This window comes from Abramis brama (genome assembly GCF_963993115.1).
Source record: "Abramis brama genome assembly, chromosome: 3".
Lineage (NCBI taxonomy): Eukaryota > Metazoa > Chordata > Actinopteri > Cypriniformes > Leuciscidae > Abramis > Abramis brama.
Genome location: NC_139965.1, coordinates 56062406 through 56188067, shown reverse-complemented (window position 1 = coordinate 56188067; position 125662 = coordinate 56062406). Strand labels below are relative to the sequence as shown.

The window sequence follows — 125662 nt, the reverse complement described above, 5'->3', positions numbered from 1 at the left end:
ATTTATAAATGATTTATCCATGCACATAATTTTTTTTTATTATTATTCATGCGCCATTTTTTGCAGTCTCTTCTCTTCTCTTCTCTTCTCTTCTCTTCTCTTCTCTTCTCTAATGATGAGGGCGGGGCAACCTGTCACTCACATGAGATCCACCAATAGCAAACCACAACCATCCAATCAACCTATCAAGTCCCACCCTACATTTTTTCTCTTTCGAGAAGCCATTTCACTTGGAATACTTTATACCTCACAATAAGAAGGGTAGCACAAGATCCCGGGCCCTATGCATAGGCAGTCCTGATGGGCCCCCATGTTCCTCAATTTGTATATATAACTCCCAATGTAGGCTATAAAATTGTTAATTATTGATAATTTTAGATATTATAGCCTATTAATTTAAAATTAAACAGATTTCTGTAGGATATTATAATGGTGTGTTGTATGCAAACAGCATTGTTAGTGTACAGTTTATTTAGCTTTTATCTCAGATTACATGTATAACCAAATTATCATCTGAAAGTGTATGTTCTGCTCTCTCAATGGGTTGTCTCAGTTCATTTTTAGCATTAACGATCGCGGAGATATTCAAGCAGTTTAGCATTATAGATTTCGTGTTAGTTTGTGCTCACCTTTCTTTGAAAAGAAGTCAGTTACCAATTGTTTCCCCTCATTTTGTTTTCTTTCCTTCTCCTGTCTTTCCTTTCTTTTTTGGTGGTCTGATCTGACTTTCTTTGAGAAAGACATTTCTACAGCAGAAGTTTGCGCTCAACCAGATGCTCAACTAACAAACAAAATGCGTGCAGATGGACTAAACCATTTGGCGCATTAGCAAGGGGTGGGACCAGTCAGTCAATCAACCAAGTTATTCAGCGAATACACCAACTTTACATTTCATCTGACATTCATTATGAAATTTAATTAGGAAATTAAAATATCCAGGTAAAATAAAATATATTCCAGACTTTTCAAGGGCCCTCTCTCCCCTTGGGGCCCTGGTAATCAGTACTGGTTTTACCCCCAGTCCGACGCCCCTGAGAAAGACTATCGCAAATTCGTTTCATACCCACTTTAACGTGAATGCACTGAATGTGTTTGGTAAGATTGGATATACAGTTGTATAGTTCGTTATTAATTATAGTAATTCATTCATATGTTCAGTTTATATTGTTAAAGTTATGGTTAGGCACTGATGAACATTTCAATTTAGGCCGTAAGGTAAGTGATAAACAATGCTTGTTGTTCAGATTCTCTTTTATTTCCTGCAGATGATCTTTGCTGCAGAATAAAATGAGTAGGAACAGCTCATAACTCTCCCAGAGCGGTCAAGCTGTCTTCAGGCTACATTAACTTTGGTCAGTGAAAACACTGACACCTGCAGGGCTGATCTGAGAACAGCAGTGGACTGAACTGTGCTCATAACTGAAGCACTGAGCTCTCTGTAACCTCTATAAACATGCTTTCATAAGATTTGCTGCTATCCTTTGATCAAAAATTCATTTTAGGTGTCATAAGTTATTTTCCTGTTAATTGGTGTGTTTTTTTTTTCTTTCCAATTACAGCTGATATTCCAGAGTGCAGTAAAATACCCGGTGAGCTCAAAGAGAAGCCGAAAGATCAACTCTGTATCACTATTAGCGTGATCTCACCAGACAGACTTCCCAGAATTCAATTATTCACCACAGCCAGGGGACATTTAATCAGACATCCATCAGGCAGAGGTGAGGTAATACACTCTGATTATAATTATGATTGATGACCCTGTGTGAGAAAATGTCCTTCGATTCAGAGTGTTTGGCTTTTTATGCATTTTGCAAGGCGTTATCATGAACAACACAAGAGGGGCACAATAGGTTACATATTACATGATGTTAACCGATTATAATGTTTGTTTTAAGGCTAGACACTACTGACAAAACCTTTGTTTTTTCTTGTTTTGTAAATAAATTTTACAAAAGAAATCATAGTTTAATACTACCTATTGTTTGAGTTTTAGGTCATTGTTTAACGAGTGGCAAAGTGTGTTGTTGGGTGGAAGCCTTTGCTAATGTTATGGTAGAATGACTTGATATGAGACACGTTACCCTGGTTTCACAGACAAGGCTTAAGCCAGTCCCAGACTAAAATGCATGTTTGAGCTGTTTTAACTGAAAGCATCTTGCACTGATGTATCTTAAAACATGTCAGTGCCATTGTTTTGTCTCAAAATGCACATCAGTAATGTTTTTTTACACGTTTATAAAAGCTACTTAAATGCCCTAATTGAACTAAGGCCTAATCCTGGCTTAAACTGGGCTGTAGTGTTTTGGTCGTTTTAGTGGATTTTGAACGTAAAATGAACTGCTGTGCCAAGCTGAAAGTTGGTCATGAGAACCAGTGTTTGAAAAGTTTTGAAAAAGTGACCCAAGTAGTGAAGAAATGTGTCCTAGCACAGTGTTTCTAGTGGGTCGCAAGACCAAGTGTGCAGTCAAAGAAACAACATCAACAACAAAAAACGCAATTCTAAATGTTTTTCTAATGCGAGACTTTTATTTTGAAAGACGAGCATGTGTTGTTGACACTTGTCACTTAGTGCTTTGGAAAAACACCTTGTACTGATTCAGTATCTGCGGTCAGATGAGAATGAGATGTTGTAAGGATATATGTCAGTCTCATTATTCTATCGTTATTTTCATAACTTGTTACGAAATAAAAAGTCTCACCTCAGAAAAAAGAACTTTCCTGTCAGTCAGACGTTATACTGTCCTTGTAGTGCACTCTTCAATTGCACGCGCAAATGCGACGGCGCACGCTGTATCACTTCAGGCAAAAGAAACTACGAGCATATACACTATATTGCCGAAGGTGTTGGTACGTCTGCCTTTACATGCACATGAACTTTAATGACATACCATTCTTAATCCGTAGGGTTTCATATGGAGTTGGCCCACCCTTTGCAGCTAACAGCTTCAACTCTTCTGGGAAGGCTTTCCATAGGTTTAGGAGTGTGTTTATGGGAATTTTTTACCATTCTTCTAGAAGTGCATTTGTGAGGTCAGGCTCATCCATGTCTTTATGGACCTTGCTTTGTGCACTGGTGCGCAGTCATGTTGGAACAGGATCATCCCCAAACTGTTCCCACAACGTTGGGAGCATGAAATTGTCCAAAATGTCTTGGTATGCTGACGCATTAATAGCCCAACCCCTGAAAAACAACCCCACACCATAATCCCCCCTCCACCAAACTTTACACTTGGCAAAATGCAGTCAGGCAAGTACCGTTCTCCTGTCAACCGCCAAACCCAGACTCGTCCATCGGATTGCCAGACAGAGAAGCGTGATTCGTCACTCCAGAGAACACGTCTCCACTGATCTTGAGTCCAGTGGCGGCGTGCTTTACACTGCATCCCACGCTTTGCATTGCACTTGGTGATGTAAGGCTTGGATGCAGCTGCTCGGCCATGAAAACCCATGCCATGAAGCTCTCTACGCACTGTTCTTGAGCTAATCTGAAGGTCACACGATGTTTGGAGGTCTATAGCTATTGACTCTGGAGAAAGTTGGTGACTTCTGCTCACTGTGAGCCTCAGCATGGGCTGACCCTGCTCTGTGATTTTACGTGGCCTACCACTTCGTGGCTGAGTTCCTGTTGTTACCAATTGCTTCCTATTTGTTATAATACCACTAATAGTTGACCGTGGAATATTTAGTAGTGAGGAAATTTCACGAATGGACTTATTGCACAGGTGGCAACCTATCACGGTACCACGGTATTGGCAATATAGTGTGTGTGTGTGTGGGTCGCGGCTTGATGACCATGGGAAAACGTGGGTCCCATGGCCATACCAGTTGAGAACCACTGTCCTAGCAATTAAAAAAAAAAGAAAAAAAAAGAAAACACTAATCAACTGAGTAAGATTGGAGATATCTGTTAGTTACATTTTTTTTTACCTATTTCCCCTGAAAATAAACCGAGTTTATAGTATTTTAGTGTTTTTAGCAATGAAATAATAGACAGACCACCATACACTATTTTTCTCTTCCCTCGCATGATGGTCTCTGGGAGAGGCTCCCCTCACCCTCTTTAATGAGGCAAATCTCTGATATTGGCTGACATTTTAAAATCCTCTTCCTGAATGGCAGTGCCAGCAGTCATCTTTACAAGAGATTTCCACTGAAGGTCTTTGTGATGATGGAGTGAATTATAATGGCCTTGGTGTCTGTGCGAAGAGGAGCCAGTGGCTTAAGAGTAAAACCTCACCTCACAGATGAGCTCTGGGATCCCAAGATGCTTTGGGTCTTGAAGCCTGTTCATTTTACAAAGGGGCTTAGACCAGATGTCCTCCGCTCTGCTCTGAGATTTAGGGTGACTGAAGAGTGAAGGATCATGTCATGTATTTGTCAACAAAGAGAACAGCAATAAATAGTGAGTCTCCACTCAGACTTTCAATGGGAAAGCCTAATGCCTAAAACATTCAGTTCTGCTTTGTTAACTGACAGTTTCAAACAAAGACGCAGATCTTCCAGCAACGCTCGATAGTGGTGTTTTGTTCCTGAATGAACTAAGGGGCTGTTTACACTACACCATTTTCAACTAAAAACTTAAGGGTACGTTTACAAGAAAACGATATGCTTAAAACTGAGGTTTTTCCTTTGAGTTTTTCGCTTACAAAAACGGCTCTGCGAAAACGACTAAAAACGCTGTATTCTGCTGCCAGGCCATTAGATGGCGATGAAACACTATAGATTGAACATGTAATACGCATGTGCATGATGCGTTTTCAGAGATTCGCGTTTTTGATGTTTACACGGAGACCGTTTTCAAAAACGTGCACTTTGAAACCCGTTTTCAAAAGTTTGCGTTTTCAGGCACCCAAAACGCCATTGTCGTGTAAACGAACAGCCAAAAAGCATTAACAGTTTTACGTTTTTAGTTGAAAACGGTGTCGTGTAAACGGCCCTTAAAACTTTTTATGCGTTTTGGCCGTTCATTTACACGACAATGGCATTTTGGGTGGCTGAAAACGCAAACTTTTGAAAACGGGTTTGCAAGTTTTTGAAATTGTGTAAACAACAAAAACGCAAATCTCTGAAAACTATGTTGTCATGCACATGCGTATTACATGTTCAATCTATAGTCGCCATCTAATGGCCTGGCAGTAGAATACAACGTTTTTAGTCGTTTTCACGGATCCGTGTGAATGGGGATCGTTTTGACAATGGTGTCGTCTGTACGCGAAAAACTCAAAGGAAAAACGTCTCCGTTTTAAGCATATCGTTGTCGTGTAAACGTACCCTTAGGCATCTGATGTGTTGCCTCGTTGCCCTATCAGGCAATGACTTTGCAGGCAGCGTTTGCGCACAACGGTTTGTCACAAAACTGATTTTGGACAGATTTATGAGGCAGCGTAACAGTTTAATGATCTACAGCAAAATAGAGAGAGTTTTGGTGATAACTAAGAGAATGTTTAATTACTACAATAGTAATTACATGTTGCAAATTACATCAAAAGTGGAAAATGTTGGTTTAGGTCAAAAACATACATTTACACACAAACTGACCACCAACCGCAACTTTCAGACGCCATCTTTATTTTTTAGCTCAACTGTCACAGAATGGAAAGCACAGGATTGTGGGATATCAAAGGCAGCAAAGGATACATCTATGCTGGCTTTAAAAATCGATCAAATGAATGTATCTCAAGAGAACTGAAGTGAAACTAACATTACATTCGGACATGCTTTGATGCCTTCCCACCTTGGAATGCGTCCTCCGAAGGCAGCGTTTGTCAGTTTTTCCGGATGCAACTAATGTTATTTAACAAGTCTGATTGGAGTGAATGATTCAAAGACTTACTCATAGCTATTTGTCACCATCTATTGGCGTAACAATGTAACTTGCTGAAAAATCCTCACTATGCAGACTGACAGGCTGCGTCTGAAATCGAATACTCTGAGTAGGTACTTCTTTTAAATAAACTAACCTCACGACCGTTATATGTTATATAGTGCGATTGTAATCCGGACTTTCTTCATCATATTGCATCATATTGCGTTTGACTGCCATTAACAAATCCATTCCCGTGGCCTCATTGGATGTGCACTTTAGAATCTCACCGGAAGTAGTTATTCATACTGGTACTTTTCGTCTACTGTTTTGTTTATGATTACTGAGAATTTGGACATAATACTCTTTTCATATAGGCCACTGTTTTCACCTACTGTTTTCAGTAGGGAAATATGCATATTCAGATGCAGCCACTGTATGTCTGAATAAATAATGTAGGCTGCACTGAAAAAATTGAGGATTTACTTGAAAACAATTTTCACTCAGAAATTGCTTGTAAATTTCACAAATAATTGCAAATAAAAAATTTTTAAGTAGAAAGCCTGAAATAGCATTTTCTTGTAAAACCTACTCCAATAATCTTTGTTTACCAATTTTTTTACAGTGTATGTACAAGTGATTCAAACTCAAAAAGTCCTATATTGGATAAAATATTGTGTAATTAAGATATTATTAATAAAGTTTAAGTACCTTCAGCCCTTATTTAAAATATGTAAATATGTCTCGTTACCTAATTGGAATAATCATAAATGAGTCGTCTATAATGCTGCATGAATAAAGTGGCATTATTTCCTTTTTTTTTGGGAACACAACCCACTCATAGATGAGCTTGAAAATGAGATGTGTGTAGATCAACAGTACTACACAAATGCATATGACCCGCTTTTTATTTACGCTATTGTTCCCTGCTGTTCACAGTCCTTCCTCATTATTTTACGACATAATCACAACCTTGTTTTGCATGCGATTATAGTTGTGTAGCTTCAGGGCACCAATGTGTTTGTGAAGTCTGTTTCACGAGATTTGGCCTTAAACACAGTGCACAGGGAAATCCGGAGTATTAATAACATTTATTGGTGTCCCATTAGTTTCTACAGGCACCTTTAGTGTTGGATATTGACTGTTGCCTATTGATTTCGCTGCTTGTCACTTGTGTTCAACTTTCATTGACTCAGAACACTTCAAACAAGCCCTCTCATTCACTGACACGCTCTCCACACACACTCTGCATATGTGAGCGCAACACAAGTATCAGTACAACTCGAGCAGGAGGATATTATTCTAAATAGCATCATGATCTGAAATAGAAAATGAAAGCATGTGCTTGACATGTTAGGAAAATAGATCGTTTGCTGCTGTCTTCCATGTCATCCACTGAAATGCTTTCATTTAATCCTTACTAGTTACGAAAGCAGCCGAATACAAACATGTATCACGTTTATTGACTGATATGCGTTTATAGGAAATGCATGATGACATTATTTAATAATTTAAAAATGCTATTAATGTCGCTGACTGACTGATAGGACATCACTGAAATCTTTTCATTGCTTCTTCAACGTAAAATCCAATAAAATATTATATATTAGGCCATCATTGAGGCATTATTATGTGGTTGATTAATGTACAAATATGAGTATTACTTTTAACTTTTCTAAACCACAAACTATGACATAAGCGGCATTGAAACTTTACCTACCATTAGAATTTACACTCACATTAATCTCTGTAAACTATAATGTAATTAGGAAAACAATTCACAGTAGAATGTTCATTAAATATGAAGTATTGTATGTCAACAAATTTCATTTGAAATGCAAAAATAAATCAGCAGCTAATGTCCGTATATAAATGAACACACGGGGAATCAGATACTTAGTGCAGAGCTATTCAGAAATGAATCAAGTTGTATCAACATAGATGAGATTCTCTCATGTCAAAGAAGTACATGGATTCTCGTGCTGGTCCAGGTTTGTTTGTTGCTCAGATGCTGGTGAAGCTGGTTGACCAAGAAAGTCTTGCTGGTTATGGCAGTAAAGCGACCAGGGAAAAGCTTAAAGCAGTTTTCTTCACTCAGTTTTTTTGACTGGTCAGGCTGGAAGAGATCAGATGAAGACCAGCTTGGTCAGCCTGGGAGGTCATCCTAAACCGGCTTAGACCAGCAAACCATCTTAGACTGGTTTCAGCAAGGTATAGTGAACCAATTGACCTTACGACAGTAATTACTTAAAGGGGTCATATAATGCCATTTTTGTACAAGCTAATATGATTCTTTAGGGTCTAAATTAAAAGTTTGTAATATACTTTATTTAAAATTCTCATTAGTATTGTAAGAAAACACTCATTTTACCTGGTCAAAAACAGCTCTGTTTTCAGCACGCCGTTTAAGTGCATGTGTCTTTAAATGATAATGAGCTTTGCTCACCCCGCCCCTCTGTTCTGTGCGTACACCGTAACACAATAACCATAACGCGTTGTTCATTATAAACGTGGGATTATGAATTATATTGAGAACGTCGTACATAGAAAACATGCTGTAATGTACCCTGAGTGTAAAAATAGCCACATTCATCGTGAAGCGTGCAGCAAGCAATTTGCAAAGATTAATATAAATATTAATATAAAGGTTAATAAAATGTTTCACTCACTTCTTCTTCTGGAGGTGCAGCATGAACACGAATAGTTGGTACCGATCCTTTTTTCAGGAGCAGCTTCTTAGCAAAACCAGCTTTACTGACCCTCGTTTGTAAAGCAGTCTGGTGTGTGAAATGATTCGCGCAAACATGAAAGCATTGACGTTGATCGTGGGGAATATTCCCTTCGAAAACAAACTCAGCCACTGCGTCTTCAGCGGTTCGGATTTAGGAACATCAAAATGATGCTGTATTTGTTATTACACCCAAGAACAGAACACCACAATCGCTTAGACGCCATTCTGCTCATAGACAGTGCTCCAGCGTATCAACAATGACCGCGCGGACTATGATTGACAGCTCGCTCACGAGCGAGGGCGGGTCTGTGTTGAAACGCTGCTGTCAATCAACAATCATAGAAATCTCTTGATTTGAGATGGGGGAAAACATATAAGAAAATTAAAAAAAAAACTGGATGGATTTTTATCATTTTATGATGGTTGTGTACAGGCACTGCCAACACACATTTCAGTAAAATTAACTTGTAAAAGTGCATGTACCATTATATGACCCCTTTAACCTTGCCCACTGCTTTTCTAGGGCGGGTCCATCAAATGGCTCACTTGCTGATGTACCTGATTGGAATAAATTACCTCAAATACAGTTGATCATAGAGGAAAACAAAACAAAACTGAATGTACAAGCTTTTATATCAGGTTGTGCTGCTGAAACACTAAGGGGCTGTTTACACGACACTGTTTTCAATTAAAAATGTAAAACTTTTTAAGCATTTTGGCCGTTCATTTACACAACAACGGCGTTTTGGATGCCTGAAAACGCAAACTTTTAAAAACAGGCTTCAAAGTGCAAGTTTTTGAAAACTGTCTCCGTTTAAACAATAAAAACGAATCTCTGAAGACAATGACGTCATGCACATGCGTATTATGTTTTTAATCTATAGTGTTTCATCGCCATCTAATGGCCTGGCAGCAGAATACAGCGTTTTCGCGGATCCGTGTGAATGGGGATCGTTTTGACAGTGGTGTCGTCTAAACGTGGAAAACTCAAAGGAAAAACTTCTCAGTTTTAAGTATATCGTTGTCGTGTAAACGTACCCTAAATATAAAGGTAGATGATGAGAATATAGTACAATTACATGAGGAAATGTACTCAAGTGTGAAGCCGTCAGACAGATGACATACAAATATCAACATTTACAAAAGAAAAAGGAAAAATGTGTAATGGACACTTTCAGCAGATGTAAATAAAGTGTTTTTCTTAAAATAAAGGTAACTTTGGCTGCATACATGTAGTCTTTGTATTTAATGGGGTAAACAAGTGTAAAATGAACACAATGAACGACTGTCATCAGCGCGTTTCGTAAGTCTCTGCAGAGTTGTAGACAGACAGTCAGCGAGAGCCACAAACAAACAGCAGCCGCTTTTACAGTTCCTCCTGAACCAAAACAACGAGCTTACGCTGTGACGTTCTACCCGGAGCTGTTCATGTAGACTCGGATTGATGCATTTCTGTATCAACACTATCAACGAGTAAATTAATCTGAAGCAGTCAGGTGGTACAACTAGAGCTCTGTAAGATGTTTGTGTTCATTATTATTGTAATGTTATATGCTTTGAGACGTGAGGTAATTTAACGCTGTCCTTCGTCTTGTAACGCTTTGCAGACTCTGCTGTGCGCGTTTATGTGTTTTGATGGGGGCGTGGCTTTGGAGACGCTCTGAAGGGAGGGTGGGATCTCCTGCTTTCAAAGCTAGCTTGCTATATTACTAGCCTCTCCGAAATTGCCTACCCTACCTTTAACCAGTATTGTTGTGGGTCAAATTGAAATAAATTATTCCCCTTATTCCCCCTAAAAACATCCACCATACTGTATTCTACAATTCCTTTTCTTAGTGCGAATATAGAAAGTTTAGTTTAAATTTGCAAGTTTAGTAGTTCACGAGGTCTACTGCAGAGCCTGATCCAACGCTTGCATTTTTTGTGATTACTGTGTGGCTTCCGAACAGAGCAAATGAAACTCCATTCACTAGCCATAACAACACCTTTTTTACATAATGTTGGGAATTTGCCCGAAAAGGAGGTTTGTGTGTCACAGACAGTTGAGAAAAATCATGTTTTCCTAGAACTCATCGAGTCAGAAAGGATCCAAGAGATCCGTCCACGTTGTTCCAGGCACTTGCGCTGCCGGTGATCAGGAAGTGCTTTCTTCTTCCTCTGACACTTTCTTCACTGTAAGAAGCAAACAACATTGAAATGTATTTACAGCCAACTCATGAACAAGGTCATTACTGATTTAATGGGCTTCCCAATTAACTAAACAACCATTATGCACATCATAATAACATTTGCGTTGTGTATATGACATCGGCAAATACATTTTCAAATGCAAACGAGCTTCCATGCTTATATTCTATTCAAACGGCGTCTCTCTCTCTTTCTCTTGGCTGGCTTTTGTTTCTTCCTACCTCTGCTTTTCATTTCTGAGAGCACTGAGGGTCTGAACACTATTGCATGGAAGACGAAAGGTCAAAGGCTACTGATGATATCTACGCCATGTTCCCTAAATATAATGAGCACTCATTCTTGAACAGCTCATCAAGGTTTTTAGTCAAGCCTTTTGCTCTCTGTGGAAAACAAATTCAGCTTATTAGCCAAATATGCATCTCTTTTTTCGCCTTGTCTCTGTGGCTGCATGTAAATTTCACCCTTTTTTTAAGGAGAAAATCACCGTTGCACGTATTCCCCGAACTCCGTCTCCGTCGGACAGCTTAACATATACAATGGGTTTGTCTGCGATTTCAGCGGCATGGCTAATGCGAGACCTTTTGTGCTGTTTAATTCCGGAAGGATAAACAGGCTTGCGCATGCAAAATTATTCAAACACAGATAATTAACTGGGGAAACAATCAGCTGTATGAATAATAATCCACAGTGGTAGACATTATAACTTTTGAGCATGAGAATAAGATGGATGCGAGTACCTTGGGCATGAGCTTATCAAATAAAGCTCGGTAAATGTACCCTGAATGAAATGAGTCAATCATTTTAATGTGTGAGAGAAGCCCTGAGGAGAACAAATAAGCAATCACTGCATCACGCAGGGCGAGCAAATGAACCTGCTGCACAATTAGGCAGGGTCACATTCAGCGAGGGCTGCAAGCACTCCATGTGCTAATGAGATCTGTGCGTGTCAGAGAGAGAGAGAGAGAGAGAGAGAGAGAGAGAGAGACCGCCTGAATAAAAGGCTTACAACCAGAGCACTTACGGTGGTATAGATAGCACTTCATTAAGGACACTTTCACACCAAAGCTTCTGGTGTGAACGGAAGTCGATTTGACGTCAGAGTTCGTTTTTTTTTCTTTCTTGGTTATAAAGAGCAACCGTCGAGTTCGAAAGGTGGTCTGGGGTGCAATTTATTTGAACTGAGGTACACAGTTGTGCCACAGAAGTGAACTACTAATTCAAGTGCTGCTTTGTTCATTTAAAGATTTGGTTATGAATACAAAGTGACAAAAAAACGGAAAATTGTTACAGTGGAAAAACGTGGGCTTTAGTACTCGCAGCGCCAATATACTGGGGTTTGGATTCAAAGGTAAAATCAGAAAAGAGACTAGTGAGGTCAGGGGTGATGTCAGATTTGGACCAAGATATTCACTCTCTCCCCGTCAGCATTTTTGACCACCCCCAAAGCTTCACAGTCCTGTAAGTCGTCCTGGGTCAACATTTTATTCAGTAACATTAGGCAGTTTTGATAACATATGAGCATTCATTTCTGCATCTTTTTCACCTGTGTTTTGATCAGGAGATTCTGTACTTGTTTAGAAGATGTGTAATAGCGCCCCCTACCTTATAACAGTAAAAACACGTAAAGCCGAAAATGTGCCACATTTGTTGCGCTTGAGACAAACTTCAGGATTTGTAAAGGATTTGTTTTGTCGTAGGGCAGCCTTTGATCACTTTGACGACCAAAGTAGTCTATAGTTTTGACACGAACGCTTAGTGTGAAGAATATGCTTAGCATGCGCGAACACAGTCAGATCACACACACACATTGGAATGTTTCAAGTTTGTCTAGTGTTATTTCTCTCAAGAAGTTATGAGCGATAAAAATGGTTTTGTATCATTTAAACTACACAATTTTTTTTTTTAAGTTGTACATAAAATAAAAATAAAAAATAATAATAAAAAAAATAAATAATAATAATAATAATTCACTCGCCGACGCAGGCTTCTGTTGTTGTTGTTGCATCTCCATTTGTTTGATCGAGTTTTTTGACTGTGAAACAACGGCCCGAGCCAGTGTTGCCACCTTGTGGTCCAAATAATTAGAGCAAAAAAAAGAAGAAAATCATAGAGCATATGTGAGCTAATGAAATCAACATAATAATAATAATAATAAATAATAATGCGTTACATTTATATAGCGCTTTTCTAGGTACTCAAAGTGCTTTTACATGGAAGGGGGAATCTCCTCAACCACCACCAATGTGCAGCCTCCACCTGGATGATGCAACGGCAGCCATATTGCGCCAGAACGCCCACCACACACCAGCTTACTGGTGGAGAGGAGACAGTGATGAAGCCAATCAGTATATGGGGATGATTAGGAGGCCATGATAGACAGAGGCCAATGGGCAAATTTGGCCAGGATGCCGGGGTTACACCCCTACTCTTTTTCGAAGGACATCCTGGGATTTTTAATGACCACAGAGAGCCAGGACCTCGGTTTAACGTCTCATCCGAAGGACGGTGCTCTTTGACAGTATAGTGTCCCCGTCACTCTACTGGGGCGTTAGGACCCACACAGACCACAGGGTGAGCACCCCCTGCTGGCCCCACTAACACCTCTTCCAGCTGCAACCTAGTTTCCCCAGGAGTCTCCCATCCAGGTACTGACCAGGCTCAACCCTGCTTATCTTCAGTGGGCAACCAGTCTTGGGCTACAGGGTGATATGGCTGCTGGCTAACATAACACATGCACTGTACACACACCCTAGTGTACACGTAAAAATGTAAGTATACTCAGGGCTTTATTATGACATGCTTATCAATGGGTGATTAATTTGATGAATTTTAGTCTTCTACTAAGTTTAGTCTCCTAGAAAAAAATCGCAGCCATGCACTGTGAAGCCAAAAAATGACGGTTCGGTACATTTACGGTACCGCAGTGGAAAAAAACAAGCCATGTAGGTTTATGATTTAGTTTGAAGTGCAACACTGAGTTTGAAATTACGTTCCGCACACAGAAAAGTTCTGCATGTGCAGCAGTTAAAACAACGCTGTGTTTTTTCTGTACACATGCATGCTGAACCGATAAGGATGTCAGAAACTCACGTGATTGATCACCTCGTAAACGCTGTCAATTGTGACCAGGCTTGTCTGAAAAACAAACCGTTGATTTTGCAAAGTCTGCCTAGGCTTTTACCCAAGATCTCACTGGGGTCACATTGTACAATGTGACAAGCAACAATCATAAGAGACCAAAAAAAGCAGCTTAAGAGTGAAAACAGCCTAAAAGTCAGACTGATATTAAGATAAAGAGTGGGAGATGATTTGCAGAAGACACAAATGACTCTGGATGAGCTGTGGGCAAAAGGCTGACAGACAGCCGGTAATAAGAGCAGTTAGCAGCAGACAAACACTCAGGTACACCATGAGGAACCCCAACAGGCCCCATGGCGCAGGCTTTCAAAGCAAAGTCAAAGTTATTAAGTATTCAATCATATAAAAGGGAGAGGAAGGCGTGAAAGGTTGCGGACCAAAGCACTTTTGCTCCAGTGCATTAAGAGGCTATGCAGCCGCTCCAAGTCTGCGTGAAAAGAAATAGATTACCTCCCCAGAAGATGGCAGCTTCCCTGTATCCCCCTCCTTTTCTGCTCTTTAATAACTGCAATCTGCTGTGAAAATCTAATCCCAAGTACCATTTACGCTGCACCCAGATAACTTCTGCTTGGAAAAGCGTACAATATGAATATTTCATTCCCTGATATCCAAATAAACATGGCAGGCTTTCCATCAATCAGGGGACGCTGCAAGAAGTGAACTGGAAAGTGGAAATTGCTAATGAATAGCAGGGTTTGGGGGGGGAAAGGATGTCTTGTAAAAGCGTCTGTTTTAGTTCTCTTCAAAATGTGTACATTAGAGAGAGAAAAAAGCTCAGAGCACACTGATAAACATCCCTCCCGATGATCTTGATCAAGGCCAGCCATTAAACACGTCCACATATGCCCTCCTCCACAGCGGAATAAACACGGCCATCTTTCTGATGGAGCGACTGAGGCTATTATAAGTTATTTATCACAACAAATCAAGCAGTGATACTGTTCTGTATTTACTAACAGCCGAATCTGCTCATGCACAGGCCCCTCTTCCCTTCTAGCAAGAGTCCATCCATATACATGTGGCCCCGTCCCGGGCTGGATGTCAGGTCTCAGCAGATTTGTAAGGCCACACCTGGCCTAAGAGCTCTAGTAATGACACTTAATGAAAGCTGGGAATCCATGCATGCAGAAGGAGCCTGGCATGTCATAAATAATCCACATGCCTACAAGCCATTTCCTCTCATATCTATTTATTTGTATTTACTCTGTCTCTCTTAGAGTCCAGAAGGAACTTGGGGTGTCCTAGAAGAACATTAGTTGAGCTTCACTTTGCTACCCGAACTTGGCAAATGGGCAGTGTGCTTGTTGTTTGTCCTTTCGAGTGGTTTCACATTTATCAACAAGAATGTGGGATAGTTCAAAAGGTAAATTCAAAATTACGAACTTTTATCATTATTTACCCTCATGTTAATACAAATCATACTTTTTTTCTGTAAACCATAAAATAGGTTACACTTTATTTTAAGGTGACGTAGTTACATTGAACTTACTCAAGTACTGAGTAATATTAATTAACTACATGTACTTACTATAGAGTTACGGTTAGGGTTAGAGTTTGGTTTAGGGTTAGTTGCATAATTTACTGTCATTACTATAGTAAGTACATGTAGTAACGTGTAACTACGTCACCTTAAATTAAAGTGTTACCAATGATTTTTTTGAAGAATATCTTGGTCCCTCTTTTCCATATATATTTAACTTGAATAAATATGAAAAAAGCACCATAATTAAAAAATTATAAATGGTTTATGGGTCAATAATGGGTCACAGTAAAGAGTGCCCAATCTGCCCATTATGAAGAAAAGGAAAAATCAATTGACAGTCTAGTTTAAAACACATGTGCCAAGTTCTTAGAAATCAAAGGTTATTATTGATAACTAAAACATTTTTTTGTCATTTTTTTTGTAATGAAATAAAATATGTATAAAAACTTAACTAAAATGAGAAATGTTGCTCATATAACTGAAATTCAGTTTCAGTTGAGGTACTAAAATTACTAAATCTAAAACTGAAATAAAAATGAATTAAAGCTAAATAGAAGTATTAAAAATTACAAAAGAACATACAATTAGTAAAACATTAAAATTAAAATAAAAGCTGAAAATATATAAATAAATGCTATTAATATATACCATAATAGTATATAAATAAGATAACACTGTTACAAAATACTTGGTATTGATTCCATGTGGTGTGACCATCAAGTGCAAAATATTCATTATACCTTAAATACACACAAGTGCACACATCCTTAATATTTTCATAAAAAGTAAATATCATGAAAGAAGAAATTTTTGGGAGTTGCCCCACATAACATTTTTAACTGAACTAACCTAGAAATTGAAACAAAATGTGACTCTGGATCACAAAACCAGTCACATGTCGCACGGGTTTATTTGTGGCAATAGCCAACAATACATTGTATGGGTCAAAATTATAGATTTTTCTTTTATGCCAAAAATCATTAGGATATTAAGTAAAGATCATGTTCCATGAAGATATTTTGTAAATTTCCTACCATAAATATATAAAACATTTATTTTTGTGAGTGAATGCAGCACAATCGCGAACATAAATGGACAACTTTAAAGGCGATTTTCTCAGTGTTTTGATTTTTTTGCACCCTCAGATTCCAGATTTTGCCAAATATTGTCCTATCCTAACAAACCATACGCCAATGGAACGCTTATTTATTCAGCTTGCAGATGATGTATAAATCTCAATTTCAAAAAATGTACACATGTGACTGGCTTTGTGGTCCAGGGTCACAAATGGTCAAATTATCTGATATTTTAAGAGACACATAATCATGAGTGGTCCTATGATATCATTCCCAGTTGTATTTTTTTTTTTCTGCATGTTGGTTGGACCACATGATTTGTTGACAAAAAGTTTTTCAAATAATTACTAAGCAGTGAAGCAGTTTTGTTAATATATACGGAGATATATTCTAAGTCACACGATAGATGTGAGGAACAGGCTAAAATTTTAGTTATTATTCACTGACAATCTTCATGCCCACTAATGATCTCCAATTGACTACAAAACACATATGCACTATAAAAATATTTATGTTGTTGGTGCCATTTCAATTAATGCCAAACTTAACTTGTTCTCAAGTGTCGCATGACCAAATATCACAGACATCAAACCTGACGGAGAACATGCAACACCTTTTGTGTTCCAAGGCAGTCATAGAGGGTTGGAACAACATGAGGAACATTCAATTTTGGGTGAGCTGTTTGCGACCTACAACCACTGTATGCATTATTAGTCAAGACTCTTTCTGGGGTAACAAAACCAGCTCTTCAACTTCTCTTTGAATAAAACTTCTGAAGTAGTATAACTCAGTAAAGTCAGGCTCTGAGCAGGTCTCTGACTCTCTAGCTCTTGCTCTCTCGATCATCAATAATGGAATAAGGTGGCATGTGGAGCAGGTTCTGGACCTTCAGAACAAACAGGGAGCAGAATGGATTCCACCCTGCAGGATGGGCTCATCAGCACGGTCAACAATGCCTGAATGATTGGGTTCAGAGCCGCAGCTCCAGCCCTCGGCTTCTACCATGGCCAAAGTTCTCAATCATCTCTAAACTTTTCCTTTCCAATTTCACAAGTGTGAATCAGATCAGACCCTATTACAGAGGATAAGCCTGTACCTACAGAGCCGGATCATTCGGCAGCGAGAGGACAGGCACTCCAGAATGAGATGGCTAATGGTGACACGGACCTTCAACTGTGGTTATAGGACACCTTTTCTCTGCATCTGATAGAAATACCAACCTAATCACGACAAAGACGGTCTCGCTGATGCTATGCATGAGGACGGGATAACAGAGAATGGAGGAAGAGAGAAAAAATAATGAAAGGGAGAGGTGTAATAGGAAATGGCCAGCATTGGGTCATTCAGGAAATATAAGAGGAGGAGAAGAAAGATCAAACTGGACAGGCGATTCGAGGCAAAACCTGCATATAAGACCTGTTTATATGGAAGATTGGGGGCAGAATGTGATACGGCCTGTTAGCCACAAAGGTGAATGTTAATATTCACCCAGTGACGACTGTAACTATATGAGGTGCTGCGGTTAACATGAAATACACTTGATCATTGCAAATAAAATAAGATGAATATTATGAAAAATAAGAATGCTACAGGGCAGATGACAAAATATTTTTGGTAACACTTTACAATAAGGTTCATTAGTTAACTACATTAGTTAGCATGAACTAATAATGAACTGCACTTATACAGCATTTATTAATGCTTTGTTAATGCTAATTTCAACATTTACTAATACTTTATTAAAATATTGTTAACATTAGTTAATGCACGGTGAACTAACATGATCAAACAATGATTGTGAATGAAAAGTGACTAAAAATGGTGACCAATTACAGGATCTGAGATGTACACTTTCCCCTTACATATTACTATAACATTTAATATAAAAATCAAAATTTATATTTATTTATTAATAGCTATTGCTAGATAGCTATTTATTTTAACACGTAACTAGTGTTATTGTGCATTTATGTAACACCGTGCAAATGTTTGGGGTTTGTAAAATCGGTAAGATTTTCAATAAGGCTGCATTTAATTGATAAAAATACAGTGAAAATGTGTCAATATTACTACAATTTAAAATATATTTTAAAAGGTAATTCATTTTTGTGATGGCAGAGCTGAAAACCATGATACATTTTATTTTAGATCAAAATATCAGAATTGATTTGAAATAGAAATATTTAGAATTTTAAATTTTATTAAACTTTTGAACTGTCTAGTGTATATATTACTAACAATATTGACAATTACTTGACAAATTTGAATAAATCTTTAATCAAAATGTCAAAACTTGCTCTTATGACTAGTTCGACATCCATGAGGTACGCAAGGCCACGCTGCAGTTAAGCCAATCGCATTCCTCTATGCAACGCTCACTTTTCAGAAATTCATGCCCCCACCTGTTTTTTTCTTGCTCAAAACTTGTTTCACTCAGAAAATGCGTCACAATACGGAGTCAAAACTTCCGTTTCATGCCGACTTCAGCTTAGAAATTGATGTTGATTTAAAAAAAAAAAATCTATGGACGTGCGCTGGAGTGTGTTACGGCTTTACCTTCAGTCGCTCTGCTTCCATTCTCTCTGCTTTCAGCCTCCTGATTTCCCCATGTAAACCCTTCACATTCTCCTGAAGGTGACTGCATGAAAACAGGACAAACATTACAGCCAAATCCCATTTCACACAAGCGCACCCATTTCTCCATATGTTTGCATGCACATTCCCTGCTACTTGGAGCTAAAGTCCATGTTTGTACACACTGGGAGCTGAGAGGAGCGTTGGACAGGGTGAGCGGGGCTTACTCTCTCTCAGCTGTCAGGTGGATGATCTTCCTGCTCTGGTCTTTGATCTTGAGTGCCAGTTTCTCATTAGTGTGCCTGGAGAGGAGCAGGGGCACAGATAATGGGCTGCAGTGAGGAAGCTGTGAGCTGCTGTCACAATCAACCATGATGCTGAATGATAATGATATAGCCATTATAACACTGGATGCTAAAGTTCTGATGCGCCACAGACACGCTCTATACTCCGTAAATATATATACTGGTTCCAACACTGTAACATGTGATACAATCTGTGACATGTTATGCAGAAAGAAGCCAGATTTGATGTTACGTAAGGGAAAACACACAGCTAGGTCATTATTGCAAAACAAACACCAAAAGGGTTGGTATGATGGAGCTTATTTTACAATACTGACTGTACAATGTGCCGTTAATTACACGGTTCCCTACAAAATACATAATATTTACAAAATATTAATTTACAAATGGACATGAAATATTGAATTGAGTTAATAATGTGAGGAGATGGAGGTGGAGGGATACCAGAGACATTAAACTAGATGCACTGTAAAAACTGATTATAAAAGTTGTAAATAATGTGCTTTTGTTATTTTTATTCATTTTTAATATTTCTCGTATTTTTATTTTTAGTTGTAGTTTTAGTAATTTTAGTACAACTTCAAATTTTGTTGAGGCATATATATATATATATATATATATATATATATATATATATATATACACATAATATATACATTAAATTGATCTAAAGAAGCAGTAAAGACATTCACAATGTTACAAAATATTTATATTTTAAATAAATGCTGTTCTTTTCAACTTTATATTCATCAAAGAATCCTGAAAAAATTTAGTATGATGTCCATTGTCCACAAAAAAATTAAGCATCACAATTGTTTATATATATATACAGTGCAATGCATAAGTGAATACACCCATGCTAAAGTTGACTAAAAAGAGGAATAAAAAATCATATTTTGGAAATTGAACTTAATGCCTTAATTTAAAAAATTAGGAAAAATCCAACCTTTAAGGACACCAATTTTCTTTGTGAATGAATAATGTATCGTAAATAAATAAATGTTCTTCCTTAAAATTAGGGCTGTCAATCGATTAAAATTTTTAATCGATTAATCGCATGATTGTCGTGAGTTAACTCGTGATTAATCACATTTAATCGCACATTTTTTTATTTGTTCTAAATATACCTTAAATTAATACTTTTCAAGTTTGTAATACTCTAATCAACGTGGGCATGGATAAATATAGATGCTTTATGCAAATGTATGTTTATTATTGAAACCATAGTCAATATAGAGCATGAAGACGAGACATGTTTCAAAGGTCATAGATGTTTTTTCAAAGAACTTGTTCATGTCTATTAGACACATGTAGAAAGAACAAAGAAATACCATGTTCCCATTACTTCTCTTTCTTTGTACTGGGCAATTTACTAACAAAAAAATGTTTAGATTTTTGCATGACAGGGCAGTCAAATGTACATTTAGCATTTATTATTACATTGTAGTTTGTCTCTCTCTGTGCCCATTTTGATGAAGCTAAATTCTCAATAAAACTGTTTTCATTGGTATATTTTACTGTTTCTCTTGTCAAACAACGGAATGAATTTGAAATGGTGACTGAAACGCGACCCAATAAACATAACCAGCTCTCCCTTCCAAGACGTTAATCTGCACAAAAATTCTGATAATTTGGGCGCTTTGTTGAAGGGAAAAAATCGCTAAAGGGGTCTGCAATGTCGCTAAGTTGCCAACACTGTGTATCTCCATTTCTCCAACTAGGGGTTGGGCCACGGGTCAAACAGAAAATATGCGCTGCGTTAATCGCCCGTTAAAAAAATTAGTGCCGTTAATATGATTTTGCGTTAACGCGTTATTAACGCGCTAACTTTGACAGCCCTACTTAAAATACATGGTGCATAAGTGAGTACACCCCTATGTTAAATTCCCATAGAGGCAGGCAGATTTTTATTTTTAAGTATTTAAAAAAAAAAAAAATTAGGATACTATGCATCCTGATAAAGTTCCCTTGGCCTTTGGAATTAAAATAGCCCCACATCATCACATAGCCTTCACCATACCTAGAGATTGGCATGGGGTACTTTCAAATCAAATCAAATCAAGTATATTTGTATAGCGCTTTTCACAATACAGATTGTATCAAAGCAGCTTCACAGTATTAAAATAAAATAATACAACAAAGTTTGTTTCTAGTGGAATTTATTGATTGATAGAATAAAATTAAATATCCCCAAAATATCCCCAACTGAGCAAGCCAAAGGCAACAGTGGCAAGGAACCGAAAAAACTCCATCAAGCGGCCTAATGGTGTCCTAAAACTCCATCAGGTGACCTAATGGAGAAAAAAAAAAACCTTGGGAGAACCCAGGCTCAGTCGGGGGCCAGTTCTCCTCTGGCATTTATGAACTAGAGGCCGGATTGTAGTTTGAAACTGTGAGATTAACAATATTATATGAATGCCTGGCTGAAAAGATGCGTCTTTAATCTAGTTTTAAACTGGGAGAGTGAGTCCGAGCAACGAACAGTATCAGGAAGGCTATTCCAGAGTTTTGGAGCCAAATGTGAAAATGCTCTCCCTCCTTTGGTTGATCTGGATATCCTAGGTATGACCAAAAGCCTTGAATTTATTGATCTTAAAGAGCGCGATGGATTATAGGGTGACTTTCCATAAGATCATCTCTCAATGCAAATCAAACTAGCTTTTAGGCTAACTGAAATAAAACCATGCCAATCTCTAGGTATGGTGAAGGCTATGTGATGATGTGGGGCTATTTTAATTCCAAAGGCCAAGGGAACTTTATCAGGATGCATAGTATCCTAAAAAAAAATATAAAAAAAATACTTAAAAATAAAAATCTGCCTGCCTCTATGGGAATTTAACATAGGGGTGTACTCACTTATGCACCATGTATTTTAAGGAAGAACATTTATTTATTTACGATACATTATTCATTCACAAAGAAAATTGGTGTCCTTAAAGGTTGGATTTTTCCTAATTTTTTAAATTAAGGCATTAAGTTCAATTTCCAAAATATGATTTTTTATTCCTCTTTTTAGTCAACTTTAGCATGGGTGTATTCACTTATGCATTGCACTGTATATATATATATATATTAGGGGTGGAGCCGAACCCGAATACGGTATTCGGAAAGGCACAAATAATGTGTTTTTTACGAATACTTATTTCGAACAAATACTTTAAAAATATTTGTATTCGGGAACAAGAAAAACTTTATTTCAAAAAGCTGCGTTTCCTGACCGGCGGTGCTGCTGATGTGGTGGCTGTAAATCCACTTGTTGATAAGAAAGGAGGAAAGAGCAACATATGGAAATATTTTGGATTAGGCTAATGTCACGTTTTCATACGGGGCCGTTCACATAGCGCGTTTTTTGCGCGTGCAGATTTCAAATGAGCGGCGCGGTTGCATAGCAACGACAGACGCCACCAGAGAGCAAGCGCTTGTGGAAAGGAGAAAGCGGTGCGAACTGCGCTCTCCATGATGACGAGGAAGTATCAGCAAAGAATTAATTGATTTCTAGCCCTTGCATTAGCTTTATATTTATGGAGATGAGAAATGAAATAAAAAGCCGTCATTATGTTATTAATATCAGTCCGTCAGAAAAGCAGTTCGTCTTATTCTTGGCTGGATAACTCTTAACAGGTTTAAAAAGCCCTTTTAAAATGAAATATGAATGCAGTTTTTGGATTAAATAAAAGTACAGTCAAGTCAAATAAAACACGTTTTATCTCCTGTATAGTTTGGTAACAGTACAATAAGATACCATTCATTAACATTACTTAATGCGTTGTCTAACATCAACACATTGAGTGAACAATATATTTTTACAACATTAATTCATGTTTTGAATGTTATTTAATACAAACACTTGATTGGTCATGTTTGTTCACTTCATTCATTGTGCATTAAATAATGTTAACATAAATAATGTTAACTTCTGATTTTAAAAATGTATTTTTAAATTAACCCCAAGGAGAATAATTACGACAGTATATAGGCCTAACTATTGTTTATTGTTAGGTCATTTTATCTAATGTTATCTAACAAATGGAATCTTATTGTAAAGTGTTTTTAATACTACAGTTTCCATCTTTGTAACCGATACACTTTAATATATGTAAACTTAATCTAAATTAAGCTTTGGTACCAAAATTGGTACCGAGAACCGTGGATTTTCACTGGTATTGGTACCAAATACTAAAATTTTGGTACCGTGACAACACTAGTAGCTCTGTTAGCTCGGTAATTTAGACAAGGCTGTTGACAGAGTAACGTTAACGTAGGTAATGGCTGTTATGTTATTATTATTTTTTTCAATGACATTCGTTGTTACATGTTCATTGCTGGATTTAAGGAAAAACATCAACCAATATTGCATATCCATAATTATTATAATTAAAGAATACTTACACTATAACGTAAATTAGAAGTGTAACGCAAAAATATGGATTTTTACACCTATTTAGAATTTTACTCAAATACAAATACAAATACAAATACAAATACTTTTCCCCCCTCAACAAATACAAATACAGATACAAATACCGGCTGCTTTGCACATCCCTAATATATATATATATATATATATATATATTTATTCTTAACAATTAAAATAAATAAGTTGTATATCAGCTCAATTTCAATTACCGAAAATAATTCTTAATAGTTTTAGTTAACAATAACGACACTGCTTGGGATTATTAATTGAATACTTTAGTGGTCATTATGCTACAATATTTGCTTGTAGAATAATTGAGTAATCAGCATCAAGTATTCCAGACACCTGTGTGTTGAGCTTTTTAGACTAGGTGCTGTGGTAAACCAGAAGGCAATATCGAGGTACTGAATGATTACATGTCTTACTTTTGCTCCTTTACCCATTGGTTCACATTGGTCACGACTAGTTCACTCTCCCTGTGAAGTCGAGAGCTGTCACCCCGTGCGTCTCCTAAGCACTGCCGCAAAACATCCACCTCACACACAGCTGCGTTATATTTCTGATATACACTGTTCATCTGTGAGTGCAGAGCCTCAACCTGCACATGAAGAGATGAATTAACACAAACACAGCAGAATGATATGAATGGTGTCAGGACACTATGGCTGACCTGAGATACTTTATCAGTGTAGTTCTCTCTGAGAGTGGCCGTCTCCATCCTCAGCAGCAGCACCTCCTCCTCTCTGCCCCGCAGGACGGTCATGTGCTCCTGTGTCCACTGCTGAGAGCGGGACAGCTGTGTGTGCAGCTCCGCCAGTCGCCTCTCACTTGCACGAGCCTGACGGGACAGACAGAGAGAAACTAGGTTAAAGGAGAACTCCATTTTTTTGTAAATTTGGAGTGCTGTCAATACAGAGAACAACGACAAAAATCGGTGTTGCCTACAAAATTTGCACCCTGTTGACTTCAATGGGGCAAGTTTTTATCGAGTTCACGCGCATAGGTTTAGATACATATGATCACGCGCGTGAACTCGACAATCGATTACTATGGACTTCGACCGAAACAGGATGTAAATACAGGTATGTGCGCTGGCTGAAATAACATCATTTTTATTCATATCTTTCACATCTACTGCAGTCAGATTCACCCGCGTTCACTCTGAAGGAATCATCTAACATGGCTGTGCACTTGTAATGACACATCAAGGATGTTAAGAGGCTAAAAGCAGGTTTAAAACTTGCCCCATTGAAGTCAACAGGGTGCAAATTTTAAAAAGAGGATAACACGGTGTAGGCAACACCGATTTTTGTCGTTGTTCTCTGTACTGACAGCACTCCAAATTTACAAAAAAATGAGCTCAATGTTAAAATTGACCGGAGTTCTCCTTTAAGTTTTGCTGATGTTAAAATCTCAAATATAATATAATATAATATAATATATAAAAATATATATAGATATACATACATACATATATGAGGGGAATATGACTACACATTAGCCATTTATTTGTTGACTTTTCCAAACAGCGTGGCTCTGTGTTAGTTTCAAAACACTGCTTTGGTTTTGTTTTTTTTAAAGAAATTAATACTTTTATTCATCAAGGATGCATTAGAATTCATCAGAAGTGACAATAGAGACATTCACAATGTTACAAAATATTTCTATTTCAAATAAATGTTGTTCTATTGAACATTCTGTACATCAAAGAATCCTGAAACACTGTCTCATGATTTCCACAAAAATATTAAGCAGCACAATTGTTTTGAACAATAATAATAATTGTTTCTTGAGCAGCAAATCAGCATATTAGAATGATTTCTGAAGGATCATGTGACACTGAAGACTGGAGTAATGATGCTGAAAATACAGCTTTGCATCTAAGGAATACATTACATTTGAAAATATATTCAGATACAAGACAGTTATTTTTAATTGCAATAATATTTCACAATATTACCAAATAATACAAATAAATGAAATTTTACTGTATTTTTTGATAAAATAAACATCTTGCTATAATTTACTGTAGCATTATATATATAATCTCTCTCTCTATATAAATTTGAAATAATTAAGATTTTAAAATATACTACAATGAAAACAGCTTTATAGCAACTAAGTACATAGTAATAATAATTCAATGTCATTTTTTTACTGTTTTTTATCAAATAAATGCAGCCTTTGTGAGCATAAGAGACTTCTTTTTAAAAACATAAAAAACTTCTGACTTTTGACCAGTCAGACCAACACACACACACACACACACAAAAAAACATTGTGTTTTCACATTTCATGGGGACTTTCCATAGACATAATGATTTTTAAACTGCACAAACTGTATATTCTGTCCCCTCACACCACAGAAAGTATTCTGCATTTTCACATTTTTAAAAAGCTGTTTTCCTCAAGGGGTTAAAAAAATTTCCCACAAGGACAAGGATTTCAGATATTCACATCTTTGTGGGGACATTTTATCCCCATAACATAGGGTTTACCAGGCCACACACAGACACACGCACGCACACACACACACACACACACACACGCACATTTGGGGTATATAATATGTTGATAATATTCCTCTGCAGGCAAAGAACACACTATATATAAGCGTTGACAATCTTCAGCTGCGTTAAAATCTCTATCCCTCAACAAATCACTATTACACTCTTATGATGTGGCAAATCTATAGCAGCTCACACAATTTTACATCATATGAGATCTCAGGTTTTCAGCATATGAGAATTCAGCTTAAATTAAAAGGCAGGCTAGTTTCATGGCTAGTAACGCTGTCAGTGTGCAAGATGGTGGAGCGCAGTGACCTTTACCCAGAGCGCACACACTGCAGACGAGAGCTAATAAAAGGTGGTAAAGAAAAGGAGAAAGACAATTAAAATGCTGTGCGAGAGTGTGTGTGTGTGTGTGTGTGTAAGTGGGTTATGATGTAGTCACCTGTGCAGCTTTATATCCAACTCTAATCCCTCTGTGATCCCACAAACAGTCAAATGAGATTCTCGACTCATCAGTTTCTTCAATTCACACCTGATTTATAAATGGGGGCTGGAGTATATTTGCAAACACACACACACACACACACGCTTATGCAACCATAATTATGTGCCAGGCAGACAAACACACACACACAGAAATGATAGCCGCCTTTATTCTGGCGTCTGTCTCGCCCCGCTTCCCCGCATGCTGCGTTCCACACGACTGGCGAGAATCATTACTGGCCTTCCTCTGATACGGCTGCAGAACCAACAGCAATTATTTTTAAAAGCCAGAGCTGAAAACAGACAACCGATGCACAACACGCGCATAATCATTATTTCTGCAGTCCGACCGGTGGCGCGGTGTGTGTATGTTTGTGTGTGCATGTATACATTAGGGCCTGGGCAGTGTGTAGACACTTTATTTTTTTATTTTTCAGTTTTATTGTTATCCTGCAGAGTTTGCTGACCATAAAATGATGAGGATGGTTATCCAAAACCAATTAGAGTTACCCTACAACACTGACAGCTCTTAAAGAATGAGAGTGAGTGGTTTAAATAACTCTACTGTCTGCAGGAGCACTGCAGTTTTGCACACATTTCAGGTACCTCAGGATGAAGTGTCACAGAGGGGTTTGACAAAGTCAGAGAACTCCATACTTATGAACATCATTGTTGGTTCTGGAACAACATTCTCATCAACGGATCAGGTTTTAGGATTAGGTTTGGGTTTGTGGATTCAAAAACATTATTATTAGCCAACTATTTCCCTATAAATTTAGGAGGTACTTAAAAAGGATAGTTCACCCAAAACTTCTGTCATCATATACTCACCCTCATGTCATTCCAAACCCAGAAGACTTGAGAGGTTTCTCTCCCTCCTTTGAATTCCAGATAACCAAAACTTCATATTGGATATGGATTCACCGTAAAACAAATCCATATGAAATTAGCAGCTTCATCCAAATCTTGCGAAGAGATAATATCACTTTATATGATGATGACCGTTTGCGATGTGCTCTATGAATGTGTGTTTGGTTGATTGGTTCTTAATTAAATCTGTTCATCTTATAATGCAATCGCGACTCTTCTGAAGTCTTGGATTCGACTCTTATAAATTATTTTATATGTCTTTATGAAAGTTTTGAAGCTTAGAAGTTTCAGTTGGGTGGGTCTTCAATTGAGGGATAGAAATCTCTCACAGTGAAAATATCTTCATCTGTGTTTAGAAGATGAAAATGAATAAAGTCTTATTGGGTTTTGGAATGACATGAGTAAATGATGACAGAATTATTAGTTATTAGTCATTATCTTGGAATGTATTTACAAATCCACACTGAATTTTGGTACACTAATCACACATAATGAAGATTAATATGGCCTGCAAATAAATAAATAAAAGCAGGTAACACTTTATTTTACTCGTTGTTACACATGTTAGATGTAATTACTACAGTAATAACATACATAATTGCAAGCAACTAACTCTAAACTGAAACCTACTAATCCTAACCCTATTGTAAGTACATGTAGTTAATCAATATCACTCAGTACTTAATTGTATAATTACACTGTAACAAGGATTCGTTAAAATAGTGTGACTTAAGAGCAATTTCAGATGACTTCATTATGTAAGGATTTAAATATAAAATTACCAAATTATATATATATATTTGTATTGTATACTTATTATGTTAAAATATGTTTCTATTTTGATTTAGCTAATAATGCATTTAATTTTACATTTAATTAAATGAATGAATGAAAAGTTCTTATGACATTAATTCACTTTCATTTTCACACCCATATGTGCAATATTTGATGAAAAATGACAATGTCAATTGAAATGCAGTAGTACATTGCCACTTTACATATTACACCTGCATTTTTGCATATTCTTTTTCTAATTAAATTAAGACCATACATATACATCTACAAAGCTGCAAAAAACATCAGTAATTACACGAGTGGCTGATGTTCATGTAGATAAGAAAGTATAGCAATACTTGGGAGATAATGGCTTTGATTCCCAGGGAATGCATGAACTAATAATGAAATGTATACAATTATGAATGCAATGTAAATTGCTTTGGATAAAAAAAAGTGTATCCCAATAACTTACCTCCTCCTGAGAGCTCCTGCTCTCACTGTGCACTCTCTGTAGATCTGCACTCATCTGTGTGACTCGCTCGTCCTGAGCCTTCTTCTCCTCCGTCAGCTGGATCAGGCACTGCTGCAGACGGACCTGCTCACTCCTCTGGGACGCCACCTCTCTACTGTACTCCGCCAGCTACAACACGCAGAACGCATGTTGAGATTTGTGTGTTAGGAGCGATCACGTTGTCTGTGGCGGTGGAAGAGATCGTACCAGCTCCATGTACTCTTTATGAGTGGCCTGTGCTGTGCCGAGCTCCAGTCTCAGCTCTCTGCCTCTCTGATCGGCCTTGGCTGCCTCTCGTACCCCCTGACGCCACTTCTCCCGCTCCTGCTCCAGATCCAGCTTCAGTCTGGACACTGTAGCCTGCAGACTGCTCATCTGAGCCAAAGAGCACTTATCATACACTACCGCTCAAAAGTCTGGGGTCAGTACGAATTTCTACACAGCAAGGATGCATTAAATTAATCAAAAGTGACAGTAAAGACATTTATCATTTCAAATGTTCATCAAATGAAGTTTAATGAAGTTAGAAAAGATTTCAATAGGACTTACAGTATTTATTAATATTAAGTTAAACATTAAGTTAATGTTAGTTAATGAAAAAAACACTGTTCATTGTTAGTGCATGTTAGCTCAGGTCCAATACAGAATACTAACAGATTCAACTTTTGATTTTATTAATGTATTAGTAAATGTTGAAAATAACACAAACTAAGATTAATAAATGCTTTAAAAGTTAGTAATAAATGTAGTTAACTAATGTTAACAAATGAAAATTTATTGTAAAGTGTTATAAACCAAGATTTCATCTCAGAATCCTGAAAAAAAAATGTACCATGGTTTCCACAAAAATATTAAGCAGCAACACTGTTTTCAACATTGATTATGGTAATAATAATAATATTTATTATTATTTTTGTTTCTTGAGCAGCAAATCAGCATAATAGAATGATTTCTGAAGGATCATGTGACACTGAAGACCGGAGCTTAATATCCTCAGTTCTCATCCAGCTGGATCTGTCTGCTGCCTTTGACACAGTTAACCACCAGATCCTCCTGTCAATCCTAAAGATGAAGGGCATCTCGGGAACCGCACTCCAATGGTTCAAGTCTTACCTCTCAGGTAGGTCCTTTAGGGTGTCGTGAAGGGGTGAAGTGTCTAAGACCCAACATCTAGCTACTGGGGTGCCTCAGGGCTCAGTGCTTGGACCACTTCTCTTCTCCATCTACATGACATCACTAGCATCTGTGATTCAGAAACATGGCTTTTCCTATCACTGCTACGCTGATGACACACAACTCTACCTCTCATTCCATTCTGACGATCCGACGGTAGCTGCTCACATCTCGGCCTGCCTGACAGACATTTCTGGCTGGATGAAGGACCACCACCTTCAACTAAACCTTGCGAAGACAGAGCTGCTTGTGGTCCCGGCCAACCCAACACTACACCACAACTTCTCCATTAAGCTAGGCTCATCATCCAGAACTCCATCAAGGTCAGCCAGGAACCTTGGAGTTGTGATTGATGATCAATTGAACTTCACAGACCACACTGCTAGAACTGCCCGGTACTGCCGATTTGCCCTATACAACATCAGGAGGATCAGCCCTTCCTATAAGAGCAGGCTACACACCGCTTGTTCCATCCAGACTGGACTATTGTAATGCTCTCCTGGCAGCTTGCACTGTCAAACCTCCGTAACTAATCAACTGAGACAAAATGCTGCAGCTAGAGTGGTCTTTAACAAGCCGAAGAGAGCACACGTCACTCCTCTCCTCCAAAATTGCACTGGTTGCCAGTTGCCGCTCGCATCAAATTCAAAACACTGACGTTTGCCTACAGAACAACCACTGGCTCTGCTCCCTTTTACCTAAACTCATTACTGCAGACTTACGTGCCATCCAGAAACTTGCGCTCTGTAAGTGAACGTCGTCTTGTGGTGCCATCTCAAAGAGGCACAAAATCTCTTTTTCTGGTCTGTTCCCTGCTGGTGGAATGATCTGCCTAACTCAACCAGAGCTGCTGAGTGTGTAGCCATTTTCAAGAATCGGCAACACTTGATCCATTAATACGGGCACTTTCTCTTCTATTCTATATCTATAAAAATAAAAACAAATATTACATGTACTGCGTTAGATTAAACTGAGAAGAGTCTTAGCACTTGCATATTGTTGTCCTATTGTTAGTTTAACTGCTTCTATTGTTCTCATTTGTAAGTCGCTTTGGATAAAAGCATCTGCTAAATGAATAAATGTAAATGGAGTAATGATGCTGAAAATTCAGCTTTGCATCACAGGAATAAGTTACATTTTAAAATATATTAAAATAGAAAACAGCTGTTGTAAATTGTAATAATATTTCACAATATTACTGTTTTTACTATATTTTTTGGTCAAATAAATGCAGCCTTGATGAGCAGAAGAGATTATTTTTTTAAAACATTAAGAAATCTTGTGAACCCCAAACTTTTAACATTAGTGTAGACCATCATAAAATATCACAAGACATCATTTTCAAAAAAATCCTTTTCCCAGGTTAATCAGTATGGCCAACTTTGACCCTACTAACTCATAGTCCAATGATCAACCACCAGTTTGTATCAGCTTCGGAAGGGCTAGAAATCATGTCAGCAGCAGTTTGGACTAGCATATTAATATGTGGCGTTCCCATAATACCTGTTGGTGGTGTTTTTGCTCCTGGTCATCTCTGGTCTCCAGCTGTCTCCTGCACAGCTGAAGCTGAGTCTGGCAGTTCAGTCCTTCCTCCTGCAGTCTGTGTGTGATGAGCTGCAGATCCTGGTGTGTGTTTATAAGCTTCTCCTGTTCACACAGCTACACAAACAGAGAAGGCCAGCTGACAATCACATTCTTTAATGCTATTCTTTATCTATATCTATATTCAGGTTTACCTTTCATTTATTTTAATATTACTGTTTATTGCCATTGTGAACAAATGTTGCGTTTTGTGAGAAAAAAACCCATATATATATATATATTTTTCAGAACTTTTCAATGTGAAGTACATTGTTAGGATTTTTGTTGTTCCATTATTAGTTTTTCCCATTTTTAGAAACAACAACATATATTCTGCTTTCTTATTGCTTGTTGGGCAAAGTTTCTGAACAATGAACAGGCATTGTTGATGTGTAAATGTATTCATGTAATTCATTCTTTCTTGCTGACATCAAAAATCCATTCGGATTTCGGAAAGTACAAAAGTTTTCAATTTTGATTAATTTAATTTGACAAGTAAATGTCGAGATGTTATTTTCATCAAGAGGTGCATCAATTTCTGGTCTCCTCCAGCACTTCCCAAAGACTTTCAATGAATGTAAGGTCTGGCTTTTTTAAGAAATGAAAATCTACACACACTCCATCAATTAGGGTTAGAAGAACTGTTTCCAAGCATATAACATGCTAGAAACATAATAATCACTGCAATAATGATCCACTCATAGACTCTTAAGCATTTGCCTATTTAAATCCAAACAGCAACTTTTTTTTTGGCCTGGCGGTGTATGTATGTCACACTGCCTATGGCTTATATTGGCAATATATTGAGAAAAGCCTTTCAACACAAGAACTTATTATATTTTACAGTCTACTCATGTTTGGGAAGACATCAAGTGTTCAAAACTTCCATTAGGGAAGAGAAACAGTGACCATCTTCAATTTTCCTATACAGAAGTTTAAGGAAAATGTGTTGTTCTGCTTCTTCAAATGAAACACCAGTGTTCACATGGCGTCCTCAGCTTGACTTTTGGAAAATTAAAAACCAGAACACCAGGCAAACACGCAGCTACTTCACGCATTAATCCATATTGATATCTTCCTGGAAAGGTGAAGTAGGCTTTTCGTGATTTACTGAAAAGCGTGATATTGGAATCTGTGCACCTTCCATCGTCATGTGTTAATTAATGAACTCTCATGCGCAAAGAAGAAGACAGCATAAGCTGCGCTCAACAAGTGACAAAAATAGAACAAGTGACAAAAATAATACCAGTTTGAAAACAGTCATTGCATTTTACAATGATCAATCAATCAATTATAGTAACAATTTAACATGTTTTATTTTATTTTAAACAACCATAAATATGGGGGACCGGACATGTAAATGAGGGGGCCTAGTCCCCCCCACAGGCCCCATTGTGGCTACGCTACGGCATTAAACACTTTTATTTTCAAAAGATCAAGGCATTTATGAATCCTCATGATATAACCTGTAATAGTGCAGAGCACAGATAAACTGTGAGCTCCACGGCTGACATATTCACTCAGATGGCTCATACTCCTGCATGACAGATATTAAACTGGGATTAGGGAGATTAATTTGAAACTGTTACTGAGCAAGAGACTTTTGCATCAGATCTATGAAAGTTTCTAAATATAGAAAAGTAAATTTACAACTAGAGTGAATAGCTTTGCTTCAGACTAACATCTCTTCAGCACCGAGAGAAGCAATAAAATCATATTTCCTCATGATCTGTACACGTTTGCAACATTTAAATTATATCATAACTTTGGGGGTGCTAAATTAATTTTCAGTTGAAAACAAAAATGATTTGGTTGACATTTTGTTTCGAAAATGTTCACCGTGTTCACACCATTATACAGAGGCCACAATGAAAATTAAGACTAATTTAAACCTAACAAATACAGTTTTAGAATTCAATGGATTTAAAACAAAGAAAAAATATGATGTAAAATAAAGAAGAAACATTTAATATTCAGCAAATGTGTGACACTGACCATATGAACTGACGGTAAGATGTTCTTGAAGCACAAAATGGATTATTCTCAAATCATGCTGGATATCACGATCATCAGGTTTTACACGAACATGTGAAGCTTGTGTTCTTCCACAAAGCCAAATACACACATGAGAATGCATCCACCATATACACACACATGCAAGATTGCACCGTTCCTCAGGCACACAGTAATCAATACAGGGGATCATGTCCTTACAGAGGGCTTGGTGAAGCACTTTTGCTTAATAATCCTGCCGTTTAAAGCCCTGAATCAGTGTAGGACGAGTGTGAAATGGCTCTCACCTTAGTCTGCAGGGCTGAGAGGGTCTCTCTGCTGATGTCCAGCTCGTCCTGGATCTGCTGTTTCTCCTTCTGGAGTCTCCCAGCTTCATGTTGAGCGTTGAGCACATCCGATCTGCTGCTGCTGGCCTCTGCTCTCAAGCGCTCTACCAGCCTCCTGTAGAGGAGAACACGAGTCTTATTTCAGCACACTCCCTTCTCCATCAGTCCTGACATGAGAGCACTATAAAAGGAGCAACAGGTGTGTGGATGAAATCACCTCACCATCCTGCTGGTCAGCAGTGTATGGTGTTTTTCATGTAGGGCTCTGTTTACACCTGGTATTAAGATGCGCTTTGGTCTATCGGATCAACGTAATCGGGGTCTAAAACGTTTTGAGCTTGTCCACTTTCGACCACTTCCAGAGGTAATCGAAAACACATTTGACCGGATTGCTTTCATAGTGTAAACGCTCATGTGGTCAAAAGAATTCAAACTCTCCGCCTACTGACCTAGTGTGTAAACACTATGGGAAGCGCTCTAGCCAGACGGGATTTAAACTTTGTGCTTGGTATGTTTTTCGTCTTCAAACCAAACTTGGGTCTTCAGCCAACAATGTTCTCTCACCATTCCTGATTTCTAACACGCACTCGGTGTTCGGCGTGGTCTTGAGGTTGTCAGAGCAGAAACTAAAGCTGATGCTCTCCGGATGTTTTTCTGTCGTGTCCGGGCAAGTTCATATCTAAATCGCACAAGCTTATTTTGTCCATTAGATCGAAAGATCTGAAAAAGCCCATACACTAGGCCCATAGACCCTCCCTTTCGAAGAAATCAAGAAAGAAGTGGTTGAAAGTGGACAAAAGAGACGGATTAAAACACCAGTTGTAAACAGATACGTGTTTCCTTCGTCTACTTGTGATCCGGTCAACCAAAACACAACCTAATACCAGGTGTAAACAGGGCTTAGTTCACTAGGGAAGAACAAAAGGAGGTAGGATCTTACCAAAACCAGCACTAACCAGCATAAACCAGACTGGAATTTATACTCCTTTAAAAGGAGTTTAGGTTTGAAATTGAAAAATAGTCTTATGGGTTTGAAACAACATCAGGGTGAGTAAATGATGACAGAATTTTACATTTTTGGGTGAACTAAGCATTTAAGCATTGTCTCTTGCTGCTAGTATAAATCGGGTACACTTTCAGTCTTATTCTGGCCAAAAATCAGTCACAGTTTATGTTGTTTTTAGAAGCCATTTAGTGGCAAATAAATCTAAAATAGTTGATACCACAATAAAAAAGTTAACAAATAATTACACAACAACTAACAACTGCAAAAAAAAGGGCAAATGTATGACATTTTAATCATAATTTCGAACTCATTAGTTATCTATTATTTATTTATTTATTATTATTTCAAATATTTGATAATAATTTGAACTGTAGTGAGTTATTTAATAATACATTTAAGGTTAACATGTTTTAAATGTGCTAAATTGCAATTCCATCATTACAAATGTGTAATTGCAAATATATTTAAATACGGCATACCAATTTCAATAGAAATGATGGTCACACTTTATTTTAAGGTGTCCTTGTTACAGTGCAATTATACATTTAAGTACTGAGTAATAAGAATTAACTACATGCACTTACTATAGGGTTAGGCTAGGATTATGGTTTGGTTTAGGGTTAGATGTATGTAATTCTGCAAAACCTATTGTTATAACTATAGTAACTACATGCAACGTGTAACAGGGACTGTAAAATATTTTAGTTTGTCATATATATTTGCCAGTACATTCAGCAATAAAATTTAACCGTATTTCATAGTCCTACTTAAGTGGGTCAAAACAGTAATGCATTTCTATTCAATTGCAATTAGGATGCATTTAAGTGTCAGAAAACATTACATTCAGTTCACACTTAAGTTTATTCTTTTAAAGCATGTTATTTCCATAATAATTTATCTTTTTAAAAAGTATACAATTGTCCTTTTCACAAGGGGTTATTTAACAGCCAACCATTCTTGTGTGCAATATGCATCAGATGATTACTGAACGGACTTTGGGCTGTATGAAGCCAAGTTTGTTTTAAGCTGGTCTTTTTAGCAGGGCATGGAGTGCGGGATCTATATTTACAGAACAAAAATGTGTATGGGCATGAGAGAGTGGGACACTTCAGTCCACAGCAAAACATCTTCACCTTGACTAGTCAGTGAAACAGACCAGAACGCATCTTAATTGAGGCATGATAACATGTAGGAATGGTAAGCAGGAGAGAGAGGTTCGATTTAATTAGAGTAGGCAAGCGTGAATATTTAATGAGCGGGGTTGAAACTAATTACGAGAGCAGGGCGACGATGAGCTCATGCACCGTTTCAGCATGGATCAACAAATCACACCCAACCACAACAGATCAGACCCACCACAGCGTCTCAAATCACTCCCAAAAGAGAAAAGCTTATCGCAGCGGAAATGAGAGGTGTTGACCAACCCGAACCTCCTCAACCTTCAGATGAAACCCAGACAAGTGAAGGACGGTCCTACAGAGGGTGTCTGGGCGGCGAAGCGAGCGGTTGACTAGGTGATGTGTCACTTTTTCAGGAGGTGAAGAGCGTGGAGAGATCCTGCAAAAGACCCACGTGGCTCTCTTACCTCTTTCTCTGCCATTGGCGAAGCGGCCACAGTAACAGCTAATCGATCGCTCGCGAAATCCCCCAGCACGCCCTCGCCGGGAATGATCAATATCCCTAGCAATTAGAATCCCCTATCTGCATGGCTGCAGGGACCTCGGGGTAGATCTGTGGCCCGCAAACACCCAATTTAGTCCTCAACTTACCAGTTAATTACTAAATCCTCTGTAATGTGTATTGGCAGACGGGAAGTTGTGCTGCGCACCAGCGGATGGCTGACTGAACAAGAGACCTTTGGCAAGGTGCTAGTTAAGATGCGCTTGCTCGTCCTCTTCCAGCCAGTTAAACATCTGATTTCACACACGGATCCAGACCCACGGTGATTCCTCCATTGAGCGGCACACTTTCTCATAGGAGGGCGGCGCGGGAGGTAAAAGCGGCACGTCAAGGGTCACGAAGACTAAAAGACACTCTGATCCCTCCTGAGAATTGCAGCTTCGCTTAATAAAACTCGGTTAGTGTCAGAGACAGTGGCGCAGTGGACTGTGCACATACTCAGGATACGTAAGAGATGCTCATTGGGAACACGGTTTGAGTCTCAATCCCATGTCCAACTGATGCTGCATGCAAGTCCTCTTGGGAAGCTCACAAACCGGCCAGATACAAGGCGAACATTACAACATTACCAGCTTTGAAGTAAAAAATTGAAGACAAAACCACAAAGGTGCAAGACTGTGTTCTTATAACGGCTGTATTAAGAGGAAGAACAATTCTATGAAGCATTGCGAATGACATAAAGTAAAAAACGATTTAAAACTACTGATTTAAAGATGTTGATTATATATAGAAACACATTTAACATTTATTGAAAAAAATATGAATATTATGCATACAGATATTTAAATTATAATTTGACAATATAAAAAATAACTTGAAATAATATACCTTGATGGCTTCAACGAAAGCATTTAACATTGATTATCAACCTCAGACCTCTCAATAAAGGTTCATCAATTTCCCTATGGAGAAAATGAATGGGATATTTACTTCTGGAACCGGACAGTTGCACTCTATTCTCAGTCTTCCATAGAGCATCATGGGAAATGTAGTTTAAAATTCTAAATTATTTTCTGTGGCAATCGACAGCTGCCATCCATAAAGATTAGCTTGTATTTGATCAGGAATATTCCTACAATATTCCAAAACTAGGAAAGTCAGGGCTCCAAGAAAATCCACAGTTCCCCACTGGTAATACTGGCATTGTGGTGGCGTTCATGTGCGCTCATCTGGTAAATACGATCATTTAGACATGACTCGAAGGCAGTATAAAGCTGAGAAATTTGGATTAATCGGCTCATAGCTTCACTAGCAGCCATAATATGAGTGTGATATGAGAGTGTCATCCTGAGGAACTGAGTTTGGAAAGCTGTCTGCTGTACTATGCAGTCCTAATAATCACTCAAACTGCACTCGAGCACACTGAAAAACAGGCCATGCTGATCTTTTCTCGCGGGGTTTTCAATTCTGGACACTGAGCCATTTTTAAAATGATAATTTGAGTTATAAACGACCTGTAAGAATACATGGTTACTTTTGAATGGATACAATGTTTTTTTTTTTCCCATATAATGGTGTAGTTATGGTATCTACGAACTGGACCAAGCAGACCTCCTGGTTTGGAGCTTACCGTGAGTCCTGCAGCTCCTGCTGGGTGTTTTCCAGACTGTGTGTTATTCTCTTGAGCTCTGCCTGCAGTCTCCTCTGGGCTTTCTCTGCCCGCACCACCTCGGCCACACGCTCGGAGAGCTGCTCCTGAGCCAGATGTTGACCTCCCTCCAGCATCTGCACCTTCTCCTGCTGCCGCGTCAGCTCCTGGCCTGAAACACACACACACATATAAACCATGATATCTGTGAAGACCTCATCAAGAGTGTCAGAGTTTTGGACTTGTAAAACAATATATACATATATATTTATGTACTGTATATACACTACTATTCAAAAGTTTGGGGTAGGTAACATTTTTTTGTTTTTTTTGAAAGTCTCATTAAGGTAGGGTAGGCAGTTTTTGGAGAGGCTAGCAATAGCGAGCTAGCTTTGAAAGCATAAGATCCCACCCTCCCTTCAGAGCGTTTGCAAAGTCACGCCTCCAACCAAACACATGAACGCATATAGCAAGGAGCAACCAAAAGCATCACGAAACACAGCGTTAAATTACCTTATGTCTCAAAGCACATAACATTACAATAATAATGAACATGAACAACTTAAAAAGTACCTGTACCACCTGACTGCTGCAGATTCATTTTGCCATTGATAGTGTTGCCATTGAAACGCATAAATTCAAGTCACAAACCGCTCTGAGTATAACGTCACAGATTTCCATCTCTTCTGAATTATGGCGTGAACGCAGCATAAGAAATACATACGTTGATAGGCAGGTAGGACATCGTATCATTGCCTTTCAACCAGCATAACAAAAATGTTTCTGGAACAAATCACCAACCCGCCTTTAAGCTCACCAAGGCTGCATTTATTTGATCAAAAATACAGTAAAAACATTAATAGTAATAGTGAGAAATATTACCATTTGAAATAACTGTTTTCTGTTTTAATGTTTGGTTGTATAAATATTGTATTCCTGTGATGCAAAGAATTTTCAGCATCATTACTCCAGTTTGCAGTGTGACATGACCCTTTAGAAATAATTATAATATGCTAATTTATGGCTGAATTATTATCACTTATTATTGGTGCTAAATTATTAATAATGATTCTTATTATTAGCAATGTTGAAAAGAGTTTTTGTTGTTTAATATTTTTGTGGAAACCATGATAATTATTTTCAGGAATCAATAATAGTAAAGAAAGAAAAAAAAAAAAAACTCTTATTGACACCAAACTTTTGAATTGTAGTGATAATGTTACAAAAGCTTTCTATTTCAGATAAATGCTGTTCTTTTGAACTTTCTATTCATCAAATAATCCTGAAAAAAACTGTTTTCAACATTCATAGTAATAATAAATGTTTCTTGAGCATCAAATCATCATATTAGAATGATTTCTGAAGGATTGTGTGACACTGAAGACTGGAGTAATGATGCTGAAAATTCAGCTTTACCAAAACAGAAATAAATTGCATTTTAAAATATACTCAAATAGAAAACAGTTATTTTAAATTGTAAAAATATTTCACAATGTTATTGTTTTTGCTGTATTTTGGATCAAATAAATGAAGCCTTGGTGAACACTCCTTTTAAAACCTAAAAAAATCTTACCGTTCTAATAATTTTGGCCACCACTGTATATATATATGTGTGTATATATGTGTGTGTGTGTGTGTATACACAAAACCAGTGTATACACAAAGTCCATGTTTGCTTTTTTATATACCATTCCAGGGTTTACAATGATATATATTGTTGATTGTTTCTAATAAGCATCATTCCCACAGTGGCGTGTGTTAAAATGTTTATGTATCTGATGGCTGGAGGCTCTGAATTGATGGGCTGTTTCATTTCAGATGGGACACTCAGACTGCTGGAGAATGGTGCACACACATACTCTGACAAACCCACGCACACTATCACACAGATTTAAATGCAATTGCTTTTCTCTTGCAAAATCAAGAGAAAATCATTGCCCTGCTGAAATGACCAAATTGTACCAGCATGAATTTTCATGGTTGTTAAGCAAGCACTTCTGAGCTTCTGTTTACAATATTTTACAATTTTATATGTATTAATGTTTGCATCTGTTTGTCTTATAAAGCGATCGCGTCTATTCATAAGACTTGCATGAAAGATGTGCTACCTTTCTTTAAAGTGATTGCCACTTGGCAAAGCAATGACATTCATTTTAAGGGTGGCTTAAAAACTTTTCGGGGCTGCTGCATTTGCAGTTTCAGGTAAGAATCTTTCGAAGGTATCAATAAAGCATATATTTACAATTCTTCATATCATGGCAGTCCACCATGTGGGCGCTACAGGTGTTGCACTGTGTTACCCGTGTCTCTGCAAGTGGCGTGAGCCTCCTCCAGTTGTTCTCTGAGCTGAAGCAGCTGTGTTTTGAGTGAGACACACTCTTTCTCCCTCTGCCTTTTCTCTTTCTTGGCTCTCTGCAGATCAGCTTCCAGCCCTCGAGCCTCTGCCGCCCTGCTTCGGATCTTCTCCCGCGCTTGCAGAAGATCAGCCTCGGACTGTCTCAGTAGGGCGTCTCTCTTTTGGATAGCCTGAGAGAGAGCGGCTGTGAGATTCTGCCATAGGCAAAGCGTTTCTGATCTGCACCTGCGAGTGTGTGTGTACTTGTTTACCTGGTCACACTGCCTTTGAGCTGCCTGTAGTTCTCCTTCCAGATTGGCTACCTTCAGCTCCAGAGTATCAGCTTGTGCTCGTCTCCGGGCCTCGTCCGCTGCATCCGCCTGGAGCTTCTTCACCTGCTCCTGCAGTCGCTGCATCTCTGCAACACACAGCTGATCGGAATCTGTGGTAGAATCGAGTGAGGAAGTGCACAACTTTTGTTTCAATCGGACTGAATTCATTCCGATTGATGAATCCGAACGTAGTGTTTACATGAACACGAAACATGTGTGCGTTTATATGACACAAGCTTAAAATCTGCTCCACTTCACAGACACTGGGAGAAAGGAGAATTTTAGAATGACGGGACACTAATATGACACTTTATTCAACAGCTCGTTCCGCGCGTCATACGTCATGACGCTATTTCAACATCACTGCACATGCGCAGTCCTTTCAGTTTCGGTTTTCAATCTGATCAACGTTTACATGTTCTTTCGATCAGATTAGAAAAGGAATAAACCACCCGTTTCAATCGGATCGAAATTTCATTCGGATCGAGCTCAATCGGATCGATTAAGGTGTTTACATGAAGGCTTTTCCGTTCGATTGAGACGTCAATCCGTTTACTAATGGATTATTTGGTTGCATGTAAACGTAGCCACTGAGTAGCGAGTTCACTCACCTGCCGGACTGTGTTCTCGGTGTCGCGCCAACTCCAGCTGGCAGACCCGCATCTCCTGGGCGCTCTGACCGCAGCGCTCCAGCGACTGGAACAGTGCCTAAGGACAAACACACACACACCTCCACTAACATGCCAAGTCGTCACATAGCTGTCAAACTTCTGTGACTGTGCCTTGGGGGAGTCGTGTTGATGCCCGGGGCGCTGGAGGGGCCAACCTAAGGTGGATAAGAATCCCCCAAGCTGTCTCCATCCCTAAGGCTATCGCTACGCCCGCTGCTTCCGCTCGCCTCTTCGACTCCATTCCACTCCAGCCAGGCCTTCATTTAGCATCCTCACTGCGGCACGTACACATACGCCCGCCGAGGTTGCGACACAAGGTTTATCCCTGACAGGTGTCGCCTGCAATCCGGCGGCATGCGCTTGTGACGCGCTAACCATTCAATTAAGTCTCTGGGATGCTCTGCGTGTGGGTGCCATCTCTTAACTACCCTGGCAACCAGGTTGTGTGTGAACGTCGACCTGACAGGTGAAGCGGTGTGTCACACATACCATGCTCTCGTCTGCTGTGTGCAAACGGGACAGGTTTGAGCGAGATCTGATTGCGAAACTAATAAAGTACAGGCATAATCTGCAAACACGGGCAAGGTCGGGGGCCCTTCGTTTGGCACCATTAAAATAACGAGGTGTCACAAGGCGCTGGGACTCGCCACTCCAATTCGAACATGTGTCAAGACAAATCTATATTTCATGGCCACTTACAGATGTATAAATAGCCAAACGAGGTGCTGGAATCATCTATAAAACTCTGCTAAAAGGTTGCCAGAAGATGGCGGGCACTGTCAGCGGGACCGGAGGGTAATCAATCTGAGAACGGGGAGCGGGTGGGCAGTGGCGCGAGGAGGGCACTAAATCACGTCGCCGTTTGCGTAGAGTGCGACGAACCGCTGACACTTGGGCTGACGTGCGAGCTCTCTGACAGCCTGACGGATCGCTCCACTACACTCCATTAAAGCTGGATGGCTGGCTGCCACGCTGACATAACAAACAATTAGTCACAAAGGTGCCCATGAACTTGCACGAAGCCTCTCCGGATCCAATCAAAGCCTCAGCTCATGACTGATAAATAGTCCCTGAGTTGCACAGTGTCAATGCATACAGTAACGTGTGACACGGGGAGCAGGTGGGTCCATTTAAAGCCCATTTTTGTAACAGGCAGAGATTACAGTGATGGATCCATGCAGATAGCATGTGGCGTTTTTCTCAACTACAAAAACAGTGCTTCACTCACCTGCTCAAGTTCCTGAACGCGGGACAGCTGGGATTCGTAGTCTGAGTCGGAGTGGATGTGAGTGGCCCGGTAGATGGAAAAATCAGCCTGTGTCTTCACTAGCGTCTCTTCTTGCTCTTCAGCCTAGAAGACACACACATACACAATCGGTCACATTCAGCTCTCAAAAGTTCTTTAGATTTACAATCCTGCTGGAAATCCATATTACAGCAACAGACTGTTCACACATTCAAATTTATGTGGTGATAAAAGTGAGAACTGTATTTTTGTAACTATTGGTAAAGCATGGTGCTAGAAACACCATGGTCATGGATTTCATTCCTAGGGAACATGTATATTAAAAATATATATATCTTGAATAACCCCAAAGGCCACTTGCGCCCTATTACCTGCCTTTTAGTTAAGACTAAATTAATTAATATTCATGAGCCATGATTAATAGGGAAAAATAGGGAAATAAGCAGTATTCTGGACAGAAAGACTGGGTAGTTCTTATTCTGAACTGTAAAACAGCATGTAAAACCATAAGCAGCTCTCTCTCGATCTGGTCTTGATCTTCTTCAGTTAGAGTAAGGTCTGATAACAGGACCTAATGCCTGTTAAGTTCTTCCTTATGAGAAAGATAAATCAGTCCAGCACAGTGCTGTCAGAACTGAAGACTGAATATAAAACAGTTCCAAATGAGACTTAATGAAGATAATATTTCGTTATGTCACACTGCCTGTTGCTGTTGTTCTGAGAAAGACAAAATCAACGACGAGCTAGGAATAAGCAAGGAAGGTTATATAGAACATGATATCGTACTGGCAATTCAAGGTGCCTTACACATGAACAATACAGACAAGAAATAAATAGACATAAAATATAGACAAAATAAAAAAAATAATAATCTTACATAGAGCATTTGTGGTTAAAAAGTATAGAAATGTTTTGTTTATTTTTTTTTTTAGAAAATGACGGATGGTTTCGCTAGATAAGACCCTTTGAGCAGGGCCGTAGCTAGAGGATTCGGGGCCCCCTGAAAAAATATTGATGTGGCCCCCACCACCCTCCACCAATATCATATACTGTACAATAGATGAGCATGGAGGCCCACATATAACAGAAGAAGGTGATGTTGTTGTAAAACCTTTATTTTAAAAGTTAAATATATATAAAAATTACAACTAATAAAAAGAAATTGTTAAATAATAATAAAACCAATTTTTAAAAAGTAACAGCAAAATAATGTGTTTTTCCCCATCAGTCTGTTAGAATTCATAAATCAAAAAGTAAACATTTATAAATTGACAAGAATGCAGTCAAATTTAAAAAATAAAGTCATTTATTATCTTATTTTTTAATAAAGATAATATTATTAAATAAAGCTAAAATGTATTCATTCAAGTGCAGTGTGTATTCGTGTTTTATTGATGTAATAAATACATCATCAGCCGGCAGGTCAGGTGCATAATGCAGTGCGTCGTGACTCGTGTCAATTTTTTAACTCTATTTACAATAGTGTAAAAGACAGGAATTTTGAGCACGTAATCATCCGGTCGATTGTGGTGCGCACCGATAATGAAAAGTGACAGTACCCGGCAGGCTGTAGACGGTAGTTTTCTTATTCCCAGCGAAATAACAATACAACCTGTCTTTAAGAACGTCTTGGGATACAACAACTCTCCTGGCCTCCCTCTCTTTCTTTTCATAGCGTTTCTGGTACCCTGATTTATGTTTTATTTCCCCCGAAATTTTGTCAGTCAATCTCTTCCACCAAGTTCATCGTTAATTTCAGGCACTGCCGCCTCAACTCTGATTGGTTCTGTTCACGAGCTGGGGTGGGACTTACAATTTTATTGGGTCCATCTGATGTTTGTCAATGACTGAATAATTAATAAATACTTTACATCGGACTAAACCATTTATAGGGAGGCAAGAGAATATTTAGAAATTGCATGTTTTTGTGGTTTTCATTTAAATCTCAGGCATACAACTAATATAAATATTAGAATTATTCATACAACAGGGGCCTATATAGTATAACTGCTGGATTTTGTGGATTTTGCCCCTATAATTGTCACCACCTTTCACCCCACTAGCGACGGCCCTGCCTTTGAGGCTACAACGAAACTGCAATTTGGACCTTCAACCCGTTGGTTCCCGTTGAAGTCCACTATATGGAGAAAAATCCTGTAATGTTTTAATCAAAAACCTTAATTTCTTTTCGACTGAAGAAAGACAGACATGAACATCTTGGATGACGTGGGGGTGAGTAAATTATCAGGACATTTTAATTCTGAAGTGAACTTCTCCTTTAAGAGTATTATTATTGCCGACAGCTCCCACTGAAGATGAAAAAAGAGTGAGGTGATTGACTGTGATGTAAAACATCACATCAAGGAAACTTCCCTTCTCACACTGTTGAAGGTTATGTGCTGTAATGCCGGGGCGCAGCAGGTTCTCAGTAAGAGGGAGCAATTAAGGGAAGCTTAAACGTACAGGAAGGAGACATGGGCGAACGGCTGAAGGACGTGTGTTCTGAGGTCCTGACTGAAAACAGTTGGATCAATATAGCATGCATGAGTGTGATGTTTAGGGATTGCTAATGGGACGCTAAGCATCATAGACATCTGAGAGGAGAAGCTGGAGGTGCTAGAGGAGAAAAAGGAACGGGAAGGTAGGGCAGGAAGGTCCTCACACCTAGTGTGCACTGTATCCGACAGAGGTGACTGCACCGCTGGGCTGTAGACAAGGCCTGTTCCTCCACCGCTGAGAGCAGTGCCCATTATTTCGACTAGACACCACAGACCCAGCAGGCTTTTCCACTTTACGCCAACCAGCCGCCCCTCCCGGTCAATGTACACGCAAATCAAAACAACTTCAGGTCCATTTTAACACCAGCCGAGCTGTCTGAAAGGGCCACACACGCAATCTTTACCCAACAACTACAAATCAATAACAACTTCAACTCCCAGAATTCCTCAAGAGAGCCTATCACAGCTCTCCAGCTGACACTGTGGGAAATGAAACACCTGAAAATGCTCTCTCCGCACATAGCATGAAGCGTGAGGGTTCTGACCTGGATCGATACAATCCAGTCAGAACACTCAAACGTATCTGAAGCTCAGATTGGCTTTTGCACCCGTAGAGTGGCGTAGATTCTCTTCCCCATTGTGTTCACACCTCAAGCTGCACTAACAAGCCACTTTCCACCTGTACATGTGGTAACTAGGTTTCATTTGGCTTGATATGCAATCTAAACCCAACAGAATTCAACTCTAGGGAGGAGATGAGTGTGTTAAGACTGTCGCATTATGGGGCATTCATAGTGCAAATCTGCAGCATCTCTCTGGGACCCACGATACTCAATTTAATAGCTCACAGGAGTGAAAATATGGTGATTTAGCCAGGGTAGGACACGTTGCTTGGATCAACATTCCTAGAGAAACATTTATGAGTCAATGACATGATGCTCATAGATTTGTTTGGATCTAAATATTGTTTCAAAAATACATTAAAATGCTATTCATATACATACAATGTCTTAAATGCAACACTTCTATTATGAGCATGTTTTCATTTACTGAATTAATATTCATTTCTATATTTTTTTTCAGGACAACTGTCCATATATCATGATGAAAATCGTAAAGCAAAAATGATGCTGTATTTGTCACAATTATGTTCTGTTTAGTCGTTCCTGTCGTGTCTGTATGAGTTCTCAATTAGTTGGTTTCTGTTTAGTTCATCTTTGTCCAGCTGTTTCTGTTTAGTGTCCTCATGTGTATTTATACTTCCTGTTCTGTTCAGTCCTTGTCGGTTATTGTTTGTGAACGTGTCGTGAATCTTCTCAGTTTGTTCGTCGTGTGCTTTCTGAGCCACCATACCGTAACAGTATTAAAGTTTCCTAGTTTTGTTTTGGAGGTCTCCTACAAAAGATCTACATGCATCTATGTCAAAAAACACTTTAATATTCTCATAATATACATAGCAGCATCACCTCTTTTTCTCACAGTGTCTGAAACGGTTTGATAAAGGATTCAGACTCTCTAAACCCCTCCTTTCCGAGAGCCTACTCTGCTGAGATTGGTCAGATGGCCCAGTCTGTTGTGATTGGTCGATTGCTTACAGCATGTATTGGAAATGAAACGTCCATTACCATATCAACTCCGGAGACTTCCTCTGTGCTTGATACTAAGTGATACGAATAGTAATGATGGGGTCGGATTTACAGTATCAATGTCAGCACGAGTCCTCATCATTTGGAAGTGCATGCAAAGTGGATTTGCTTTTGAAGCACAGAAAACAGCGTCTTCTCGACATGTTAACAATACGAACCAAACACTTTCAGGCCTCAGCTAGAACTACAGCGTTAGTGGGCGGGTCAGAGAAGATGAAGACCATAGGCTGGCATTATGCAAATGTGAGGAAGATGTCAAGAAGTGACACTGAATTTGCTGATGACCCAGTTCAGAATGTATTCTTTCTTTTAGGAGACAATAACTTTATTTGTCGTGCACTTTGATCTTTAAAATTTTGCAGACCTTTATATAACTGCTAAATTACACAAGTAATATTTAGAACTTTGATGATGATATTGATCTAGTTTTGTGTTGAGAATACTGATAATGGAGATGTTTTCATGAAAGTTCTTATTCATCATTGACCCAGCTACCAAATCGTTTCATTCTCTTTGATTTTAGTGGTTCTTAATGCTTAGGATTAGAGGTAGGGTTAGGACTACATTTGTTTGACAGGAATGACCAAGATGTTTGATCTTACTTGGAAAAATCCTGGTCACTGCGAAGAGACAGACCTGTTCAGCTATGGGTTAGTAAATGGTGTTTCCGGTTGGGCTACCTGTCGACGAAGGCTAGCAGCTGTGTCTCTGAGTGTGTTGATGAGCAGCTCACACTCTTGTGTGTGATTACGCCTGTGCTCCAGCTCTTCCAGTGTGTCTCGGAGCTTCTGGCTCAGTGCTGCAAGGGCATCGTCTCCGCTGTCCAGCTGGGTGCAGTGTACCTGCAGATCCCCCTGCAGAGCAACAACCTGAGCTCTCAGACGGAGGACCTGCTCTTCCCTCTGGGCCACCTGAGGAGACCAAATCAGTCAGCCACACACAGACAAAAACATATCACTATCACCACTGATGTCTGCTCTCAGTAATTTAATATATAGCCTCTAGCTTCAGGGAACTGTAGCTCAAAAATGTTGCAGAAAGCTAGATTTTTATAAATCAAGTGAGTGACTGAGACTTTGGTCTTTGTTGACACCTATATGAATCATATCAGCAATAAAATAAGAACAAATAGTCAAATTACAAACAAAAGCACAAATAAATACAATATAACAAATATACAAATGAAATAAGCAGTGCTTTTCAGGTTTTTAAGGTAGGTCTAACAGTAGTTTTCAGGTAATGAAATTTAATAAAGTAAGCAAATGTAAAATAACACTGCATAGTCTGAAAATTAATCATAATTAAAGTTACAAAAGTTATTCAGTCAAGATCAGTGAGTGATTTTTTTTGGTCCTTTGTTGTTTGATTAACATTAAAAACACAGACAGCAGCAGGAATATTAGGCTGCTGTCACTTTAAGAGCGAACGCACGGATCTAATATACTGATACACATGCGTTTACTTTCTTAACTGTTTATGTTCACTTAAGACATTACTGACTAGGATAAAAAAAAATTTACTTAATTTTGTGTGAATTTGTCTGCTCAAGCACAAGACGACGTGAAAGAGCCTAGTTTAGTATTTGCAAGTAACGAAATGAGCTCCCTTTCGTGTCTTCTTGAATATTACAATTTTCAAGGCTTAAACTTTCATGACGATGCAGCGCTGGCCCGTTAACTGTCCCCAGCGTCGTTCACATTTGTTCACGTTCATGCATCGTTAGAATTCATAAAAATGTTACCAGCTAACTATAGAGTGACACCATTTTATGTACTTGTCAACGCCCATTTTTACAAGGCGAGCGTTAATTTTAGGCCCTGTTTGCAAGTACAGTACAATGAGACTGATGATGTACAGTAATTTGATGTTTTCTCTGTGCGGTTATGCACTACCAATAAAAGTTTGCTGTCTGTAAGATTTTAAATTGCATTTATTTGATCAAAGATACAGTAAAAATAGTATTTATATGAACTATTATCAACTGTTTTGGATTTGAATATATTTCAAAAAGGAATTTATTCCTGTAATAGCAAATGTCTCCAGTCTTTAGTCACATGATCCTTCAGAAATCTAATATGCTGATTTTCTGCTGTCACTTGTAATCACATGAGTCTTATGAGTCGAAGATCAACACAACTCTTTAAATGAATAAGAAGAACAAACAGTTTGTTTGGAAACTGTGATACTTTTTTTCAGGATAATTTGATGAATAGAAAGATCAAAAGAAAAGCATTAATTTGAAATCTTTAGTAACCTTATAAATGTCTTTACTGTCATTTATGATCAATTTATTGCTGAATAAAAGTATTAATTTCTAAAAATGTATATATCGTACTGACCCCAAACGAACGGTAGTGTGCGCTGGATGGTAATGAGCGAGTCAATATCAATATACTGTGCATCACTAGTTGCAATGCAGACTTAATTCTAAAGGTAACTAAGACTAATTTAAATACCAACCTGATTGTGGGCCTCTTTCAGGTCCTCCTCTCGGCTAAGCAGATTGTTCTCTAGTTGGGCGATCTTGCTGAGGCAGGCCTGGTACTTGTGTTTGCAGAACTCGAGGGATTCACTAAGAGGTTGTAGTCGAGCCTCAGCATCTGTGGCCAGTTTCTCAGCCTCCAGTAGACCTGCCTTCAGCTGAACCATCTCTGCATCCTGACTGTGGAGAGCTGCTTCCCTGCAGGAGGCCTGACACACACAAACACTTATATTTAGAAACAGAAGTTGGGATATGTTGAAACTGAAGTCGGCTGTGCTGCCTCACCTCGTCCTCGGTGTCTCTCTGCTGTCGGTGCCGACTCTCCAGGTTATCTCTGTGCAGCTGCAGGAGACTCTGTGTGCTTTGCAGCTCTCTCTTAAGGTCCTGCACCTCCTTCACCCGGCTCTCCTTCTGCTCCTGGGTCTCCTGCTGCCAGCGCTGCATCTCCTCACGCAGATCACACAGCTCTTCATTTTGACCTATACACTGACACAGAAACAAGACCAAAAACCAACCTAGTAACTTTTCCCTGTTTACATCACTTTGCTTGTCTGTGTTTGTGGCGTCCCAGACCAGAGTATGTGAGCGGTGTGGAATCAGAACGGATTAGTGATGCACTGAAATTGAAATTCTGTCCGATAGCGTTATGCCAATAATTATATTCTAATATTAAAGTTCTGTATGACTATGTCAAAACAACTAAACACTAAAAACGAATAAAACACTAAAAATAAAATAAGTCATTTTAAATGTAAATTTAGGCATCAGAACATCATAGTGTACTGTATAAAAATGGACATTAATTTAGTGAAACCGCGCACAGAGAGACATGGCTGCGCAAGTGATCCAATGCCTTGTCAATGTTTACGTGTTAAATGTGTGGGTTGAAATAATAGTTTCTAGAGGTTTAATGATACTATTAAACTACTATACAATGCAGAATATATTGTACATTGGGGCAAATATTTGCAAGTCCTATTATTGCCATATTTCACCAACAGATTAGACATTATTTTACTGTCTATGCATTTTTTTTATATATATTTCAAGTAAATACCTAGTTCTGGCATGAAACTCTAGATGGCGCAGGCTGATATGTCTTTAACTTATTTGGTAGCGATCACATCATTATCTACATACACAGCTGATTAGTAGCGGTTGCGTCAACATTCAGACAAATACTGGTGTGTTGCTGTTAGCAGTATGCAGCGTGCTTTCAGAAACCCTCCACCTTCCCCAGCTCCACATGTATAGATCTGCTAAGGGGGTTAAATCATGTATGTTACATGTGGAGCAGCAGCAGCATGTCTTATATGCTCACAGCAACGTCTGTGAATGTATTCGCTGTAGCAAGTCCCGTACTTGCTCTGCAGCAGTAGCAGCGTAGCAGATCTATTCCACCAAGACCAAATACTGTACATTAACAATGCCATATTCATTACCATACCAATCTCCCGAGAGTTGTCATGACAGAAATGCAATAACTGATAATACTTTTATAAAATCAATATATAAAGACAATATAACATGAAATACTAATTTAAAACATTTAAAATGCACAGTCTATAATCAGTGTCACTCATTCCATACTGTATTCAGTGGTAGTGTGCAAGCTATTGTGTATAACACAATTTAGAGATTTCAACAAAGTAGAATTATGAGAATTTCTGTGCTGGTGTTGCCATTGCCTTGTGCATGAGGGACCAGAACCACAATTTCAGTAATTATGCACAAAGGTGCAGCAATTTCAGCCATTTCTGGCTGCGAAAATTCCAAATTCTGCAAAAATTCTGCGAAAACCCCCCACAAAATCTCAGTTAGACTGGTTGACATGCAAATTTTTATGCTTTGGCTTCTTCTGACACTATTTTTATTAGCAAAGAACAAATATACACACTTACAACATATTTACTTTGTACATACTTTGTTGGTAAGTGACTCACTATAATTTCTTCAGACAGTGTTGGCAAAGTTACTTTTAAAAGTAATGCATTATAATACTGTGCTACTCCCTAAAAAGTAACTAATTGCGCTACTTAGTTACTTTTTATGGAAAGAAATGTGGTAATGCTACTTTTACGTGACGTTTTCTCACCTGGGGTGGGCTTGCTTGTTTGTTTTTTAATAACAAAATAGTTACATTTTTGGCAAATGTCAAGGCCCTATCATGCCAAAAGTGAAATGATTAAGCCTCGAGCTGAAGGAAATGCAAATTCACGCCTGTACAGTAGAGGGCGCAGCTCAAACAAACCTTTCAGCTGCTGCCATTCTGGATCGCAGAAGAATAGGATGCAAGAAAAGACAAAAAATGCTTATCTAGAGTAATTTTTGCTTATGTGGTTGAATTGGATAATAGAAGGTCATCAACAAAGACATTAGTCTATAAAGTGAGACATTTGTATTACTGAACATATTTAATTGTTGCAGATTTGCGTAATATTCTGAGCTTGCATTTCACTGTTTTTATTCATTTTGAGGAATACTGAATCTGTTTTTCTGCATTTGAGATAAGTAAATGCATGCTCACATTTAGTCTAGAACTATAATAAGCATCTTGTTTAGACGGCGCACACAGCGCCTCTACACAGAACTGTTGTATAAAAGCATCATCACACTCACAACAATTACCTGTTCTTATATTCAGTACAACAGCACTAATGTGTGGGATATTCCTTAATTAGTATTAGTACACCTCAAATGCAGCTCATTGAATATAATTTAAGGTCGGAACCATCCTATTATAACTCTATATTTACAGACTCACTTCTACAGTCACACACTGGCATATATAATGAATGCTAGAGATTCTGAGACAGAAATCACCGAAGCCTGTTTGCTCCCTGAAGCGTGTCTGTGGTGGCTCACTGATAGCAGCTCTACATTAGATTATTAGACTCCAGAGAGAGCTGATCCCAGATTGGATAATATTATTTTTTCCCCTGGCTGATGATGCATTACAAAAATAAGGAGCACTGTAACAGATGTCTCGCAGGGTGAAAATAATAAATCACACAGACTACTGTGCGCACACACATGCGGTATATTAGTTTTGTGAGTTAACTTGCGTGATTTATTAGGTTGGTGAAGGCCCTGGATGGAGTCTCCTCAGTGCACTGAACTTCCCTTTGCAAGCATCATTAAGACTGCAGCGCTAATTGTGTTGTTTTAAACGAGTGGAACCTGATAATGACTCCATTAGTGATTCACCTACGCTTCTGTTTTCTTGGAGTCGAGCCGGGAGGAGGCGCATGGACATGCACGTGGGAAAACTACTGACAGATGAATGGGATAAATGAAGCAAGAAAGCAGAGGAAAGGAGAGCATATGAATGTTTCTTAAGTTGATGAAAGCTAGAAAAGGTGGTATAGTGGAGGAAGAGCTTGACAACCACAAGAAATATTAGGACAATTGATCCTTCGAGGATGCCTGATTGGCCAACTAAATTGATTTACACTGCAGATGTGGCACAGAAAAGCTGCTTTGACACATATGGCATGTAAATGCCTATAAACAGGAAAAAGTGTGGTTAAATGCTGATTCTCAATATTATTATTAATATTCCATGGTCCAGATTGGTTAGCTGATAACGTAAATTACACTCCAGGATCATTCTGAACGTAATTCCAATTATTAAAAGTGAATCTAACATGAGACAATGGAACTTCACCAACATTTGCATTCAGTTGCATTGAATGAAATCTAGAGGGTTTAACCAGTCAGCCTTGCAAGGCCATGTAAAATTGAATCATACTATTATTATTATTAATAGCAGGTAATTGTACTTTTATTGTCACTAACACCAATTACATAAGTACATCATGATTATTGGTGGGTGTTTTTTACTGAAAAATGACCCAAAATATACAACATGAATGAATGAATGAATGAATGTTTTGTGTACAATTCAATTATGAAATGGTTTGAGAACACTGGATGACGGTTTCGGAGAAGTAAACACAAGTTGGCTCATATAATAGGACTTTTGAAGAATGAGCTTTTTCAGTATATCAGTAGCCTAATAAATGTTTTACATGGAGTGGACATGTTCACATGACCAGCTATCTAACCCCAAATCACTTTATCTCTGTAACCCCTCTTTTTTTTTTTTTTACATGTTTTCTCGTAGAATAAATGAATCATGGCTTGACTGAGAATAGTGCATTTCTACAATAATGACATTATTAACTAAAAGCTTTTCTGTGACACTTCATCCACACCTCTAGGTGTCAGTATAAGTCCAAGATGACATATGGGCCAGAGCAACGTAAACAAAAAATTAGAGGGTGCACCTTCTCGAGTCCCTGGAGGGAGCTGACGGCAGTGTGTTGCGTGGCGGCATTACAGCATGAATCAGTGCTAAGCTCAGTGTAATTTTCAAAATCCCCATTTCAGTCCCAAACTCATCACACAGACAACAGCCCATGGCTATTTCAGATGAGACTCAGACAGAGAGAGGAAGGGTAGACCCATTTATGGAGCTCTCTCCACCGCTGATTAATTTCATACCAGATCGGTTGGCCAGCAGTGTTATTAGCATAAAATTTCCATGGATCAGGCCCTGCAATAAAACCCTGTCATCAAGTCACTTGTCAAACACACAATTTCAAATCTCATTTAGTTTCTAATATCATTTTCATACCAGGCGGAGGGGTGCTGAGAGAGGTGGAGCGGTAGAACAGAGACAGGAATGTGTTATGTAAAGGATAAACGGAGTCATCGATCAAAATTAAAAGAGCTGAGCTTCGCTTCATGATTAAAAATTCTACGGATCAGCATCAAGTGTTTATCAGGTGAAGCAAACAGCAGGAGGTTGAGATGCTCGCTGTGGCAGAACTGGATCTTCTAGAGGACCTCAAGTGTTAGACAAGCAGTCAGCGTTCGCTGAAACAACAATCTACTATGATAATCTAATGCCACTGGGAAAGATAAAGCAAACAAAATCAGTGTTGACTGCCTGTGTAAAATTTGCCAACAAGACACTAAGGGCCAGATTTACTAACAGCTTACTCCAGCGCAAACCCTCTTGCAGTGAAAAATTAGCGCTTAAAAGGCGTGGACAGGGTTATTTTTGCGGCTGACCTTATTGCATATGCATTTGTAGGAGTTTCCCTTTCATGCGCAAAATTTACGGGAGGAGAGTTTTTAAATGAATCACGCAACACGATTTACTAAGGTTTGCGCTCGGCAATGTACTGGTGTTTGCACTGCCCAAAAAAAGCAAGTCTTAAACCAGACGCTACCTGGTAGATTGTGTTGGTCATTACGGAAACGATCTGACTGCATCTGTGTTCTTTAATGTGCGCGTCGTCAGTAGATCACGCACAGAACTTTCCACTCACATCGGCGCTGTTTTGGAATTGCGCACTCACGCTATTTGCCCTGTTTAGTAAATCTGGCCCTTAAGGCCCATTCCCATCAAGGACGATAACTATAAAGTTTTAATTAACGTTCTAATTCTGTGAGAATACAGTTGTCCAACTATAACGATAATGACACATACAAACTACTTTGTTGGAATTACTTTTTTTTTTCAGCCAACAAGAATCTACCCATGCTTTTAAGAACGCATTTAAACTGTGTAACTCCCTAACAAAGTAACTGATTGTGTTACTTAGTTACTTTTTATGGAAAGTAAGTTACTTTTGTGTTACTTTTTCTCACATGGGTTGGACTTGCTTCGTTGTTTTTTAATTAAACAAAAAGAAAAAAAAAGAAAAAAAAAGTGAAATGAATAAGCCTCAGGCTGAAGGAAATGTAAATTCACGCCTGTACAGTAGAGGGCGCCGCTCAAACAAACCTTTCAGCTGCTGCCATTCTGGATCGCAGAATAGTTGGAGGAGAAAGTTTAACACAATAAGAAAAAAAATGTCTAGGCTGATTTTATGTGCCATTTGGAGGGGGTGTGGCCTTGATTACACCTTGTTGGACGCAGAGTTAATTGTCGCTGAAACTGTTCATGTGGGAGGTTGTTTTGGGTGATTGCCTATGGCATGGTGTTTAACGGTCTGCGCTATGTGAGTGTCCTGCCCGGCCCTGACACGTTTCTTTGTTTATGTTACATTTATGTTTGTTTTCCTTGAGTTGAGTAAACATTAGTCTAAAACTACAAGAACCTTCATGTTCACACCCAGTGAAACAACGCCTCTGCACTTACTCCTGATTTCTCTCAACATGGACAGGAGAGCTGTCAGTCAATAAATGGAAAAACAAAGAAATTTGCGTTACTTACTTGAAAAAGTAACTCAGCTACTTTGTTGTAAATTTAAAGTAATGCGTTACTTTACTAGTTACTTAAAAAAGTAATCTGATTACATGTTACTTGTACTGCGTTATCTCCGACGACAGACGACTTGGTTGTTATGGAGTGTAGTTACAAGTAGTTACTGTAGTACTAAACCAACCCCTATTCCTAGCCCTATATTAAGTACATGTAGTTAATTATTATTACTCAGTACTTCAGTGTATAATTGCACTGTAACACGGACAGCTTAAAATAAAGTGTAACCTAAAACACTTACTAATAAAAGATAAAATATTTGATCAGTTTACTTGCACGTCATGTGACCATTAAACATCATCAGAGAACAGTGAACATGTGAATGTGTTGTTACGTTATACAAATATTAACTGAAACGAAAAGAAAAAACAAACAAAATTGAAACAAAACAAACACAGTATTCTTTGGTTTAATGTAGTTTGGAGCAATTCTGTAAGAAATAAACAGCACACAAGCTTCTAATGAAACCTCTGCTCGCTCATGAAGTGGTTGCCAATACAACAGACTTTCAGATGCTGTAATAAAGTACGATAAACATTATTTTCATAACACACACACACACACACACACACACACACACACACACACACACACACACAGACACTTAAAGCCAAGCTGAAGGCACAACCACTAATAATGAAAAATAACACCAGTTTGGAGAGAGTAGAGTGGGGGGTTGGGGGTATTTTAATAAGGACAGAGAATCAATGCAATTTAATCAATCTTGCCTAATTAAAAAAAATCTATATTGTGAAACAATCAAGGTGCATAAACAAGATTAAAATAAATGAAGGAACTGTGCCATGAGCAAGGGAGGGCCTAATTAAAGGGAGTTAATTGGAATTCCATGCCTATGTGTGGTTTGTCGATGCAGCCGACAGAAAATATTACACGTGAGTGCGCTCACCGGAGACCTCACAAACACCCTTCAGCTGAACACACAGAAACAACACCACCAAACTCATGCTTACTCCATGTTTTCTTTCAGGTCTCAATACCCAGACTGGCCAATTTGTGATTTTTAGTGTGTTTACCTGTTTGTGAAGAGAGTCTATCTCTCGCTGGAGCCGTGTCGTGTTGTGTTTGTTCTTCTCTATCACCTCCTCTCTCTGTTTCAGGATATCCTGAAGTCTGCTCAACTCCTTCTGCAGGGCCACAACCTCCTCTCTCCTAGACGGGACCTCCTGCATCTGCTCTGCGAGCTAAACACACGCCACAGCCACACAATGACAATTATTGTTAAATGCATGTTAATAGTCAAGTAATGTGGATTTTTGATAGCCGGTGCCAGTATCTAGAGAGCAGGAACTCATAATCGCCTAGATGAAATCTCCGGATTCTACTTTACGCATTTTAAGTCATGATTCTGGGGGGAAATCTGTTAACATATAAATCTCAGTATAAAAATTAATACTGTAAATAATAAGTATGGAACAACAAGGTAAACTGTGTTTTTGGCTGAGATTCCTTAGTATTATGATTATTGGTAGCTGTTAATAAAGTATAGTGAAGCCATAGATCTAAGCTAAAAACTTTATATATACAGTGAGGAAAATAAGTATTTGAACATCCTGCTATTTTGCAAGTTCTCCCACTTGGAAATCATGGAGGGGTCTGAAATTGTCATTGTAGGTGCATGTCCACTGTGAGAGACATAATCCAAAAAAAAAAATCCAGAAATCACAATATATGATTTTTTAACTATTTATTTGTATGATACAGCTGCAAATAAGTATTTGAACACCTGTCTATCAGCTAGAATTCTGACCCTCAAAGACCTGTTAGTCTGCCTTTAAAATGTCCACCTCCACTCCATTTATTATCCTAAATTAGATGCACCTGTTTGAGGTCGTTAGCTTCATAAAGACACCTGTCCACCCCATACAATCAGCAGGGTGGGAATTATGTAATTTTAGGGGCAAGGCCATTTGGCCTCCACCTTTTTTTTTTTTTAGGGGCACCAAGGCCATATGACAGGGCACAAAGGCCATCATACAATTCGATGGTTTTCCCATTCAGATTGATAGCATAACATCCTAATTTGGAATAAGACATGGATTATGACTTTTTTAATAAAAAAAAACATTTTTTAATGAGAGAGAGAGAGAGCGCCATTACATCCAGAAGGTATACACCCTCACACAACAATAGAAACAACATAAATGCCAATAAAAGCATTCAGAAACACCACAAATGCCAATAAAAGCATTCAGAAACAACACAAATGCCAATAAATTAATAATTTCCTGCATTGTCGAACGCTCTTCTTCATGTGTTTCAAATATGGACTATAATGTTCAGTAGAGCGCCCTCAGGCTGCTGGTATGAATTGAAAACACAGCACATCAGTATACAGCGCTCATAATGATTACATCGACGCATTTGGCTATAAATTCAATAAAATATTATTCCTGTCAATAGAAATCTTATGTAAACTGAGAATATATCAATATTTCTCCAAATCTGCACACTTTTGAGCTAAAAGCCGTGAGGGACGTTGTTTTGTGAATCGCTTTCATGACGACAGCACAGGAGTTTATGAATGGATCGTCTGACGCTCATAATTCATATTAAAGGTATCGACTCATTTTTGCATTTCATAACTCCTGACACAAATTAAGACATAACTGTCAATATAAATTTCTCAGAATACAATAGTGGTCAAATACTGAAACGTGAGTCTTATATCTTTTTAATGATGTAAGTTATAGTTTGTCAAGGTAATAACATTAAATCTTATAGTAACTTTGAACTATTAAAAAAAAAAACGCTTCAGTGCGCCGACGCCGTTACCTCTGGAACCTTGCATAGGGCCCTTTTCTGAAAAGGGCACTTATCTACTAGCAAATAGATTTTGATATTTTTAGGTCAAACCGTTCTTGTCTGTCAGTCATATAATGCAGGTCTATGGTCACGGTCTCAAAGAGCATCCACAGAGTCCAAATTAAAACAATTCCCCATCGTCCAAATTAAACAATTCCCCATCGTAAGTACACATTGATGGCCTAAGACACGAAACGAGCGGTTTGTGTGAGAAAACGAACAGTATTTATATAGTTTTTACCTCTTGTAACACAGCGACGTCCAAGTGATCTGAGGGCGCCCGCGCTTCCTGCTGTGTGACGTGTGCGCAGACTGGTGCATAGATAGACATATAGATTTCGCCTTGGCTACGGCAGTTCATGAACGAATGCCGTAGCCAAGGCGAAATCTAGTGTATATATCTATGCACCAGTGTCGACAACAGAGTGTCGTTCTTCTGTTGGTGCTGACGTTACATGCTTCTTGCACTGCTGTTTTGATGCGTGAGATCATCGATGTGATTATGACACTGCACCTGCGCGAATCCACAAACTAATTGAAGTTCAGAGACTACTTGGGTGGAACTTGGACAGGGCCAGGGCACACAGGCCACTGTGGCCGTACGATGATTTTTTTTTCACGGGGCATGAAGGCCAAAGTGTAGGGCAACGGTGGCCATGGCCGCGTGGCCGCGGTATAATTCCCACCCTGACAATCAGTAAGAATCCAACTACTAACATGGCCAAGACCAAAGAGCTGTCCAAAGACACTAGAGACAAAATTGTACACCTCCACAAGGCTGGAAAGGGCTACGGGGAAATTGCCAAGCAGCTTGGTGAAAAAAGGTCCACTGTTGGAGCAATCATTAGAAAATGGAAGAAGCTAAACATGACTGTCAATCTCCCTCGGACTGGGGCTCCATGCAAGATCTCACCTCGTGGGGTCTCAATGATCCTAAGAAAGGTGAGAAATCAGCCCAGAACTACACGGGAGGAGCTGGTCAATGACCTGAAAAGAGCTGGGACCACCGTTTCCAAGGTTACTGTTGGTAATACACTAAGACGTCATGGTTTGAAATCATGCATGGCACAGAAGGTTCCCCTGCATAAACCAGCAAATGTCAAGGCCCGTCTTAAGTTTGCCAATGACCATTTGGATGATCCAGAGGAGTCATGGGAAAAAGTCATGTGGTCAGATGAGACCAAAATAGAACTTTTTGGTCATAATTCCACTAAACGTGTTTGGAGGAAGAAGAATGATGAGTACCATCCCAAGAACACCATCCCTACTGTGAAGCATGGGGGTGGTAGCATCATGCTTTGGGGGTGTTTTTCTGCACATGGGACAGGGCGACTGCACTGTATTAAGGAGAGGATGACCGGGGCCATGTATTGCGAGATTTTGGGGAACAACCTCCTTCCCTCAGTTAGAGCATTGAAGATGGGTCGAGGCTGGGTCTTCCAACATGACAATGACCCGAAGCACACAGCCAGGATAACCAAGGAGTGGCTCTGTAAGAAGCATATCAAGGTTCTGGCGTGGCCTAGCCAGTCTCCAGACCTAAACCCAATAGAGAATCTTTGGAGGGAGCTCAAACTCTGTGTTTCTCAGCGACAGCCCAGAAACCTGACTGATCTAGAGAAGATCTGTGTGGAGGAGTGGGCCAAAATCCCTCCTGCAGTGTGTGCAAACCTGGTGAAAAACTACAGGAAACGTTTGACCTCTGTAATTGCAAACAAAGGCTACTGTACCAAATATTAACATTGATTTTCTCAGGTGTTCAAATACTTATTTGCAGCTGTATCATACAAATAAATAGTTAAAAAATCATACATTGTGATTTCTGGATTATTATTTTTTTTAGATTATGTCTCTCACAGTGGACATGCACCTACGATGACAATTTCAGACCCCTCCATGATTTCTAAGTGGGAGAACTTACAAAATAGCAGGGTGTTCAAATACTAAATTGTCATCGTAGGTGCATGTCCACTGTGAGAGACATAATCTAAAAAAAAAAATCCAGAAATCACAATGTATGATTTTTTAACTATTTATTTGTATGATACAGCTGCAAATAAGTATTTGAACACCTGAGAAAATCAATGTTAATATTTGGTACAGTAGCCTTTGTTTGCAATTACAGAGGTCAAACGTTTCCTGTAGTTTTTCACCAGGTTTGCACACACTGCAGGAGGGATTTTGGCCCACTCCTCCACACAGATCTTCTCTAGATCAGTCAGGTTTCTGGGCTGTCGCTGAGAAACACGGAGTTTGAGCTCCCTCCAAAGATTCTCTATTGGGTTTAGGTCTGGAGACTGGCTAGGCGATGCCAGAACCTTGATATGCTTCTTACAGAGCCACTCCTTGGTTATCCTGGCTGTGTGCTTCGGGTCATTGTCATGTTGGAAGACCCAGCCTCCACCCATCTTCAATGCTCTAACTGAGGGAAGGAGGTTGTTCCCCAAAATCTCGCAATACATGGCCCCGGTCATCCTCTCCTTAATACAGTGCAGTCGCCCTGTCCCATGTGCAGAAAAACACCCCCAAAGCATGATGCTACCACCCCCATGCTTCACAGTAGGGATGGTGTTCTTGGGATGGTACTCATCATTCTTCCTCCAAACACGTTTAGTGGAATTATGACCAAAAAGTTCTATTTTGGTCTCATCTGACCACATGACTTTCTCCCATGACTCCTCTGGATCATCCAAATGGTCATTGGCAAACTTAAGACGGGCCTTGACATGTGCTGGTTTAAGCAGGGGAACCTTCCGTGCCATGCATGATTTCAAACCATGACGTCTTAGTGTGTTACCAACAGTAACCTTGGAAACGGTGGTCCCAGCTCTTTTCAGGTCATTGACCAGCTCCTCCCGTGTAGTTCTGGGCTGATTTCTCACCTTTCTTAGGATCATTGAGACCCCACGAGGTGAGATCTTGCATGGAGCCCCAGTCCGAGGGAGATTGACAGTCATGTTTAGCTTCTTCCATTTTCTAATGATTGCTCCAACAGTGGACCTTTTTTCACCAAGCTGCTTGGCAATTTCCCCGTAGCCCTTTCCAGCCTTGTGGAGGTGTACAATTTTGTCTCTAGTGTCTTTGGACAGCTCTTTGGTCTTGACAATGTTAGTAGTTGGATTCTTACTGATTGTATGGGGTGGACAGGTGTCTTTATGCAGCTAACGACCTCAAACAGGTGCATCTAATTTAGGATAATAAATAGAGTGGAGGTGGACATTTTAAAGGCAGACTAACAGGTCTTTGAGGGTCAGAATTCTAGCTGATAGACAGGTGTTCAAATACTTATTTGCAGCTGTATCATACAAATAAATAGTTAAAAAATCATACATTGTGATTTCTGGATTTTTTTTTTTAGATTATGTCTCTTACAGTGGACATGCACCTACGATGACAATTTCAGACCCCTCCATGATTTCCAAGTGGGAGAACTTGCAAAATAGCAGGGTGTTCAAATACTTATTTTCCTCACTGTATATATATATATATATATACACACAAAAAATAAAGTATACACAGAGAATACCAGTAAAAACTAGAATTATTGCGCGTTTTTTTGTTTGTTTCTGAAAGAAGTGTCTTATGCTCTCTAAGGCTGCATTTATTTGATTTAAAATACAGTAAAAACAGTAATATTGAGAAATATTATTACAATTTAAAATAACTGTTTTCTATTTTTAGTATATTTTAAAAAGTAATTTATTCCTGTGATGGCAAAGCTGAATTTTCAGCATCATTACTCCAGTCTTCAGTGTCACATGATCCTTTAAAAATCATTCTAATATGCTTCAATATGTTAGTGGTACGTAAAAAAATAAAATAAAAAAATAAACATTTATTCAGCAAGGACACATAAATGTATCTAAAGTGACAGTAAAGACATTTATGATGTTACATATGACTTCTAATTCAAATAAATTCTGTTATTTTGAACTTTTTATTAATCAAAGAATACGAAAAACCACAAGCATTTTACACATCAAAAACTGTTTCCAACATTCAAAATAATAAGAACAACTTTTTCCGAGGTAAATTCAAGGCTTATTCCTTACAGTTTCTTCCAAACTCAATGAAAAGCAGAGAATATTTGTTTTCGATATGACTAATGACTAACTTTAAAAGTACACTTCAAGCTTTCTAAATACATATCTCTCATGTCTGTGTGGCAAGTATTCATTGAGTTTCAGTTCCTTTTTGACGCGTTTCAGAAAGAAGTTCGCAAAAACTGAGACGGCAGAAAGTGCACCCTGTTTGTTTTCTTTATTTTACAAAAGCAGAGTATTTTAAGTCGATTTTGCTGCTAGGTGTACCAAAACAGGAATAAATTACATTTTATAATATATTCAAAAGAAAGCTTTAATTTAGATCATAATAATATTTCAGAATATTACGGTTTTTACTGTATTTCTGATCAAATAAACACTGCCTTCATAAGCATAAGATATTTCTTTCAAAAACATAAATATATATATATATATATATATATATATATATATATATATATATATATATATATTCAAAAGTTTAGTCCGGTAGGTAACATATATAGTAGATAGTATATAATGCTCTGTGGAAAATATTTAAGCATGGCAAACTCTGTTAAATTCAGCTGAGATTACCTTTATTGACTTCTGATATAAGTATAATAAAGCCTTTTTTTATATATATATATATATATATATATATATATATATATATATATAAATAAATATGGCCAGAAAAGGCAGGACAGCACAGAGGCCTGAGGGAATTCAGCATGAAGCACGGCTGTGGCACAGAGACATGCAGAGCTGTGGATATATAAGGCCTGTCAAATTCATCCCTCTTTCATTAAATGTCTCTCTATAATCACGCACCATCACCTCTATAGTGCAAAAAGAGTACTCTCGTTCTCTTTCTCTCTGTGTCTGTCTCTTCAGCCGTCTGCTTGGATTAAAATGACATCTCCCCTTGAGTCTTAGGAAATGCCACATGAAGCAGTTACTAACAAACCTTCATGCAAGAGGAGGTGGAGCGGATTGAGGTGTGGTGGTGGGGGGGTTGGATGTGCCCTTCAGCAAAAATGAATTTTCCAATTGCAGTTAGTTCTGCCATGAATAAATAAACAAATGAATAATTGAGAGGGCAACATAAATAAATAACATCACAAACATTTCACAGGCACTCATAAGTTCGGAAGATAACTGGGGCTGAATGCTAATGATAAAAACAGTACATGGAGCAGAATCCAATGCATTATTCACTGCACGCTTGCTCGCTCTGAAAAAAAAAAAAAAAAGTCAAAATAAATTAATAAATATGAAAAAGAAAATCTCTCAAAGAACTCAAAACATCCAGTCAGCACTGAAGTGACAGGTTTGTCCCATTTAAAACATCCAAGGACACTCTGCCAAACAAATAACTGACCAGTCAGAGATGTATAAATAAACCAGCACAGGCTTCTACTTCATCTGACAAGTTATGCAAAAGTTGGAGGGAGAGGGAGGGAGACGTGCGGGCGTCAGGTCCATCTTTATTGTGTGTGTGTGAGTGTGTGTGGATGGACTGGACAGCCCGTGTCCTTGATCCTGTCCGCTTTCGGCTCACGGAGACCTTCAGATGCAGCCTTCTGATCGAAGGCCACATTTACACTGCAGGTCTTGATGCCCAATTCCGATATGTTGACTATATCTGATTTGTTTTGCTGACCAGCTTACATCTTTTAAAAGTGACCCATATCCGATTTCTGCATTTACACTATACACTCGGCAAAAAAACCCAAGGTAGACGTACTGACCCGGAAAAGCTTAGGCCGAAAAGGAAGTAAAAACGGCACAATTTGCAATGGACGCAGACTAAATAATATTTAATATTTTTAATAATATTTATATTTAATATTTTATAATAATATTTTGCTTTCTGCACCATCTTTAAAGGTCAGCAAAACATTGAGTTGAGCCTTCATCCTCCATTGCATCACTGAAAGAAGTCATGTGATCGTGGTTGGTGTCCACCTGAGTTGACATCATTTGCCACCGTAATATTTTCAGTGACTTACTTCAATCGGATTCATGTCAGATTTATTTCCACATATGCGGCCTAAAACCGATCTGAGAATATCGGAATCATGTGCTTTTTTCCTGCTAACAGGTTCATGTGCCACATGGGTGGACAAAATCAAATTGGGTCACTTGAACCATGTAATGTAAATACGGCCTATGAGTTATATATGCACCTGAGCTACATCTTAGCACCAGAATAAATGAGTAATCACTGATATGATCAAGGTAAAATGAAACAATGTTTACAAGCATGGCCTCTGCTTCTGCCACAGACCCTTTATGGAGACTAAGTTGCAATATCCTTAACATGCAGTGTGACCGACCACGTTTACTCACTGTAAAAATGATTTTACAAAACAAAACAAAGCTTATTGGAGGACTTTTTACAAGAAAATACTATTTCAGTCTTTTAGTTGTTTAATTCAATGTGTTACTTGCCATTTCTTCTGAATTATTTGTGAAATTTACTAGCAATTTCCGAGTGAAAATTGTTTCACTTTTGTTTTTAAAAAGTGCTATACATATCAACACATGCTCAGTTTTCTCTGATCAGTGTGTGCTGTGAATTATGCTAGTATGCTGAGGTTAGCCTATAATAAAATTAGTCTTAAGTCTTAAAGGTACCGTAGCAAAAATAGTCTATTTAATTCTCAGAGTCAGAGAGAGGATACAAAAGTGGTTGTGACAAGATCGATTATGACTTTTTTGGTGCGAGAAAGTTTGATCAAAAGATTTCAGGTCAAAAGCACTTCTTACAGCCTTCTTAAATGTAAAGAGTTTTCAGTAACGTACCAAGTAAAGATTCAAGCGAGGCTCTATATACAGGATCCGTAACAAATAATTTGAACTTGGCCACTTGGGTGGGCCACAAGTTGGGTCACTTACTAAATAAGACAAGCTATCTGGTTACTATCAGAGCAAAAACTTGTCTGAGAAAATGGAGGTTTGGTGTCAGTCAGATTAGAACAAAACTAATATATTTTTTTTAATAAGGCCACAAACAATTTATCGAAAGTGACAGTAAAGAGATTTATAATGTTACAAAAGATAAAAAAAAAAAAGCTGTTCTTTTGAACTTTCTGTTCATCAAAGAATCCTGAAAAATGTATCATGGTCTCCACAAAATATTAAGTAGCACAACTGTTTTAAACATTGATAATAATAAGACATGTTTCTTTAGCAGCAAATCAGCATAGAATAATTTCTGAAGGATCATGTGACACTGAATACTGGAGGAATGATGCTGAAAATACAACTTTACCATCAATTACATAAAAAAAAAACACATTAAAATAGAAACCAGTTCTTTTAAATTGTAATAATATTTCACAATATGAATGGTTTCCACTGTATTTGTTACTGCATTTATAAAAGCAGCATTTTTTATTTATTTTTTTACACTAAAAAAAGTCATACTGAACCCCAAACATTTGAAAGATAGTGTAGGTGACTATATTTTCAATATGAGTATGCCTTAAAAAACAGACAAAAGGTGAGTGGACCAAATGATTGACAGGTTTTCCTCACCTCCTCTTGTGTAGAGTTCAGACTCTCCTGAGCGGCCCGCATGTCTGCCGTCAGTCTCTGAACCTCATCTCTATCGGACACCTACCACACAGACAGGTTTCACTCTACAGGAGCCTTACCAGACACAGTTTTACCAAAGTATGTGGTGCGTTGTACCTCGTCCTGCTCTGCTCTTTGTTGCTCTATGAGCCACTTGCAGTCTTCCTCCTGATGCTGGATGTCACAGTTCAGCTCAGCTATTCCGGAAGCCAGAAGATCCCTCTGATACTCTACTTCATGTAGCCTGGAGATTGTGGACTCCTCTTCAACCAGCTGTTCGTGCATAGGAACAGAGATGCAAGTTATTGTAGGTCAGGTTGCATCATGCCGGTCAGTGGATGTGTTTATTGATGTGTAGATCATGGAGGCTGGAGAGGGTGTAGTATCAGGTAGTGTATCGATGCTCATCAGTCTTTAAGCTCTCTCTGATCTCTCTCTGATCTAGACCTGCTAGCGGCTTTCCTTGCACAACACATTATACTGCACTTGTTTATTCCAATTGAGCGGCAGACTGGATAAACAGTCAATAAAACTAGTTCAAAGTAAAACATGCAAAAGTAAAAAAGGCAGGTTCGTGGCAACAAGTATTGAAGAACTTCAAGTATTGAAGAAAGTGGTAAGCAGTAGCGTTTTTTGCTATATTTCACTTGAAACAGGCCTCGCAACAGAAGAGCCCTGGCCGCTGCCAACACGGAAATTAACAGGGGCTTAGGGCAAAAATGCCACCAAAATGAATAAAAATGCCCTTCAAAAATCAAGATATATGAGGCAAAAATGTCCCTATTTATAGTGTGCCATTTTCCCCAATATCAGAATGATTACAAATGGTGTTGATTTTATACAACAGTTCAATAAACAAGAAGTTAATGTTAGGTGACTTTCATTTTAGACTGAGTTTTTGCTCTATTTTGCAAAAAATCCACAGTAGAACCATCGTGCGTCTCTTAGCAACTGAATGAGTCCGCATTTTGATGGAATCGTTTGACTGATTGAATGAATGAATGACTCACTGTTTAAGACTTTTTTCCCATAGTTTCATATAATAATATATAAAATATATCTCGCACCTGCGATTGATAAAATCATACCTGAGGTCCACCATGCTTCAATAAATATTGTCTGCACATGCCCAAATGTCAATTGAACAAGACGTTATGAGATCTGTGACGAAGTGTGACGAAGATTGAATGTTGATTTTGTTTTGGATCAAATAAATGCAACCTCGACGAGCATAAGAGAGTTATAGTATCTCTCAAGAATTCTGCTTCCTCCCATACACAAAAGAAATATATGTAAATATATTTTAAAGTGTCAAAAATATATGTGGCATATATTCCAAATACATTGACATTGTCCACTTATATTTATAATTTTGAAATATATTCTGAAATATAACAAAAATATATGATGTTAAGTGTGAAATATATTTACATTTATAACATGTAATGTAAAATATATGACAAAATATATGGTCATAAAATGTTTAGCTTGCTAAAATGTATTTTGATCATAGTAATTCCTCTACCTTTTCCCCTATACACAACAGTAGGCTACCATATTTCACTACTGTATTATGACACACAGCTATAATAAATACTGTACTTACATTTAAATGACTGCAATGTAAAATGACAGATAGTTGCTTTCCTAGGACTATTAGGCCATATTAGGTGGCACGTACTTAACACTAAGTGCAATTAGATTTATTGTTGTTTTATTGACATCTTTCCTGAAGTCATTTAAATATAACAATGATACTCCAACAGTGAAGTGCACTTAAACAATAGATAGAACTCAGTGTCTAACACTGCATACACACACTATTAAATATCTGTATTCAATTCTGTAAAAATAGGGGAAAAGAACTCTGCATTCTGTGTGTTGTTTCCTACATAAAATTGGCAGCTGTGGCCTACTGGTTAGGGCTTCGGGCTTGTAACCGAAGGGTTGCTGGTTCAATTCCCGACCAGTAGGAAAAATGTGGGTGGGTGAAGTAGAGCACTGCTCTCCCATGCCCACACCCACAGCTGAAGTGGTCTATCTAAAAAATAAATTGAAAATGTGTTGTTTGTTTGTGAAAATGTTGACTTTTTAAATTTCAAAATATATTTACATATATTTAACTAAAATATATTTATTGGGCCAATTTCAAATATTTGCATATATTCCAAAAATATATTCTGAAAATATATTTCAAATACATTTCTTTTGTGTATGGGCTGTCTCAAAGCTTTCATGCTGACCAGGCTAAAAGACCCAGAACAGGCTTCAATTAAAAACAGCAGGGTTCAAAACAAAGAAAGAGAAAAAAAATCATCTTCCGTTTCTATATGAGGACAGTACTGGAATATAATGTTCCATTCTTTCTGCCCTCCATGCTTTCTGGATGCAGGGCAAATTGACGATTTAAGGAAATGGTTCAATTTTTAGGGAACGAGCAACAGCCTTTCTCACATTAAATGGCAAATTGGATAACGTGGGCTCAAACCACTTTGTCTGTTATTATTGGAAATGATTGTGGATTACACATAATTATCTGCTAAAGTACCATTCCCCCCTTTATTCCGAACAGAATGATCCAACTTCAAATAAAATATGATTTTAGTGCATTTCTGTGAGTGTATGCAGGATATAAAGCAGAGAATAGACCGTCTACTCATATTGCCTACAGTAATCATAAAGGAAGAAGACACAACACAAATTCAAGCAGCAGGGGTCCATGGAGCATTTTGTCATGATTTGTGGCGAGTCGGGTTGGTATTTGGGGTCGTGTGAAGGGTATAAGCTTAAGTAATAAGTGAATTCCTTGAGTTTAAGAACAGTAAGGTCAATAACATGCATTTAGAAAATAGATTGGGTTAATTTACATTTCTTGCTCTTTAATCTTGAAACTAAACTTTATGATTGAAAATACAGCTTTTGGTAACACTTTCTACAGACATTCTACAGACTATAAGTAACTTTGCAAGCACATGCCAACTAATTCTACTAACCAAAACCCTAACCTAACAGTTTACTAAAACTCTAATGAGAGTTAGTTGCCTTGTACTTGCAAATTAATGAGATTTAGTTGACAAGTAGTTGCAAAGTTACTTGTTATTGTTAGTGGAATGTCTAAAGTGGATTATCAGAATAAAGTGTTACCCAGCTTAAAAAAAATCCCTGTCCTGTGATCGTTAGCAAACTGAACAAAAACTCCAACTTACTGGCCATCGTTAATAGACTGCATTTCTTCTGTTCCTTCCGCCTGTTAAAGATTGGAACTAAACTATTGTCTAGGTGCAAAATGATGATTTAAAAACCCTGTGCTCATGTACATTAAGCATGTTTTAAAGTGTGTGTGTGTGTGTGTGTGTGTGTGTGTGGAGGCGGAGCTGAAAAAGTTAATTTCCTTTGCTGGTCCACCGATTGGAGCTGAGCTTAATTGGTCCCCAGTGTGCTGATGTGTGAATGAGCAGAGGTCACGGGGTCACAGTCAGGCGACCTGTAGACCTCTAGCCACCCACTCGGCCCTGTTCTTTCTCATTTATTGCCTTCAGTCTGTCCTCTGGTCTCCATCACAGCTCTTCACCTGCCCCCATCCTTAGCTTTACATCTATAATCTCACTCCTCTTCAACATTTTCCTCTTTAAATTTAGTATTTTGAGTAGGCTGTAAAACGTTAACAGGTTAAAGCATGTATATTAATCAAATGTTTAACGCCTTTAAATGAATGAATGAATGCATTTATTGAAATTATAACTCCTTCATTCTGTTTGTATGATTTCAAACTGATCACACAAATCACACATGCATACTAAAGTCCTTCCGTTAAATACGTGAATTTAATGATTTTTTGACCTCTGAATGTTGACCTTGACCTTTATCCGTTAATTCTACTCTCTGTTTTCCCCCTCTTGTGTCGTTCCCCTGCCCTCACCGCTATATGGAGTGTGTCCACATCACCTCCTGCTGTAGTTTCAGGCTGCTGACGGCCCGGTCTCGGCTGTCCTGGGTCTGCTGGAGCTGTGTGTGTGTGTGCCGGAGGCTCTCTGAGACGGAGTAGCATCGCTCTTTCCATTCCTTCAGCTCTTTCTCCTTCTGGTCAAATCCTCTCTGCAGCTCTGCAATCAGCTCTTCCTGATGCCTGACCTACACACACATGTACAGGAAGCTTTTACATGCACGTACAGTGGCACCAAATCCTATTTGGAAAATGCATGAATGTCATCGGACTAGATACAAAATTATCAAACCGAGTACCAATTACTTTAACCCTATGAAGCCCACTTTATGATATTTGATATTTCTAAGTCTACTAAATTATCAATATGATCAAAACTTTGCTGAAAAACCTGTTGTACACAATCTACTACATCCCTTCGTTTTCAGATTGATAGTTTATAATTTTTAGTAACTAAAAGGTCTTTTAGTATCATTCTAAAATGGTCTACCTTCAGGCTGTGGTTCATGTGTCTTTCTGCTGTGAAATCTTTACTGATTTTTATAAAGTAAATGTAAGAATAACTTTTTGGACAGAAGCTACTTAGGTTTACTTGATTATCCATGCATTATTTTTTTTAGTAAAATCATGTTAAAATATGAGTATCAAATATGATTCTGAGGAATGTTTATTTGTTCATGTCTCAATCCTCATTGTATTGCACTGCATTATTGTTTTAAAACTACAGAGCTTTGATCGTAAAAATAAGCATTTAAATATGATCTTACTAAGACATACTATTGGAAGATATAGAGTGACAACGATGCATTTTATGTACGGCAAGTAATCTGATACACTGTTATAAAGATCTCATTGACTTACATTACAAGCCATCAGAATTTTCAAGCAAAACATTTTGCGAAATTAAGTTTGTTAGGTTTTAAATTATACAGGGTTTCCATACGTTCTGACCAATACATGGCCATGCATTGACCATGACAGAGTGGATTTCTGTCTCCAGATTATATAAATAAAAAAACAAAAACACATCTACTCTGTTGGAGCTTTCGCCCTATGTGTTGACACATTGATCCATTGTGTTCATGTGGGCAAATCAAATTTGAATCTGGCTTGCAACATTTCCGGATATCATTCAACTTTGCCATAATTTCCTGTCCTATCTCTCACTGTCCGTACAAATAAAAGTAGCAAAAAGGCCAACACACAACATCACAGCTTCAGCTCCAAATATACAGTAAGTATATTCAGTAAGAAGTTTTTACATTTACATAAACCTTTTAATGAATGTTGCATCACTACGTGACTGATGTCCACACACAGTTGAGAAGTGACCTTGTCCATCAGCTCTCAAACACATCTAGAATCTTCCAGAGTCTTCACAGACAGCCTCAAAGGGCCGTATGTATTTTATGAACCGACGGACTCCTGCGGTGAAAGGATCAGCGCATGAAAGTCTATGCGAATGAAATAAGTGTGAAAATATACTGCGGGCACCTCGGCGGACCCCTCTATTAATCAAGCTGTCTGCGTTGTGTTTGGAAAGTAATCTTGTCCGAGGAGCGGAGGAAAACGCAGCAGTAAGTGGCGGTTGGTCACACTTTGAAGCAGCTGCTTTGCTAAGGTCCCAAAGCGCATGGAGGCCAAAGTGTAAAAACAAGAGAGAGTGAGCGCTCGCCCTCAGGTTACCCTCCTCACGCTTACACGGGTCCAGCCTACCTAAGGCCAAAAGCATGCTTCCCTTGTCCTAGTCTCACAGACAGTCCGTGTGACGAACTTTTCGCCATTGGCACAGTCCACTGATGTCCACACACACCATCCGCATGCAGTCCAATTTTTGTGTCCGTTTGGAAAACAATACACCTGTGCAAGTAAACTGAGCGCTTGAAAAGAAAGGTGGACCAAATGTGTCCATCTGCGCTCAAGGTCAATGGGTCAAAGTCAAAGGTGTGTGCGCTCAACTGTGCACAAGTGGAAAACAACCTTAACACTACATCTGTGTACTTCACCCTTCAGGGAAAGAATGGATTAGAATGGACAACTAGTCTTCCTACAACCAACTAGTCAGTTAGTGAGGTCGGCTAGTTTATAGTGCTTACTTAAGACCTGATTAGTTGACTAGTTAAAATTGAGTACAGGGACCCTCAGAGAACCGCAAGGGATCAGTGGAAAAGTTCAGAAAAAATTGAATTAGTCAAATTTGTTGTTTATTATTATTATTATTGCAACTTCATGCATTTTCGAACTGGTGTCCAGTAAAGGTTGAAAAGGTTGTTAGGGGGGATCCACAAAAAATATTTAGATTCTTTTTTTTTTAGGATAATATATAAATAAATAAATTAAATTTTCCCAAATTAAATATTATTTTATTCATTCTTCTTTCTAAAGGCTGGTCAGAAATTATGAGATTAACCATACTTATTTTATTCTATTGAGAGCTATAGTTTCTTTTTGGCTTTGTATATGAAACAGGGGTAAAAAGTACATTTCTAAAAAAAAAATATGTTAACACTTTATTTTAAGGTGTACAGTGTAATTATAAATACAGTATAATTACAGTGTTATTATACATTTAAGTACTGAGTAAAGTTAATTAACTACATGTACTTACTATGGGTTAGGATTAGGGTCTGGATTAGGATTATAAATTATAGTAACTACATGTAACATGCAAAATAAAGTAAAATAAATTATACATATAGTATATCAAATTAAAATATATAGCTATAATATAAAATATATAGTTATATAGTATAAAATATGTAGTTAATATATAAAATATATATTTAAAAAAAAAATTAAATATATAGTTTCCTTGATATTTTAGGAAGGGGGTCCTCGTAAGAGAATCTTTATATTTGGGGTTACGGGGCATCAACACGTTTAAAAAACCTCTATTAACTTGGAAAATATGTCGTTTTGCACGTCAGTTTTTTCAGAGCATCTTTTCAATAGTGGCCTGTTGAGCGTGACTGGCGTTAACTGTACCTCCTGATGCTGAGATCTGGCCTCTGCAGCACATTAATATTACATCTCATTTTAGGGCCAGTCATAATATTAGACGTTGTTTTGAGCGGAGCCATCACTGGCGATTGTGTAGGCGTGTGTGTGGGGTCTCGGTGTTAAAAACACGTGCTGTTGCAGCTCTAATTCAAATGATGGCAAGGTTATGACTGGCACTTAACTGCGGTGAGGAATACATTGCTTAGAAGCTAATAGGCAGTGGATTGTTGAGAGACCTTGTCCTTGAGTTTATCTTCTCTCAGTCGTTTCAGCTCCTCGGCCTTTACACAATCCTGCAGCAAGAGAGAGGGAGAGATGAAGAGAACAGAGACGTGCTGAGGGATGAATGCGTAAGAACAACAGCAAAAGAAAGTAAAGAAAATGCACAGTCCTTCAGAGTGTGTCCTAGAGAAGTTGATCTATCTGACCTCTGCCGCTGCAGGAGAACGTAACAATGGCTTTTTGTTGTATTGTCTCCACTATCGTTCTTCTTTTGAAGGTAAAAAACACACGTAAGGTCTCATGCAAGGCGTGAGTGTTAAACAAGTGCTGAAACACACATTTCACATTTATTTTCTGGCCATTTTTTAATTAAACTTCAAGTGCATATCCTGTGTTATGATGATTAGTTAAAAGTCGGATAGAACATGAAAACTAAGATACACGATGAAGCAATAGAATGTGACAAAATGGAAGGCCATCATTATAGGCTACACAATAAACGGAACTAAAACAAAACACAACATACTAGAAAGCTACTATAAATGAATGTTACAAGGAGATGACAACTGTTAATCATAGCAGACAGGCTGAAAACAAAACAAAATGAAACAAAACAAAAAACACAAAACAAAACAAAACAAAACAAAACAAAAACAAAACAAAACATAAAACAAGCCTTGAAATACACAAAAATAAATAAATATCAATGATTCATTTTGTCAATTAAATATTTAGACAAGCAAACCATCCCAATTTGAGGTAAAGATGTATCAGTTCACTGTAATACATCAGGCTTACTGTGAAAATTCAGTGGATTAATTGCAGTGACTAAATAACTGATTATATTTGTCCAATTTATTATGCATTCGTATAAAAAAATACAATTGTTGTGGTTATGAATGTAAAATCTGGTGTTTCATCTGTTGTCAATATTCCACAAAAATGTACATTGTCCCTACAGCTATTTGTGCCTTCTATTTGTGCCGAATTTGTGCGTTCGGCATATGTTAAGAGGGAGCATCATTTTTATTTAATAACAGATAAATAAATTATTATTTATAATAAATAAAAATGAATCAAATTAAACCATGATGCATTACATCATTATGCAAATAATCATAATCAAATGAATTACTTATATCTCATTTACTAAATTTGATCTTTTCTTTCAATATAATTTGACTATGAGAGAAAGACAACTTCAGACCTAAGATAGTCTTGCTCGGATTCTAGACGTCACTGAAAGCAAACGGAGTGTGAAAGCTCTCAACAGGCGCTTGAAATGGCACTGAGTTCCACTGTTCAGAATACTTGTAGCATAAAAACAGTCAATCTTAGGTTTGAAGGTCGAACTGAGAAATCAGACAACAAAGTATGATCCCTGAGCTTCCTCTCAACCAGTGTATTAACAATACCAACACAACTAAGCAGCAGATGTTCAGAGCTCAGGTGAGCTGAGCTAGAGAACGCAGATAATGTCAATGTGGCGAACTGTTCTATTTGATCTCAGTGCGCATAACACGCTGCTGTTTTCTGAGGATTTGAGCACTATCAAGGGTACGAGGGCACGGCAAGAGTCTCAAGGATTTCAGAGACCCAGCAGGCCCAAACTTCTAAGACCCTTTTACTTTGAAAAAGAAATAAAAATAAGCAAAGAAAGAAGTACGAACTGCAAGTGCACGGCGATGGGAGGTACACCCTTACGTTTTCGCATGGCATGCGTAAAAGGGCATGTGAGCGGCTATTAAGAAGGGGTTTGCTGACCTCTCTCTCCTTTTCAAGCAGTGCCAGTGTCTTGTCAACCTCTCTTTGGAGTTCATCAATCTGCAGCACTTTCAGCCGATGCTCCTCTTCCTACACACACACACACACGAAGAAAGGCAACTGAAGGTGAGACGCACAGGGAGGAAAGACTTCGTTAAAAGTGTCAAGTGGATGCCTTTGCATAATGCATATCACACCTTTGAGATGATCCATTAGCAGGTTGTGTTGTGGGAGCCGCTAAATAAGCTGACTTGACTCCACAGAAAAGACACAATATCCTCCCTTCTTTCTTTACGAGTGGACAGTGGGTGAACAATCAAAGCCCGGTGGATTTAGATTAGCCCTAGTCATGAGGGGACCTTTAACCCCCGCCCCCCATCCGTTCCTTCTACCCAGACATTGATTTATAATTTTAATATCTCTAATTTCCACCGCAGCGGCGCTTTCCAAATGTCATTTTCCAATTTGTGTCAAACCGCGTGACCATTTTTCTTAATACGGCTTATGACAATCTCAGCGGCAGGGCGGATATGCAATTCAGATGGAGTGTCGTACAGGCACGGACGTAGCCGCCGCGGCCTGTTTGTGTGTTTATCATTATCAACGGTTCGACGTTTTGGGAGGGGGGCGCAGACTAAGAAGCAGTCTGTTTACGACAGAGGAAAAATTGGGTTTGCTGAGCAAAATGGCTGCAGGGGACAAAAATAATATTCCGCCGTAAATCTGGTAATTACGTCTATAGTAATAAGAGTTACGACGGCTGTAATGATAATCTATTAAAATATGCATCAACAGAGCCGGGAATGGAATGTGGGATGGGCTGGTGGTCGTTATATGAATATTTATGATAATTAAAACAAGGCTTCCCCCTTTTGAGCAGCATGAACCCCACGTTTCTACAGTTATTAACATTGTAAATCTAGCAACTTTTTTTATGTTTTCATTTTTTTTTTTTAAACGTACATTTATAACACACTTTCTGCTATGTGAGTGTTTCTAATACAACGGCTGAGGGAGTGACTGCAAATTTGACATATTTCTTCTCTTCTGACCACTACAATCAATCTCTCAAAACATTTCTTTTGTAAAGTCATAGAAACGCTACTGTGGATTTTTTTTTCATTTTTTTTTTTCATTTAACTATTGGAGTAAATGGAAATGCAAAAATGATATTTGGGGAACTGCCCAGGGGTCCCACTAAATCAAGAAGTTATGCTATATATTCCTCTACTGTTATGAACCATTATAGTATATATACATATACTACAGTGTTAGCTTGGTATGCCTGAGTTTAATGAAAACCACAAAAATTATTTAGTAAAGGCAGCTTTCAAAATATCTCCTCTCTCCCCTCCATTAAAATGGTTTACAGATGGTTATTAATTACTTCAGCTCAACAAACAGTAGAGGAGGGACCATAGACTGTAAAAAAACCATATGGACGTAGTGTCCGTGACATCACCCGAAGGTTTCCGAAGAGCATTTTTGTAGCCTAAAGTGGGTGGAGCCGGCCGTCGGCATGTTGGCAGCACGTCACTCCCGGATAACAGAACATGGGCAAAGAGGCGGGACGTGGGTGGAGCCTGGTTGGCAGCAGACAAACAGCTAGTAGTGACAGCAGCTGCAATCCACCTTTCACTCAAGTGGCCACGCCCTTAATTATGCAGAACTTTAAGGCTTAATATAATTTACACGGATGAGTTATAAAAAAATTCACCACCCTCACAGTTGTCATGAAGGGCAAAATTAGCTTTATAGACCAAAAGCACTTTTTGTACCAGGCTGTAAACTTTTTTTTCTGCTGTAAAGTTGGGCATATTAACATGGGGGCGTATATGGGATTGACTCACTTTTGGAGTCTGTCTCAAGCGGTCAGTCGATGTTTAAGTCACTTGAAGTTAAGTCACATGAAGTTGGCTTCAAGAGAGAGACCGGAAGGTTGCCGCTCGGGAGGGACCCAATAAAATCACGAGTCCCGCCCAGCTAGTGAACAGAACCAATCAGAGTTGAGGCTACTCCGAGAACAGTTGAAGAAGTAAAGTTACAGTGGAAGTGAGACTGACTGAAAATGTTGGGGGGAAAATCTGGGTACCAGTAACGTGAGAAGGAGAGGTACGCAAGGAGATCAGTCTACTACCTGTAGATACAACTCACTGCTCTTTATGGATACATTTATTAGCTTTATTTAATAAACGGAAAAAAATGAAGACAATGAGAAACTGAAGTGGTTTTATTTTGCATTTGACTGCATTTTTTTTAATTTCTGAATGTTTTCCTCAGCTGTTAGACAGAATTTACAAGCTACGGCACTGTTCACTTGTATAGAAGTTCACCCTGAAGTAGAAGTTCAACTTATTGATGACTCTGATGGTTCTGAGAACACTTGAAATGTGAAAAAAGGGTCTATTATATCTCAGGCTAATGGGAGGAAAGATTGGGCGTCAGTACCCTGATGGTGGCGCTGTGGAGCTCCTCTCTGACGCTGTTGAGCTGCTCCTGAAGAAAAGATCTCTCTTCTCTCGCCGTCAGCTCCTCTCGTGCCCTCTGGAGCCCACACGATTCCTGGAGTTAGACACACAATGGGTCATTCAAACGTTAGCACAAAAAACAGATTCTATGACACCTCGTTTTGATCATATTCGCCCCTCATGGCAGTGCTTCACAAACAGTAAAGACCCTCATTAGTGCAGTTCACCTCTACTGACCTCTACCTTCAGCCTTCATGTGGCTATTGACCCACGCTGAGTCTTGCTTCTCGTAAGAAAAAAAGTACAAATAAAAGGAACAAGTTGTCGGAAATGAAATTTCAATTCATCCAGTCCCTTTATATACTGGTGCAAGAGCTGGCGAGGAGAGCAGGAGGATCAATAGTGTTTAGACAGCAGAGCAGATTTTCTAAGAGCCGAATCAATAGGAAGGAGAGAGGGAAAAATACCTTGGCTTTTCTTTGGGTGTTGCAGTAAATACGAACAAATCAGTGGCCTCAGGCTAAACGGATTGACTAGCCGTTTCCGACTCCTGTGCTGTAAATAAAGATCTATTGGGAAAGCTCTGCCCGGGTCCCTGAGAGGGGGGAGAGACGCCACCGTGCCGAAGCTGTCTCACACTCACCTGCACTTAACCTGCTTGAACACGCCGGTCTGACACACGAAGGAACGAATCGCCACATCCCTCTGACTAAATGTATTTAAGGGACTGTTCACCCAGAATTGAAAATTTGCTGTTGATTTACTCACCCTCAGGCCATCCAAAATCTAGGTGTCAGTTTTCCTCAGTAAAAAAGTAAAGAAGATTTTTAGCTGAAACCGTAGTCTTTGGTGATTCGTATAATGCAAGTCAATGGCTACCGTCACTTTGAGAGTCAAAAAACAAAATCAATACCCGTGGCTCCTGATGATACATTGAGGTCTTATGAAGTGAAACGATCAGTCTGTGCAAGAAACTGAACATTAGATACAACATTATTACCTGTAATACAGCCAAGTATTTTGACTCTCAAAGTGATGGTAGCCATTGACTTGCTTTATACGAATCACCAAGGACCACGGTTTCAGAAAAACAAATCTTTACTGTTCTCCTAAAGAAAAAAAGAGTGACCTACATCTTGGATGGCCTAAGGGTGAGTAAATGAACAGTAAATTGTCATTTTGGGGTGAACAATCCTTTTAATCATGCGCTGTGGTGATTCTAACTAAACTCTTATCTTTAATGTTTGCCACCTTGATTAAAACTAACACATTAACCTTTATTTTTATTTTTTATATATACAGTGCAATGCATAAGTGAATACACCCATGCTAAAGTTGACTAAAAAGAGGAATAAAAAATCATATTTTGGAAATTGAACTTAATGCCTTAATTTAAAAAATTAGGAAAAATCCAACCTTTAAGGACACCAATTTTCTTTGTGAATGAATAATGTATCGTAAATAAATAAATGTTCTTCCTTAAAATACATGGTGCATAAGTGAGTACACCCCTATGTTAAATTCCCATAGAGGCAGGCAGATTTTTATTTTTAAGTATTTTTTTTAATTTTTTTTTTAGGATACTATGCATCCTGATAAAGTTCCCTTGGCCTTTGGAATTAAAATAGCCCCACATCATCACATAGCCTTCACCATACCTAGAGATTGGCATGATTTTATTTCAGTTAGCCTAAAAGCTAGTTTGATTTGCATTGAGAGATGATCTTATGGAAAGTACCCCATGCCAATCTCTAGGTATGGTGAAGGCTATGTGATGATGTGGGGCTATTTTAATTCCAAAGGCCAAGGGAACTTTATCAGGATGCATAGTATCCTACATTTTTTTTTTTTTAAATACTTTAAAAAAAAATCTGCCTGCCTCTATGGGAATTTAACATAGGGGTGTACTCACTTATGCACCATGTATTTTAAGGAAGAACATTTATTTATTTACGATACATTATTCATTCACAAAGAAAATTGGTGTCTTTAAAGGTTGGATTTTTCCTAATTTTTTAAATTAAGGCATTAAGTTCAATTTCCAAAATATGATTTTTTATTCCTCTTTTTAGTCAACTTTAGCATGGGTGTATTCACTTATGCATTGCACTGTATATATATATGATGATCACATTAAAATGGACTCATTTTATCATGCCTTCAACATTTATTCTTGCTATTTTGCAAAGGCCTTGGCCATATGTATAGATTTGTTCTACCCTTGGCCCAGATCTAGACTATTCATCTTAAACTATGGAGAAAAAAAAAATAAAGTTGCTGCATCATTTTCACCATGATCAATCACTCAGAGAACCATTTCACAATGACTCCTTATTTTCCAAGGAGACAACATACTTGAGATATGAGACATAAGTAAAAACAACAACAACAACAACAACAAAAAACACCGTAAATATAAATATAACAAAATATTTTTATTGTAGTTTATTTCCAATCAATTTTCTCAAGACACAACATGCTAGCTATGAAATGAGCTCCAATAAGCAAGATGAAGGGATTGGCCATTTTATTTAAGATGTTGTGAGAATTTGAAAAATAAATATTTTTAAACATTATTTTATTCACAAAAATAAAATACATTTTATTTAATTATAAAACAAATAATATAAAATAAAATCCTGTGCATATATACGTCCACTGTTGGATAGTGTTAGTGGGGAGCTAGTTAGCTAATTTCAGTGTGGTCTCAGACTTTCGGATGCCACTGTAAATGTATTTTAAATTTCCACACAGCACCTCAGAATGATAGTTCTCTCTCCATTTGTTGCCATGAAGAGAGGAACCTTAATGAAGAGGTTGAACTTGGCCACCTCAGTGACTTTGGTCTAATTACTGACGAACACCACGGGCTAGCGAAGGCAAACTGTGCAGAAGTTCATGATATACGAGCGCGCTCCGCACTCCTCAGCCAAAACAAAAACATATCACAAAAGCCAAAGCAATAAAAGTACCGTCTCGCTCCGAAAGAAAACATTAATCAATAAAATGGAGAGAAATGTGGAAATAAAAGTATGAACTGTGCTATTGACCTTCCCAGCAGGACTGAGGGTGGACTCACTGACTTGCCCATGTTTGGTCAGGTTACATGGATTAAGATGAGGTCGTCTTAAGTGTCATGATCAGACTATTCCACAAAGATAATGAGTGAGAATGTATGAAACATTCTGAAACATCAAAACAAAACAAAACAAAAAATAAAAGCATGTTCGTGCACTGTTGGATACAGAGCCACTTTAATGAATTTAACTCATTGCTCTGATGCCGCAATATGGCTGTGTCCTATTTGCCAAGTTCGAGGGTCCTTAACAAATACTGGTACAGTGAAAAGTGCTCAAAATTTGGCTTTTGGTAAAGCAGTACTTCTAATTTCATGCCGTTATGTCCGCTATAACGAATTTAACTCTTTGGTGGCCGAGAAACCGCGCTGCGAAATGGGCTGATGGTGCAATACGGCTGTGTGCATTGTCCTATTTGCCAAGTTCGAGGGTCCTTAACAAATACTGGTACAGTAAAAAGTGCTCAAAATTGGCTTTTGGTAAAGCAGTACTTCTAATTTCATGGCCTTATGTCCGCTATGACAAATTTGACACTTTGGCGGCCAAGAAACACTGCACTGCAAACTGGGCTTATTCCGCAACAATGCTGTGTGCACTGTTCTATTTGCTAAGTTCAAGGGGCCATAAACAAATACTGGTACAGTAAAAAGTGCAAAAATTTGGCTTTTGGTAAAGCAGTACTTCTAATTTCAAGGCCTTATGTCCGCTATAACGAATTGAACTCTATGGTGGCCGAGAAACCGCGCTGCGAATTCGGCTGATGGCACAATACGGCTGTGTGCACTGTCCTATTTGCCAAGTTCAAGGGGCCATAAACAAAGACTGATACAGTAAAAAGTGCCTTATGTCTTATGTCCGCTTTAACGAATTTAACTCTGTGGCGGTTGAGAAACCGTGACGCGAAATCGGCTGACGACGCGATACGGCTGTGTGCATTGTCCTATTTGCCAAGTTCAAGGGGCAAAAAAAAAAAAAGGAAAAAAAAAAGGCTGATACAATAAAAATCGCTCAAAATGTGGCTATTGGTAGAGCGGTACTTCTAAATTCATGCCCTTATGTGGCGTATTATGTGGCTCAGTGTGCATTGTCCCACAGCGTAATTTCAATGGTTCATATAAAAAGACTGGTACAGAAATAATTCTCAAAATTTGGATTTTGTAAGAGCAGTTTGTCTAGTACGAGGCTGAATCCAGCTATTTATTTGTTTGTTACTTAATGATGCGTGAACCTTCCCTGTATATAACACAACGCTTTTTAAAGTGCTCTGTGTCTATGACGCTGCTCGCAATAAGTGCTGTTGGAATTGAATGAAGAGATTACAGGTGATGAAAGCACCTGTAAGGATGACAAAGAGGCTTAATAAAGGGTGTATTGATCTTGTAAAATGCGATTTTTTAGAACATTTTAATGTACCAATATTTTTTATTGGACGATGGGACAATACAAATATACTGCCTTAAAAAAATCCACATTTTGACAATTTTGTTAAAGCACCAATTTTTACACTATTATGGACCCTTGAACTTCGTTAATAGGTCACCACAGAGAATGCGTTTAAGGGGACATGAGGCCTTTATATAAAAAGAAGGACTGCCCTAACAAAATCATGTGCATACAATAGTTTCTCATGAGCATTCAAAAAGTTTCTTGTTTTTTTGCAAAGGTCCCTTTAGAGGCTCTATAGCACGACAGTGTTAGTGAACAATTTAAATATTGAGAGTGTGAATTATTATAATTTTTTTAATCCACATCGCAAAAAATGCTCGTGGCAGAAAAAAGTACAAAGTTGAAGAATTCAACTTTCCCGGGCTGAAATGAATGCGGAACATAGTAAGACTTTTTTTGTGTGTGTGTTAATGAACAGAATGCAGGAAGAGGCTGTGCTTGTAAGCATAAGCTTTTTTGTACTTTTTGGACTTTGTGAAGTGTCATCTGGTTTAGGATGCGTTTGCATATTCACTGCTGATATATTCTGCTGCAAAGGTCAGTGTAGATTGGGCTGTGACTGCGGCTGCTGGAGGAGCAGAGGGACATCACAGTTCAGCCAAATGTCCTCTCAAGAACATTACCTTAATGATACCATTCCTCACACACTAGCAGAGGGAAAGAGAAAGAAACGAGTCAAAAAGGACATTCTTTGACCCAGATTCCTTGATTGGAGAGAGGTGTTTAAAAGCACACTTTCAAAGTCTGGCTTAACAAACTAGGAAAGTTGAACTTTTTTGAGTAAAAAAAAAAAAAAAAAAGAAAGAAAGAAAGAAAGAAAGAAAGAAAGAAGAAGAAGAAGAAGACAAGTTTGACCTATAACTCATTTGGACAAAAAAAAACCCAAAAAACATCCAATGTTCACTGCGGGTACATATTCAGGATATATATTAGTTTAGTAACGGCTTCATTAGATGTTTATTAGTGTTGCTTGCTAAACCAAACCACTATTACACAGCTCTCTGAAATATTTAATTCTGATTCCTCAATCCTGGAATTCTGTGGTTTTACTGTATATTTTGTGATTGTATATTTGACCGCTGCTCATGTCAACCAGTTTCCTACATAAATAAATAATACAAAATAAATTGTAATAGATTGTTTAACTTTCCTGCACCTTTTTGTGCTATGGACTTTAATGATAGTCAGTGTTATTATCACTAAAACCAAATCATTAAAGAACATTATTATTACTTTAAATAAAATAATTATTAACTGAACTAAAAACTCTAATTTTCATTTAGTTCAAATTATATATATATATATATATATATATATTCTATGAATATATGAATCTAGCTTTTTACATTTTTATTTTTCATTTTAGTTTGCTTCATTTTAATGTTTTTTTTATTTAGTCTTTGTAATTTTACTTCAACTTCAACTTAAAGTTTATTTTTTTTGTAATGTTTTAAGATTAGATTTTATTTCAGATTTATTTCAAAATTATTTGTAATTATTACTTTTAGTTAACAATAAAAACACTGTTTTGAAGTCTAGCTCAGATTTAAAGTGATCTTTTCTAATAAAAAAATAATACAATTGTGAATAACATGATCTCTTTGCTTTGGTAACCCTCTTCTGAAACATCCTGTGCACTTTACTGTCACTTTCGGTTGGATAAAATCATAAAAGTTAATGCTTGACAGACTTGTATGGTCTATCAGACACTTTTGAAACACAGAAGCACATTGGAGACAATGCGCTCATCTAAACAGTCCTCACTGTGAGGTCCGTCTGCAGATGTTTCTTGGGTCTGTACAGTAGCTCGTGTCCAGAGGCACTGCAGCCGCCCCGGGCCGTTCTCTCAGTGGTCTTTACTTTGAAAACACAGGTGGTCTCCGGGGGCCAGGATGAGTGGCTCTCCCAGTCCCACACAACACTTTGAATAATAAATCCATACATCATAAGGACATGTCAGAGCTTGATTCACAGCGGTAAAGCGCTGAGGTATTAGCTTTAATAACACAGGCTTGAGTCAGGCACTTGCTCTTTCCTGACAAATACGGGCAAATCAATTAATTCCACCGACATTCCCGCCGAAAACACACAATATAAATTCCACGTGGCCGCGACTGAAGAAGGGGCGAATGTGTGAGTCATTTCTTACTTTTATGCCCTAATTTATGAAATATTCCACCACCTTCCACATTTGTTTTTGTTGAGAACTTTCTCGTAAAAGGTTACAGGATCTGGAGCGCAGGAGAAAGACAAGTAGCTCCAGCTGAAGCTCTCTGTTATCAGAAGGTGTAAGGTGCTTTATTCTCTCGCTGTTGATATTCTCCACATAATGATGGATAGAAGCATCAGCCTGGCCTATCAATCCCTGGAGAGTTATGCAGCTTCGAGGGTAAAACATACCTCAGAATCTGAGCGCTAGTGCTAATGGTGGTAGTAAGGAATCATGGGAGTCACTGAAAACACTGAAGGATGACCATTATAGTGACAGGAGAACAGAAAATCCCTAGAATATTTTGAAATAGACCCATTGTTCTGACGTCACCAGCTCAGGTCATACACTACCATTCAAAAGATTGGTGTCGGTTTTGAAAGAAGCCCCTTGTGCTGCAAGGCTGCTTTTTTATCATAAATAAAGTCAACAAATAATACTAATATTGTGTAATATTATACAAATTTAAATGAAATGTTTAATATTTTAATATATGTTAAAATGTAATTTATTCTTGTGATGGCAATGCTGAATTTTTAGCATCATTACTTCAGTCTCCAGTGTCACATGATCCTCCAGAAATCATTCTAATATGCTGGGCTGCGTTTCCCGAAACCTTTTTAACGCTACGTCTTTCTTAAGTTACATCTTAAGCTGTACCTTATCATTAATACGTGTTCAGTTAAGTTCTTAGTTAAGTATACCTTCTGTAAGTCATATGTTCGGAAGGTTGGTCTGGACCACTCTTAGCTTTACCTTAACACTGTTGCAGGGCTATACGAATATAATTCTGAAGTTTTAATACACCCAGACAGTATTCAATTAGGCGAATTCAAGTGTTTTCATGCAAAGAATAAAATTGTCATTACACTGATTGTTGTTAGATTTTTAATTATATTCTCCAAAGGTACATCAGCTGGCAAACCATCAAAGGCTTAATAGTCTATTTAAAGGGAATGATTGTGGTGGGGAGTTTGCTCAAACTATGGCAGCGATACAGCGAATAGTTGTTCTAAAAAAACGGCGCCGTTTGCGGAGCGCTTTCAAAGGCCAGTGAAAGCATACTGTCAGTTAAGTCCTATTCGGACGCTAATTGTTTTTTCGGACGCATTTACAGGGGTAAGTCAGTGATTTTATTGCCGTCCAAATCCATAATATCTGTGTTTTTTCTCACCCAACCCGTGTAAAAATCCCTGGCTAAATTAGCCTACCTACTGTGTTTTGACAAACAGGTCGTGTGGTAATTTAATTGCCGTCTGAATCCACATCTCTGAGTTTACAAGAAGAGATTATAAATTCACTGTCTGAATCCTTTTTGATCATTGCCGAGCACCGTACGTAAGATGTATTTACAAGAACAATATTTCATCGCAGCTCCACCTCAACGAACAAAAATGGGAAAGAGAAGAAAGCACGTAAAAATTTTAAATGGTTATTATGGGCGCTATATACGATACAATTTTAAAATATGTAGGCTAGGCTATTATAGTTTGGATTATTTTTTATAATATCCCATGAGTCCTACTAAATACAATTTCAACTATTTCTGAAGTGCTTCATTTATAAAGAACACCGCTTTCTCGCATAATGCACTGAAGCAGCCCCTGCACGAGAGAATAATTGATTCTCGAGCCATCGATATCAACCAATTCAGCACCATCGCCACGGACAGCGCCGGGTAACGTCGCACGTAAGGTATGGTTCGGGGAACACACCTAGAAATGGTATACCTTTAGTTAAGTTATACCTTAAGAGTCTTCGTAGCGCGCTAAGAGACAACGTTATCGGGAAACGCAGCCCTGGTTTGCTTCTAAATTATTATTGGTACTCTGCTCAATTATTAATAATAGTTCTTTATTATTATCAATGTTCAAAACACTTGTGCAGCTTAATATTTTATTGGAAACCATGATACATTTTTCCAGGGTTCTTTGATTAATAGAAAGTTCAAAAGAACATAATTTATTCGTTGTTAACGATAATTTATAATAAATGTCCATTCGTTAACATTAGTTAACTACATTAATTAACAGGAAAAAACAATGAAAAATATTCTAACACATTTATTAATCTTTGTTCATGTTAATTTCATAGATAGAAAGTAATTAATTGCAGAATTGTCATTCTATTCCTTTAATGCATTAACTAATGTTAACTAATGGAATGCTATTGGTGTTACTCAGTTTCACTTGAGTCGTGCTGCAATTCACACAATGTGTTGAAGCAATTCTGTCACTGTTACTGTGAATCATTATTTCCTTCATTGTAATCACAGTAGGCTAGATTGTGTTTGCTTTAACCTGATGTTAACCTTTCCAATACGTCAGTGCTGTTGATCTATCTGGATGAGCCGAATGCGGTCTCTTCTGTTCAGCTGATCAGTCATCTCTACACCAGCTACTAGTGACCATAAATGTCCAGCTTGGACCACCATATAAAACCATTAACTATCTGTATTTGTTTTCCAGCATTGTCACCCTTTGAATTGTGCCTCTCCATCCGCTGTCCACAAATACACAGTTCATAAATATTGTCTTATCACTCTCGTCATCATCATCATTTTTTCCCAATACTCTCAGAGACAGGGAAATTCTGAGGCAATTACCGAAGTGACAAGTGAAATGGGAACAAGAAGCACTAGAAAGAGAAGGTTGCCATGGAAACCATGCAAGGAGATCAGATTACATGCGCATTGGTCAGGTGAACCTCCAGCCTTACTGCATACAGAGGCCTGGCAGCACACGACAGACCAAAGGGCACTTAACCTCAATCACTGCGCACAATCCTCAGCCAATCAGGCTGGATGTAATTGCTATTTTTGTCCAAAGGTCAGATGGTTGTGTGCATCTGGAACTGTGGAACACACAGTACACTTTCCACCCAAAGCCATGGACAAAACTGATGGCATTTGCAAGGAGGTACAAGCATAATATCTAGCAAATCAGTGGTGTTTCCTCCGAGGATGAGAAAGGGGTGTCTCCTTAAAAAACTGGATGAGAAAATAATAATAATAATAATTTATAATTCGACGTCGACGTTTTTTAATCTGTTTTATTTTGATAAACATGACACAATATAACATCGCGACTACATGAAAAGAGTGTTTACTGTTATTAAAAACTGATTTGTGAGCTTTAGTGGAACTAAAGGTGTGAGAATATACACGGTGAATCCGGCCAATCGTGGAACAGCTGTGTCGTCATCAGAGCTTGTGGAGAAGCTGCGCTGGCTGAGTTCTCCGGCTACTCCCGAATCGCTCTCGCGGTACTTTGATGGCATACGTCACAGTCACGTGGCGACGGCGCTGTATCAAGTCGGACAAAATTTCTAACCGGCATGCACTGCTTCAAATCAGCCACCAATCGGTCTGCGCAGAGCTGCATGAAGTCGAACAAGCCTAATGAATAGGAAAAAATCACGTGAGAGGCAATGCCTCCATCGCGATATGATTGGTTCACGCGATAAATCCCGCCTCTTGATTTCGTGTGCATTCTCGAATCGGCCTGAAAGGGATAGTTCACCCAAAAATAATTCCATAATTTACTCACCTCAAGCCATCATAGGATATATATTACTTTCTTCTTTCAGTCAAACACAATCAGAGTTATATTAAAAAATACCCTGGCTCTTCCAAGCTTTATAACGCGAGCGAGTAGAACCTGAGTTTTTGAAGCTCCAAAAAGCACATCCATCCATCATAAGTGATATTTGTATTAGTAAATCTTGAAGTTTGATGGTTGGATGTCTCTTTTACCCAGCAGAGAGGAAAATCTTCCCATTTACATTATCTACACATTTACATGCTTCATTCCAGCCCTGATGTCATTTAATCAAGATTTAATTTCATTTAATCTAGAGCAATCTCCATTTAATCAAGCACAGCTAAATGTGAGACGCATGTGCTAATCAGGCAGAAGAGCGAGCGGGTAGAGTTCAGGCATTCATTAGCACCGCTATTAACACGTCACCTCAGAGTGTTTTGCAAACATCTTCAAATCGGTGCGATTGTCTATTCACCGTGAAACGTTTGTATACGTGCATTTCAATAAGACACCTTAAAAAGGCTCGTGTCTCATTTACAAGCCTCCTGTTATTATTCTGCTTCATTTTAAAAACTTGTTCTGACTAGAATGTGTGACAAACACCTTAAAGGTGACAGCAAAGACATTAAACCCCCAGGACGAGCGTCTCTGCGCCACTGGCAAATTACCACTGATTAGCATTGATTTGAAAACAAAAACCACAGCGTGACACAAATCAAAAGTGCAGTCAATGTTGATGCATAAGTGATATGGCAAATCTCAAAATAGCTCAATAAATATGTCGGAAAGTTACGAACGAGAAAGACGGAGGGCGAGAGAGGGGAAAAAAATCAGAGTGAAGCAATTACAGATCTAATCAGAGCTTTCTGCATGAAGGTACGGCTCTCCTATCTCCCTCCCATTTGCATCATAACACAGCGTGCAATATTAATTTCCGAGTTTACTGCTTATTGGAAGTGCAAAGTATGAAAAGCCATTAAGGCTGCAAATGGGAAAGCAATTTGCTGTCACACGGATTCGGCTCTATTCGGCTCTTGTTAACCATTTGGAATTAGAGTCATTTGGCGAGAGGCATTCTACAGCAGTCCACTAAAATAAGTAATTATGCTTGCCTTCTCTCTCCCTCCATCTCCCCGCCTCTCGCTCTTTCATTTGCGCGGGCGAGGAAAGCGGGATGGGTGGATGAGGTTGAAGGGCGTTAGGGGTGAATAAGTGGATGCAGAGGCAATTAAAGTTGGTAGCTATCTGTTTGGCTAATGCAGGCACACACACACACACACACACACACATTGTATAATGCTCGTACACTGCCTGAGGGCCAGGAGGAAAGAGGGAGAACAGATGCTGGGCGGCCATCTCCTTTTACTGCCAGTGTAACTCTTAATCTAATCTCACGCGCTCGAGAACGGCGCGCCTCATTTCAGCCCTCTGTGTTTCACGCGCCAAATCACGACTGTGTGCGTTCTTATTGCAAAGCGCCTTGAAGGTAAAAATCACTCGTAATGATTCACGCTGGGACTTGGAGAACCTCTTCAGCTACAAATGATTTTCGTCTTACAAACATCTCATCAACAGTCAAGCTTTCCTGCTGAAAAGATCAGCTTAGGCGGCATGCATTTTGACGACTGTAATTTCACCAAGTAGGACGTGATCAACATCTTTTGTTGGTCCAAGAGCAACATTCATGTCTAAGAAAAATAGACCTAAACACTAAATACCCCTATTACTAGGTAAACCCTAGCGACCTTTAAGAACAACTTAGCAACCATATAGTGACGTCCTGGCAACAATCAGCAACAAAGAATAGGAATCGTAAGTCTGCATTCACTGCAAATTGAGCCACTCTGAATAATGAGCTGAATTATTAAACTGAATTGCGAGCTGCTTGCGTGTAAAAGTTCATAGTGACGCTTCACAAAGGGGCTATATGTAAGAATTGTCATGTATTAATAGCTTTTTTAATTGCCAATATGTGAACAGCTTGTAATGAAACTTAAAAAAATGAGTGCGACCACAAGCTGGCTGCAGTTCACCAAGCGGCCACTGGTGTCACTGATAACAAGGGTTTCTGAATTCTACAGGTCTATACAGCCACTTTAAATAAGCCTTTGCAATTTGATAATCGAACTAATTGTTCACATGACAACGATATGCTTAGAATGGAGAAGTTTTTCCTTTGAGTTTTCCGCATACAGACGACACCATTGTCAAAACAATCCCCATTCACATGGATCCGCAAAAACGACTAAAAACCCTGTATTCTGCTGCCAGGCCATTAGATGGCGATAAAACGCTATAGACTGAACACATAATACGCATGTGCATGACGCCATCGTCTTCAGAGATTTGCGTTTTTGTTGTTTACACGGAGACCGTTTTCAAAAACTTGCACTCTGAAACCCGTTTTCAAAAGTTTGCGTTTTCAGGCACCCACGTGTAAACGAACGGACAAAATAAATAAAAAGATCTACGTTTTTAGTTGAAACAGCCCCTAAGAAATATCACATTTTGGATTTATTTTGATTAATCGTGCAGCTCTAACAAAGTAATGAATTGCCGTTCAGTGAGCGAGTCAGACTAACTGAGAAACTAATTCATAAGTGTTTCTTATTCACTAAAAAGACAAATTTCGAGAATCAGAAATAACTGGTCATGCTGTATGATTCACTAACAAGAACCAGCTCATAAGAGTCATTTGCTCTACACTGAATACTAATGTAGGGAACACTTTCAGAGTGTTTTAGTAAATTTTATACATTGTCAGAAGAACAAATGTTCAAGAACAACTCGCAGAACCAAAGGTCATGAAATTCATTCGGTTGCAGTGTATTGATATAAAAATTTTATTTGTCTTGCTGGTTAAGCTAGTTTAGATGACAAGTGGGAAAACAAGTATCCAATGCTAGAGAAAGAAACATAGGAAACATTCCCAATCCTTTCCTTTCAAGCTACACGTTCGAACCTGTTCAGGCGAGCCCTTGTGCCGCCCAGCATGACTCTGTTTCAACCACAACCCCATGCGGCTGCATTCAGTCCCACTCCATCTTGCAGAGACAGAGAGAGAGAGAGCAAGAAATTTATGAAGCCCCTGGTCCTCAGGTCTGTTGAGGTGTTTTATGGTAGGACCTGCAGGACCTATTAAGGCAGTGCGGATCTCTCCTATCCGAGCGCGGGTATCGATCGACAGCAGCACCAGGCCCGGGCCTGCCAGCCTAGTTAAAGCCCTGCGTATATGTGTGTGTGTGTGTGTGTGTGCGACAGTACGCAGTAGGAAATGAAAATGGGGTCTTGGTGTGTAATGATCTGTGTGTGAATAAAATGAGCAGACTGGAGAGACAAAAAGGAAGATAAATTAAATTATCCCTCTGTTCCTGCAGGAGCTGCACTGCAATCGCCCATGCTTAGCTGCTTCACCGAGGATATGTTTGGGAGGAGGAAATGAAAGGAAGGCAGATGGGGAGAAAATGGTAAGGATGTGAGAAAGGAGTTGAGGAGATGTGTTGAGAAAGACACACTTATCGGTAAGCTTTGTTACCAAACCTAGTGAGCTGACATAAGCAGCTTCCCTCTAAGACAGCATAACCTAATTCAAATGGAACTTCATCAGTGACTGATGTGGAATGGTCTGAATGGCAGCAACGCCACACATTGTACACAAAGTGCAAGAGAGTCAAAAGAAGCATGGCAGGTTTTGGAACAGCGCAATTTACTTTAGAGGGGACACATCTGCACACATCTAAAAGATCAACATGAGCACGAGAAAATGGCATGTTTACATCAACATCTTTAAAAATAGTTGCCATGATATCTTAATCATATTTATGATACTACACCAGCTAACATGTCATAATTCCAAAGTTTAATTTAATTCCATCAGGAGCTGAATGATGGCTAGTTGACAAAAGCTGCAGTCTTTTAATATTGCCGTTTATTATTTTTCATTATTGCATATAGCAGTAGTCTATACCACAGTAGTTATGTTGCCTTCATTATGTGCACGTCATATCTACCATATGGAAACTTTGAATTCTTAATAATATTCGAGTTGTTGAGTTGGAAGCGAGTCAAGAGTATCGGTATTATAGACGGCGGGAGGCATATATAAAGCAGAGGCATAAAAGAAGATATTTTGAGAAATTTCTCAGTGTTTTTTGTACATACAATGGAAGTAAATGATCACCAAACTGTTTGGTTACCAACAATCCTCAAAAGGTTTGGAATGACATGAGGTTGAGTAAATGATGACAGAATTTTCATTTTTGGTTGAATTTGAGGTTTTGTGTATGACAGAACACAAAGTTTATTTAAAGCAAATTACTCACTTTTTGTGGTGTTTTATGCAAATCTTTATAATATTTATGCACATCTTCCAATGTGCAACTTTGACCACTTTAATTGCCACGTTGACAGTTATCCATTGCACCATGTTATGGTAATACCATAGTACCACCTTTTTTTGAATTGGCATTGTGGATACTACAACACTTTACACTGAGCCTCATAACCTACAGCAGCTGGAACAAAGCAAATACATACATGCAAAGAGAGAGAGAGAGAGAGAGGGGAAGGGAGAGCTTTTGGGGGGTAGTAGTGAGTGTCTAATAGTGGTCCTATAGGTCCAGACCCCCCTGAACCTCACCCCCACCCCCAGCTCCTCTCCCTATCCCCTGCTCTAATTAATGCACACCTCGCACATCATTAAGACGTTTGCTGTAGAATTAATAGAAAGACAGATTAAAAATAAATTAAGAAAAATGCGTTGGAGAATGCCTGCACGCACTTCATAAATCACCCGGGCAAAGGCAGGCGCTGGCTCCCTATAATTAACTGCAGACTATTTATTTTATCCTGACGGTATAAATTAGAATTCAGACACACAGATTATATTAGGGGTGTCTGTCATGCGGAACTGCAGCGAGATGTGCGGAATATTTTAAGGATACAAAGAGGAGAGTGGAGAAGAGGAATGAGAAAGAAAAAAGGGGGATGGGAAAAAATTTCCTCTGCACTCTGCAAAGAAACATATTTTTAGTTTTACAAAAAGATACTACCAAAATAACTGCATGAATAAAAAAAAAACATATATATATATTTAACGATATAACATATATATATATATATATATATAATATATACATGCTGAATCACAGAACTCTGACTTTTCAACCGATAACTGGCAGGTCAAATGTGTTTAACCCTAAAGGTGTGGTCACATTTACCACTGCTCAGGGAATTTTCACCGGCGAAATCCAGTCATTCCGATAGGAATCGGGAGTTTTGCATAAGGGCAAAAAGTTCCCCAAGCAGATATTGCTCATGTTCACCGGGCTGATCAACAGAAAGCTGCTTGGTTTGAAAGTGCTTCATACTATTGACAATAGAAATTTTATTGCATGTTATATTTCGCTGAAATTTCGGTAATGTGATCATATCCTAACGCTTGCACATTTGCAGTCCAACACAGCAACAACATTGGCTAAACCAGTGACATATGGAGGGAGTATTTGAAAACAATCATCATTTTTGCAATTATGTTTGGTAATGATACCATTATCGTGGTGCAGTTAAAAAGCAGCATTTGGCTAATTTGATCAGGCATTCAACTATAATAAAAATGCATGCTTGTTATATTTTGGTTTTCATGGACTTTTAGTTTGTATCTCCTTGTTTTGCATGTGTTCAGTTTCCTTAGTGATTTTTTCGATGGTTACTGTTTGTTCTTCACCTGTGTCTTGTTTGGTTGCTCGTTTGCTCTAGTACTGTATATAATGCACTGTGTTTCTGTCTTGAGTTCTTGGTTATTTGTCTTTGTTTAGATTTGATTTGCCTGCTTGAGTTGTCTTTATTTATTAAAACTGCTTTCATAATGACATAATCAAGTTATAATGGTAAACTAAAACCTTTTTTCATCTAGATGCCAAATATTACTCATTTTCATTTAGTTTAACTTGATGTACTAAAATAACTAAAATTAAGGCTGTGTCCGAAATTGTCCCCTATATTCTCATTAACAATTACCTACATTAGTCTACTAATACAGTTCACACTAGGGAGTAAATGAAAATGAGTAATGAATTTGGACACTGAGTGCACCAGAAGGGCTGCGGGTTTTGCATAGTTTGTGCAAGTAAGTAAACATCATTCTGTTTAATAATTATTTGAAACTTAGCAAACTGGCCACTCCAATAGTTAGATGAAAAGATTTATCTTGAACTCTGTCATGGCCACTATGTATAAACCTTAATTAAAAAATAACCGATTAAAAAGGAATTTATACCTGTATATTACAACGTAGCCACATTGGAGCAGCGGTTTGGAAAATGGATGGATGAATGATTCAGCAGTGGGCGCCATCTTCTGGCGAGACGTGAGAATTAATTCGCCACGACCCTCACTGTGCATTATGGGTATTCTCTAGCTGCCGAGCATACAGCGTTTGTATACTCATTCACACAGTGCATTGTGGGATTAAATGAGCGCACTCAATAACATCCACTATGGTTTCGAACACCGCTACAAATGGCTGTCCCCTCAAATAGAGCCCTATTTAAGCGTATTGGGGAGAATTCGGACACTGCTTGAAAATGAAACAAAAAATTTATAAAAACTAAACGGAAATATCTAAAACAAAAACTCATAATGACAAAAATGACAAAACTAAAATGTAATGTAATTAAAATGTAAGATACAAAAATAAAAACTAATTCAAAGTATTAATAACAACTATAAGAGTATCTCAATGATACTAAAATAACACTGGCTCCGCCCATTGTGAAATCGAATAATCCTTCTCCACATCTGATTATTAAACACTAAGGGCCAGATTTACTAAATAGGGCAAATTAGCGTGAGAGCGCAATCCCTTAAAAACGCCAATGAGAGTGGAAAGTTCTGTGCGTGATCTACTGACATTAATGAACAGAGGCGGTCAGAACATTTTCATAATGACCAACGCAATCTACCAAGAGCAGCGCAAATTAGCGTCTGGTTTAAGACTTTTGCTTTTTTGGGCGGTAAATAGTGTAGCAAATACCAGTAAACTGACTAGCGCAAACCTTAGTAAATCGTGTTGCGTGATTCATTTAAAAACTCTCCTCCCGTAAATTTTGTGTGTGAAAGGGAAACTCTTACAAATGCATATGCAATAAGGTCAGCCACAAAAATAACCCTGTCCACGCCTTTTCAGCGCTAATCTTTCACTGCGTGTCTTTAGTAAATCCTGACAGTAGTTTTTAAACGCCAAAAGAGGATTTGCGTTGGAGCAAGCTGTTAGTAAATCTGGCCCTAAATATGTTCTGATTGGCTATGATTTGCAGTGAGGACAAACTTGCAGCTGGAAACCTATCCTGTTGCGTCTGGTTAGAGCATGACATGAGCGCCAACTTCTCGTTTTTGATGATTCTGAGCAGCACAGTCGATCAACAGGTCAGAGTCACATCCACTAGTACTGAAGCCACAAATACCCTTGACAGCCCGACCCATTTATTAGCCCTCCCTCTATGTTTATGAATGTTTGTGTGCCTCAAAGATACTTTCGTCCTCGTTCGCTGCCATAAACGCGCAAAGAGGAAAGGATCCTTCTCAGGAAGCAAGACACGTCCGCAGCGGCCTCTTCATGAAAGAGAAGTAAAGACACAGGCTCCTGTCCTCCTCGTTCACATTCCCCCGCTCTGCCGGTGCATTAAGTCAGTCCACTGAAGACAGGTATCTTAAAACAAACCCCACCGCTCTCATAATCAATGACAAAAACAGACGCACCGGACCAAAGGCTTTTTACTCACACATTTTCTTCTAAGGACACAAAAAAGTATTTTTTCTCCATCTTTATCATTGGTCGAGGCCTTATGGAGAGGATAATGCATTTGGTCCCTGTCGCGTCACAGCCCTCACAAAGCTCAGTGGCAATTTCAGGCTTCCATCCCATTTTTGCATTTAGTCCCTTTAGTCCTGCACCGCAGAGACTTTGCTTTGCTTGATACGGGGTGTACAAATACACAAGCAAGCCAAAAACTGACAAAAACAGTCACAATGTAGTCATAAAAAGGATCGTACTGGGCAAAAAAAAACAAAACAGTATGATCCGATACATCAAGCTCATTTCTCCAGACTCCAATGCAGATGGTTGTTCTCCTCTCTCTCCTCCAAGCCAGGAGAGAGTATATCAGTCTGGAGGAAATAAATACACACTTATTACATTCTACGTGCTGCATACATTCACCTCCATAATGTATTGCAACGTTCGGTTGTGGTGCATGCTGGGGTGAAAAATGAGAATGCAGAAGCACTGCAGAAAGAAAAAAAAGGATGTTTAGTGAGACTGAGCTTGGTTGCTACACACTACGGTAACAAATTTGACTATACTATGATAATGAGGGACTATAGATGTGCATTCAAAAATAGCATTGGTTTTATTAGAGCAACTAGACGTGACTTCTTTTTCGGACCTAGATTGCTTAATGTCCGCGATTTGGGTTTGTTTAGATATTGACGTGCCTCTAGAATTCTCATTCATTCTATGTACACATATTTTGTATTGATTTTACTGTTCTTTGTAGATCCTGCCTTCTCGCTAACCAAAATTGGTCGATTAGGTACAATGCCTGACGCTATTGGTCAAACAACTTTTCAATCATTATGTCTTCAGCAAATATGCCCATATTAACATTATAGCTTTCACACTGTCGTGTCCCAGAATTTGTCCCATTCGCCAAAATGAAAATGCCTCACTCAAGCTGTATGTGTGAAAAAAAGGAAAAAAAACGCGAGACAGGTTCAGGTAGAGTAGCGAATGGCTGTCTCCATACACTGCCCAAATGAAAAGGTAAATTCATGAAAAAAAATACACAAGAATTCCTGTGCTTTCATCCCGGTGCGTCTCAGTGGCCAAAAAAGAAAAAGAAAAAAGAAGATACAAACCATTTAGAAGCACAAAACATTAGCTAAGTTTGTGAGCTAAATTAAACACTAGTTAATGTTAGTTAATTCATTAAGTATGAACTAGCAATGAACCATTTTTTGACCAAGTTGACATTAATGTATTAACTAACATGAACTAACCATGAGCAATACATTTGTTACTGTATTTGTTCATCTTTGTTAATGTTAGTTAATTAAAATAAAGCTGTTCATTGTTTGTTCATGTTAGTTCACAGTGCATTAACTAATGTTAACAAGATTTTTTAAAAGTATTAGTAAATGTTGAAATGAACACGAACAAAGATTAATAAATGCTGTATAAGTGCAGTTCATTATTAGTTCATGCTAACTAATGTAGTTAACTAATGTTAACTAATGAACCTTGTTGTAAAAGTGTTACCACTTTTTTTGTTATAAATGCATTAAATGCATAAATAGAAAATGTTAATTTATGCATATACCAATACATTTTTAACAAGTTGCATATTTATGCAAATAGTATATTTATGCCTAGTTTAATGATTGCTAATGCATCAAATAACGTATTAACTAATGCTAACAATTTCAGTTTCATCTTACTTTGAAAAGCACAACATGGTCACCCAGTAGTTTTATTCATTTTCATAGAGTCCGGCTATCTTTCACTGTACTGTACCATGAATAGTATAGTTGATAAAGAAACTGTGATTCTCAGAGTGCGAAGCTGTCCAGCGTCGCAACCACGTAAGCTACACGGCTCACGCGCAAGCCAATCACACATCTGTCATGCAACCGTCAAACCCCCTGCACAGCGTCCCGGCAGTTCTGCCTGCAAACAGTAGGTGTCTCTCTTTCACTGTGCATGGCCCTCATCCACCGCCGGCCCCCTCCCCTGCCTCAAAAACCCCATCTCCACATAATATATACACCATCATTTGAAAATGGCAGCTTTTTGAAAATTCACCTTGATTATCAGACATTAAAAGTGACTTGAGCAGCGCTGAGTGTCTGGCTGGGGAGATGGTTGCAGACAGCCGAACAATGCGGCGGGAACGGCATTAACGCCTCGCTGGGCCATGCAGCCGCGCAGCCCTTTGTTCTCTCCCTCATCCAATTATTTTTAACGTGCGCCTCTTTCACAACAACAAGAGAGAATTTAATTTTAATGCACTCTGTAAGAAAAGCCCCCCAAAATACATCTATTCTTAAAAGGAGGAGGAAAGAATACAGAGAAGGGGTTAAGAATTAATCAGGGAGCGTGCATGAGGCTGTAAAGTGCAGGCATTGCAATGTCCGCAACTGTAACCCTTAGAAAAACAAAAATACCAGATAAAATGGGTTTTGAGAATAATAATAATAAAAAAAAAAAATCCAGGGACTCTTGCAGGAAGGTATGCACCCAAATATTTTTCTAATTGGACGAGCACTTTATCTTGCTGTCAGTGAGGTTATAAAAATGCGCACAGTTCCCAGAAGGAGAGAAGCAGCTCTATAGCCGGCCCTTTATTACTGCACGCTAGTGTCTGATATATGCTCCTGCCTTAACCTTTCATCTAAGCCCAACACACACACACACACACACACACACACACACTGTGTTTTATGCAGAAATGCACTGAAATTCTGTGTTGTTGTGAACGTTACAGGGGATCGTTGTGATTATATGCTGGAAGTGCAGCAAAAAGGCATTTAGTAAATCATACGTTACATTAATATACTGTAGCCGTCTGGATGCAGTCACGTAAAAGCACGCTCACACACCTCAAACACACGATTCAACCTGACAGAAAAAGCAAATTAGAATCCTGCGTGTTCTGCACAAGGCTGTTGCCATCTAAGCTGCACTACGGCCAATTTTCTCAGCAGTATGAAATGATTGTTTTTTTTCTTTCTTATCAGTGTCGAGGCAGCATCTACAGCAGTGAGAATTTAAAATGAAAAGCCCTTAGTTTTTGTCCCCAGGAACACAAAATAGACAAACATCCGAACGTGTGCACGCACACACACACACAAAATTAGATCTTGGGTTCTAGGCTAGACAACTGTTTGTGTGTAAGCCTCGCTCTGCGGCACAGCAAAAGCAATTCTCTGGAGATGCTGAAATTAAAGGGCAGAATCCAGCCTGTTTATGGTTGGCACTCTGCTCTCCTCTCAATCAAATGTTTTATTAGCAATCATTCGGCACTCTCCGGGCCCTAACACTCCTCCGCCGGAGGAAGGAGGGGTTTCGGGATGGTGACCCCCCCGCTCCCACAGCTGCCTACAGATGCTGGACTACACACAGCTGATTACTCCCACCTGGAGCCAGAGTCACCATTAACCTCCACGAGGGCTCAAGCGGCCAGCCGTCCCTACAGCTTCCCCAAGAGGACGGAGGGTTACGAGACACAACCAGTGAGACGCAAAGAATAGAGAGAAGAATAAGAAGAAAGAGGGGGGGGGGGGGGGTCGCAAGGCGGTTTGAACCATGGTTTAGCAGTTAGTGCTATCGTGCTCATGTGGGACATGCAGGTTCAATTCTGGCAATAGTTTCACCCTGAAGTATGCGATGTGAAATCTGCCACATTTGGAACATAGAACTTTTAGTCTCTAATTGTGCTGCATCCCAATTCACCTACATAAACTATGTAAAAAGTACATACCTTTGAGGGTGTAGGAGAAGAGTAGGTTCTTTTACAACATACTAACACATCATTATTGTGGGCCTTAACATACACCCGGCGCAATGCAGCGCCTGGCGCGACGCAAGTGTTTTTTGTTAGTTTCAGCCTGACGCAGTAAACATTTTCACGTCCTATGCCACGTTGTTTAAATAGCAAATGCATTTGCCCCATTTGTGCGCCCATGGGCGCGCTGGTCTGAAAACGAGGTGTGTTTGGGCGTATTGTTGGCGCGTCGCTATTTTGAAGCAACTGGAATAGACTGCGCCATTGACCAATAAAAACTGGTCAACTGAAGTCAATGGAGCAATATTGTTTTTGTTATTTAGAGAGCGTGTTAATAATGTGCGCCTATAGGCAGGTCCACAACGCGCGTACACTTTGTCCCTTGCTTAGATTGTCTGCTGGCACACTTTAACCTTGTGCACGAGCAGATCTGTTTCCTCGCTAGAGAAGCGCTCAGTCTTTCCGCTTGCAAATTCCTCCATGTAAATAGCAATCGGCCATGGCGCGAGCGCAACTAGCTTTTAAAGGGAACAGGAGATGAGACTCTGATTGGTTTATTGCACGTCACGGCCAAAACACACCCATTCCTCATTCCTTTTAGACCATGCGCCGCGCGCGCCGACCATTTTTCCCGTCGTTAAACTAGCAAAAGTGCATTCGGACACACACTAAGTGCACTAGCGCCGTGTGCTTTAGACCAGGGTTCACCAATCTCGGTCCTGGAGGGCCGCTGTCCCTGCAGAGTTTAGCTCCAACCAGCTCCAACACACCTGTTTGAAAGTTTCTAGTATGCCTAGTGAGACCTTGATTAGCTGGTTCAGGTGTGTTTAATTGGGGTTGGAGCTAAACTCTGCAGGACAGCGGCCCTCCAGGACCGAGATTGGTGAACCCTGCTTTAGACCATGCGCTTAGATCGTTAAAATAGGGCCCTGTGACTTTAACGGACCGCATATGTATGTGCATCCTGGCACCGTAAACTGGCCTTGGAGACAAAAGAAGTATCCAGTCAAAGATCTTTCATGTGAAGAACTCTCCTCATGTTTTTGCATGATGCATCAAAAAGTTGCATAGCCAAAAGGTAATGGCCAAACACATCTTTATATCTTGCAGCTGAAATAAATATTATCAATTATGGTAACACTTTATTTTGATGTCCACTTTAGACAATCTACTAACTATAAGTAACTTTGCAACTACATGTCAACTTACTCTCATTAGAGTATTAGTAGACTAGTTAGCTTAACATCTGCTAAAAAATTATTTTGATGCTCCCCCAATAGACATTCTACTGACTATAAGTAACTTTGTAAGTACAAGTACATAGTAACTACTAACCTTAACACTAACACCTAACAGTCTACTACTGTCTACTAATACTCTAATGAGAGTTAGTTGACATGTAGTTGCAAAGTTCCATCAAAATAAAGTGTAAACTTGATTATTAAATACTCAATGTTCAATGGATAGTTTGCGAATTGGGACGCAGCAATGGATGTCATACCTTTGCTGATGGCTATTGGCACCACAAGAATGTGCACTGTCCCAAACACTTCACTAGCGACAATCCTCAGCTGTGACAAGAAAGGCAGCAGACAGGGGTAAAATATCCATTTTGCACTTTTAAGAGCTTCCAAAAAGAACTGAGCATTTTACTATATTAACATGATATAGGCCAATGTGAGGATGAAATATATATATATATATATATATATATATATATATATATATATATATATATATATATATATATATATATCTTGGGACCAGAAGATTGGGCAAGGCTAACCAGCTAACCCTGCAATGCTCAATATTTAAAAAAGTTAAAAGAATCAATCACTTCATTCATAAAAGCAACCATCTTTTGCTCTAAGTCATACTGGAAAACATAATCTGTTAGGGTGTGTTCACACTTGTCATGTTTGGTTAGATTAAAACAAACTGGTGGTGTGATTGCTCTGTTAGTGTGGTTCATTTGAATAAGTGTGAACGCTGCCATCTGAACCCTGGTGCACACCAAACAAGCGGACCGGGACCACTGAAAACATGGGTCTCTGTCTGCTTCCAAACGAACTCTGGTGCGATTCGAATGGAATATGAACACAACACGGACAAAAAAAAAAAAAAAGGACAGAATGCTCAAGCATACCTGTTTTTTCTTGTTATAGTCACGATGTTGCCCAACACAGTTCAGTACAGGATCACAGCAGATCTTGGTTTGTGCTTGTGACGGAGGGATTCCTGTTGCTGTTTTGACTCCTTTACACATTTTATAAGCTCTTCACGAGTTCTCAGCTTGTGAAAATATCATCATATGTACATACAACAAGCTCATTTAGCCCAGCACACAGCATTGTTTTGGATGTTCGGTAAGTTCCGTCGCAAATCTACGTAATAAAAGCAGTCTAATCAGGTTGTGAACGTATCTCTATGCCTTTGGGTTCGGTATCTTTAGTTGCCAAAAACTGACTAGGACTAAATGTTTTTTTGTTTGTTTGTTTTTTGTCAGTTTCATGGCCCCCAGAATATTTTGTTGTATGAATATCTGAACACGCAATATATCAAAAGAAAGAACAGAACCTCTGATTTTTTTCTAGCTTCATGCATTCTTTTTTTAGCAAAAAACTGAGAAAATCGTGACTACATCTGGATCGGATTCATACCAATGATAAAAACAGATTGAGTAGATCCGAGTAGATCGAGTCCATCAACACCCCTAATGCTTGCACAGTCCTGATACCTTCCTATAAACCACAGTTCTATAATTCAGTAACATTAAGCAGTTTTGATTTATATGCTGTTTAATGTGGATGATCGCGTTATTTTACATATGCATATGCTTACATGTGCTATCGCTTGTTTCTGCTGCTTCTTCACCTGTGTTTTGATCAGGAGATTCTGTACTCTTTCAGAAGATGCATAAAAGCGCTCCCTACTGTATAACAGTGAAAACATGGAAAGCCGTAAATTTCAGTCAATGGCGGGGAAAGGGTTAAAAAAAAGTGTGGGGTAGTAAAGACAGTTACCTGCTGACAGACTGAACTATGCTGAGATTTCAGCCTGGACACTTTCTCCTCCAGCCACTGTATCTGCTCAGCCTGTGAACACACATGCACAAAGATCATGAAATTCACATCACAAATGTTTACCATCAAACACAGATATGTTTTGAGAAGGAGACAATAACCAGAGCAAAGATGGTAGCTCAGAACAAACAAAGCAGTGAGAAAATGGCTGCACTGTTCAGTCATAATGAGAAGCGGAGGTGTGTGTGTGTGTGTGTGTGTGTGGTGTGTCAGGTTCCCTGCTCTGCTCTCATCACATCTGCTGTCAGTAATCTGTTCCTGAGCCAGCAGTGCTGGGATTAAGTGCAGTCTGCAGATAAAGGATGTATGCGTCATTAAAACACACAAGACCGACACGTACACACTCACAGAGCCACCGGTGAGTAATAATGTGGCCACAGTTTCAATCACAAACGCAGCTTCATTTCTATGTGAAAATCATGGCCGTTCAGAGTGGGGAAGTCTCAGATGTGAAGTTCTTTCAAAAAGCAAACTGTCCAGCTGTGCATTGGAGAAATAATGATTTTAAAAGGGATAGATCACCCAAAAAAATCACCCACTTTATTTAATAGTGTCTTTGTTACAAGTTACATGTACTTGCTATAGTAATAACAGAAAATTATGCATAATTAAATGCAACAAACCCTAATCCTAACCCTATAGTAATTACTGGTTGTTAATTAATATTACTTTGTTCTTAAATGTATAATTACACTGTAACAAGGACACCTTAAAATAAAGTGTAACCAAATTCTCTTGTGTACTCACCATAATGTATTTCTAAACTCTATTTCTTTCTTTCCAAAAAAGGACAAAACTCTCCGTAAAGTAGTCCATGTGACTTGTGGCCTGTTTACACCTGGTCACTTCATGTGTTTTTACTGATCGGATAGCTAACTGATTTGTTAAAAACAGCTCCATTTACACTTGGCCACATAAATGTCTCTGCAAAAACAAATATAAATCCAATCTTCAATTTCCGCTCTATATGCAAATTTAACAGAATTCTTGATGTGTATTGAGAAAAGCGCTATAGAAATACATGTGAATTGAATCTGCAGCTATGCGTGTTGCACTAGACCTGTCATATCTGGCTATAACATGTCATATAGCATCTCCAATAATGCTCTCACACGCTTATTTTTTAACATTTTGGGATGAGTAAAATTTACATATGTGCCTTCAACCCCCAAATACATTCACTGTAAAAAATATATATTTTGAACAATTTTGGAAACATACAATTAAATATTGACTCAACAAATTAGCTTCCAACTAATTGTCCCCAAACAAAAAGATGCATTGTGGTAATTTTAGCTTAAGGTCTGAAGGTAAAATTAAAAAAATATATTCACTGAACTCTGAACATAAGAAATTGTGTCCAGCCAATCTATCAAGTAGAAGTGAAAAATCTGTGTTTGCCAAATAAGCTTTGCAAAAAAAAAAAAAAAAAAAAAAAAAAAAAACTTTTTTACGCATGCGCCTAAGAGAAACCGTGGATTCAAATGTATTGCGCGGGAGCACGCAGAGGAGTCGATGCTGAAGGACGACGACAGAACAGAATTTCCAGACAGAATTTCCATCATTTAAGTTATGGTGAGTATATTAGCAGAGACAATTTATATATTAGTACTGAACTCTGTAGTTATTAAGTCTTTGTGTACGTTAATTTGAGTGCTGGACAGGTCTCAATTTCATCATAAAACCGATAGAACGATTCTCCGAATGTTTTACTTTAGGACACAGTATATTTTACATACATAACATAATAATTTTATCGAACTTTATTATGATTCTATTAAATTTATGAGACATAGGTATAGGTTTCTGTTATAACTTTTTTTTTTCTCTCAATGTAGCATCGGTAGGTCTGACTCGGGTATCATTTAACTTCGTGAAGAAAACGGAACCACTAACGTTACGACTTTCACAGTGAGTATTTAACAAGAGTTATTGCATTTGTTCATTCCTTATTTGTGGCTAATACTGTTAGCTCTTATGATATGTAATTTGTGTTAAGTTTCTTTATTGAGGCGCAATGAGACCGCTAAAACGTGACAGTGTAAGTTAATTCAGGCTGCATACGAAGTTGATGTCTGCCATTTTGTGTTACTCCTTGGTTAGTTGGTTGGTAATGTAAACTATTTCATTTCATAACCTTATAGTCCACCTTTGCCAACCATATTGTCATATTCTGTAGGTCAGTGGATATAATTAACTTTTTATATCATATTAAAATTATCGCAAGTAACGTTACCAAAATGAGTGTTTTGCTCCGCTTAAACGGTCAAATACGCACAAAATTATGTCAAACACCTGTCTTGGCCGAGTAGTCAGTTAAAATAGTCAGTTTTGGGATGTAAATGGTTGAGAAATATAACGCGTGTTATGTAACAGTATATTGGAGCTGTGCATAAACTCTTGTGACAGCAGCCTAATATTCCTGCTGCTGTCTGTCATGATAATTAAAGAGCAAAAGACAAAGAAAATCACTCTCCGCTCTTGACTGAATAACTTTTGTAATTGTAAGCATACATCTGTATTTAATTTTTACAATGAATTATTTTACATTTGATTACTTTGATTTCTGTAGTATTTCTTACCTGAGTATACTGTTGAACCCACCTGAAAAACTTAAAGCTGTTTATTTCATATCTCTTTATTCTATTGCATTTATTTGTGCTGTTGTTTGCGATTTGTTTATTTGTTCTCATCTTATTATTGACTTTTTAGGGTTTTTTTAATGAAAATGAAATTTTACATTGAAGGAAAGTAGTTTTTTTTTTTGTATATGCTGTATAGTTCTTAGAAATCGGTTTCAGCAGGTCATACTATATATTTTAAAGTTGGAACTTTAAAAAATAAATAAATAATTAAATAGTGAGGATATGGCCAGTGAAGATGTTCTGGATTTATTCACTATTTGTTGACACAGTATTAATGTTGCTATTTTATACTTTTTACAGAGTACAGAGGCATTGGAGCATCACAAATTTGCAACGAAAATGGGAATTATTGAAGTGGTGAGCAGCAACAGTTCAACTTCAGGATCCCTCTCCAATGTGGTAAATGTTGCAATTGTCCTTGAAGAGGAAGTTGTCCTGGAAAACATGGGAGACTTTGTGAGTGCGTTCATTGTCCTCTTTGGCTTGCTCTACAGAGCACTTAACATGGAATACAACAAGGACTTAAAATGTACCTTCGAATTCATTCAGAAGATCTTTTTGAAAATGGGAACTGAGTACAGCAAAAGAGTGCAAACTCTGAGGAGCAAATTATTAGAAAACTAAGTAAAATTTCACTTATCCCTTAGGGGAGAAGTACCTTTTGTGAGAATGCTATTTTGCAGCTTTCTAAATATTTGCAAATGTGTTTACATGTTTAATATTTGAAGTGTAAGATGCAGTTTCATGAGCTCAAATACCTCCTGTGAGAATACTAAAGTTCAGATGAAATTACACTAAACACTGAGTGAAATAACCCTGAAGTTTTTCCTTTTTTATTTTTATTTCTTTACTTTTGCAATCTTTCAAATATTTGTAAATGTTTTGGATGTTAAACTGTTCATATGCAGTTTCATGTGCTCAAAGTACCTCTTGTGAAAATACAACAATTCAATTGAAGTTGCACTGAACATTTGAATTAACCCTCTCCAGTTACTTGCATGTTAAGGTATTTTTTTGATGAGAATACTAAATTTAAATGCATGATTTTAAGTTCTACTGTGCAGACAATTTCACCGTATTTACCATTTTAAGGTATTTTCACAATATTGTTAAAATGTAAATAAAATGTATTAAATAAACTGTGGCAGAATGGCTTGAGTCTTTAATATATAATGATGTAATGATATATATATTTTATTTATATATATATATATATATATATATATATATATTTCTTTTGGGGCAACGGGGAATAAACAATACAGTAAAGTTGCTTTACTAATATAAATTTACCAATATACATTTTTAGTTTAGGTAAAACAAAAAAAGAAGGCTACTTCAATTTAAAATATATAATTGGGCCAATAACATGGTTTGGTAAACTTTTTTTTTTTTTTAATTGGTTCAATGTATTATTTCTCATTGAGCCAATGGTAACAGACTATTGCAACAATTGATTAAATTCAATTTACAGAATTTCACTTGGGCCAATTGAAAAATTTAGATGTTATCGGTCACTTGAAATTTCTGATTTGGGAGGGTTAGAAATTTTTTACAGTGTTTAAATCCATCTCAGAAGCGTTTCAAAGGGCATTTACTCCTGGTGACCAGTTTTAAACAGACACTTATATGTCATAAGTATGAGATTTGAGTACGATGATGGGGAATTTACGATGACTAGGAATTTTGATCTGTCCCTCACATCATGCTATTAAATGGCTTTAGAGAATTATAGAGTAAAGGACTTATGGACCACTTTATGGTACTTTTATGGTGCCTTTTAGACATTTTTCTAAAGTCATGGTATGATTGTTAAAAAAATCTTCTTTTTATGTTCCACAGAAGAAATTAAGTTTGGGACATCATGAGAAATAATAAACACAGTTTCATTTTAGGGTGAGTTGTGCCTTTAAGGAAACAATGATGTCCATGTGTATACATTTTAGGTCTGATTCTTTGCAGGAAATGCTGAAAAATACTATGCTTCTCAATAGAGAAAATTTGATTAAGGCTCCAGATCATGAACAAAAGATAATAGTCACAGAGAATAAGCGCACATGAACTCTGACAAGGAGATCAAAAGCTTTCTGCCATGCACTATTCCATTTAATACAAAATTCAGCCCTTCAGGAAAAAAATTGAAATAAAAGGCAATTCTGAACAAAATAAAGAACACAAATTTAAAAACAAATTTATATTTTATCTACTGGCCTGTAAATATTAATATACCAAACCTTTTTCTACATTTACATTTACATTTATTCATTTAGCAGACGCTTTTATCCAAAGCGACTTACAAATGAGAACAATAGAAGCAGTTAAACTAACAGTAGGACAACAATATGCAAGTGCTATGCAAGTGTAGGACAACTATAGACGAAGTTCTACTAATTTTATTGCCAAATTAGTGTAACGGAGGTCAGCTAGGAAGAGCCGTGCAAGTAAACCTCACTCCCTTGGCCTCAAGAGGTGCGTTCAAGGCTGCATTCTTTACCGTCCCATGCCGGAAACACCCGTTCGAATCCTGCTCGGAATGGGGCGACTAGAACTGAAGGAGTTACATTAGCATGAATAAAATAAAATAAAATTCTAACGTGCAAGAAAATAAAAGACAGTACACTGGTAAATGTAACAACTCTCCCCTGTCTGCTGATATTTTTAGTTTTTTTCTTTAAAAAGTTTCTCTATCTTAAACATCTGTCAGTATAATGTGTGTTCAGAAAAAAATGGAATAAAAAAACGATTCCAAAAATCTAAAGTCTGTAGAATTGCTTAAGACTTCTCAGTAAAATGAGTAGAGGTCAACTGGATAAACAGAATAGCATTAACCGCAGTAAAGACTCCCAGACCATGTGACATTACAGAGAGGTGAGAGCCTATGAGCAAGCAGCAGATGGTACAGATGGCACAAACAAGTATTACAGTATTTCCATGGTTGCTTGGACATATCCCATGGTATTCACTGAAGTACCCTGGAATACCATGTGTATACTATGGTTTATAAATATTTATCATTCAACCTTAAGTACTTCAAGGTAAAGGGGTGGTTGATTATGATTTCACTTTTTTAACTTTAGTTAGTGTGTAATGTTGTGTTTGCGCATAAACATCTGCAAAAGTTACGACACTCAAAGTTCAAAGCAAAGGGAGATATTTTCTTTTACAGAAATCGCTTTTTAAGGACTACAACAAACGGCTGGTAGGGACTACAATGAGGTTCTTCACAGGTTAGTGACATCACAAACCCTACAATTTACATAAACCCCGCCCCCGGGAATGTGATTTATAGATTATCATGACAGAATATGCTAATCAATGACTAGAAGATAGTTAACTCAACATCAGCTACATAAATGCATCAACTAACCATTCAGAAATGTCCTGTTGCTTCTACATGTTGTCACTTCTTCTTGAGTCTCTCCATCATTGTCTAACTCCAGTTTGAACATAAAAGGCTGTCTGTGAGGTAATCGCTAACACACAAGCTCTTGAAGCTCCGCCCTCAGTGTGGGGAGCAGCATCAGATTATTTGCATTTAAAGGGACACACACAAAAACGGCGCGTTTTTGTTTCCTTCAAAAAGTGACAGTTTTAACATGCTATTAAAAAATATCTGTGGGGTATTTTGAGCTAAAACTTCACATACACACTCTGGGGACATCAAAGACTTATTTTACTTCTTTTGAAAATGGCATTATATGACCCCTTTAAACTAAACGAAAATGAGAAACCTTACCTTGGCAACTAGCTGAAACAAAATAAGTAAAAAAAATATAAAAAAATAATAATATTTTATTTTAAGTTAACGTTTATTTTGTTTCAAGAAACAATTTTTTTTTTAATGGTTTTAGTTAACAATAAAAATCGTGTATGGTACCACGATAGGACTTTGAATACATTTCCGTTCCTAGTACATCTAATCTGATGCATATACGGTAGTTACCATCAGTACGACTGTATTTTTAAATTGTGAATTATCCAATCTCACTGTGTTTTTGGTATCCTGCGTCCCTTCCTGGCACCGGCTCAGCTGGGCTCGAACAACGGACAGCTAATTCTCCAGTTCGTGACATTTCTTCCTAGCTTCTTGGGCCTCTTTGCACTTTTCCAACACCGTGGACCGGACCAAACTAAGCTCCGCAGAGACTCTGTCCACCTACAGGGCGGCGCCAGACATGAGAAACATAATGCAATAGAATCTTCTTTCCAAGGGCACATACAGACACACTCATTCAATCTGACCCTTGGTGGAGGTGACCTCCTTGCAATCAGCCCCGTGGAACACTTATTTCCCAGCTATAATCAGACTCGCTCACTAAGGCCTGACCTTTTCTCAGCAGCCCCTCAGCCATGGCTATGTATAACTCCAATATAAAACCCAGCCCCCTAGAGAGAGACATCTGCTAGAGCTCAGATCCACGGCCATACAGGTTAATTAGGGAGAGAGAGCACAAGCACACCGCTGCACAAACAAGCTAGAAAGATCTCGGACTATATGAAAGGAATGATATATGTAAGTTGCACCTACTATCAAAGTATTTACTGAGGCACAGGGTTATATTTTCTCATTTTTTTTGCACCATTCTCATGATAACAAACTAAATGAAAGAAACAGCTTGGAACCTAACAAAGCAAGATGGCCTTCAAGTTCATTATGCGGTCCTCTTATAACATTTCAAGCACTTATTTTCTAATCATGCAGATATAGCTCCTAAATTCTTGAATTATGATGACAGATTAAATTCTACAAAATTGGTGGCTGAGCTTACATGTCAATAAAGCTCCAATAATATATGACATTATGATAAATGCTAAATTTTTTGTGAATATTTGACATCAACAACGGTACTCAGTGGCCTGGTGCCGTTTAATTTCCAGAAGAGCTTCATTCTCCACCTGCACCTTCACCAGATTCCCTTTCACCTCTGAGAGCTACAAGAGAGCAGACACACTTCATATAGCTCTCATACAGTATGCAATTTTACTAAAGCAATAAATACTTTTGACAGATCATGTGCACTTGAAGGCAAGTGGCCTAGAATAGCTGTTTTATTCTACATAGAGTGGATAGCATGATCAGAGCATTACATCCTCTGGCTTTATTTCGAGCTGATATTAACATCCTGTTCAGGTGATCTCACTTTGAAAAGGTATAATGCTAAATAGAAATAGAAATTGGGTTCTAAATGTTTTGAGATTAGTTTACTTCAACCACATTTTAAAGTGGACAAAAATGCACATGACCACATTGCAGACCAAGGCCATAACCACTCCTGACAAAGAGCAGGGCAAATCCACCTATAATAATTTACTCTTCACAGATACTGGATATGGATTCCAGTGCGACACTTCACTTTTAACGATGAAAGAGTAAGATGTAAGTAGCTAAACACTTTTTACGGTGGAAATGTTAAGCGAATGACAGTAATATCCAGTAATGCAAACAGCTTGACTTTTTTGGTCAAATTTCTCAGGATCAACCGATACAGAACTAAACATCCAGATAGTTCTCCCCAGCTTATTTATTGCAGAGTAACTGAATCAGTCACATGCCTGTGAATACGATATTTAAAATGGCATTGGTAACCAAAACCGTGATCCACACCAATTGGTGCCAGTATAATCATATCATATCACCGAATCATGAAGAAAAAAAAAATGCTTAGTGTACCTTGTGGTACTTCTATTCTTGCTCAAGTCTTTGGAACTGAAAATATTACACATGTAATTCAGTCTCACAAAATAATGAATCTCATTTCAAATAGTTTGAAGCTGTGAACATAGAGATAATAAAGGTGCCTCACATGATAACAAACAAGCTGCGTCTGGAGCGTAAAAAGGCCGTGAACTTAAACGTGAGAGTGTTAGTAAACAAGGGCACTGTGAGTGTGAGGTTGTTCTCTCAGCAATCAGTGTAGAGCTCCCCTAACAAGTCTGCCATGACGCCTAGCGACAGGTGACACAGCCACTGGTGACGGACAGCACTGGCCTGAGCTCTGATTGGTCAGCAGTCCGATCCAGGAGGGGAGGGCTGAGAGTCTCACTGCAGCAAACACTAGCTTGTAGCAACATGTCTAATATCACAAACTGTTCGATGCATTTAAATTATGCCTGTATTACATTTTACAACCTAAAAGAAAGAAAAATCACAATATTCAGAAGAAATCTCTAAAATGTCTCACACTGCGTTCAGATTTACAAAGATTCCAAAGTCTGCAAAAATCTAACTTCAACCTGTATTCTAATCATTCTCAGATCATGATCACACACACATATGAATACAACTGACTCATTTGAGAAATATCTTAGATAAAAGTTGATACATAAAAGAAACATTACTTAGTCTCCTGAGCTGGGTTTTGTGTCATGTTTTAAGTATCATGATCTGCATTTTTGGGATCTCTGGGATCATGTTCCCTGGCATCTGGCAAGAAAAAATTCTGAGACCCTCCTCACCTCAACAGGGGAGGGGCAAACACCTGTCTCAAAGAACTCTCACTTCAGTCCAGCTGCCAGCTGTTCAACACATGTACTGCACGGTCTACAGCAAACATGGAATATAACAAGTTTAGCAGAGTTACTTAGGCAAACAAAGAGTTTACTTGATACATAAAAACAACAGATTCCAGACCCAAAAAACTGCATATTAAGCATTTTACCATCATGTGCAAGTCAAAACAATCGTCCTCATGTCAAAGTAACAACTGCAGCTCAAAAGCCGCTGTCATTACAGCAAGTACCACTTGTAATGTATGAAAAAACAGAAGCTTTCAGTTCATTATGGTAGCTTGGATTGGGATCATTTCATTCGTGAGTTTTTTTTCTCTCAAAGCCTTTTCAAAATCATCCCTGACTGAACATTTGCTCTTGATAAACTTTGTGTGTAACAGCACAAGCCAATTCGTTATAATTACAGCTATTCTTCTTATGTGAAATTATCCTTCTTAGAAGAAGAGAAAAATACACAAATTACTGCAAATGCAGTGGTCTGAGATCAAAGTATCTCACAAAGAAGAGCCCCCAAAAAAAGCATGGAGATTGAGAGAGCAAGCGAGAGAGAGAGAGAGAGAGAGAGAGAGAGAGAGAGAGAGAGAGAGGGCCTGAGCAGCCTGGGCCTGGCCGTGAAGCTTTTACCTGAGCTTGTAGCTCCTGATCTTTCTTCCTGGCATCTTGTAGCTGCCCGTGAAGCTGCTGGTTGCGGTCGTGTCCCCTCTGGAGCTCCTGCTGGCTTTCTTGCAGCTCTCTCTGCAGATCCCACAGCCTCTGCTCTTGGACGTCCAGCTATCCAACCACAATAGAGGGCAGGGCGCAGAGGAAGAGAAAATCAATCCACTACAAAGAGTCTCCTTCTCTGCTCGCCTGCCCGTTTCGCAGAACCCGCCATGACTAGAGCTCCGGCAAAGAGGAACTGGTGTCCATCTGGCCCTCATCGCATCCCAAACATTGAGCAACCTTGAGCGGTTCTACCCTTCACATACACCCAGACACTCTAGACAGGCTAGGACAGCCCTGCACTGAATGCAGAAACAAAAATCAATGCTTCTTAAACAAATGCGAAATCGCAGCTCTTTGTTTGAAAGAAAGAGCAAGAGAACAAGCAACACTTCTGCAGACAAATCTTTACAATTTCCGGTTACATACACAAGCAGTTTGCGACACGTCAATCCATTACCCACTTTTTGCAACAAAAAGTATTCATTAATGGTGTTATTTTTCAAATCATTACAGCAAGGCCCACCACGTCACATCAAAAATAAATAATTCTTATTGTAATTAGCACAATATGGTCACCTGCGAAAGAGAACGGAGAGGCGGGGAAGATGGGAGTCAAGAAAAGGAGAAAGGAGGAGGTTTGGCAAACCCCTTGTTCCGGTCCAGTCCGACATTATCAAGCATCCTCATCTGCATTTCAAGTTGTCGCACGATGACAGCCACATATCCAAAATGGGGGCCCAGGGACTCCCCGCAACGATCAATTAATCAGCCGCACTCATTAGAGGCCCAAGAGTAATCCACAAATTCGCCTAAGTCACCTAAATCAAACGGTCGCCCCTCGCTTTACCCATTGATTGTGGTCTGGTGACAAGCACTTCAAACCTTGCCTCGTCTTCTCATCCGTCTGTTGGCATAGCGAAAGCTCGAATTCCTGCCAGATTGTAGACTAAAACGATGAGGGAAGAATGAGAATTGTTTCCCTTTAATCCTAAAAACCCAGCTCATCCTTTTGCTCTGCTTTTCGGTGTGTGATGCAAGCCGATAACCCTGCTCTTTCTTTGCCTTACAATTGCGCTCTCTCTCCATTCTCCCCTCCTAAACTGATCAATACTTCATTTAAATCATGACATTAGCACACTACAACTGCAAAAAAGCTGAAAGGAATAGCAAAACGCTTCTTGTGGCAAATGTAGGGTTGGAAAATGGATCATACATTCGAATAGTAACCATAATTGTTTGTTTATATGTAAAAACAAAGGTTGAAATGCATGTGACGCTCAGGACCAACATCATTGTTTTATTTTCAGCTCCCAAGACTGACTGATCAATATCGCATTTGAATCCAGAGAGAGGGGCAATACCGCTTTAGCTCTCAACGTTAAATGAAATGCAAATAGCTCTGCCGTAATCAACACGTATTTCAGACGTTATAATCCCGTCCCGCTGAAACAAACCTTAATGATATTTCATACACAAAGAACATGTAGCCATACGCATTGGCGGTGGCGTGGTATGCGCCGTCATGCATTTGTTTATTCATGCAGGATGCTGTAAGAATAATCAGAGCGCTATGCAAACACTCCACACTTAAGACTTGAAGGGACGGTAATCATCGACGCAGGGGGGTGTGGGAGCAGAAAGAAGAAGAAGAAGAAGAAAAAAGGTAATTTCCTGTCGCGGATCTGCATAACAGGCGCACGAGAGAGAGTCTTATCTGCCTAATGGTCATTAGCGGAGCTTATTTACCTGAACGCTTTGGGCGTCACGGGCCTGATGAGAGAGGAGCAGGTCTTGCCGGAGTCTTTGGATGCTCGCGTCCCGAAGTGACAACTGCGGTTCGGGTTTCACATCCCAAACGTGGCGGTGAGGAAGGAATGGAGGGCGTGAGGGTTTTTGAGAGTAAAGAGAGGGAGGTGGAGAGAGAGGGAAGGGAAGAGTGAATCACTCCAGGAACATGCACTTACATATAGTCGGGTGCCAATGTCAACCAATGAGCAATTAGGCAGACAAGACCAAAGTTATTGATCGGATTTGGGGCTCTTTCCCAGGCTAACTAAGCTGAGTATTTGTGATGGCTGAAGAAGCAGTAGGGAAAAAGAGGAGGGGGAGAATTTCGAAGGGCTACTCCCTCTAGCTCTCACTGGGCCTGTGGTCTCGAAGAGGGCCAGGTCATTTAACCTTCTATTGATCTTCCTCCTAAACGACCCCCTTCCCTAAACAGATGTGCATGTAAAATGTATACACTTAATGTAGGTCACACACCTGTCAATACATTACACTGTCAGATGTGTCTGCAAGACTGCTGGGGAAATTGTCCCATGTTTTGCAGACATCAGGGTTCTTGGGAATATATAACCCTGAGTGTGCATCATAGGTTACCAACCAGATCGCAGACTTTAGCATTGCTTATGGATGTGCTTGAGGGTACACACCATTAATATGATATGAGTGAAACCAAGGTTGTAAGGGATAGAAGTAGAGTCTTTTCAATTGGCTGTAGAGACTTTAAGGGATAGTTCACCCAAAAATGGAAATTCTGTCACCCTCATGTTGTTCCAAAACTGCATGATGTTCTTTCTTCTGCATAACATAAAGAAAGGTATTTTGAAGATTGGTTTAATGTCAGTGGGGTCCTTATCAATTTTGGTTGTATGGACAAAAAAAAAGAAGACATTTTTTGTTTCACTGAAGAAAGAAAGCCATACAATACGACATGAGGGTGAGGAAAATGTTACATTTTTGGGTGAACTATTCCAGTAGGTTCACATGTAATTTCCATGTCACAGTCAGGTTCCAAAACTTCTTTTAAATTTTGGATTTTAGGTGTCTGTCATACATCTATAAAGTTGATGAATGAATTATTAGAATAATTTGTGCACTGCTAATAAAAGGTCTAAGGAAAGAAAATTAAGAGCATTGAGTGTCAAAAACTATGTCTAACAGTGTGAATTGTGGCCGTACCTCAGTCTTCAACAGCTGTGTTCCTCTGAGGGCTGTGAGATCAGTGGAAGCCTAAAGAGGAAGACAATGCATCCGATGAGACTATGAAAGAAAAATGACCATTAATGTCTCTACATTAGCTCAATTGTTTCTGCTAGACAGAGAATAAATGGAAAGTAAATTGAGACAATCATTAAACAGGACAGGTCATAAAAAGATTAGATAGTTTGACAGTTTTATGAGAAGGTAAGGTTAGTTCATGTTGTAAAAGTCATGTGATGCAAATCCCTTAAAAAATAATTAATTCATGATGATTGTAAAATATACCTTGAAAATATAGTTTAAAGCTTAAAAAAATAATAATGTAAACATGGATTCTAGTACTTTTAACTTGATGGTTACACCACATGAGATTTTTAGAGTCATTAAGTTTTTGTTTTTAAATAATAACATTTTATACATTTTCAAAAAGATTTTCTACAACTTGGCACATGTATTTTTTTATCTCTTACATTATAATATATACATTATATAATATATAATATACATTACATACACATAACATGCGTAAACATTATATATTAAAATACCAAATTGATTAAAATCATCTAATTAATCCAAGACCAAATTATCTGAGCTGCTACCCACAATCATTTTACAGCTCTATGTTCCTACTGTCTATCAACAACATTTGTTTCTTTTCTCTTTTTTTCTCTCCAAAGGAGTTTTAGGAGAAACATCAGAGATAGAGTTGATTAGAATAACACTAAATAGATGTAGGCTACTATAAACACGTCCAACGATACAGAGACGAAAGAGAATGAACTCAATAAGACAGGGAAAAACATCTATTCTCCCAGAGAGTGTGTAATTGAAGACATGTCTTTCATGAGATATGCTTTGTTGTGAAAGCAGAAAATTCATAAGAAAGTTTTACAAGAAAGAAGGCAGAAGAGTTCGCAAGTGCTGGTGAGAGGAGATGAAGACGACACGCTCGTATTGACCCTTTCCTCAATAATGTCTCTGGAGAACAGTTAGTTAACACTGATTGTCTACAATCCTGCTCAATCCTGACAAGTGTGGCCTCGGACAACTCCACTTCAACACAATCAATTATTTCCTCACTACCCATGGCCAAGAACATCCTTAAAGCACACAATCTGGACCAGAGAAACACTCCATTAGGGAGGTGAGGAAAGAACATTAGGGACCTGCTTTTCTCATTGCCGGGAAAATGCTGCCTTGTGATGCTGCATTATGTTGTGGATTCGTTTTTAATAGCGACATTCTGATTACATCATCAAAATGATGTTTACTCCTACCACAGATTCATACAGAGATAGTGTAGAATAGTGATGTTCAGGTATTTACTAGAAAGCCATGCTCTTTTGCATAGCTTGTTGTCTCTCCGAGTTTTTCCGTCGGTGTGTTTTTGAAAATCAATGGTGATATTTCCAGAGAGGCAGACATGATAATGAAAGAGAGAGGCGAGAAAATGCAACCCTCAGAGGTGATTGCTCATTCCGAGCGGCTTCAAACATCCCTGTGTTAGAAGGACACCTTAAATATTCGGACTTTTTGCGTCACTCCAGACTAAATCCCTAGCAACCACCATAGCAACACACTTCCTCTTGGACGTGAAATGCATTGTAAGTTCCCCCCTGCCACCAGAGATGGAAGAGGGGAGGGAGGGTGCGAGCAGGACGACAGACAGAGAAAAACAGCATCACAAAATGAAAGCATGAGAGGCGAAAGGAGAAAAACAAGTCAGGAAGACTTCATTCATATTAATAGCACAAACAAAACATAAGCGAACATACTGAGGAGGGAAAAACAGCTAATTTTATTTTTCATCTGCAACACGTTTATCGTTTTCTGTATGCGAGGGATGTAATATGTTCTGAACTACCATGTCTGAAAAGCCACTGCAATGCCAGACTAATTCTTTACCGTAATCTATTCATCTAGATTATATATATATACAGACTGTACAAATATACCCAAAAAAGAATTAGAATAGAGTTCTTTATAGAACACACACGCATATATATATATATATATATATATATATATATATATGCGTGTGTGTTCTATAAAGAACTCTATTCTAATTCTTTTTTGGGTATATGTGTAATAGATGCCAATAATCTCTGTTAAAGTCAATGTGAATAGCCATTCAAACCCATTGTACTTCCATAATGTGATCTACGTCTTGTGTGGTGTGTGAAAAGTTGGCTTTCTATACCAAAATGGAGCCAGACCAAATGCAAGTTTGCTAAACAGCAATTTGACTATAGAGTGGTGCAGGGATGACGTATTTTTGTAGAACCAACAAGTTTGCATCACACTGGTTCCTTCGACAAAAAACCCAATAGGATTTTTCTATTGGCTTTTGGATTATTGCATAAAAAAAGGTCTGTTACTAACAAAAGCTTATGATTTTTACACATTGTTTTTATTGTGATAATCTTCACAAATTAACACAAATTTTATGATTTTTGAAGTGTAAATACAAGAAGTCAAAAGCTAAAGTTTACACCACAAGAACAAAATAACTACACCACAATCGCATGGCTTCAACGTCACCATCACTAGGTTTCCGACAACTCTTTCAGTCTTTGTCAAGTTTTATCACATTTTCACTGAAAGTTCGAGATATAATAGTTTACAAGAGCGCGATTATAAACACAACAAGGCTATGAAAGCAGACTAATGAGTAGATGAGTCTATCCGTTCGGCTGATGACGTTTAATGTCCCAGACAACCTCTGTAGTCCCATTTAGCCACTTGTTAGCACCTTTTTCAAGACAAATAAAAGCTTTAAAAGAATCACAAGAGGGCACTACTAATATATTTTATGTCATAGATTAAAACGTGTAATATCTTGAGCTTGTGTTCACCATAGAGATTATTTCAGACATTTAATCAAAACCATTGACCCCATTAATCCCACTGACTCCGGGGATGACGGAACCGGAAGTGTTAAAATGCTAATTTACGGCTTTTGGGTTACAAAAATACATCATCCCTGCACCAACCTATTGGTCAAAATGATCAAATAGCCCATGCGGCCTAAGTGACATCAGCGGAAAAGAAAGTCGTTTTGCTTCTTATAATTAGGGGCCGTTCTTGGCGAAATCGTTGGCGTTCTTATTATTATTCTTCCATATCTATTATTCTACCAAGTCTATGGCAGCCAATGACGTCATTTTCCATCATGAAAAAATTTCCGCCATTTTGACTTTTTTTATAAACCTACTTTTTCGAACTCGCCCTAGACGGTTGCTCCGATTTTTACAAAAATTGAACCAGATTATATTCAGACTATGCCGACAAAAAGTTATGGAATTCAAGTTGATTCGTCAAACCGTTCTAGAATACGGCGCAAACTAATTTTACGTAGCGCTTGCAAAAACAGACTTAAGGCTGTATCTCCACAACGCTGTATTTTATGAACACATTAACGTACCGTTACGAAACTCGGTATGAGTCATCAGTACGATGCCCTGAAGGAGCCTGAGTTTCAAGTTTCAAACAACCGCCACCTGGTGGTAAAATTACATTTTCAAATGCTTATAACTCTGGGTGTGGTTGACTTATTTTCATGGGAAACATCTCCTTTAATTCTTGAATCCTTGCCGAGTATACCAAACATGCTAGGTTTCGCCTTACGGTTTGTGTAGTGTTGTGTTTACACACATACAGCGTCCTGACTATTAATAGTAAGTGGCAAGAAAATGCAAACAAAGTCTGGTGTGGGTAATTTTTTATGTGTTTATAAATATAAATGTCTATAATATTTTCACCAAATTTGACACACATGTATGGGCTCACTCTGAGGACACATAAACAAATTGGTGGGACTGTGCCTCTTGATGGCGATAGAACAAAACAAGGAAATTGCCATTAATTACAATATAATTTCATGATATTAAATGCTACACTTTACAAATGCATTGGTGTACCATTAAGAAAATCGGTATGTCATTGGCACCATGCCTTGAAGGTACTCAAAGAGTTTCAGGGCAGCGCCACTTATTGGTAAAAATTTCCAAACATGCTAATAACTTTTGAATACATTTGCCTATTGTAATGACACTGGTCTTAATTATTCATTTCATTCAATACCTACTTTTTCCTAACTTCTCCTAGACCATTTGTCCGATTTTCACCAAAATCGAATCATATCATCTCTAGACCGTGACGACAAAATGATTTGGATTTTGTGTCGATAGACAAAAACATTATCTTATACCGCAGCAGCAAATTTGAGGCTTGATGCCAAAATGACTATTCAGGCTTTATATCTGCAATGCCTTTACATATTACAACCAAACTTTGTATGTGTCATTGTTCATATTATTAGTGACTGTATATATGATTATTCAGCTATTTTGCCTTATCTTAAAATGTCTTTAATTGCTGCTTGCAGCAGTTGGTCTGACACTCCCAGCCATCTTGACATGTCTCATCGTCTTTTTGCGCTTGGCCCCGATAATTGCTGCTTGCAGCTATATTTCCAATTGCATTCTAATCTAACTTATACTTAGCATTGTGGACTGCACATATTGTGACTCATAATAAAATGTTCAAGGTTTTTTGTAGCAAGTTGCAGAAATACATTTTACAAGCAAGACAATTTGCTCATAATTCCTTGTTGCAGCCTGTTCAAATACAAAGTTCTGTTATATAGCTCTAGATGGCGCAGTGCAATCACGTCGTTCACTATAGGGCACCGCTGATTGGTTTCTGCTATAAGTAGCTAATGAGCTTGTTGCTCAACCTTCAAATACTCGGTCAGCATTTGCTGTAGCAGTTGCAGCACGCTTTCAGAAACCCTTCATCCTCCCTAGCTCCACCTGTATAGATCTGCAAATCATAAATGCTATATTGTACAGCATTAGCATGTCTTACTTGCTCACAGCAGCGTATTGTGTTTTGGCAGTAGCAAGTCCCGTACTTGGTCTGCAGCAGCAGATCTATTCCGCCAAGCCCAAACGTATAAACATAGTCATATCCATTACCATACCAAACACTCCCAGAATTGTCATGACAGAAATTACTTAATTAAAATGAGCTACAACACAATTCGGAAGATTTTCTCTTAATTCCATTACGTTAAGTCCACCTAAATTTCTAAAATGGAAGTTAATCCTTTTGTGTTGGGACTACATGAATAATTTTTATTGACATCTGAACTGGACAGTGGGTTTCTAGTTTTCATGTTTTGCATGAAACTGGGAAACTGGACTGAGAGAGTAATTAGCATGCTAGCATGCTCTATTGTTAGCTAGAAGTTACTGAAGGAGATTAATTATTTTAGTTATTTTATTAGTTATTTTAATAAATGTAGTTTTTACTGAGATTTAAATGTGATCCAGTACACAATTCAATTGATTAGCCTTGAGGGTAACACTTTACAGTAAGGTTTCATTTGTTAACATTAGTTATATGGTCATAGTCAATCGTTAACATGAACTAACAGTGAAAAGCACTTCTATTTATTTATGCTATATAATATTATTTCAACATTTATTAACACATTATTAAAATCAAAAGTTGTATATTTTAATATTATTTATGGACATGAGCTAACATGAACTAACAACGAACAGTAGTATGTTTATTAACTAATGTCGACAAAGATGAATAGATTCTGTAATAAATGTAATGTTAATTGTTTAATGCATTAGCTAATTGTTAACTAATAGGACCTTGTTTGTAAAGTACTACCAATTTGTTCAATAAAACATGCTCTATTCTTGCTGTATACATTTTAATCGTAAAACACAATTTGATATGTGCACTGAACAAAATACATTTCGAGTGTAAGTTGGAAACATGGAATTGTATGAAAAATCTGACTTAAAACTCTTAACTCTGAAACAACCAAAATGGTAGCAGCATTTACAACTGGTAATAGTTTTACAATTGATAATTTGTTACTCATTCGTTTAAACTCATACGTTTAAAAAATCTGAAATTAAATCAAAAGAATAAAATACACTTAATGCAGAGGGAACTAATTATTATATCATGCACACAATTTACTTAAAACGAGAGAACGAATAAGTAAAATGTCCTGATGTATAAATGAGTCATAGGAACTGTTAATTTGTGGCCACGATATACATATTTCTTTCCTGCATGTCATTTGCAGGGCTTCGTACTTTTCTCCTCACTAAAGAAGAAAAACATATAAAAAGGGAAGGAGGATCAAGCAGGTGGGTTGCAACCCCACAACCCTCCTCTCTCTGTTACCTCTTCTCCATTCACATGGGACTTCCTGTAGAACAGTAATGACCTCTAAGTGAGCCGCTTCCTTTGGAAAGTTTCGACTTTTTCCCCCCCTTCGCATCTGCTTTCTGTGTCTCTGAGATCCTGATACTCAGACGCTGATGACTTTAGTCAAACTTCATTAAGTTCATAGCCCCAGCCTCACGTTCCCTAGTGGCACACTCCACCAAACGAGCTCTTCGTCTGCCAGACAGCACTTTACTGCTCCATCTCACAAACGGGGAGGGGAGCACAATCTATCTCTGTCACTCTCTTTCCCTTTCCCCTTTTCTCTGGGGTTGTGTGGGTCTCCAGTCTTCTCACCATTCGGCAATTGGTTTGCAATAAGTTCATGGAAATGCATTAATGAATGCATTAATGTGACCCAGAGTGCTCTTCTGCAGAGGGGAAAGGTCACACAGGCTGATTGCAGAGAGAGCTTAGGCCTTCTCCATACAGCAGGAGAATGTTTTTTTTTTTTTTTTTCTATGACCTCGCATTTCCCTGTAGATGGGAATGCACAGCCCGTGCTCAGTGTAAATTCTGTCCTTATTGGCACAATGTGGCCAAAAACATGGCACAATATGGCCTTATCATCCAAAGCCTTTCTTCTTTTTTATCTAAACTAAAGTTAGCCATTAAAACTCCAACCAATTTTTTAAACACATCAATAGATTCTAAATCTCCCCGAGGTTGATGTGTAGGAGTAAGTTTATCATTTCTACCAAATAAGAACAAGTTATTATATTAATATATTTACACACTTGGCTGAAATATAAAATTACAACGTTTATTGGAAGAAAAAAAAATCTAAGAAGTTTTTGCATTCCATTGCACAATTTTTCCATTGTTTTTCTACATAAACATGCTAGATGGACGTTGTTGACTGTTGTGCTTGCGTCTCATGTCTTACAGCAGCGTTTTGCACACATTTAGGACGCATATGTGTCAGTCATACAGTAAATAGATAAAACAGGTATGATTTTGACACTCAAAAAAAATCTATTTTCAAAATGGATTTATTAAAATTGCTTAGAATCAGCATTAATCTGCTCATTGTAAAAACAATTACATTTATTCAGTTAAAAAAGTATGAACATGGATAAAATATGGCTAGCTGTGGAACAAGCAATTAGTTCAAATGTAGACTGAAACTAATTGGATGTATTGATGATAAATATATCAACCAGGGCCCAGTTTCCCAAAGCGTTCTTATCTCTAAGTAGTTCTTAACCTATTCCTTAACCTCTCTCTTAACCTTATGGCACGATTCCCGAAACGTTCGTTCGCTAAGTATATCTTCTGTAAGTCACACTTTCGTAAGGTTGGTCTGGACCACTCTTAGCTTTACCTTATCACTGTTGCAGGTCTATATGAATATAATTCTGAAGTTTTAATACACCCAGACAGTATTAAATTAGGCGAATTCAAGTGTTTTCATGCAAAGAATAAAATTGTCATTACACTGATTGTTGTTAGATTTTTTATTATATTATTATACAATATTATTAATTTAATTAAAACGCTCTTTTAAAGGCCAGTGAAAGTATAGGCTACTGTCAGTTAAGTCCTATTCGGACGCTAATATTGTTTCTCATGGGCTCATCCGGTATTTTAAACATTTACAGGGGTAAGTCGGTGATTTTAGTGCCGTCCGAATCCATAATATCAGTGTTTTTCTTACCCAACCCGCGTAAAAATCCCTGGCCAAATTAGTACCTTCTGTTTTTTGACAAATAGGTCGTGTGGTAATTTAATTGCCGTCTGAATCCACATCTCTGAGTTTACAAGAGATTCAAAATTCACGGTTTAAATCCTTTTTGATCACTGCCGAGCACCGTACGCAAGATGTAAACTTTTATTACTGAAATGCTGGAAAGTATTTACAAGAACAATATTTCATCGCAGCTCCACCTCAGCGAACAAAAATGGGAAAGAGAAGGCGGCACGTAAATTTTTGAAAAGGTTATTGTGGCAGCAATATATGTTACAATTTTAAAATATGTAGGCTAGGCTATTATAGGCTATTATAGTTTGGATTATTTTTTATAATATCCAATAATCATAATAAATTGCAATTTCAACTATTTCTGAAGTGCTTCTTTTATAAAGAACACCGCTTTCTCACATAAACAGCCCCTGCACGAGAGAATAATTGATTCTCGAGCCATCGATATCAAACAATTCAGCACCATCGCCACGGACAGCGCCGGGTAACGTCGCACGTAAGAAGGTATATCTTAAGCAGCTTCCTAAGGTATGGTTCGGGGAACACACTTAGGAACATAAACAACTTTGGTAAGGTATATCTTTCGAGCTTTCTTAGCGCGCTAAGAGTGAGCGTTATCGGGAAACCGGGCCCAGGTTATTGTGCATTTAAAAAACATTCAGTTTATTACTACTATTTCAGAAATCTTAAAATTGCAATTCAAATACATAAATCTTAAATTTAGGCCTTGACTTTATATTTTTTAGTGAAGTTAAAGGTAGGGTAGGGTATTTCCAACAGGCTAGGAATAGTGAGCTAGCTTTGAAATCATACGATCCCACCCTCCCTTCAGAGCGTCAGCAAAGCCACGCCTCCTTCAAAACACATGACCGTGAACAGCAGAGTCTGCAAAGTGTCACAGGACGAGAGACGGCTTTAAATTACCTCATGTCTCAAAGCTTATAACATTACAATAATAATGAACGTAAACATCTTACAGAGCTCTAGTTATACCACCTGACTGCTGCTTAATTTCGTCGTTGATAGTGTTGACATAGAAACGCATAAATCTGAGTCTGAGGACGTGAACAGCTTCGGGTAGAACATCACAGGTTGCCATCTCGTAATTACGATTATGACATGACATGAACGCAGCATAAGATCGCTGTTTTGATTCAGGAGGAACTGTAAAAGGCAGCTGGTGTTTGCTGTTGGCACTTGGTGACTGTCTGTCTACAATTCTGCAGAGACTTACAGGACGTGCTGATGACGTGTGATGTCTGTGTGAGCAGGTGCGTGGAGGTATGCATAATACATAAGTTGATAGGCATATAGGCCATAGTATCATTACATTCGGTCCGGTGCCCTACCTGCCTGGACGAAAATGTTTTGGTCCTCCTGTGACTTCTACAGAAGATATATGTTTTAATATTTAGACCACTTCTATTATTGGATGCTATCAGGATGTGAAGAGAGTTTCAACCAGTATAATAAAAAGCGCCTACCCTACCTTTAAAATAAGTTCAACTTTTAAAAGATGTGCCTTGAGACCTTTCTTTTCCCGTTCCAATGCTCGTACTGTATCTTGCATTTTTCAATGCAAAAATGCCATCTGTGTGAATGGCGGTGCCATTCTAATGCCACTAAGAAATGTGGCGGTTTCCTTGCATATTGAACTCATTCTTTGGGTATATCTAAAGGTCTTCTGCTCTGGACCAACCTTACCACTGTACATTTAATCCACTGAACCAAACTGAACTTTTCAGATGAGCAGTTTAATCCAGCTCATTGCTCCGTTTGACCCCTGACAAGCATCTCAAACAGTCAGAGCGGTCTGGCATTTCTCAGAGCAGTAATAAATCAAATTAGCCTAATTCTAATTCTGAGCATCATTTCATGAAACGATAATCAGCAGTAAAGACTCCATGTCCTTCAACGTAAGTGAATAAAGCTGCATTTGTTTGTTTTAAATACAGAAACACAATGACATGTTGTGGTGTTCGCATTAAAGGCTGTGAATTGACCAAATTACAATATGCTCCAAAGTATGCCTTTGAAATCTTATTCTTATTCTGAGTGTTTGGCATGGTAATGGTTATGACAATGTTGATATACAGTATTTGGTCTTGGCGGACTAGATCTGCTACGCTGCTGCTGCAGAGCAAGTACGGGACTTACTGCCCATACATACACAACACGCCGCTGTGAGCAAGTAAGACATGCTGCTGCTGTACAATATAGTGTACATAAATTACCCGTAGCAGATCTATACAGGTGGAACTGGGGAGGGTGGCGGGTTTCTGACAGCGCGCTGCACTGCTAAGGCAAATGCAAACCACGTATTTGAAGGATGAGCATGCAAGCTCAATGGATACTGATACAGCAGGAACCAATCAGCTGTGCCCTATAAA

The 125662-nt window shown here is 38.4% G+C and overlaps 1 protein-coding gene across 1 annotated transcript; it reads right to left on the bottom strand.

Annotated features, from left to right (window-relative positions):
• Positions 1–6667: 6667 nt before the first annotated feature.
• Positions 6668–103597, bottom strand: pmfbp1 (polyamine modulated factor 1 binding protein 1; the record flags this gene model as incomplete). Its single annotated transcript, XM_084109663.1, has 26 exons — positions 6668–10706; positions 18975–19056; positions 19220–19294; positions 24140–24312; positions 24385–24552; positions 28830–28997; positions 29076–29243; positions 31545–31700; positions 33923–34076; positions 38218–38407; positions 40536–40761; positions 40843–41012; positions 41514–41610; positions 42802–42924; positions 47644–47874; positions 49424–49654; positions 49731–49931; positions 56757–56924; positions 66114–66194; positions 66270–66425; positions 70098–70283; positions 73332–73388; positions 75082–75171; positions 77530–77643; positions 102408–102479; positions 103580–103597. 26 exons carry the CDS (start codon positions 103595–103597, stop codon positions 10704–10706), a joined length of 3558 nt encoding a protein of 1185 aa, XP_083965789.1. The 3' UTR covers positions 6668–10703.
• Positions 103598–125662: the final 22065 nt, after the last annotated feature.